General features: G+C 39.6%; 1 protein-coding gene and 1 pseudogene across 2 annotated transcripts; both read right to left on the bottom strand.

The window, feature by feature from the left end:
• Positions 1-16,337: 16,337 nt before the first annotated feature.
• Positions 16,338-75,325, bottom strand: lmx1bb (LIM homeobox transcription factor 1, beta b). 2 transcript variants are annotated; one of them, XM_017467382.3, is made up of 10 exons: positions 75,057-75,325; positions 74,592-74,717; positions 73,708-73,894; positions 47,813-47,845; positions 24,658-24,890; positions 22,920-23,095; positions 21,974-22,051; positions 21,419-21,485; positions 18,937-19,095; positions 16,338-17,778 (listed from the first exon to the last, which is right to left on the bottom strand). In XM_017467382.3, the coding sequence occupies exons 2-10, from the start codon at positions 74,659-74,661 to the stop codon at positions 17,621-17,623; spliced, it is 1,161 nt and encodes a 386-aa protein (XP_017322871.1). In that variant the 5' UTR covers positions 74,662-74,717; positions 75,057-75,325; the 3' UTR covers positions 16,338-17,620. The 2 variants fall into 2 exon arrangements, with proteins under 2 accessions (XP_017322871.1, XP_017322873.1); XM_017467384.3 differs by lacking the exon at positions 47,813-47,845 and having other exon boundaries at positions 75,057-75,324.
• A 24,404-nt stretch (positions 75,326-99,729) lies between these two features.
• On the bottom strand, positions 99,730-111,786 carry LOC128632875 (uncharacterized; annotated as a pseudogene).
• Between the last annotated feature and the right edge of the window lie 32,393 nt (positions 111,787-144,179).

The following is a 144,179-nucleotide window of genomic DNA, read 5'->3' on the forward strand; positions in this document are numbered from 1 at the left end:
CATTTGTTTTCGGATTTGTTATTGTTATTGTTATTTTGAATATATGAAATTGTTCAACCATGATTTCCTGTTTCTCAGGGGTATAAATATGAGGTAACACATAAGCCAAATTCCCTTAGTCATTCATAACAATGGGTAAGACCAAGGAATATAGTTGTGATGAGCGGCAAAAGGTTGTTGAGCTTCACAAAATGGGAAGTAGCTATAAGAAAACAGCAAAAGCATTGAAAATGCCCATTTTCACCATCAGGGCAATAATTAAGAAGTTCCAGTCAACTGGAAATGTTATGAATCAACCCGGAATTGAATGTGTGTCTATATTGTCTCAATGCACTGTGAAGAGCATGGCTCGAGTGGCCAAAAAATCTCCAAGGTTCACAGCTGGAGAATTGCAGAAGTTAGTTGTGTCTTGGGGTAAGTCTCCAAAACTACAATCCGAAGTCACCTACTTCACCACAAGTTGTTTGGAAGGGTTTCAGGAAAAAAGCCTCTACTCTCATCAAAAACAAACTCGTGTCTTCAGTTTGCCAGACACTACTGGAGCTTCAAATGGGATCGGGTTCTATGGCCAGATGAAAATAAAATAGAGCTTTTTGGCAATAAACACCAGAGGTGGTTTTGGCACACACAGAGAGGTAGCCATATGGAAAAGTACCTCATGCCCAAGGTTAAATATGTTGGTGGCTCTTTAATGTTTTGGGTCTGTTTTTCTGCCAGAGGACCTGGACATTTTATCAGGATAGAAAAATGTTACAAAATCCTGACAATTATCTCCCATAATGCCTGTATTCTCCAACCTCATCAAGCATTGTAGGAGAAGACTCATAGCTGTTATCTTGCCAAAGGGAGGTAGCACAAAGTATTGACTAAAAGGGTGGCAATAATTACAGACCTATATTTAACAAATATTTTTTTTGCACTTGTTTGATATCCATGAGAGCAGAGTATTTTTTGAATAAAAGATCAAAAGTTTAAACGATAAAGACAATTTTTCACAGCCTTCTTTGCTCATATTTACCAGGGGTGCCAATATTAGTGGAGAGCACTGTACATAATACTTAATGGCTAAATGGCATAGAATGTACACAAGATCAGTTTGAATAAAAAATATATATTTTTTTCCAGCATGGATGCAGATGTTGAGGTGAAATTTCACCGTTGACTAGTTCCCATACCTTGTGCAATCTATTTATGTCTCTGCCTACCAGCAGGAGGATCTCAGCAGATGGGTCAACCTCTGGGAGGTGCTCTACTACCTTGACAAGATACGGTTGATGTAGAGCTGCACACTGTGTTGGGATTTTGGACTGGTTTTTAAGGATATTTTTGCACTCAATGAGTGGTGGGAGAAGGATTGTGACATTTCAATTGAGTGACTCAACCACAAAGTCTTCGGCCCTTTTTCCTGATGTTTCCATTGTGCCAGGACATGTTCTCAGATAGTAGGAATATGATTCATCCTTGAACAGCTCAAAAAAACTGGACCTAGCTAGCGACCGGTTACTTTGAGCATCCAAAATAATGTAGGCCTTGATAGCTTTGTCTGTCTGACCTCTGCGATATACCTTTGTGAGGCAAATCTTAGAACATGACTGGTTGACTTGTACTGCACAACAAACTTTGGTGCAGTTTAAGTTGACAATGGCTTTGATGTCGTTGCTTTCTTCTCCCTCCTTGCCATTATGTAGTGAAGTTGAGGGAACCATGACTTGAGGTGAAGGGCCCGTATGCATAGCAGTGTTGTGGTAGGCACTATCACACTCGATATGCTTAACTACAGTCGCACATTCCCTTGCTAATTGAGTGGTTGAGCCACAACACCCAAAGCAGTTTCCTATTTCTTCGAGAAAGGTTTTTCTGTCCTTAAGATTTTTTTTAGCTCTGATGGCTTTGCATCTTTTGAAGGGATGTGGCTTATAATGTATTGGACAGCTTTTGTTTGAGTTGCTGACACTTTTCTTAAGACTGTTTGTGCTTCAGCCTTTTCAGAAAACATTTGGCTTGTGAAAAGAGATGGAGTTCCTTATTCCTTTAAAGAAGGGTTTTTCAGGCATTACAGGTGAGCCGCTATCACTTGGAAGAGCAAAGCTGGGGTTATTCCTCTTCTCGTAGCATACGAACCTGGTGAAGTTCGCAACTATGGGTAGTTTTGCAACTATGGGTTCAATACCAAGTGCTGTGTCCAGGTAGGACAGGGCTGGGAGGTAGCCATCCTCCTTGGCACACTGTAGTTCCATGAGCAAGTCTGCCAGTTCCTGTAGCTTCAAGTGTTCTTTTCCTGAAACTCATGGGAAATCATCAAGCCGTTGAAAAGAGCCTTTTCGATTATTTCCAGTGCTGCATAACGTTCCTCAGCCTTTTTAAATGCTATGCCTGGATTTGTTACATGCACTGCGCAGACGTTTGATATGGTCATTCAATTCTCTACTGAGCCATTTAGTCATCAAGTCCAATTCCACAGTAGCAGAGAGACCTAGCCCTTGAGTGGCGTTTTTGTATGATGACCATTAAGCACGATAATTTTTGGGTTTCTCATCAAATTGATATAAACTTGAACTTATCAGGTTGTGCCGAGCCAAGTACTGTGCCAGGTGTTCAGTTGTGGGTGCATCATGGTTCGTTAACTGTAAACATTGGGAAGGGAAGGGCTGTGCAGGCTTGTTTAAGTCAGTGTGACTCATTTTTGAATTTCATCAATGGTCACCTTCTCTATGTGGAGCCTGATTTACTCATTTGATTGCTGGTGGCACATACATATAGTCAAAGCCGTCATTGGCTAACACAGGGTGGCTATTGTTATTAGCATGTGATGGTTTATTTGGAAAAACAGAGGGCCGCCATCTTGAAATAAAAGGATTGTTAGGGCTTACTTGAAAGGTGTCATTTGCAGGAGGCTGACATGTTAAGGGGGTAGCATTAATGGCCGCTTGTGCTGGGGAATCGGTAGGTGGATGGCTTTCACGTGAGTGTGGGTCAAAATGAGTCTGGACATCCTCACTTGTCCACTCTATTTTGTCTTCCTCTGATGGGCCTGCCTCATCCATTATAACACGATTTTCCATTGCATCTGCTACTTCCCACACAGCCATTGTGCTTTAGCAGCTGCTGCCTCTCTGTGGATAGCAAGTGCTTCTAGCTCAGCATCCCTTCTAGCCTTTTCCAGCTGTGATTCTATGTCTTTAGCTGCTTCCTCTTTCTGGTATTCAGCTTCTCTATCAGCTTTTTCTTTTTGGTATTCAGCTTCTCTATCGGCTATTTCTTTTTGTAGCTTAGCCTCCTTAGCAGCTCTCTCTATTTTAGCTTTAGCTTTTGGGTCAGCATATGCAGCACGTGCTTTAGCTGCCACTGATTTAGCGCAAGCACATGTTAATGAGCTAGTTGATGACGCAGATGACCGTGAACTTCTACTCGTCACTGACATCTTGTCGCTTTGTTTCGCTCCCATCCGTGTACAACACTAGCTTTCTAATGTATTTTCACTATGTTGTCTTCGCTACAACGTGGCAAATGTTGTACTATGTTGTCTTCACTACAGCATGGATAGCTGCAGCTATCCAACCAGCTAAACTCTCGCTTGCAAAATTATGACTTGAGTCATAGTAAGCTTTACTTGCTGTTTACTGTGGCTCTATTTGTTCACCATCTTACACAGGTAGAGTGAAAACTGTAACAAAGACAGAATTCGAACAGTCACCACTTGCTGGCAATATGTGGGTTTCCTGATGTAAATACATGTAAATAAAACATTTCAATTACAAATGAATCAACACCTTTTATGTAAATACCATTTTAACATTAACTTATAAATACAATTATACAATTATTTATTTAAGACATTGCCTCTGCGGCATGTACAGTGAGGATTAGTGTGGCTAAAGCCAGGCATGTAAACAGATTCAGCCGGCTTCCTCGAAAAACTAAAAGGAAGTGATCTTTGCGAACTCATAACTCCTTAAGCATGACAAACACTTATCAAAATAACAGTCCATCCAACATTATGCCTAAAAGGCAACACATACTTCGACTTGTATTTAAACAAAAAATGTATAAAGACAAGGTATTTGATGTTTTGCCTAATCAACTGCATAGTTATTTTAATAGAAACGTTTATTTTGAAACACGTTCCAAAAAAGTTGGGACGGGGCAATTTAGGACTAATAGTGATGTGACAAGTTGAAATAAGAGGGTGATGTGAAACAGGTGAGGCAATGGTCTAATCACAGTATAAAAGGAGCCTCCAAAAAAGGCCTAGTCCTTTAAGAGCAAGGATGGGTTGAGACTTGACAATTTGCCAATAGATACATCAGCGAATAATCCAACACTTTGAGAACAACATTCCCCAAAGACAAATCGTAGGATTTCGTGCATTTCTTCTTCTAGAGTGCACAATATAATTAAAATATTCAAGGAATCCAGATAAATCTTGGTGCATAAAGGGCAAGGCCGAAAACTAATTCTGAATGCGTGTGATCTTTGATCCCTCAGATGTCACTGTCTTAAAAACCGTCATGAGTCTGTAATGGATATCCTGGTATGGGCTCAGGAATACTTTGGTAAACTGTTGTCAGTAAACACCATTCGCGACTGCTTCCACAGTTGCAAGTTAAGGCTCTACTATGCAAAGCAGAAACCATATATCAAAACATAATAACATCTGGCAGAGGACTAACAGTGAAAATTATCCTTTGGGCTAAATTGGGTACATTTACATTTATGAATGTTGATTAATGCACACTGTCCCTTTTTTTACAATAAATAAATAAATAAATAAATAAATAAAAATAAACACTGCCCAGAAGCGCAGCCGACTTCGCTGGGATCTGTCGCATCTGAGATGGACAATGCCAAACCACATTCTGCCCAGATTCAAGCGCATGGTTGCATAAGCAGAGAGTGTGGGTGCTAGCATGGCCTGCTTGCAGTCCTGACCTATCTCCAATTGAGAATGTGTGGTGCATTATGAAGAACAAAATTATGCAACGAAGGCCCCTTACAGTTGCACAGCTGAAGAAATACATAATGGATGAATGGGGAAAATTCCACTTGCCAAACTTAACCAACTGGTGTCTTCAGTGCCCAAACGCTTAATTAATAAGTGTCATTAAAAGAAAAGGTGATGTTACACAGTGGTAAACAGTCGACTGTCCCAAAGTTTTTGGGGTGTTTTGCAGTCATCAGATTTGAAATGAGTGTATATTTTTTTTAAAAAATAAGTTAAATTCACAAAGTAAAACATCATGTGTTTTCAATATAGTACAGGGTGAATTGAATTTTCAAATGACTCTTTCTGTTAGTTTTTTTGCATTTTCCATACTGTCCCAACTTATTTGGAATTGGGCTTCTGCATACGGATTAACATCCAAGTTTTGCCTGGAACATATGAGGCATGCATTGCAAAACACGTAATGAAGTTATATGTACATATTAAATCTCCACAGTACCCCGGATGCTTGCATACGGTCACTCCCAACATATAATATTTCAGTGGAGGTCAGGCTGGGTCAAGCAGGTGACATGGTTAGAGCCCTGTGTATTTTAACCAATGAAAACAAGTAATTATCAGGTCAATCATCCAAGGTCAGCTGGCTATACTGATCCCCAAAGCCATGATAGCCATGTTGTCATTTAGCTAGATCAGTTAAAGAAGCATTTAATGGCCAAGGCTGGGAGAGAAAAGCTAAACAGTGGTCCATAGAGATGGTACACGGGCATAAATAATTGAAAAGTCAGCAGATTGGATTTGGGCAGATTTGTTGTTTTACATTGATTGTGCGGAGTTAATCCTTTTTAGTGTCTGGCCTGGACACGAGCCCCTCTCGCTGGGAAAACAGTTCACAACCCTGTGTCACATGACTAATGAGCCAGTAAAAATCGACTGGTCAATCAACTTGGGAGGTACGGCTAAATCAACCATAACGATTAGCCATTTGACGTAACACACTAATAAATTATTCCGATTTTTTGTTTGAAAGTGTGTGTTGGGATCGATGGATGTCAATAGAACAGCCCCAAGGAGGTGAAATTAATAACTTGATAAGTGGAATTTCTATTAACAAATGCAAAAAACTTCCATATCTTTTTCAACTGTTTTTCCCTGAGAGAGATACTGCTGCATTTAGATGTTAAATATCCTTCCCACTGTCAAAAATCTGTGTTCTAAACAAAACAAAAACAAAACATACACTAAGAAAATTCCTTTATTTTAGCTGTGTTGTATCATTAATAAAACCTCTAACCAGGATGACATTTGGAGAGGAAAGTTAAACAGTACAAGACAGCAGCAGCTTTCTGTGAAGGGAGAAAATGGACCACTTATTGGTGGTATTAGGCCTGTGCAATAAATAGAAAGTACATGACAGAGTTTGCACTGATTCCAGATCCCTGCTAGCTTGGGTGTGCGGTTATTGCCTGTTGGTTTAAATATTTACTGTGGACCAATGCATTTATGCCAGCACTACCTGAGATTTACTGGCTATGCTGGGTGCTGTCAAGATTATCAAGGGTGATATATAGCAGGATGGAAGCTCACTGTTATAAAGTGTTAAAGGTGGCCTATGTATTTTCACACAGTCCCAATACACGAAAGAGGGCCTCTCTTATGTCTGCAGAGGCCTGCTCTAGTAGAACACTATCTGGTTTAATATGTGCATTTAATAACATAATGGTAAAATGAGATCACTGAGGCTGTGGAAGGCTTTTTCATGAATATAGTATAATGCCTGTATTATAAGTCACACTCAACACCCACTTGTTTACCACTGATCATAACATGCCAAGAACCTATTGACATATTTATATTTAACATTTAGCAAATAAAAATGCTCATTATTTGATTTTCATTTAAAGGAAGCTTAGCGTTTATCTTTGTCCTGAGCATATGCAAAAGAATGAAGCGGTCCATGCAGTGGCTATGTGTTTACCAGTATCACTTTACAATGGGTTCCTAATTTAGGAAAACATTAACAGCTGATATTAGATTCATTTATTGGACAAATATGAACATGGATAAGTTCTCTCAGGAACTCATAATTACAAGGGAAAACAATTTTTAGCTATTCAAGGGGACAATACATGGTCCATTTAATTACAGCTTGTGGCTTACAAGATAAACATGCAGAGATAATGGAGAACACTGGTATTCAGTAAAAGCCATGTACAATATAAAAAGGTATGCTTTTAAAATAATAAATATTTGTTTTGCAACTCATACTACTTTAGCTCCCAAATAGGATCTGCTGACTTTTATTTTGACAGGTACTAAGCTAATGGTGACTATATAGAATTATGTCTTTCAGGATTTTCCACTTAAGATGATTTGAAACACACAAATATTTAAATCTTTTTAGAGAATTTGCACAGATAAAAGTTCCTGTTATAGTCCCTAAATTACAACTTCCTTTTTTTCTTACTGAAGTTACAGAACTGCTTTAGTCAATATATTCCTGCCTTTGTTCCAGGGCTGGATTTCTTGAAGGGCAGCACATGAATTTATGAATATGAGAGCGCTGGGGTTCAACTTCATTTAAATCTTCATGCACAGCTGCAGAGAATTTATTAAAGCTAATTTGTTCAAATAAATTATTACCTTTCACTGTGGTTATGTATGCTACTTTGCAAATGAGACCTTATTTATCTCTTGGCACATTACAAGAAAGCAGTATCTCAACATGTATAAATATGAAGCGTATAGAGTCAAATATATTTTACTTACTATAGGTTGGTGGGAAATGTGAGGAGAGAGGAGTGCTAAATTAACCATAGGCTGTCTTACAGGGTTAGGATGCTGGCATGTGTTAGCCTCTGATGTCACAGGCGCTACACGAATGGCCCCTCGGCCTAGTCTCCTTTTCTTCAGATCAAGCCATCTGCCTCCAGTGTATACAAAAAACTGCTAATAATAACCAAACTCAAAGACAGAGAGAGACGGAGAGAGAGAGAGAGAGAGAGAGAGAGAGAGAGAGAGAGAGAGAGAGAGAGAGACAGACAAACAGACAGACAGACACAGACAGGCAGAAATAAAGAGAGCAAAAGAGAGCAGAAAACAACAACTCACTTAAAAGTGTCAGAGGTTGGTTAAAAGCTCCCACTAACAGTGAACCACAAGCAATAAAACACATGTAGATGAAAACAGCACTGCATTGCCTTGGATCTTATTTGGACTTGCTGTGAACTTGAAAGATTAAACCCAGGCTATAGAATCCTGACTATGCCAGACTGAGGAGAGGCCCTGTTAGCACTTAATAGGGCTAAGGAATATGCGGTTTTGCTCTATTCCAGATAATTGAAGGACTGGAAAAATAGTACCAATGAAATACAATATGAGGATCTGTATAATTAAAGAATGCAGTACAGTATATATAAAAACATATTTAAAACAAAAACCTGTTAAAAAATCCTTTTCATCCTCTATTTATGGGAGTATTAATGGTCAGAGTAGGACAGGACTATAGATTATTCCACCACAAATTTAAGAACGTTGATACTGAATAGCTTCATTGATTGTCATCTGTCAAGCTGTGCACCTAAAAGGACACTGCAGAGAACTTATCCTGCCACTCATTTAATAATTATAATAAATTCCCCCTGATACATGGAGCATTATGTTGGTTAGGAGCATATGGATTGGGGTGGGGCCAGGCTATATTGCATGTGGAAAATCAGGGAACAAGTTAATCCTAAAAAAATATTATCACAGGGCTAATTTCCTATGAGGTGCCAGAGTTGCAGCAGACCTGGAGAGAGAATGAGTGAAATGTCAAAAGGTCTGTATATGTGTGTGTGTATATTCGATGATGTCTTAAACAAGAGATGTTTGCCTTCTCAGGCCACCTCTCTAATTATATATCAAGCACTCTGGGAAGAGGAGATTCAGCACCAGTCAATAACTGGTGTCAGAGGTCTTTATTCATTTATACACCCTCTGTATGGTGAAAATTAGATACACTCTCATTTCTGACACTTGAACCTGGTGCTATAGAGACTGTGTTATTGATGACAACATGGATTACCTGCAAAAACTAAGCTTTCTGTCTGGAGAGATTGAACCCAAATATAACACAAAGAATGTGTTATATTTGGAGAAAATAGAACTAAGGCTATCATGGATATAAGTAAAACTAAATCTTAGGTAAATAAGAATGCCAGGGTTAGCTTTGACAGTAAATACATTGCAACCCTCTGATGGGAGATAGCCTTGCTTAATAGATAAACATTGCATTCTATGAGCACATCGCATATGTGTGGCGGTCTGAGAAAACCTGTGAGATGTTGCTGTGGCTGGGAAACAGCCTGAAATAACAAAAAAATCTGGTTTTGACCAAAATTGAGTTTTCCATTAATATAATTTGACAACTCTTTTTTATGGAAACGAACAAAAAGAAGATTAAAAAAACCAAAACAAAACCCATATTTGACTAAAATTAAACTTTCAGCTACTTTGTAATCTTGCCTTGGTTGTTGTTTAAGTGTGTTTTTCTCTCACAGTGAATAAATGTCTCACTTTGATCACGTTGTTGGATAGCTACATGCCCCACCAAAATGGAAATAAGTTTAATCAGTTTAGTTTCTAATCAGATAGCGGTTGCTAAAATGCTCCTTCACTATGACATCATAATCAGCAACACAGAGAAGAGAGTTTACACTCTGTAAAGATGACAGAGTACAAGTTTTAAAATGTTTAAATGACCTAATAAAAATACATTAATTTATTAAACAGATCAGAACTCACTGAACTAATCAACGATTATTTCCCCACCTATGTAAGAGATTGACAAGGATCAGTTTATACACCAATCAGACATTAAATCAACTGACAGGTGAAGTGAATAACATTGATTATCTCATTACAGTGGCACCTGTCAAGGGGTAGGATATATTAAGTAGCAAGTGAACAGTCAGTCAGAATTTGATGTGCCAGAAGCAGGAAAAATGGACAAGCATAAAGATCTGAGCGACTTTGACAAGGGCCAAATTGTGATGGCTCGACAACTGGCTCAGAGCATCTACAAAATGACAGGTCTTGTGGGGTATTTCTAGTATACAGAGGTTAATGCCTACCAAAAGTGGGTCAGGGTCATGGGCACCCATGTCTTACTGATGCACATGGGGAGTGAAGGCTAGCCCATCTGGTCCAGTCCCACAGAAGAGCTAATATAGCACAAATTGCTGTAGAAGTTAATAGTGGCTATGATAGAAAGGTGTCAGAATACACAGTGCATTGCAGCTTGCTGCATACCACTCAGATTGCCCATGTTGACCCTGTCCAATGCTGAAAATGCCTACAATGGGCATGTGAGCATCAGAACTGAACCAGGGACCAGTGGAAGAAGGTGGACAGGTCTGATGAATCATGTTTTTTTTTTAAATATATCATGTGGATAGTAGTATAGTAGATAGTAGTATTGTACTGCCCTGTGTTGTTAGCACATGTCTGCATGTGCACTTTGTGTAGAATGTGTAGATCTTATTTAGTTCTGTGTCATCTCATGTGGTTAGTGTGTTGTTTTATGTAGCACCATGGTCCTGGAGCAACGTTGTTTTGTTTCACTGTGTACTGTACCAGCTGTATATGGTTGAAATGACAATAAAACCACTTGAAATTGTACTTGAACTTGAACTTGGATGGTAGGGTGTTTCTTACCTGGAGAAGAGATGGCACCAGGATGCACTATGGGAAGAAGCCAAGCCAGCTGAGGCATTGGTCTGCTGGGAAACCATCGATCCTGGCATTCACTTGCATTCCTGGATGTTACTTTGACACATACCACCTAAACATTGTTGAGTCTAGTACACCCCTTCATGATAACAATATTCCCTAATGGCAGTGCCATACCTTGCCATACTGCAAAAATTGTTCAGGAATGATTCAAGGAACATGCCAAAGAGTTCAAGTTCCAAATTCCCCAGATCTCAATCCGATTAAGCATCTGTGGGATGTGCTGCATAAACAAGTTTGATCCATGGAGGCCTCACCTCACAACTTACTTTAAGGATCTCTTTCTAACCTCTTGGTGCCAGATACCACAGCACAACTTCAGAGGTCTTGTGGAGCCCCTGCCTCTATGGGGCAGAGCTGTTTTGGTGGCACTAAGAGGACCTACACAATATTGGTCAGGTGGTTTTAATGTTATGGCTGATCAGTGTATACAGCAATGTTATTTTTTCATAAGTAAATTAGGTTGTAAAAGGGTTGGCTATAGGTTTTGTGTTAGTTATAGTTATAGCCATAGTTTTCAGAACTATATGTTTTCATTGGCCACTAAACATAATCTATGAGCATATCACAATAATATTTGCACTTGTAATTAGAACTTAATTATAACTTCTTTGGTCCATGTGTGTACTTATGTTTCACTGAGACATTGTTATCAGAGAGTTAACAGTAGTAGGAAAAAAAATGTTCTTAATGAATTGTAGACATGCTTTACATTAGCTGATCAGCAGTAAATAAGATTAGAGCTGCAGTATCTGCTGCAATATTAGATGCTGTACATGAGAACACCACAGACACCCCCCACCCCCACCCCGCCCCCTTCACACACACACACACACAAACACCAGTCATTTTCTGAGAAGCCGTCTGTCCCCTGAAGCCAAATAGGTTGTTTTTCCTGTTGACTGTGTACCTTGGTAAAATCATATGCACAGTTTCGAAGCATGTGTTATAAAATCTGCACTCACACCTGTTGTACTGCACTTGGAAGGTTATTTTAAGGTTTGACTTGCTGGACCAACCATTTTCCTGGATTTGACTCTGAACGGCTTACTCTCTCCTCAGTAAGGGACAATGAAAGTGTTCCTGTACAGGCTCTGCAGATAAGGCTTGCTCTGACATGGACAAGATAGACAACCACACCTACTAACACCTGCAATGGCAGATGAGGAGAAGATAAGACTGAAGATATACTGCCATCTGATCAGAAGGGGCCGACGGCAAGTGCTGCTGGAGCACACCTCCAAGCCTGTACATACAGAGGAATCTGAGATACAGAAAACCCGATTTATTTATGGGTTATGAGACAGTATAGGCAGCACTTCTTTGTAGTTATTGGTTTGTGTATGACCTAGACGTCCAGTCTGTGCAAGACAAAGAGATTACATGAGGTTGAAAATTAGGAATTGCCTTGTCCAGTGCTGTGCCTAATTCTAGTCAAACCAGACTCCCTAAGACCCAAACTCACCCTGACCCTGATTACGCACTCACAGATCCTGACACCCAGATCCACCTCAGGTTTTGCAATAGATAACTGAAATCTTATCTTCCTAGAACAGTATAGTGATAGTGAAAATGTAGGCATGCCATCAAACCAATGTCATGTTAAAGTTGCAGGAATTCTAGCAAACAAGAGAAATTATAACACATAATTGGGGCTTAAAATGAATACAAAGTGAATGTAATTCATTTAGAATGCATTCAATTCAACTGGAATAGCTAACTTACAGATTATTCTTAAAATACATCTTTACAAGAACACTTCCATTTTCATGCTCTGCAGGTTCCTTCTGGGCTCATGGAATGTGTACAGGCTATTTGCTTTTTGAGAGGGCAACAAAGCATGCTGTCATCAGTCAGGATTTGTTTTTATGTCATACAGAGTTCACCTTTCCTGCTCAAGGTAGTGTGATCCTTAGGATTTGATTGAGTAGGCATAAACATACAGCATAAGCATATTTTTCCACCTACATAGGATTTTTGACAACATTTAATGAATGACAATAAAATCATGACATCCATGCAAAATGTGCACTGCCACTCAACAAATAAAAAATCTACTATGAAGTTACTGAAGGTTAATAAGAAGAAACTGACTTATCAACATGAAGACCTGGTGCATATGAACATGGTGGCCCTTTTTGGGTGTGAGTGGAGCCAAACCCCAGGGAGAGGAGCACCTTTTAACACTAAGGGAATTAATGACATTGTTTTTTTCATTTATAGACTTATTTTTCCATCCCCACTGTTACTATGTTAATGTAGCACCCAGAGAACATATTAGTACTGGATATTCACGAATAATTTCTGTATGTTGCACATTAATTGTTCCAGTGACTGGTTTGCTTGTAGATTAGTTGATGCAAGTTAAGCACTGCCAATAATAGTATGGTTTCAAACAGAAGTCTTCCTTTATTTATCTTACCCATTAGCAGACACAAATGAGTGCGCTTCCAAATACAGCTGGTATAGTCTTTTGTAATCTTGAAATTCTTTATTAAATTGCAATTTGCAATAAAGGCAATCCAATCCAACTAGCAGCTAACTAGTGTCCAAACATCTGAAGCAAAATGGTTCCTACATAAGGCCTGTACATAATCCATAATCAACCAACAGTGCATGATGATTAGCATATGTCAGAAACTAGCAGTATAGCAATGATGCTTCCTTCAAAGCCTGTCTAACCAGGTACCTTCATAGTTATTGAAGCACTAACTTATGACAAATAACTGAATTATGAGGCACTGTATTTTGAATTTTGCATTAAAATACATTTAATGTCATATTTTAGAGTGTTTTAGCTAGAAGCCCTACCATTCCAAACAAAAACATTCCATGACTAGGGTGCTATTTAGCCCTTTAAATTATTTTAAAAACTTCATTTTTAAAAATTTTTTTTTTTTTTTTTTATTTTAAAATTTGTTTTATTAAAGCTAAGACAACAGGTGTTTATCCATTCAAAATATGTGTTAACCCATCTCAGGCAACAATATTTCTTTTCTTTTCTTTTTTCTTTTTTTTTTTTGATACAAAGTATCTTTGCTGAGAGTGGCTGTATTTTAAATGAGTTTAATTTTTTAGTATAGACTTAGCATATACATGTGTAGATTTCTCTATATATTTGTTATAAACATTTTGTGGATGCTTACTGATGCTGCTAGGCCTTTGATATAAAAATATTTTACCCCTTTGAACTTTTCCTGGTTTTTAACTTTGATAATTGATTTTGAACTGTTGACTTTAAAAATTAAAAAATGCTTGCACCAGTTTTTAAGTTTTTGACATTACCATTAAAATATCAATTACAAACTACTAAAATATCAATCATCAAAACATCAGTCCTAACATGAAATTTAAGCAACCAGCAAAGGTCATGACTGCAATAGGTGCCCTAATTTTATCTAAGTGAAGGAAGTAAGTTTATTTGATCGGGTATCATAGCCACACTGATTGGTAATAACAATGTATTCATTTTAACTCAACCCAGATTTTCATTGGTGTTCCTCTCTGCCAGGTTACTGCCTGCACCACTGAATGCAGTAATATAGAGAACATATAATATTTCAATCTAAAGCCTTGTATTTATGATTACACCACAATCATTAGACTTTGTTTAGTGCTCTTCTTTTACTTTTACTTATATTCACCCTAACTCAATCCTAAAAAACCCCCAACCAAATCCTTCCACCTGAAGACAGTAGGAGGCTCAGATGTTTGCATAGCTGAATAGAAGTGCATGCTACCACGTTGGTGCCAGTGCAGAGAAGAGTCTGCTTGCTATTTCTAAAATGAAATTGGTTACTATATAATCTACATATCGTATACATATTTTCCAAATTTGGAACAAATATAAACTCTAATAAATGTGATAAATGATTTGCTTTGATTTGATTCAGTATTGGTTTAATGATGATTCCTTTTTGATTTAGTACTTACAAATGTCTACATTTCTCTGCTTTGTTCACCTACATCAAAGTGCAGTGTCTTAAATTAAATATGGAGCAAAAGGGACAGGAGTAATGCAGTTACACATATCCTCTGTATGAAGTTACATATATTCTCTGTGACGAAGGCCTTGACATTCAACAGTGTCATGTATGAGGCTCCAGAAATTCCAGAATTTGCAGATTACACCTCCTCAGCCTGTCGCCCACGACTTCATCATGACGTCCAGTTACATGACTTCCAATCAAGCATCTATGCTTCGCTATTTACAGTCACCTAATTGCTAATGACACTTACCTATTTGCAATCACATTACTCCCTTTAAATAACCGTGGACTGGCAGTGTTACTTTGTGAAGTCACAATCAAGCAGTCTCTATGGCAATACATTTGGAAACTGCATGACTTGTTGAGCTTTTGGGCACAACCTGCTTCATGTTTACCAAGTTATTCTTGTCTAGTAGTTTATGCTTGCTTGATGAGCGCCTGTCCATTTACCTGCTTCATGTTTCTGACCATATGCTCAGGTTCTCCGGTAGAGCTTTACAGATGGAAACAGATCTCTCATTGTTAGGGCACCCTGATGCAGGAAAATATATTCTTTGTAATTACTGTCATATTTGGTTGATCTTTATATATCTCTATATTTTTTCCCTTATGTGTCTTTATTCTTGACATTTAGGATTATAGTTATGCAGTCAAAAACACTACAAAAGGCTATAAAGAATATCTTATGAGGGTGAGTCAAATAAAATTATTAAAGAGCAACATAAATTAGTGGCATCTAATCAAATAAAATTTCAAATCAAGGAACTTTTGCTGAGATTGCCCCAACAATCAGAACATGTAATAAATACTATAGTCCCCCCCCAAACTAATGTACTTTATTTACAGAGACCTCAGATGAGATTCCAAAGACCAGGTACAGTTGCCTTATAGTGGAATATCTCCTCTCTTGCCATGTTTAAACTTACATATATCTGTGCTATAAGTGGCTACTACTCAGTTTATTGTTAATAATATCAGTGTTCAATATTTTAATACTTTTGTATTGCAGTATAATATAGAGAAAAAGAGTTACATTTTTACTGCTGAAAAATCACAAACTACCAATTATATTTCATTATTAAATAAAAACCAATACTTTTTGTGCAGAAGACCCAAGATCACTCAGGCCCCCAAATATTTACAGTAGATGGTCTCGAACATCTAGTCTCAAAATTTCTTTGTAGTTCTTAATCTAAAAACAGAGTCATTACCTTTAATAAATGTAGTACTGTAATAACATTTACAACGGTGTGCATTTAAGTACTGAAATTATACTGGAAGTATAATACAGAATCACTACTTAATATACTTTCCATGTATTAGTTCCATACTTGCTTTTTACTAAATTAGACAATGTATTTGTAAGTAAACCTATTGCATGTTGTAAATTTACTTTTACTAATTACTACTAGTAAACTAGCCACATATACTGTCCTTAGGCTTATTAATGAATATACCTTACTTGAAAAGGAGTGTTAGCTCATAGAAGCAAAAATACTGTATACACACTGCAGTCCATGTTTTCAGGACGAAAACAAAGACTGTGCTTTGCTATTCATGCATTCTGACATTTGACCTATTTTCCTTATTTCCTTAAGAAGTAGATTATTGAGAACGTTAATGAACTGTAAGAGTCAGGAGAAACAGAGTTTATTCATTATACCAACAAACTTTGGTAATTTAGCAGTGTTCACATTTGGAAATGCATTTTGTCAATGTTTATGGGCAGGGTTTCTCAGCTTCCATTTTGAGAATCAACTGAACTGCACAGTATTCCAACATTTCCTCGCTGCCAACACACCTGATCCAGCTGATGAAGGGCTTAATAATCAGCTGAATCACAGTTAGGAAATCCTCATACCAGGTCAGTGGGTCCCCAGGACTGTTTGAGAAGCCCTGGTTTTGGGCTTATAACAAATAAATAGCACACATTTGCTGATGGACACATCTAAGCTGAAAAGGGGGATATATTTAATTATTAAATGATATACATGTGAGCTGTGATAATAACACCTGAACTACTTGATGTGGTTTTCTCCTTTTTAAATAAAGCTTTTCAATTACTTAAGTACCTTCAAGAGCATGGTTTAGTTAAATAAATAGAATGTTCTCCATTTGAACATGCACAGCTGATTTGTTCAGGAAACATATATTTACACAAGGATAGAGCTTTTGCTGTCTGTCTCTTACTGTCTTTCAATCTATAATGCGCTGAAGCACAACACACATACAGAGAGGTGACTACATCAAACACGCACACATTCATACACACACAGACACACCCTCTCTCTCTCACCCCCCCCCACTCACTTAACACTATACATTCCTCTTCTGTCTACAAATTCTAACTCCACTTTCATAGCTAAAAACCTATTAAAGTGAGAAAAATGCAATGCTGAACATAACAAAAAAAAAATGAGAGTCCAAACATCACATTTAAACATCTCAACAACACAAGATTTTTTTTTCAGCTATTTTCTATAGATTTTCTTTTTCAATGCCATGTTCACAAAGAATATGATTTCATGCATTGTGAGATTTATGTCTTGATCTTCAGCCTTCCTTGGCAGGATGCTGTGGACTGAGGTTTGTGGCTTCAGGGCTTTCAACTGTACATCTTTTCTACCATAGGTGGATGCTGACAATCCGTGCTACTTCTGTGAAAGTATTGTACAAACATATCTATAAAAAGTCTGTCAGCCTCAGAAAACCAGTTGTCCTGAGCTGCATTTTTCACTACTAAATATCAAGGACGCTTGATTTCAAGTTCTATGATTTTCATATTCTTTTTTTTTTTGGCCCTTTATCCATAGTAGAGGTCTTTGCTGAGAGTTCTTGGTTCCGAGGCATGTAATAAAGGGAGCAGTGGGTTGCAGTAAGTGAACCCACATTTGGTTATCCCTGTCCATGCTGGCTTTCATGATGCAAAATAAGAGCTCTGCATGGAGTAAAGTCGGTCAATGGGGTTTCCCACACGTGCCTGCAGTGAGCCTGCTTCTGAAGAAGCCATGAAGCAGTCACTAAGGCTGGTCAAGGAGGTGTCGCTGTCGATGTCATGGAATATGGAGTCATTTCCTGTGGAAAATGACAAAAGATTAACTGATGGAGTTTAATAAATTCAAGTATGATTAAATGAAGCTCTAAACCTTTTCATGGTTAATTATCAACCTTTTCTCCCTATATTATTATCAGAGACTTTCGTTGCCAGTTTATTTAATACAATTCTGTCGCTAATTGTAAGTATGCCATTAAAACAACAAGCATTCAAATACTAATAAAATGTGTTTAAACAAAAAATAATCAAACAAATGCACAAGGTTATGTTGGCTTCTGTGCTAATCTTCTGTTTTTGCCATTTTACTTGTGGGCATAGTTAGGCTTAATACTCAGTTCCAATCTTAATGACACCATTACACAAGACAGTGACAGGTTGATGGGCTATGGTTTTTTAATGAGCTGGCAATACTGCCTGTTTCCTGTTGTTACACCATAAACCCTGAGCTGGAGTGTGATGAAACTGGGGATTGGGGCCCTGCCATTAAAGGGAATGGATGACAAGGCACCTGGGACCTCTTCATTGCCTATCTATGACCAAACATACATGAGCAACACTCATCATGGAGTTAATAATATTTAGAACATTGGCCATAAAAGTATTACAGGAACTTCTCTGTGGTATTATGAGCTTATGTATTATGTCCATGTTGACAAAAAATGCACACTAGTTTTACAATGCTTATAATTCTCCAAAATATCAGTGTTTTTTATTGGATGATTTTTTGCAAATGGATCTATATATTTTTGGCCTGCCTGACTAGACTGTCACCCATCATGATTAACCAATGTTGACCACAGATTATAGTAGGATACAAAGCATAATATAACACGTTATCCTCAAACACATGGTGATAGCTGAGATGATTGTTGATGTGGGAACTGGACAAGAAGGTCCATAGTAAGGAGCACCGATCATGCTGGCTTCAATTAATTAGAATGTTTTATAATTAACTGGCCTGTAACTGCATTTGTGTGAAATTATTGGAGTGGGGATTAGACTCGTATTTGTGTGCTATCATGGCTTTCTTGAAATGGTATGTTAAGGTTGCTGGATTTCTATTATTTGTGGAGTTAATATTCCTGTTACAGAAAATGTCCATGCTATGGTTGCATTTTTAAGGGGTGGAGAGCAGATCCATGCTGAGCTATGGTCTAAATACATGGTGTACTACTAACCATATGGGTTCATGTGGTCACCAGGCATCTGAGGTGGGGTGAGGCCCTGCTGGAAGGCATCAGTGGTGTAGCCGTTTTCCATGGCAACCATCTGCTGCTGTGCAGAGGCCAATGGTGTGTAGGAGTTCATCATGTTCTCCATCCTATTGGACATCACCTCTGGAATCAGATAGGACAATAACATAAGCATGTGCTAAGAATGGTATTAGATTGATCAAAACCAAGAGGAAAACTGTTTATGTAGGTATACTTAAAAAAACAAAAAGAAAAAAAAAAACATGCCCAGTTACTGTAGATAATACAACAAATGTTTGTCAGGAAAGAGAATTTCAACAGAATTAAGTATAATGATAGTATCTGCCCTCAAAATCAAGCTGAGCTCCATGAAACACTACCAAACAAGAAACATGATTGTGCTGGAGCACAACAAGATACTCCCAGACAAATCCAACTGAGAAATTCTCCATGAGTCCCTCCAAGAGTTAAGGGCTAAGAGTCTTGTGGCTTTAAACAAGAGCCTGCCATCTCAGATCTTTTATTTAGAGTGGTGAGCTCTTGCAAGAATGTCTGAAATTCATTTCTAAAGATCACCACAATGTTCCATTACATGTTTCTTGTTTCTGGTGCAAGGGTATTTGATGTTGGAAGTTTCCTGCATATCAGGATGTACATAGGAACAGTTTGCTGAGGGTAGTTTACATTGTACTGCAAAGGCAGTGGTTTTAGGAGTACTATGAATGTTTTACTAAGCATTCTACTGTCCCAAATGACAAGATCAGCTCCCCCCAAAGCTACTTTTTCTGTTCACGTTCCACAGTGTCTCTAAGAAAACAGTACTACTGGATTTAGGAATTGCTTATTGAACAGTAAGAGAGATCACTGTCCACCCAAATTACATGAATGATCCAAGTGAAGTGACGACAGTCTGCAGAACTGCTGAATGACATATCTGTCAGAGTTTGGAAATGTGGAACTATGAACTTGTGTGGATGTGATGACTTTATATATATATATATATATATATATATATATATATATATATATATATATATATATATATATATATATATATATAAGCTGAGTTTGTGATAAAGCCTTATAACTGGATGCACCATGAGGATAGTCTAACATTGGTCTATAAAATAAAAGTATTATTACTCTTGGTTTATAGCTGAAGATGATTCAATGATCTCCGGATTATGAGTTTCCAGCGGAGAAGGTACAAGGGGGTCTGCTCAGCAGTAAAATGTCAATATTAGCTTTGGGATTTCCCCAAAGTAAAGAGAGAGAGAACTGTTCTCATGTTGTACAACAGAAATGCATGCTTCTTACCTTATCTTTCTAGGGATCTTAAATCTAAATTTACTTTATGCTGATGCCTTTAATTATGTTTTGCTTTAGAGTAAAACAAGTTTGCCAACATGACCAGTGTTTACCACTTTAGTGTAATTAGTCACATGTATTTATGAAATGTCAATATCATAGCCCAGTAGTAACACTGACAACTTTAAATTCACCACTAAAATCAGACTTTCTGTAATTCTGCAGACTTAGAGAAGCTGCTGGAATGATTGGATTTTAAGCTCTCCAAATTTACCAAATTGTTTTCTTGACAGGGAAGACTTCTCAACTGTGGTTTAGAAGAAATAAGAAAGCAACAAATGCAATGGCTATTTTAACAACATAACCGTAAATACTTCATTCAGAATTAATACTCATTTGCACTGTGTTTGGAATAATATTCTTTATCTCTACTGAGTTCTTAAAGGATCTGATCAACTATCAAGGGGGTTTAAATGTACTGTACATGGTGGCACAAGGTAGTGTGCCACCATATTTCCAGCTTTTGGATTACTTAATGTGGAATAAATGAGTCAAAGGGGGATTTTTGACCGGAAATAGCTTGCCATAGTAATGTGAGGACAGCAAGATGTGTAACAGTACTAAAGCAATCAGTGTCCAAATCAGAAATAGAGACTAGCTTGTCCTCTATGCTTGACCGATTAGAAACATGAGATAACAGTCTGTCAAAAAGGGGATGCAAGGTTGTTTTCAGTTGAGAGGGAAGAAGGTGGGTCAAGATGCAGGCAAATTTAATGTGCTTGTATTGTAAATGAATCCGCCACCTCCACGGACACTCCTGCATATCCCTGTTTGAACAGTTCCCCCCCCCTTTTGTGATTCTTAGCTGACAGAGCTCAGCATTTGCTCAGTTTGAGATTGGACACCACAAACATTGCATCAGGCAACACAAAAGGAATAGTCAGTAAGAATGACCAATTATGTAACCATACAGTATATTATGGTAGTGTATTGGTCTGAGATGCTGGTGGAGACATGAACAGTAACATACCAATGAAGACCACCCAATCACTTAGCTAGTAAGGTTGCACAAATCTTGAAACACTTGCATTAAAAAGCTGTGCTTTTGTTTTTTTCAGACAAACAAGTTTACAATGAAGTTCATATTGGGACACTGTACCTTGGCCCAGCCTTTGGGAGTTTTGCTGCTCCTGTTGCTGCTGCTGTCTTCGGGCCAACTTCTTCATCTGAAAAAACACAGATAAAGGCACAATCAGAACACTTCGGGACATCCCAAACTCTGTCTTTTTCTCAATTCTAACTCAAAAAAATGTGATGATCCTTGTTGTTCACCTCTACTTGAACTACACAGCCGTCTATTTGAATACATTATATTATCCTGGGGCTTTTGAAGATAGCATCAGGGCTAGAAGGTGGGTTTCAGACACTAACATAAGAATGCGATGGATGTGAGCGCATCACTCTTTCCCTTGCAGGGAGTTTTTTGTGGAATGCAGTGAGAGGTTAAGCCTGAGGCAGATTACAGCTGAGATTTGCTGTCTCTATCCCCACTAGCACTCTCCCTTTTGGCAGTGTCTGTGGAGGGCTTTGCTTTAGCACCGTGGTGTGAGGATTACTCATAGATTGTGGTGTTATCTGGTCTCAGGCTATACATCACTCAGTTCATGTAGGTACATTGTGATGGATTGGCAGAGTTCATGCTATGAGGGCTCACCTTGGCTCTCTGGTTCTGGAACCACACTTGAACCACACGTACACTCAGGCCTGTTTCAGCAGCCAGGGTTTCTCTCACCTGCATATGAAGACATCAAAATGACTAAGCCTCAAATATCTATAAGGTTAAGGTAGCAATGTTAACCATCATGTTCTGTTCACCGTTTAACGATGGATATCCCACTGACTCTCGTTATCTTTTAAGCACTTGTAGCTGTAATTACAAAAAAACTGTCATTTAAATATATACACATGTAGTTGTGTACAAGTACACTGATCCAAAACTATTCTGCTTCTTATTAGAATTTACCAAGTCCTCTGTAAGTACATTTCGATCAGTCATCACTCAGGCCCCCTACCAAGAGATTTATGATGGTGTATGCTATTGCTGCATTCTCTACTTTTAAATGAGTTTATAGCAGTATTGGCTTTAGATCAGTTAATATACAGACACAGTGCTTGGTTAAATCTATAATACTGATCATACTAGCCGCTGTTTTGAAAAGGTAATTGACATTAGTGTTATCACTAATGTTAGCCGGCTAGCTCATTGCTAACGCTACTTGCTATTGATGATGTACTGCAATTTCAAAATGCAAAATGTTGCATTAATGTTTGAAGTACACATAGTAGAACAGTATGAATAGAAACTCAGGCCTGTATACTAGTTTTTATTTTATTTTTTAAAAAATAAGTTTTACATGCTCTGACAGAGCAAAAAAAAAGAAACTCTTTTGTGGAGGCATCTAGGAGAACTCTATTTTATGTTCTCCATACGAAGTGTGGAAATGCCAACAATAACACTATAATATTTAATTTGTGTAAGGAGCATATTGCCTAAAAAGATTACATTTTTTGGGGCAAACATTAAAAAGGTCAAATGTTACATAAGTTGTAGCCATATATACAGCATTTCTGTCCCTTGACACTAAATTACAGTTTCTCACCTTCCGGCAGGGTTTGGAAGACACCTCAAATGAAGCCTTGAACGCCCGTCTCTGCTGCGTGGTGAGGATGGTACGTGGTCGTTTGGGTCTCCTCGGATCCTTCCCATCATCCCCTTTGCCCGGGCCTCCAGAGCACTTCTCTGGCTTGATATCCAGCTCCTCATCCTCGCTCTTCTCTGGGGAGAGATCCGTCATTCACAGGAATCAGCACATTTCTCTGCAATTTTTCAGACAGGCTATTGATGAATAGATGTTTTTGTTCTGTTACATTTTCGGGAGATTCAGACACAGTACATCCATAATGAAAAGAGACACATGTGGTTTTAATACTTTTATCAATTTATTGCTGAACGAATAGGCCACATCCTCTCACAAGGCTACAGCCGCATTTTGCAAAGCACTATGAAGTATGCACATTTGTCACTGGACTGGACATTGTGTCATTTATAATTAATAACACGCAGCTTTGGCTGTTTTGCACTGAATAAATCTTTGATAAGACGCCTGTACATAAAGGATGCTATACTGTAAGGAGAATAAGTATGTGGAATTTGTGCACATATGGGAAAAGATGTGAAATAGATATGAAAACCACAAAGTCTATAGGATTCTAATCAATGCCCATGACCACACATACATTAGGCTTGTAAAAACAAAATGCAAAATGGTGCAACAAAATGTAAAAGTGTTTTTAATATAGGCTAGAAAGAGGGATGTATTAATATTCTATTTGTTCTAGTTGTTGTGCAAAATGCAAGGAATCAAAGTTAAACTTTGGTACCCAACTTTACTAGATGATAAAAATCTTTACCCCAGCATGATACCAAACATCCAATATTCCTTTTCACATTATTACTTTTAAAAAACATTATGAAATTATTCAATCAACTAATCACAGTGTCTCAATTAGATGGTGATAATACGTGTGATCCTCAGGCGGTCAATCAAAGCCTTCCCCTGTCATGGTAATCTCTTCCAGTAGGTCGTACTAATGTGCCATCTAAATGAAATGGCTCCTGGCTCTCCTACTGTAATTACAATAGCCAAGCGGGGGATTGGCTTTATTGTTTAGTGGCTGGAGATTTCATCTAATAAGACAAAGCAGCTTATGTGTGATAGAATAATAATTGTAATTAGAAAAGGGGCTAAACTCCATGACATGGCAGAGTTCAAAAGTTAAAAACCCATGTAATGGCTACAATCCCCGAGTGCCAGTTTTCTGAAATGAAGGGCTGCTGCAATTTGGTGAAGCAGCCCTTTAGTGGCCTCTGCGGCATCTGCAGCAAGTGCCAATTAGGCTAGCAAACACTTTGGCCCCTTTAAAGACAGTGTGCACATTTTAGTGCGGAACAGAGGACTGATAGGAAGCATAGGTCTGCTGCTGAACCTGAAGCCCTAAACCCCACCCCATCATTCATAGCGCTCCACTGCTCTAATTTTTTCCAGCAGCATGCCATCAATATGCTTTAGCTTCTCTCTGTTACAGTTATGCCTTCATGGCTGCCAGATTATACATTCATGTTTGTCTTGCTATCTGTCTGTGAGAGTGTGCATAATATGTATGCACTGTTATGTCAGCAAGCAAAATGTCACTGGCACAATGTATTCAGATATACACAGTATTCTCTTCTGTTCTGTGAAGCATGATAATTCACCCCATTTTGTGTGAATATTTGAATGGGATGATGATAAATATTAACCTTAAAGAGTTTTCTACAGCCTGCATTTTCTTGCTTACCTGAATCAGAGTCATCAGGGCTGACAGATCCAAGCAGGTCTTTCTCCTTTTCATAGTCACTCTTGCACAGCAGCTGGCCATCTTTCAGTACAAATTCGTCACCTTTGCGCAGCTGTCGGTCGCACACACAACAGCAGAAGCAGTTGAGGTGGTACACGCACTCTAATGCCCGCATTACAAACTCTGTGGGTGCTATCTTCTCCAGGCATCCACTGCATTTAGTAGCAAATAATCTGAGGAGACAGAAACCATGGGAGGAAGTCATGATAAACATGTAGTCCAATTAATCAATTTGTTCTTAAATATTGTTTGCCACTAGTGGAATTCAGGGAATGCTAGTTTGCAATGGTGAGGAATGTCTCTACAGGTGGTTGTCCGTCACAGTACTGTGATTAAGGGAGCAGTGGGTGTGTGGCTAGGACCCTGGGTGATCTCTTTTGACAGCGGCTCATCTGTTAAAGCACGCTAGATAACCTCTCAATGCCTCAGCAGAGCCCAATCAGGAGAAATGCATGCTTGTTTCCCCGCTCCAAATGCACCAGCAAACCTCAATCAGCACCATAAATGACTGGCTTTACCAAATTCAGTGCAGTGATTAGATAGGCCATACTGCCACTGGAACAATATGCCAAATAAGTTATGTCTTATAGAATCATGTGACCAGCTACTGAATGAGACTAAAATGATATCTTATACATGCCAGAATCAACATTGTTTATACCTAAGTGCCTAAAAAGAATGCTGAGCTTTCTTTGATTGGACACCAAGTGAAATACTCATTTGACCACTGACTGATTATTAGTGAGTGGTTGACTTCAATCTTGTAATACATAGGCTATCAAACTGGCTACAATATGAATGTAACACTGGTTCAAATGACCACTTTATTTTTCCATAACTGCTCCAGCAGACTTATCTCCTATTGCTAGGTAAAGGGATCTTACCCGTGCCCTTTGATCAAAAAGCATACAACGCTCATGTTTATCACAAACCACTGGAGAAAAAATCTTCATTTCCTCTGTGCTCAGATAATAACTTTTGTTACAGTCAAAGCTGAGACAGTCAATCCTTGTGCATAAGTCTGAAGGCATACAGCTAAAACAACCTGCTAAAGGAAGTGAATGAGTGTGATACTGTCCAGGCCATCATAGCTGATTTATTAGCTCCGGCGCTTTTGTTTGCTTGGACTGGTGGGACAGCTGCTGCAGTGCTTGTCTATATCTATGCTATGCATCAATGCCACTGTGCACTATGATAGAGAAAGAGAGAAAGCCAATCACCATCATCTGCTGATACTGGACAGGGTTGGCCGACAGTGATGAATATGGGTAAATATGAGGCCAAATGAGGGGGCAGCAGTGTCAGCCTTTGTAATGGTAATAGCTTTGTAAAATGCTGATATAGATATTGATATTCCATGCATGGGGCACACTGGGTTTGGTGGGCAGATGTACTGATGTTTACTGGGGTATTATTGTTGTGGTTTTTATCATGTTTGTCTTTTGTGACATTTGTGGTAATTACTCCCATGTGTACAGATAACCATTGTTTAAATGCAAAGTCCCCTATCATTCTCTGTGGCACCATTGTAAGTTATGTTAAATATTGGATGTGAATAATGTCTTTATTTACAGGGTACTTAATTCTCATAAATACCTGTGACAGCATTTAAAGCTTGTCAAGACAACAACAATATGAACATGGGCAAGGAATTAGGAAAGACGATAATCTTTGATTTATTCTTAAATGTTAAGAAGATTAAGGAGCTTTTACTCAACAAAGGACAATGTTAATACCTTTAAAAAAAAAGTGGCACGTTCAGCAATTCTGCTCAATTCACAGAATATTGCACTACCTGGAGGGATATACCAAAATGAATGAGTAAGCACATGTAAGAGAGAGAGAGAGAGAGAGAGAGAGAGAGAGAGAGAGAGAGATAGGGGATTTAGATTTAATTATTTTTGTGGGTTTTTTTTTTTTTTTTTTTTTTAAATTTTGCATTAGTTATATCTGTTAAAATTAATTTTTTCATATTATAATAAATTGTTTCTTCTCTCTTACCCATATTTTGGGCAAGCATGTATAATACCTGAAAAACAACCTTACTAATTGCCCCAAATTATTATTTCATTTAATACTGACACAAAATCAGCAAGCCAAACTAAATGATGGGGTGATTATAACAGGAATAACGCACCCCATTACATTAATTTGTTGGTGACAGACTGAGCTTTTATCCCAAATATGAATTCTTCTATTTGATTTTAAATGAAGTATTTATTCATTTGACTATTGCATGTTGGACCTGTCAGACTCATGGATGATGAATCTGTCATGGTCCCATCCACACATCCAATTCAAATGTTTATTCAGTGATGCAAATCCTTGCCTGAGAGATCAAGCTTGGAAAACAGGTATAAGCTGGAAATTACCATTTTGAGCTGCTGTGGCACTTCCTGGATTCGCTTGCTCACCTCTCCGCTCCATACTCTCGAGATACTTATTGTCCAAATAAAAACATTCTTTTTCATCCCTTTATTTTTGTCTCCTCCTCTCTTACCCTCCTCCACTAATCTTATAAGCCATTATTTTTCTATTTCCCCTCTCTGTCACTTTGCATTATTTTTGCTGCTGTAATTCCCATTCGTTCCTTCTGAAGTCTTCCTGTCCGGCTTTGTCCTGTGATCTAATCCTGACTTCTTTGGCTGTCATCAGCCCCGCCCCCCAAGTTCGACATTCTCAGCAGGACCTCAGATGGAATAGCCATGCATGATGCCCCTGCTATAGCAACCACACCCTGGCAGGAAGGCGATGGCTAACTTTTCGGATGGCTAGAGAAAGCCTTTCACAAGGCTGGCAGCAGAAGTAAATCCTTCTTGGAGGAACAAGAGGAATTAGCAGGGAGCAGTGGAGTAGGGATTTAACCCTACCCCTTTTTCCTTTTGAAAGGCACAGTCACTTCAACTCCCACTGCTATCCACAATCAAACAGGGCAACGGCAGGGGGTTGCAGAGAGAGAGAGAGAGAGAGAGAGAGAGAGAGAGAGAGAGAGAGAGAGAGAGAGAGAGAGAGAGAGAGAGAGAGAGAGAAAGCCAATGAATGACACAAGCATTGGATTGTGGAGGAGCCCCTAATCCCATTTTAATACCTTTCCAAGTTCAGCACCAAAAGAATGTCTTTAAAAACAACGCCACAGTGTGAGCAGACGAAGGCCAACCAGGGGGAGTCACCACTCTCAATCCCCCGTAACATTACCTGATTAACAGCCCAAGGCTTCAGTTAGCAATAGAGTAGAGCAATGCAAAGAGGGTCCAGACCTCCTGTTAGCATGGCTGCTATAAGCATTGCTGCAAAGCAAATGTCATAAACAATGGCATAAACAAGGTCAGTGTTGTCTCAGATGCTGTGCCTCGTCTGGAGAGGATTTCTGTCCTGTGGTTTAAGATGAAAGCCATAAGGGAGAGAAGAAAGACAGAACTCCAGTGGAGCTGCTGCTCTTTGGGCTGGACACAGGCCCACATCTGGGGCTTTTTAAGCTACTCTGCTCTACAAACTCAATACGTGCATACACTGCTACTGGACATACAATGTAAAATCATCAAGAGTCATAGTTTCTCTTATTTTATTTATTTATTTATTTATTTTTTTAAAAAGAAAAGTCTATCTACGTGCTGAATTCAGTGAGCATTGTAGATATCAAATTGTAGTCATATGTAAAAAGTATGTAAACTATAAGCTCCAAAAAAATCATAGAAATTACATCACAAATCGAAAAGAAAATAGTGAGGCAAAGTGTAGAGATGGATAGATAGAGGAAAGTGGATTAAGGCCCGTCATTTTTTTTTACAATGGGGATGTCTGTTCCCCTAACAACACCTGAGCGCACAGATTAACAGATATGGTTCTCACATTTGGATCAACAGGCGAAATTCAGGCAACGCAGCCCCAATATTGATTCAGACACTCTTAGTCCAGGACCCCATGAGTAGAATCAGAGATAATCCCCAGAATGCTCCCCAGGTGATCATTATCAACTTCCAGTCACTCAGACACACACACTCAATAAATTGTCATTCAACTTATTTGTGCTCACATGCAGGGACTTACAACTTTTCCCAGAGGAATGTTCTCCTGCCGCATTTATAAGCTGCAAGTGTACTGAAACTGCAAGTGTGCTGAAAAAAAAAGAGTAAACCACTATTTACTGTGGTCAAAATTAAAAGAGAAATTATAAAATTATTTACATCTCTAAAATAGTTATTTAATTACCTAGAATACTTGAATGCATTTTGTTTCCTGATTGCAATGTAGGATTTTTCCCATTTATTTATTTATTTAACTCAGCTGCTAGGCAGACATTTAATAGGTCTTGTTGGATGAAGATATTTCTGGAAGAAAAAAGCAGCAAACTGGGAGTTGAATACTAAGCTCAATGGATCTTCAAGCCCTCTGTCTTGCCAAAACCTGGCTCTCACCTTCCAGTTCCTCTTTCTTCTCTCTTTTAAACCACAAAGCAGCCCGCTTACAGGAGTATGTGGTCTTCCCTTTGAACAGATTATAAGCAACTTAAAGTGTGACAACATCTTAAAGCTTTCACCACATGTTGCCAATGATTTCCCCACCACAAAAGACCTTCCTCTGTATGCCTTTGACTTGGCGATAAGGATCACAGACTAGAGGGAGATAAAAAGACAAGCCTGGAGGAGGAGAAAGAGGTGGAGGCAAGCCTGGATAATTGGCGTACATTTAGCAACACATGCTTTTCTCCCCACCTATTCGCCTCTCGCTTTCTGCTGAACATGCTGAACATGAACAAGGGGGAGGTCATAACAGTTTACAGCAGAATGACTTCTTATGTCACCACATCTCTATCAAAGACAGAGAAAGGATAAGGATTACCCAGGAGGACAGCTGTAAACGATCGCTTTGAACACTATTCCTCTGGCTTCACCACCCGAGCTCCCCTGGATTGTGTATTCAGTGCGTGCCAATCATAAAGACATAAGTGATCTGAATTTTGAGGCAGATCAAGGGGAAAATAATGCACTACCATTAAATCAATTCTGTGGTCTCAAAGCTGCTTGTACAGGAGTTTTAACAGTAATGTTGCTTATGAGAATGCCAAGATGAACTTTGGAAATCCAGAAGCTTCCATGGTTTTTGATAAACAGTGATGTTCTTAGCTGTCCATGAAAACAAGGGATAATACACAATAGCAAGTGATGGGTAAAAGTGAATGTTTTATTTTTTATTTTATTAGTAATTTTATGATTTTTATTTAATTGTTGCCTGTTCAGATAAAATGACATTTTGAGATAAAGATGGTGCAGTTTTAGCTATGGTACCATATATGGAAGATTATATGCAATCATTTGCTGTAATTGAAAATATTTATTTGAAAGCATGTTTTGAAAAAGAAATTCACATATTGCAATTTAACATGATCTGCATTTTAATTGAAAAATAAAATTTTACTCACATGTTTAAAGTGGGAAGCTATACAAAGAAATGCCTTATCATGATTGACACTATATTTTAAATGTGTATACTACTTTTAATGAAATAAGTTAAAAATGGTGCAGAGAACTTTAAGAAGATATGAATGAATGGTAAATAATCTTCAACTGTTCAGTTGTATCCTGTCTCTAGTGTAAGTCAATTTGGATAAAAGTGTCAGCAAAATGAATAAATGTAAATAAGTAAAATATCTAACAAAAAATAATTAAATACCAGTATCACTAAATGTATTTCCATGAATAGAGATAATGAATTAGGCAATAGGGTGAGACAATGTATTAGGCACTAGGGCAAGAGGGTGGCGGTGGAGGGTTGCAGGATGGACACGGGTACAGTGGCCATGAAGTGCAAAACACATTAACAAATCCGAAAACAAATTAACAAATCTGAAAACACAATAACAAATCCGACTGTCATTTGCTGCAATTGTCAAGCAACTGTTTGATGACATACACAACAGCGCTTCACCTTCGCACCTTCACTGACAGTAGGCTAATGGTTGAAAGGCAGGAATTTGGCCAGTAGTTGCTGCAAGACTTTTATAATTAACCAGTTGGTGAGCGAGAGGGCAGGAATTATAGAGAGGCGTTAAATCAATGCAAATATGCGCAAACATGATGCAGTATTAGACCATAAGCACATCATAATGAAACTAAAGCCGTGTCATGGATATCAAACAATTGCAAACATAATACAGATTTATCCAAAAAAATTCTGTGTTAAATATAGGTGTGCAACAATTATTGGCACCCTTTTAGTCAATACTTTGTGCTACTTCCCTTTGCCAAGATAACAGCTCTGAGTCTTCTCCTTGTCACGATTCCCCCTTGAAGCAGCGTGCTCGAAGCGCGAATGCGCGAGCACCTGCTTTTCCGCTGTGACCTTAGGGACATCGGGACACGTGGGTTTTGTTTATGTTTGTCATGTCTCCTCCCTGTTCCGTCATTGGCTGGGAAGTCACGTGTGTCCGGATTACCCTCAGCTGTTAGCAGTTGCGAGGGTAATCATGTCCGCATATATACCGCGCGCTTCCCAGCACACAACGCGGAAGATTAAATAAATTAGTAAGTAAGTAAATAATACGAAGTGAATGTTTAGCGTTAGTGTAATTCGTGTCATAGTCATAGTCATAGTCATAGTCATAGTCATAGTCATAGTCATAGTCAGTCAGTCATAGTCATAGTCATAGTCAGTTCGTGCTGGATATCCGCTTCCAGTTAATCGTCTTAGTTCGTGTCTTGTTTTGTGTAACGACCTAGATTCCTGCCTTGCCCAGTGTATGCCTGTTTGCCAATCGCCTGACCTCTTGCATGTTTATGGGTTACGTCTTGGATCACGTTTTGGATTTGTCTGCCTGTCTGTTTCTTTAAATAAACAACACTGTTATCCTGCACTTGCATCCGCTGTATCTCTGCTTCGTCACGATGTGTGACAGAATCTTCCGCCGAAACATGGATGCAGCAGGAGAACAGAGGAGACGCGGAACCCGGAAGTCGACGCCAACCGTCCCCGCTATGGACTCCGTCCACTTCCCACAATGGACATTTATGGAGCTTCCGGACCCATTTGACGGATTTTTCGGTGCCCCAGAGTATTTCCTGGTAGACTGTCAATACTACTTCGCCAGTCTGTTAGACCCTAAGCCAGAGGAGAAGCAATGGCTCCGATTTATGTGGTCCCGGTTCTTTGGACCGGCCCGTCAGTGGGTTCAGCTCAAACTGGAGAAGCACTGTAGGAACCTGGACGGTGTAGAACAGTTTGTGGGGGATTTCATGTTGCGATTCGGGAGTCCGGAGGCGAAGGAGGAGCTAGAGCAACTTCTCAGGGGTGTAAGTCTGGAAGGCGAACCTGCCCTGCCGTTTACCCACTACTACAGGCAACGTCATACAGAGCTCAACCCTGAGATCCAAGCCAAGCCTCCAGTCAGGAAAGTCCAAGTCCCAGTCAAGTCTCACGTCCCCGAGAGCCAAGTCAAGTCTCACGTCCCCGAGAGCCAGGTCAAGTCTCACGTCCCCGAGAGCCAGGTCAAGTCTCACGTCCCCGAGAGCCAGGTCAAGTCTCACGTCCCCGAGAGCCAGGTCAAGTCTCACGTCCCCGAGAGCCAGGTCCAGTCTCAGGTCCCCGAGAGCCAGGTCCAGTCTCAGGTCCCCGAGAGCCAGGTCCAGTCTCAGGTCCCCGAGAGCCAGGTCCAGTCTCAGGTCCCCGAGAGCCAGGTCCAGTCTCAGGTCCCCGAGAGCCAGGTCCAGTCTCAGGTCCCCGAGAGCCAGGTCCAGTCTCAGGTCCCCGAGCTCCAGGTCAAGTCTCAGGTCCCCGAGCTCCAGGTCAAGTCTCAGGTCCCCGAGCTCCAGGTCAAGTCTCAGGTCCCCGAGCTCCAGGTCAAGTCTCAGGTCCCCGAGCTCCAGGTCAAGTCTCAGGTCCCCGAGCTCCAGGTCAAGTCTCACGTCCCCGAGCGCCAGGTCAAGTCTCACGTCCCCGAGCGCCAGGTCAAGTCTCACGTCCCCGAGCGCCAGGTCAAGTCTCACGTCCCCGAGCGCCAGGTCAAGTCTCCAGTCCCCGAGCGCCAGGTCAAGCCTGCTGACACGCCCAGCCAAGCTCTGCTCACGCCACAGGCTGCTGACACGCCCAGCCAAGCTCTGCTCACGCCACAGGCTGCTGACACGCCCAGCCAAGCTCTGCTCACGCCACAGGCTGCAGACATGCACAGCCAAGTTCTCCTCATGCCCCAGTCTGCTGACACGGCCACCCAAGCTCCGCCCGTGCCCAAGGTTCACCTGGTGACCTCAGAGCCTCAGCCTTCCTGCTCCATGGTGAACGTCGTTCCCCCCCTCATGCTTCGAGGAGAGCTTTGTTCCTCTCCCTGGCCCCACGGAGACCCACGCTCCTCTCCTTGGCCTCACAAGGGACTTCTCCTGCACTCCTGAGTACAGCGCTCTGTTTCCCTGTTCAGCTGTGGACGTCGCTCAGCCTCCCTGCTCAGCTGTGGTCGTCACTCAGCTCGCCTGCTCAGCTGAGGTCGTCACTCAGCTGAGGTCGTCACTCAGCCTGCCTGTTCAGCTGTGGATGCCGCTCAGCCTCCTTGTTCAGCTGTGGACACTGCTCAGTCATCCTGCTCCATGGCAGATTGCGTTCCCCCCTTCTGCGACGAGGAGACCCACGTTCCTCTCCCTGGCCGTACGGAGACCCACGCTCCTCTCCCGGGCCTTACAGGGGACTTCACTCTGCCTTCCCGTTCAGCTGGGGACATCGCTCCGCTTTCAGGCTCCGACGAGGACGTCGCCCTGCCTCCCTGTCCAGCTGAGGTCGTCGCTCAGCCTCCCTGTCCAGCTGAGGTCGTCGCTCAGCCTCCCTGTCCAGCTGAGGTCGTCGCTCAGCTTTCATGCTCCGCCGAGGATTTCGCTCAGCCCGCCTGCCCGGCTGTGGATGTCGCTCCGCTTTCAGGCTCAGACGAGGACGTCGCCCTGCCTCCCTGCTCCGCTGAGTACAGTGCTCTGTTTCTCTGTCCAGCTGAGGTCGTCGCTCAGCCTCCCTGTCCAGCTGAGGACGTCGCTCTGCTTTCAGGCTCCGACGAGGACGTCGCCCTGCTTCCCTGCTCCGCTGAGTACAGTGCTCTGTTTCTCTGTCCAGCTGAGGTCGTCGCTCAGCCTCCCCGTCCAGCTGAGGTCGTCGCTCAGCCTCCCCGTCCAGCTGAGGTCGTCGCTCAGCCTCCCCGTCCAGCTGAGGTCGTCGCTCCGCCTCCCCGTCCAGCTGAGGTCGTCGCTCTGCTTCCCTACGCCGCCAAGAACACCGTGCCGTTTCCTGGCTCTGCTCGGGACATCCAACCCAGGGGGCCGGGGCCGCCAATGAAGATGGATGACTCATGGCACTCCGGGAGGAGTGCCTTTAGGGGGGGGTTCTGTCACGATTCCCCCTTGAAGCAGCGTGCTCGAAGCGCGAATGCGCGAGCACCTGCTTTTCCGCTGTGACCGTAGGGACATCGGGACACGTGGGTTTTGTTTATGTTTGTCATGTCTCCTCCCTGTTCCGTCATTGGCTGGGAAGTCACGTGTGTCCGGATTACCCTCAGCTGTTAGCAGTTGCGAGGGTAATCATGTCCGCATATATACCGCGCGCTTCCCAGCACACAACGCGGAAGATTAAATAAGTTAGCAAGTAAGTAAATAATACGAAGTGAATGTTTAGCGTTAGTGTAATTCGTGTCATAGTCATAGTCATAGTCAGTTCGTGCTGGATATCCGCTTCCAGTTAATCGTCTTAGTTCGTGTCTTGTTTTGTGTAACGACCTAGATTCCTGCCTTGCCCAGTGTATGCCTGTTTGCCAATCGCCTGACCTCTTGCATGTTTATGGATTACGTCTTGGATCACGTTTTGGATTTGTCTGCCTGTCTGTTTCTTTAAATAAACAACACTGTTATCCTGCACTTGCATCCGCTGTATCTCTGCTTCGTCACGATGTGTGACACTCCTATAATGCCTGATGAGGTTGGAGAATACATGGCAAGGGATCTGAGACATTCCTTCATACAGAATCTCTCCAGATCCTTCAAATTTTGAGGTCCACGCTGGTGGACACTCATCTTCAGTTCACCCCACAGGTTTTCTATGGGTTTCAAATCAGGGGACTGGGATGGCCATGTCTGGACCTTGATCGTCAGTAAACCATTTTTGTGTTGATTGTGATGTATGTTTTGGATTATTGAACTGATGGAAGATCCCATTTTAAGCTTTCTGGCAGAGGCAGTCAGGTTTTCATTTAAATATCTGTTGATATTTCATAGAGTCCATGATGCCATGTATCCTAACAAAATGTCCAGGTCCTCTGGCAGAAAAACAGTCAAAAAACATTTAAGAACCACCACCATATTTAACCGTGGGCACGAGGTACTTTTCCATAGGGCTACCTCTCTGTGTGTGCCAAAACCACCTCTGGTGTTAATTACCAAAAAGCTCTATTTTGGTTTCATCTGACTATAGAACCCAATCCCATTTGAAGTTCCAGTAGTGTCTGGCAAGCTGAAGATGCTTGAGTTTGTTTTCGACTGAGAGTAGAGGCTTTTTTTCTTGAAACTCTTCCAAACAACTTGTGGTGATGTAGGTGACTTTGGATTGTAGTTTTGGAGACTTTCTGACCACAAGACACAACTAATTCTGCAATTCTCCAGCTGTGATCTTGGAGATTTTTTGGCCACTTTAACCATCCTCTTCACAGTGCGTTGAGACAATATAGACACACGTCCAATTCCAGGTTGATTCATAACATTTCCAGTTAACTGGAACTTCATAATTATTGCCCTGATGGTGGAAATGGGCATTTTTAATGTGTGTGCTATTTTATTATAGTCACTTCCCATTTTGTGAAGCTCAACAACCTTTTGCTGCACATCACAGCTATATTCCTTGGTCTTGTTATGAATGACTAAGGGAATTTGGCCTATGTGTTACCTCATATTTATACCACTGTGAAACAGGAAGTCATGATTGAACTGTTCCTAGTCACCCAGGTGTACTAAAAAAATGTAAAATTTCAATGGGAATATACTTCAAATATATTTTTCTCATGAATGAATAGGGGTGCCAATAATTGTTCTACACCTATATTTAACAAAGATATTTCTTTTGGATAAACCTGTGTTGTGTTTGCAATTGTTTGATATCCATGACAGCGGAATATTTTTGTGATTTTTTTTTAACACAAGATCAAAAGGTTAAACAATAAAGACAATTTTTCTTTGCTCAATAAAGACAGCCTTCTTTGCTCATATTTACCAAGGGTGCTAATATTAGTGGAGGGCAGTGTACATTTACGGCATTTAGCGGATGTCCTTATCCAGAGCAACTTATTTATACATCTGAGTAGTTGAGAGTTAAGGGCCTTTCTCAAGGGCCCAACAGTGGCAGCTTGGTGGTTCTGTGATTTATACTCATGATCAGTAGGCCAATTTATTAACCGCTGAGCTACTTGCCTTATATTAAGCACTGTGTCTTATTGCTCTCAACACCTATTCATTTTCTGTCATTCTAAATTAACAAATAGGAATGGTGTTAGTTATAACCAGCTCTGGCATACTTTAATACCTGTATTCTTTAATAATGTGGTCTCTACTGATTTACTGCATTGAGCATTTAGGCTTTAACTGTGAATAAAGCTTGGTCGGTATATATACATATATATTACATTATGTAACATTATTTAGTAGGAATAATAAGACTAACCTCTGCCTGCACTCTAATGTTGAGACTCATTTTGAGAGTCCACATTATCAATGCAGTAGATCATAACTAAAGTCCTTAAAGTTTACAAACACTCTAAATAATGCTGTTTCATTAAAGTAAAAAGATACTATATTAATTAAAGCAACAAAAAAAAACAACAACAACAAAAAAAACCACAACTTTGTTTAATAATCCATAAGGAAATTGGCCTCCATTAATGATTAGTATCAGCATTTCTCTTTGGTGTGGTGAGATTACAGTGTAAAGTAATGAAGCCAAATAAAGAGTTACCATGTCTTCCCCATGGTCCCCAGGGCAAGCTCGAGTCAGCTCTAACAGCAACTTAATCGCCTCCCCCTCTTTACTAAATTAGCATAGTAATGAGCTTTAAATTGAAGCACTTTGTTTTTTAATTAAACTCCCAGCAGGTAAAAGTAAAATACATTAGAGAGGGAAATGTGCACAATCACTAATGGTCCAGAGTTGCCATCTCCATCAGAACAATCTTTGGGCTCTCTTGTGTCTCTCCGGAGGAACACTTAGCAAAGGTCTCAGTAGACACTTCCCATCCCTCACTTTGACACTCCTCATGTGTTTGAGAAATATCTACCAAATTATGTGCCCACAGTTTCCATAGATTGTGGGATGATGATTACCTCCCTTGTGGCTCACAAAATGTGATCTAAGCCTCGACCAGTGTCTTGCCATGAGTCATCTCAGTGGAGAATGTTCTTCAATGATCTTTTTCACTGTGATGGATACAGCAGATTTGTCTCTACAGATTGGCTCATTCTGTAGCACTATTGTCTTCTGTGTTCTAGTGTGCTTTTAGCCATTAATGCAAGTAGCTGCATTGTCACATTATCATATTTGTTGACATCAAGCAATTTGTTACTTTTTATAAAGGTATAACAGTTTTTGCACTCAGTTTTATACATCTATGAATGATGTCTTATATTGCATATCACTTCATTTTCTGCTCAGTGTGTCATGTATGCCAGTTACATAAAAGTAATGATGTTCTGGGATTAATAATGCAGCTATTATACTGTAGAAGTTGTAGAAGTATGTTGCATTTTCATCTAATGAAACATAGGTAGAATAGTCTATCTTTTGTCAGTGAATGCAAATGTGACCTCTGTCAAGTCCATTGAGAGTTCAGGAAATTACAAAATGTTTGTACATTTGCATTGTTTGCCCTAAATTACAGCTTAGTACAATGCTACACTTATGGTCCCATGGAACTGCTATTATTGTAATGACATATAGGTGATTATCATATCCTAAACATCCCCTACATCAACACTTTCTTCCAAGTAACTGAGCCAAGTGCAACAGTGACAGGCACAGACATAAGTAGAGAAAAGAGATCATTTTACAAAATATGTCAAATAACAGATGTCATAAAAGAACCACAATCTTTAAAATCATACAAAAATTTTGCATTAAAACAAATAAATTATTCAGGTCAGACACCGGTAAATGAGAGCTGAAATGACAACATTGAAGAATGAAAAGAACAACAGGGTGGCCTGTGGTGGAGATGAGCACACAGCTGAATGGAGAGATCAGACAGACAGGTACACATAATGTGTTTGATCAGCTGGACTTCTCCAGCAAGCATGCTCAATGCCGCACGACAGTTCCTACAGACGAGGTGACAGTATTGAAAAGAAGAAAAAGAGAGAGAGAGAGAGAGAGAGAGAGGAGACTGTGTGGGTGTGAGGTGGTGATTGTGAAAGAATAACATGATTGCTGGAGAAGACTGATATCTAAATCTTTTTTTCATGACACCCTTGGTTCAAATGATAATTCATTAAAATGTAAATTTATTAACTATACACCCATTTTCTAAGTACATAAATGAAGGCAGTAGACATTCAAAGCTGATCAAGAACTAAATTTGTTTTCTTTCTTCTGATATTTTTCCCAATTCCTGGCATCTACTGTATATACTATAAGAATCAGTGACACGTTTACTCTGTAAGAGTTGAGTGTGCCTGTGTGTAAGAGGCAGAGGAGACTGAGTTATAGTGGCCTAACGTCAGCCTGCTCTGCTTCTCATCACCCTCCTCCGGTCCTGTAACACTAGCTTGCAGTAATGCCCATCTTCTCTACTGCCCTGCTGGAGACTAGACATCTTTACATGTGCTCTCCAAATAAGAGAGAGAGAGATGGAGGGAGGGTGCGAGGAAAAAGGTAATTATTTTTAGACTATATGGCCAAGTGTAAGTCACTAAAATAGCATAAGAAAACAAAAATAAAAAAAAATTATCATAGGAATATAAAATTAAACAACAACAATTTTTAAAAGGCACATAGACACTGTGGAAAAAAACGGAAACACAACGAAAGACCCAGAAAATGCAACACTAAAAACTCACCAGTACTATAGCTGTTTTATAATGCTAATAATTCTATAGTCCTTCCAGGCCAATATAAATGATATCCAAGAGGCTTATTCCTTTTGCTGGCAACTGGAGGTTCAAGTGGCCCCTTTAAAATAGCTAGGGGTGATTATACTGAGTCTAATAACTATCAGATGTATGCTATGACCCATAACTTCCTAAAGATACTTAGGCTGATCAACAGGACACTGTTCAGATTTTCTGATCTCCATGTTACCTCATGTATCTGTCTGATGAGTACCATCACAAAGTGGTTTGGGGGAGAAATTGCAGATTTTCTTAATATACATACTAGGGGTCAAATATATCCATTATATATATATATATATATATATATATATATATATATATATATATATATATATATATATATATATATAGAGAGAGAGAGAGAGAGAGAGAGAGAGAGAGAGAGAGAGAGAGAGAGAGAGAGAAATGAGAGGGATTTCTAGCACTGAGTTGGTTAAAAAGCGACATTTCAAGCAAGGAGCTTTATAATTACAATTGACCCCTGGAAGCCTTTGTCTGAAAACTAAAACAAACAGTAATATAAGGTGTTCTTCAGTGAGGGCTCTGAAAATATGCAAAGAAGAGATCCGGTGAAGAACATCACATGCAGGCTCCTTTTCACTGAGGCCTAATCTGTGTGCCTGCACAATATTAAGATGGCTTTGGGGCCACTTGTGACCCAGCTGTTCACTAATGAAAAATTCCTCAGCTCCATACAGGGGCCAGAGGAGATTGCCCCCTCTCCAGCCGTGACCATGCCCTGTCCATCTTGAGAAGTTTACTCTGGATGAATAGATAGTGGATTACAGAGAAAAGAGACAGGAGAAGAGGTTGGAGAATAAGCTTCACTGTGTTTGTGTGTGTGCCCCTGCTACCCCTCTTCCTCCCTGTCTACTGATATTTGAAAGAGGAGGAGTGTTTACCAAAGTTTTAATTAGAAGGGATGACCCCATCATTATTTGGATGCTACTGCACTAAGGCGGGGTTCTGTTTACCTGACAGAGATTAAGGCTAAGCTTAAAATCAAGAGCCTTTATGGCAGCAGCAGCTTAAGCGATGTAAAGATGAATTCAGAATCATCTGTTTGGTCTGGCACTTTATAATCTCCCTTCTTTGACTTGCTCACTAATCAAAATGGGTAAAACATTTCCACACCTGTCAGATCAGAATGGAGATTGAAGAAATTATATTATATTTATAGGGAAGTGGTAGCTCAGCAGTTAAGATGGTTGACTTCTGTTCAAAATGTTGTGAGTTCAAATCCCTGCACTGCCAAGCTGCCACTGTTGGGCCCTTGAGAAAGGCCCTAAACTGCTCAGTTGTAAAAATGAGATAACTGTAAGTCACTCTGGATACGAGCATCTGCCATATTCTGTAAAGTAATTTATTGACCCATATATTACATTTTTAGTTAAATTCATTGGCCACCTATTTGCCATCTCACATGTAATTACAAAGAGTGATTTGAGGAATATGATGCCAGCAGTGATAAACCAAGCCCACAGGTAAAATGGGTTCTGTCTTTTTTCCCATATTGTTTATTAAGTGATTTAAGGTTCCTATTTGTCTATATGAAAAAGGTAAATTACACGCATATGTCCCTGCCCATCAAAAGTCCTTTTTCGTGAGTCTAACAGTTAGTAGTCATTCAAATAACCTCAAATAAGCTGTAATATAAGCTTGACACAGTAGATGACTGCTAAAAAGAAAACAATAAAGTGTGAGAGAATATGCAGCTGTAAAAGTCAGTTTGCACTTTATCCCCATCATTCAGCTTGGTAATAGCAGCCCCATTTAGCATGGTATATTTCAATAAGCTTGACAAGCACATTCCAAACTGGTGGACCCCCTTCGTTAGCTGTCTGGCTAAGAAGTGGCAAATGCCCATTTAATAGACCTGTTTAAAGTCCGTAGCTAGCTGTGAAACGGCAGGCTCGATAGAGTTATAAAGTCAACAGCCGCACTCTTGACCCCTTGAAGAGCTGCTGAAGAGGCCCACGTAACTTCTCTGGGAAAAACAGAAGGTATGGAAGTATGGAGGTAGTGCGAAAGAGAGGGACATGGGGAAAGGGATCTGTAAGACTGAACCTTATGTACAGTATCTTCCAGAATTATTAGAACCCTTTATGAAAAACAGCAACAGTTAATATATAAAAAGAACACCACATGCAGTAAGTCTTTAACTGTTCCTGTGTTGATTTGTATGTATGTTTTGCTCATCTTCTTGTTAAAGGCTCTATCTATAGGCAGAGCCTTTGCCAGAGGCTTTTGGACTGAAATATCCTGGATGGCAGAATTCATGATGTCATTCATCTTCATAAGAGCTCTTGAACCACCAGTCACAAAACAGCCCCAAAGCATCAATGATCCAACTCCGAATTTCACAGTGGTTATCAGATGTTTTTCGTAGTATCCAGTCCCCTCTTTTTTCGCCAAACATGCTAATGAATCATCTAAACTTTGCAAGTCTAGAACTGCAACATTTGCACTTTTTTGTCCTTTTGTCCCTCACTGTGTGGGGGAATAGTGTGTTCATGAGTCCAATTTTTGATAGAATAAAGGTAAATAGTTTCTTCTATTGTTTGAGTGTAATCTTTATTTTATAAATTTTTTGCTAAGTTTTATGAAGAATGCCAATAATTCTGGAATGCTGCTCTAAAACTATTACAGATCTATGTTCTTGGACTTTTTAAACAGGATAGGCTAAAACATAACTTAAATACTCCTCTTAAAAAGAGAGATTTGTGCGGAGCCTCGTTGCCATGGCAGCACCAGCAGGCAGGCTGGTGATGAATGAGCTGAAGAAGTAGTTTTCTCTGCAGTGTGGGGAGAGTACACATTGGCCTATGACGGATGTGCCAGACCTAGCAGGCACATATTGTCATGGTGGTGTCTGGGAGACTGGGATTCAACAGCCAGAGGCAAAAATTAGGAACATTTGCTCCAGGGCTAGAGGTTAAAGTTCACCAAGACCTCTCTTGATGAGACCAGCTACATGGAACACTGATGCAATTAAAATATGATCCACTTAATGTTTGACCACTTCCTTATACCTTATACATGATAAAGGTAATCATGTAAGGTTGAGAAAGTTAAGCACAATGGTTGATTCTGGTACTGGAGATCCTCCTTGAGGGGAATGAAAGTAGGATACCTGTTAATGATATTTAAACTAGGCATTTCAAATCCGTGCATGAATGCACCATAATGAAGTTATTTAGCTATTTAGATATTTACAATGTTTACAAGGTTTCTTGCCTATTCTATATTAAATTTGATCTAATACAAAGATCTTTATTAAGTGTAAAAAAAAAAAAAAATGATTTCACCCTGCCATGTTCCCTTGCTGGAAGCCACAAAAACGTTGCCATGAAGGGTGGGGATGCAAGAGAGAAAATGAAAGACAAACAACCCTTATTTGTTCACAGGCTATTTTAGAACCCAAAGGTTAGGGATTACCACTAAGATTAACATACAGAAACTATATTTGAATTTGTGATCAGCAGCTCCCTTCAAAGAGCTCAGTAAAAGATTAGGTGCTGTTGTGCCGAAAAGCATCTTTTATTGTACAATGGAGTTACAATAGCCAAACAAAGATGTCTGCAGAGTGTGGGGCTGGTGCAAAAATGTGGGCACTTCTCCATGGCAACAATGGCAAAAAAAATTAGAAGAGTGACGCTGGAATGCGCAAAAGAGACGGGGACAGCACCCCCACCCACTCCCAACCCCCTATATACACACACAGGAAGAACACTCCCCTACCGAGATCACACACTGTTTACACACTGCAGCCATTACTACCAAAATCTGCTTACTCAAAGACAACAAAAATGGAAAATGAAAAAATTTTATATTTCTGTACATTGCTTAAGTAACAGAGGTACTAGTGACTGAGTGGGTCAAACACAACAGTTTAAGTGAACAATACATGAACTATGAAGGCTGAGTGGCTGTTTTAGTGGAAAGCTGGGCTGTTCTTGTCAGGCTCCCAACATTTATGGGAACTGGCTATGTTCCATAGGGCAATATCTGATGTGGAGATGACTTTCAGATTCTCTGGTACTAGAAAGATTGAAAGCTGGAAACATGCTATAGTATGTGGGCCCAGTAACAATATAGCCACCCTGCAAAATTAGTACCAACATAACAGCAGCGTTTCTAACAATCATTAATAATCTAAACATTGTTCTCTTTCTTTTGGCTTAAAGCACCAAATCCTGGAGGTCGGCTGCAACATTTTGTACTATGGATCATTTATGTTATATTTTAGTTATGATCTGTTTTAGGGACTGTAATATACAGGAATGAGGCCTAAAACCACCAGAGATGTTTATGTTGTAACTTAAATACCAAGAAAATTTTATAGTTCATTCCTGTGTATAAAAGAAAAAAAACCCTCCTTTTTTGCTTAAAATCAAGCAGTATAATGCTTTTGAAGATTGTAACAATCTTTTGTTTTGAAAAGAACTATGTGTGCTGAGATCCTAGTGAAAAAAATGCCTCACAGCTGGCTCTGGTACGACGATGTGAAAGTCCCTGCTGGCACAAACTGGCAGTGGAGCAAGGACGCGGGGATATCACATGTCACATGGGACAGGGCACGTGCCAAGCCAAAAGACCACCCGTCCAGTCAGCTTCAAACCAGAGGCTCTCTCTTTCAGCCAGAAAGCCATCCATTCCACACGCATGCACGCACACACATGCACACACACACGGCCAAAAAGGAGAAGCTGCTAATTTGCTTATGGAATGCAATTGCAAATACAGTATGGTATACTTAGCTCATTTATATATCCCAATGTATGTAAAACCATGGAAAAATATTCTAAATCTACTTAACAGGCTTTAACAGTTAAAAACACAGCATCCTGACTGTCTAAAATAAAATCTGTTCATACATGCCATGTGCATCTGCAATCCACAATATACATAATTTAAATGTCAATAACTACACATTAGGTTAGAGTTACTATAAAATATATAATTCCTTCCATCTGCTTACTCCTTTTCAGGGTCACAGGGAACCTGTAGCCTATCCCAGGGAGCATCGGGCACAAGGCAGGGTACACCCTGGACAGGGTGCCAGTCCACCACAGGGCACAATCACATACCCATTCATACACTACGGACACTTTAGACACACCAATCAGCCTACTATGCATGTCTTTGGACTGGGGGAGGAAACCCCCGCAGCACGGGGAGAACATGCAAACGCCGCACACACATGGCTCCGGCGGGGCTCGAACCCCGGACCCTGGAATGTGCTAACCACTAAGCCACCATGCGCCCATAAAATATATAATTAAATATAAATTATTTTATTTTATAAATAAAAAGTCTCTCTTTTTCATATGATATATAGATATTCATGGGATTTTCACACAAACAGTCTCTAGTGCTTATACAAAATGGTGCCAAAAACAAAAAAACATCCAGTGGGCAGCAGTTCTGCAAGTAGAAAAGTCTTTTTGATGTGCGAGGTTAGAGGAGAGTGACAGAATTGTTTGAGCTGACAGGAAGGCTACAGTAACTCAAATAACCATTCTTTACAACGGTAGCAAGCAGAAAAGCATCTCAGAACACACAACGTGTCGAACTTTGAGATGGGTGATCTACAACAGCAGTAGACCACATCAGGTTGCACTCCTGTCAGACAAAAACAGGAATCTGAGGATAAAGTGGGCACAGTCTTTGAGAAACTTTTGGGATGTTTTTCCGATCTTCAACTGTAGAGTTTTGGTGAGCCTGTGCCCATTCTCCTCTCACCTCTCTCATCTACATCCCAAGGCATATCCACCTTTAGAACTGCCACTTACTGAATGTTTTTTGTTTTTCACACCATTCTGTGTAAGCTCTAGAGACTGTTGTGTGTGAGAATCCCAGGAGATCAGCAGTTTATGAAATGCTCAAACCAGCCTGTGTGGCCCATCTGGTACCAACAACCAACATCCCCATTCTGATGTTTGATGTGAGCATGAAGAATTACTGAAGCTTATGTAATTTTATGTATTGTGCTGCTGTCATATCATTAGATGATTGGATAATTGCATGAATGTGCAGGTGAACAGGTGTTGTAATAAAGTGGTGAGTGTGTATTATTATAAAACAATATAATTGAGTCAAATAGCAAAAAAGTCAGTGTAAATTTTAGAAATACAGGTTAATAACAATTGTGTACTTTAACTAGTGCTAGAGAATGGTGAAACAGAAACATCTATCCATCTTCTATACCACTTATCCTAAACAGAGTCACCTGGAGCCTAACCCAGGGAACTTGGGGCACAAGGCAAGGAGCACTCTGGATGCTAACCCATCACAGGGCACAATCACACACACACACACAGCCTACAATGCATCTCTTTGGACTGGGGAAGGAAACCCCCAAAGCACAGGAAGAACATGCAAGCGCCTCATACCCAGGGGTAGGCGGGAATGCCTGGATGTGCAAGGCAAACATGCTAATCAGTAAGCCACCCTGCAATATTCACTTGAATGTGACTTAATGTGCCTACTAACATTAGACTTATAAGCAGATATAACAGGTGCAAAATGGCCTGCCATTGGTGTGTTAGATGACAATTTTGGAGTAATTTCTTGGCTACAGCCTTGAAGTATGTACTATGACCTACATGCCACATAACATCATGACTCAACTCCTCCCTATGTTTTACACCCACATGTTAATTTGCCATTTCACAGCTGAGCACTGTGGACTCTATGTTGTTCTACCAGCTGGCTCAAGCACATTGTGCATGCAAGTCAATGTGTGTAAACACCCTTGTACTGATCAGATGTGCAGCCTTTATTGTTGCACACAGACAGCACACTCCCTTCACTGCCTCTGATAGCTCTTTGACCGAGGGAGGGTGTATATATTGTGTTACTAGTCAGCCTTTGGGTGAGGGAGTGTGCATTGACAGAGCAATTTTACACACTCTGGCAGTGCATTGTGTGAACAGGAGTGGGCTTTTCTCTACACACACAGCCGGTGGAAAAGGCAGCTGCTTGTACAATACGGAGGCAACACTCCAGGACACACAATGAGTAATGACAAGGAGGATCAGGGGACAGGGAAAAACACCAGCCCCCACCCCCCCACCCCCCTTAACACACACACACACACACACACACACACACACACGCACACACACACACACACACACACACACACACACACACACACACACACACACACACACACACACACACACACACACACACACACACACACAGATTTGGGCATGTAAACAGAAATATACACCAGAATAACATGGGAAAGAGTATTGACAGAATATAATATATATCTCTGTATACCAACATACAGATGTCAAGTGTGTGTGGAATGTGGAATTCAGTGACAACTCTGCTAGCCAACGTGCAAACTAATGACATAATGTGATGAATAAAGAAATAAAGACATCAGTAAAGGTGCAAATATCTGAGTGGTGATGGGACTTTCCACACTTCCAAGGTTAAATGATGAAATATTCAGATGACTGGCAAAATCTTTCCTACAGTTTCCTAAGTTAACAACAGAAAACAACATGCCTTGCTTACTGCTAGAAATTCAATATGACATGGATGACTGAAATCCTTTGAAGGCCTTTATGAATTAAAATAATTGATGGATCCGCTCCAACAGAGAGGCTCACATAGGGCAGATGAGACCCTCAACACTTCCCACCAGCCGACGTTCCTCCCCAGGGCTACCATCATCCCTTAAAAATCAACAGAAAGACAGCGCCTCAAGGCTACATCCCAAATCTCATACCCCACACCCTTCCCCAGGTGCATGTCAGCATGGACCAATGCACGAAGACACCACTGAAAGCACTCCCTCTGCCTCTCCCTATGCCATTCTCACCCTAAGGCCAGTCTTTCATATGTCCTGCCACCATGCATTTTGTGGAGGGCCCATTAAAAAAAGTGCCATTATATCATCTCAATTTAGTGCGAGTAAACTTTGAGTAATACTGCGATGCCTTGCCTAATGATTTCTCCATTTTGCCCCCTTGCTTTCTGTCTCTGAGGCCAATAATCTATACTGACAACAAATCACCACTTCACTCCACTTTCAATCACCCTCTCTACAATTCCCAGTCCCTAATTCACTTTAAGATACAATGTGGAGGACAAGAGCCATGTGTTTCAAAATAAACCATTATAATATAGCCCCTAAATGCTCTTGTGCTCTGTGGTGAAGAGGTATAAATTCAACCCAGAGCTCTACTGTGCTCAAAGTTGTTCATGTAGTAAAATTAACCAAGCCAAAACCCAATATTTTTCATGAAATATATATGGTGGTGATGGTGGCGGTGGTGTGTGTGTGTGTGTGGGAGGGGGGGTTTGGGGGGTGGTTAGCTGAGAAATTGCACATAAAAACAGGTCTCTGACCAGGGCATGTCTTTCGTGTGTGAAGAACGAAAGCAGAAGTGTGACTTGTGACACAGTGACTTGTGGGCCTGAAAAGTGTATGTAGAATACATAATTTAGTGACAGCTCTGCTAACTAAAGGGAGAGCTAGTGACAAATCATGACAAACAATCAAACTAACTAACTAATAATTACATTAGGTGCAATAATTATTGAATGTATTTTAATAATGCATTAATATTTGAAAATGCATGAATAAGAAAATCCATTAAATGCAAAAGAGCATAACTGTGCTCACCAATCTTCTTAACAGGAAAAGGGTCACATTTAAAGAAGCGTTGTTTGCAAACGGCACCAGTATTATGTCTTAATTAGAGTGGATTAGGAGCTAGCTTTAAGTGGAGGTCGTTTGCACTGTATATCTATGGTGTGGAATGCAATTATTGCCTATGTGCTTTATCTTGGGCCAAAAAGGGATGACACGGTGCTACAAACTAATGTGATAAAAGCTGCTGGTATCAAGCTGGTGTTCAAGGATTTTAAAGCTAACAGTTTATGACAAGCTAATAACATGGCATGCAAAAGTCAGGGCTGTAAATTGGTTAGTTAGGAGCATGATGGATGAGAAGCACACTAACCGTATTTTCAGTAGTGCCTCTTGATTTCCAGACCTGCGGATAATGAATTTAATTTAATTAGGCTCTTCCTCATCTAATTAAGTAGGTAAAAATGTGACCCTTTTGCAGTACCCCCCACCCCTCCCACAGACACATTGCAAAAAAGGGTGGGTTGGGGTGGGGGAGATTAAAACATTAAAAACAAACAAACAAACAAACAAATATATATATATCTATATATATATATATATATATATATATATATATATATATATATATTTATACACACACACACACACATTTTTTTTCTGTGCTTGAATAGAACAAAAAAGGTTTGTATACAGGTTTATACATGTTAGATAAAGAACTAAATACTTAATTCCCTTGTTTGATCCATGAACACATCCATCATCTTCGAACATGCATCCAGTTGTTCTACTTCAGAAAACAATTCAAGTTCACATCACATCACAAGCCAACCTGTCAGCGCCAGGTATGCTGGCCTTATACTAATTGACCAGCATGCAAGAGGTTGACAAGGGAAAAGACCCCAAAAACCCATAAACCACAAATGATAGATTTCAACCACTCCAGGAACTGGCCCTTCTAGGTTTGGAGACCCTATGTTTTTACAAGGCTGTTTTTCTTTTCCTAACATTATTTATCTCCATTCATACTTGATTTGCTTGGGTTCTCTTGAGCTTCTCAAACTTTATGGTGAGATTCCTTTTTTAACCAGCTAGTGTTCTCCCCAAGGGTTTAAAAGCTGAGCACTTAAGGAACCTCTTCTAATGTCACTCAATCACTGATTACCCACTGCTGGAGTCCTGAGAAAACAAACTTTACCCCAATGCTACTTATGTTCAGTAAGTGCAACACTGCAGATCCAATTACCTGGAATACACTCTTTAGTTTATCTCTCTGCTGGTAATTATCTAAATTGCCGACATATCATTAAAGTATCGGGCTGTGTGTATTATTGTGTCAGTGTACGGTGTGTATTTGCTCAACCTCCTAATAGTGCCCAAAGGGAGGGAGCTGTTGGGGTGATTAGCCCTCTGCAGACTATATCAAAATGGCTTTATAACCATTTTAAAGAATCTAGATGCAGCATTTGAACATATTGCTTATGCAACTCATGCCAAAAAATAAAATGGACTGTCTAGAGACATGGAATGTGTCTACCATTGCATTGCCTTGGATGTTTTTTTGTTAGGAGATATCTTGCACCTACATGTGCTTATTACATTAAAGAGTAATCTTAAGCAGAACATTTGTACCAGATTCTGCTTAACCTGACTGAACTATATGAACCTTGATTAAAATGTTATTCTTTTACTATGTTAAAGTGCACCTTTGTGAAAATGTAAACTTGTATAGATATATACATTTCTAGATGTAGTATTCTGTTATTGTAAAGTCATCAGGGACTTGATTAAATAAAAATAAATAAATAAATAAAATATTGTTATATTATATTATATTGTAACACACACTCACTGTAGCTGACCACTACTTGGCTCTGTATTTTAAAACTCTGGATATGAACTGGAATTACTGCAGTGTTCAGTGACAGCTAGCCCAAACAGTGCTATATATCATATGGAGATAAAAGCTCTTAAGAATTAAACCACCATGTATTGGCATTGAACAGCATTCCTGTGTGAGGTTATTTTCTCTTTTTACATTGCAAAAACCCATGCCAATATTTTTCAAGAGGGAAATAGAATTAATAAATCAAATAGGACATCACCATATAAGAAATGTGATAGAAATTTGTTATTAATAAATGTTGAATGTTCTTTGTCATTAGCTTTGTAATTTATTTGGGAAACACAACAAAACAAGCCATCTTTCATCTTCCTTTCTCAGTCCTGTCATAATAATGGTCAGTGCTGAGAAACAGAAGCAATACTAAGATAATTAAGAGGACACATTTTTCAGAAAATGGGGCTCATGTTCACACTGAGGTGCAGGCAATAGTATTATTCTCTTATAGACAGACAGCTAGATTAGAGAGGGAGACAGCCAGACAGACAGAAATCAAGCTGTATTCCCCATGTCCATCATTTGGCTACAAAGCTCTCAGGTCAGTGAGGCTGATTTAATTTCCCCAGATCAAACCTCAAGAAAAGTGACAGAGGAGAGGGAGGGAATGATGGTGGGAGAGGGAGGAAAGGTTGGAGGAGCAGAGTGCTGAAAAGGAGGCACTGAATAATTATGAATCAAAGAAGCTTAAGCTTACAGGGAGTTAATTTGAAGAGCGACATTGATGAGTAGTGTGTGTGTACGTGTACGTGTGTGTGTGTGTGTGTGTGTGTGTGTGTGTGTGTGTGTGTGTGTGTGTGTTTGCGCGCGTGTGTGTGTGTGCATGAGAGAATGCGAGAGACAACTTATTTCCCAGGGGTCTCCCCAAAGCCATTGTGTGAGTATGAAGAGATCAGAGCAATATTCTCTCTGTTAGCAACCATATGACGTACTGACCCCGTCAGCCAGCCCCAGCACCCGCACCTGCCATCATCATTGCTAATTTGTTAAACAAATCAATAGAGCTCTATTGGCTCCCTCCCTTGCTACCACCCTCCTTCTCTTCCTTCCCTTCTCTCTATTCACAGATGTCAATATTGTGTGTCAGGAAGCAAGAGAAAGCAACTGTCTACAACAAACCACAGGCTAACAGTCATCATGACAAATGAGAAAACATAAGTCATACAGAAGGTGAAACACATCAACATTTTCTGGTACTATGTGTGTGAGTATCACAATGAGAGTATATATTATTATAATAAAAAAAATAAATTCTGGTTCCCTAGATGTTTTACACCAAAAAACACAATTCCAAATGGATTTGAGGACTAGGCTAACCTGGCATGGCTTACAGTAATATCATAGCAAGCTGCACCCGAGTCAGAACGTAATAAATCACAGGCTAAATCTTTTCCTTTCTCCACGACAGTTTCCCTCTCGCAAATGTAATCATATTCCTCAGATATAGCAGCGAGATCAAATTAGTGCTAAAAGTAGCTTTTGGGAGAGTGGGTGAGATGGAGAGAAAGGGGGAAACACTGGAATGGTAATCAACATGGATAGAGGCAGAGGGGAAAAGAGAGAACTAAAGAAAATGGACAGAATGCACCAGCATGACAGAATGGAAGAGTCAGACATGGGCAAATGGGAGGTTAAAAAAATCTAAGCAACAGATTCAGGTACAAAATACCAGCTATAATCTGAGAGGTTATAGAATATGAACAGAATACAAGGATCAGACAGAATCAAACATTGCTTGTTTCTCCTAATTCCACAGACCTCAACTCTGGAACTCCAGAATGGAGCAAGAGAGCTTTTCTAATTTTGCTGGAAACCAAATCTCCCCAGCATGGGTGATTTCCCAGCGTGGTGTGTGTCACTGTGTGGAGATGAAGATGTGGGCATGGCAGTGGGCACCAGAGGCCCTGCTGGGAGACCCTCGAGCCCACATCTGTTTCCATTTTGCCACCAGCCAGCTCCAACAAGGAGCCACTCTGCCAAGAGCAACCAAGAGCCTCTGATTCTCTTTGGTTTGCTTTAATTGTCATCCCTCATTATGCAGTCAAATGTGCTATGTCAGGACAGAAAATATTAGGTAAAATGAAATCTCTTCAGCAAAGGAAGAGACAGTGTATGAGGGAGCATGAAAGGTCAAAATCCAGTAAATATTTCACACCTCCCTTCTTACTGGCCTTCTCATTGCAGCTTGAATCCATAGTACTGCGATAAAAAAATCTAGAAATCTTTGCTTGAATATCTACCCAAATCAACACAGAATGAAGGTATAAGAAATAGTAAAAATTCTTCACCTTCAATCATTATTTTTAAAAAAAACTCCATCAGCAATTACTATGCTGATACCTATTTATGATGCTCAATCATAAACACTAATGTGTGAATATATGAATAAATAAGTAGAAAAAAAAAGACATCAGACTAAGGGTTGTTAATGGCTTTTTCTTTTTTAAACACATAATGAGCTATATACAAATTAAAAATGTGGTTTTTAAATTTTAATATTTATATTATTTTAAAGCCACACATTTTAGAAAATCAAATAGGTGAATTCTGTATAATTGCCTACTTCACACCAGTGCATAGCAAATTATTTGAACAGGGTTATTTTAATTTTCTCTCAGGTATTCCTATTTTCATAGTCATTATAACATTTTGCACTTTTATTGTATAATCTTATGAAATCATTTACTTTAGGGATGCACCGAATATTCGGCAACCGAAATTATTCGGCCGAAAATAGCAAAAAAAGCACTTTCGGCGTTCGAAATAAGTGAAAAGGCCGAATAAATTTGACCGAACAATGACGTGTTTGATGACGCGCCAAATAGCCTAGCAACCAGAGTGAGACGCGCGAATTTCACGACCTCCACTTCCGGCAACGCGCTTGGAGCGATGAGCGGGTGTGCGCATGCACGTGTTACGTGCACGAGCGCATGCTCTTCAGATGTTGACAACCGTGACATTGTTTACTGTGGACACGTGCACGTTTGTTTTGTTTCTGTTCCGGAGTATTCTGTCACGTCGCGAGACGTAATGGAGTAGAGTACGAAAGCAGGTAAAGACGTGTTTATTTGAGGGAACATAACATTAACAACGTATCTAACTATACTATATCTACTATAATACTCCGCGAGGTGTACAGGGACGCGAGCCGTATATATATCCCCAATATAATCAGCCGTATATAACCGAATAGAACCATTTTGCACTCTTGTCAATGCACTTTTTAATGCACTTTTTAGTTGTAGACTACAGAGTGTTACATTCTTTCAGCAGTCAGTTATAGGCCTAACAAAGGCTATTCAAGGGGGGCTCAAATATGACCACATCAAAATATTTTTATTTTACTCATTTACTTATTTAAAGTTATATTGTGCCTTGTTGGTAGCCTATGCCTGCTGGAATGAAAAAAAAATGTTCAGTGTTAAATAAATATTTTGAAACTGTAGTTTTTGTAATGTATTAATTTTTTAAAGCAAGACAAAATAGTAAAAAGCACATTTTGACTATTTAATTTATGCAATGCTGAAAAAAAAGGCAAAATAAATGGAAAAAACGCAGAAAAAAAACGTATTCGGTTTCGGCCTTCGGCTTTCGGCCAAGCGTTTCATTATATTCGGTTTCGGCTTCGGCCAAGAATTTTCATTTTGGTGCATCCCTAATGTATATATATATATATATATATATATATATATATATATATATATATATATATATATATATATATATATAAAACAGAAAAGAGGCATTGACAGGCAGTAATCCTACCACTATGTGGTGCCTTTGTTGTTTTGGCTGGTGATATTTTGTGGTTTATTTTCTCTTTTCTTCCCCCTCTCATTATATTACAGTGTAATAAATGGCAGCCTCATGCAGCAGGGCATTGGAAAAGTCTATGAAAAATCCACAGTCATATAACACTTAAATGCAGAGTTCCTAATAAGTCTAAAGGTTGACTCTTACCTCAAGGTGTTAAAATAGCCATCAACAAAGAGGCTTTCAATTACACCTAGTTAATCCTTCAAGCAATGGCAGGTATATATCAGGTGAGAACAGGTTAAGTCACACACACGTCCACACAATGCTGACGGGCAATGACACTGCTGCTCTTTGATGTGTAGCTAACTTGAGAAACACACTTGTACTGCTGTGACGTGCCCGACATATCATCTCACACATGGTATGTGCACCGCCGGCCCCGCGCTGAACTCGACACACACAGGCACATGCACATGCACAGACACATACAAATATACACACACACACACACACACACACACACAAACACACATGTGCAAACACAGACACACACCAGTAAACCAACTCTTCACCCATTTTTAACAAACTGAGTTAGCTCATTTGGATAATTTCAAACACAGCGGTTAGAAATTTTGTGATGTATTAATATATGATTAGTCTGAATGTCAAACATCTGTAGAGAGCACAGCAAACTGCAGTACTTTTGTATACAAACTCTGTGAGCTTTCAGATGAAATCTATATTGTTTTGAAATGGTGTGGAATTTTTCTCTTTCACTATTTCTGTAGATGGGAGCCAACACTTTTCTCTATTGTAGTTAGTTGCAAAGGCCCAATACCCCCCCCCACACACACACACACCAAATACACCTCCCACCCCCACCCCACCCCCTTTCCCTCCCTCCGTTGTTCAAGCATGCCATCAGATTAGCCTGATCTCTGGTTTCAGCGCTAATTGTGCTCATCCACTCAAGAAGCTGACAGTCTCTCAAGTGAGGAAAGGCTCAGGCTTGGGTGGCTTGCCACTCATCTATCATCAGCTAACAGATCCCTTACAAGAGTCCTGTACATTAGCCATATAAAACTACTACTGAATGAGCCCCTAATGTTAGCCCTACTACCTGAGTAGCTACCATCACACAACCTGCAAGGTTTAAATCACAATTATATTGCACATACTGCTATAATTCTCCCAATTTTCCAGCTAAATTCTACCACCTAACTTAGTTACAAGACAATATCTTAAGTACATGCCAATAGAAGTTTGCATCCCATGAGACCACCCAAAAAAAAGGGAGTTGGTGGATTTTACTTCTACATGGATTGTTAGATACGAAGCTAGTGCAACAAATGCAGGGTATGCTGATTACCAAAAAGGTTTATTGCACATGCCGTGGCACTGTAAAATTTATTCACCAAGTTCATTTATTCATCTTCATTAACTGCTTTTTCTTTAAATTATTAGGCTGTTTAACCTAAAAAGTAAAAGTAAAACTAACCAAATTTCTTTAAGAAAATATTGTGGGTGGGTACATACAAAAGTAAGTGCTAGAGCAATCAAGATGGGTCAGAATTCCTTTGGAAGCAGGCAGGAGTGGGAATAAAAATAATTTTGTGCACATACCTCTTAATTGTGTATAAATTCTATAAAGAACTTCAGTTGATTCAGTCCTGTTAATTTTGTCTTTACTCACCAAAATATTTGCTAAACATTACCTACATCATATCAGACAGAACACATTTTTATAGTAATGTCATATTTTACGATGACAAAAAACAGTGGTGACAATTTTTAATTAAAATTTGAATGACTGGATTTAAAGTGTGAGGAGAGACAATAAAAGCAGAGATGTGCCCATCCACTGACAGATTCCCATGTTTTTATTTAAGACCTGCTCCAGTGCGCTAACTGCATTAATGATGTTATAAAGAATTATGAGGTGAAATCAAATTTGCCTCGCCACTTGAGCACCACTAAAATGCCAAACAATAAACTACCAGATTGCAAATTAGATCAGTAAAAATATCAAACACATTGCGGTGGTGAAAAGAGGAGGGGGGCTTCCATAATTGCATTTAGTGTCTGGACCCTAGGGAACAGAGACACTAAAGATCATCAGGGCTCAGTGCTCGAACCTGCTATTGACAGTGCACTAAAAATCGACAGGCTAACTAAATAAACACTCCCGGCTCTATTAAATATTCAACAGTTCAGATTTGACTAAACTGTCTATGTTTTGCTTGTTTAGGTCCCTGTGGAGTCGCTACTCTCTCTACCGCACTCAGGACACTTTCTCTCAACTCCTTCCACCCCTTTTTTGTCTCTCCTTACTGCCACAATACACACCCCCCAACCCCCATCCCCAACACACACGTATACACACACATACATACATACACACACACACACACACACACACACACACACACACACACACACACACACACACACACACACACACACACACACACACACAGACACACACACACACACACACACACACACACACACACACTCATCAACCCATCTTTTTTTCACCATCCTTGACTTTTGACAGCAATAAATCATGTGGAACCTGAGAGTCTGACTCTAAAGGGAAGGGACAGGGACCGGGCCTGCTGAAGAAAAGCAATACAACAGAGACAGCAAATGACCAATACTCATCACACTGGCACTAAGGCAAAGATCAGTGACATTAAATAAACATCCCCAATACCTTGTGCTGCAAAGATGGAAGATCAGTCACACAAACACACACATCCACACAACCTACCCAGCATGCTAGGTGCCTCGAGGAAACTGGATTGATGTGCGCATTGTAAAGCGCCAAGTCTTAGTTTGATGGATGTTTGTGGTGTTGCATTACCTGCTGATCATAGTGATGCCATAGTGCTTATATTAAATAAGCTATTGGCACCTATGCAGAACCAAGCTCAGTTTCACTAACCAATTTTACAAACAGCATGGCTAAGAACAGATCTAAGAACAGATCCCCCAAATTTGATTTAGACTCCTGAAATGCACCATACACATTAGACAGCCAGTTTAAATACATGGTTACTCCTTTCTGAAGATGGACTAAAAGAGAAAGCCAAAGTCTTGTGGCTCTCAGCTTCTGTGTCTTTGCTCACCTGCTTCCCCGTGAGGGGGTAACAGCCCTTATGCAAATGAGTGGTGACAAGGTTATTGTGGAATGAATATCAATCGAGTAATTACAGCACATGCAGCCCTCCTCTCCCCACCACTCCTGCCTGTCTTCATCTCTCATCCCAGCTGCAGATCTCCCTCGGGGTGAAAAAGATGGCCACCACTCTCTCTGGATCCAAAGCTAATAATGGAGGCTCTGGTGTGGGCACTGAGGGAGGCAGCCTGCGGGTCCAGAGACGCAGACGTGGCTAAACGCATCTAAGTACCCCACCAGAGTATCACAGCACAGGTCAAATGATTAATAAAGAGAGGGAGAGAGAATTTTGTTCTCCGAATTGACAACAAAAGTTGACAAAACCAAAAGGAACCATAGCTCTTGCATAGGTTGAACTATATACCTCTTGTCCGGTGTTAATCAAGGCAGATAATAACAGACCATGATTAAACATTCATATTTCTCAATGATGACCATGTAAAAACAACAGCACTACATTATGTTTTTTTTGGAATTAACCATGGTTCACTTTGCTTAAATAATCATATATATATATATATATATATATATATATATATATATATATATATATATATATATATATATATATATATATATATATATATATGTGTGTGTGTGTGTATATATATATATATATATATATATATATATATATATATATATATATATATATATTGTAGTCCTGCTTGCATAATCCCTCACTGCCCATCAATAAATCAAAATAGCTTTTAAAAATCATGTTCAAAAATTTTCTGGTGGTTGGCCAAATGCTTTTTGGAATGTCAGTGTCATCTAATTTATGCCCCGATTTGTCTGTTTGTGCTAAGAGAAAGCTCTTGTATAGTCATTAATCCTTGCAAAATAAAGCCAGTGAATGTTAAGAGAGGTAATCCGTCATCCTCACCATCTTCTTACAGGTGACAAATAGGTAGGGCAATAAGTTAAAATAAGGAAGGAAAAAAGGAGAGGGAACAGACTTAGAATGTGCAAGAGAGAAAACAGTAGAAGGGGAAATATTTGCAACTTCAAAGCAGTTAGATTCTTCTGTAGCCCCCTTAGGCTGAGAACGGACATAGCTGGGTCTGGAATGTTCTGCCACTACACGGCAATGTGTGCATCATCTGTGTTGGGAGGATCCCACAAACACCTTCTCTGTAAAATGTCAGACTCTCAGATAACTCTAAATTAGTGTTTTGCATGACCTTAAATTCCAAATGATTGAAGGGCACTAATGGCTAAATGTGGTGTGAGGAATATGTGTGGAAATATGCAACATTGTATTATGCTATTTCCACACACAAAACTGTATGTGGAAATAAGTCATTGTAAGTTGCCGTTTTCATCAAGGAAGAAAAAATGCTGTAAAAAAATAATATGTGAGAGATCACAACCTCAGTATGGGATAGCAGGGGAGTGACAGCGGAGTCAATTCTGAATCCCAAACACTCACATAATCACACAACACTAGCAACATCCACACACCCCATAGATCAGTAAGAAAGAGAGCTGGCTTTCTTCCCACACTTATCTCACAAGCAATAAATACCAATTAAAACGGAAAGAGTTTAAGTGATGGATTGAAATACAGGGTCAAAGATTTTAAAGGGCTCCTCACCTATCAATCAGCACCAGTCCAGTCCTCACTCACACTCATGCTCCATCTGACAACTGAAAGAAATCCCATTCAATCCTTATTCCAAATAAATTCTCATTAAGTGGGCCTGTTGCATTGCTTAGGTTTGTGTGGCCTTAAAGCTCTAATAAATCAACAATAATTTCACATGCTTGTGTGTTATCACAGAAGTAATCATTTATGAATATTTCTATGATGAATCACATAAAATAATGTTTAATCGTGGTGTTTCTACAGAACACTAGCAAGCAGAATCTACAGGCCTCGAATCTAAGAACTGCAACCCCTACAACACCCAGAATCCGGGTATTTAGACAGCATAGCAGTGCAACCTCGGACAGCTCAAGATTTTTAAGCTAGTGCACATGCAGCCAAGGTGGGCCTAAGATCAATGACACAGGGCAGATCACTGCCTTAATCCTGCATGGTTGACAACATGTAGAGATAAAACACTGTTTGCCAAATGAAGTGTTGGAGATGGCATATGAATAGCAAGGCCTACTATTGCATGACTAATACGAAGCTCTCCTTTTGTTCTTTGTAAATTCTCCAGGGCTGGTCTATCAATAATGCTGGAACAGATGCTGCATATCTAGCCACCAAGTCCAGGGCCCGACTGGTGCTGCTGGCAGAGGACTATTATATGCATGATCTGCTGCTGCAGGTGCTAAATCCAGGTCAGGACTTTGCTTTTTCTCTAGTACACAGTCATGGAATGCATGTAGCAGATTATTACAAAAAGAATGACAAATAAATAGAGTGCAGTGGCAGAGAAAAGAAAAGAAAAAAACTGTAAAACAAGATCTTTGTCAACTCTTCAGGCCTACGAAGGGACAATGTTATGAATTTAGGTAAAGGTACCCTGAAAAAGAATAGACATCCTTGCATTTTTACATTTAAACTATTTTTACAAGTCTCTTATTTTTCTGCATAACAAAAATACTGAATTTTAAAAGGCATGCAGTCCCTGCTGAATGACCTGTGGAAGAAGGAAAAAATAATGACCTCTTTCCAGGAAAAAAATAAATAAATAAAAAGTAAAAAATAAATAAATAAATCCAGTGTTTAATTTTACTATTTCCTTACATATCACTGTTTTAGTGACTCTTTGAACCTGTTGGCATTATTCATCTCCCACATAAATGGTTACTTACGTTTGACACTTTTAGTGCTTCTTGGGTTTCCTGCAAGACATCTGCATGGAAATCAAGTATCGAATCACAATCAAATCATGCATTGGATAAATCGGTCAATTAGCTCTCCAGACCAGACTGCTACCAATTTGTTACCTGTTCCTGGAAAGATGATGAACACCTTCAATTTCAACTCACTGTATTGGGAAAGTCCTGATTAAATTCTTTCTTCTATTTTCCATGTCTGTGCCATGTCTGATCAATACAACAGTAGTCAAAATGGCACCCCAGCATTCTAAAATGTCATCAGCATGGCAGAATTATCAAGTGCCATTGTGGAGTCAGCCCAACACCTGAATGTGTTTGAGAAACTGTGATTCCACTGGGGCTTTGAAATGTCAGCCGCTTCTGCAATTACTCACCAGCCTCTGGTGGTTTTCCACTGCAGGGCAACTTTCTCTTTGGAGGAAGACAGCTCAGACATGATAAACATGCTGAAGAATGTTTGCTCACTTCAGAGCAAGCTCTCTCTGACCTTCACAAAGTCAGCTCTCCACATGCTACATTATTCAGGTAACAATCATTACTCATTTCATCAGGTATTTTCTTTGCAACTGAAAACATTTTGAGAATGCATATAGAATAATGGAAGTACAATAGTAAAGTGGAAGCAAAGTATATTCAACAGGAATGCTGCCCTAATAAGGGACACAAAGACAGAATTGTTTATCATTAAAGTATCCCAGTGAGTAATTCAAAGCAGACCCTGCACCCAAAACTTGTTATAAAAAAAACCCAAAGGCCTGCAGTGAAAACTTATTCTCTCACACACATTTATACACAGACGTACCCACACCCACCCTTTCTCCATATCATCAAACCACAGCATCCAGTCACGTTCTGCCATGTCCCCTCCATTTTCCCTGCATGCTCCTACATGCAGCATATACAGGGTACTGCGCATTACTTAAGATAAATGTTGTTGTTCCTTCCTGTTTTATTTATCTCATCAATAATCCTGATAAGTTAAAACATTTTTTGCTATCCTGTTTTAGAGCCACATGTTTTTTTGCTTACAAATATCAAAGACAAGGGGGTAAATAATTACTGTAAATAACAAAGGAGCAGAGATGGAAAAAATACAGCAAGAAATGCAACTTGAGACTCAAACGATCATTGATTGCAGGGGCAAAGTAAGAGTTTCCATTTGTGGTTGCCAAGGCACCGTTAAATGTTATGGGCACATCAGGGCCTGCTGGTCACTGCTGAGGGGAGAATGACATATAACAATAAGCAGAACCACTCTTGGACTGCACGGACCCCACGCTTCAAAAGACTTTGGTTCCTGTGCAGAAAAACATCAAACACCACAACATGGCAGAATTGCCGTCAGCATAATATCAGAGTTCTGCCTTTATAGCCAAAGAGAAGAGCTCAGGACCTTCTTCACTCCAAAAGGATGCAGAAACATCAAATAAAAAATTCTGCATCTCCTCAAAGTTGTTTAAGGACTTGGCGATTGCCTGTAGCACTAGCACTCGATGGTCAGCTAATGACCATCACTAACAGGAGCTGGAATCTGTGATGCACCATTATATGCAAGTTAGTATTCGTAGAACTACTAACTCACTTTTATAGCTTCCCTGAAGTATCTGAAACAGAGGGGATTTTAAGCATGACAAATCTATGAAAGATGATACGAATGTCATAGGAGCAATGTTCTGCCTACAGAAGCCACTTTCTCATGGCTCCTCATATTTTGGTATTTTTTCTACCATACAAAGTAATAGGAAGGGGAGAAAGTGATCATAGTGGTCAAAAAGTAAAACATCAGCTAAACAAATAGACAGGAAATGACACAATTAAATTGTGCCTCTTTCCAATATATCATGCAAATTAGAATGAAATAAAAATGGAAGCTTTTTATTAAGATTATATACATTGCTAGACTAATAGTTTCTTTGCAATGTTGTGGACTCATGATGGCATACTTTGGACAATGATATATTTCGTTAGACTTCATCTTACTGGACAACGAAACTTTCATTTTGTATAAAAAACAAAGTTCTCAGGAACAACAGAATACTAAAAAATTATGACATCACTGGCCATGATACAAGAAATACATGAGAGAGAGAGAGAGAGAGAGAGAGAGAGAGAGAGAGAGAGAGAGAGAGAGAGATTTTCAGTCTCACTTTCTCAGAGATGTGGTGAATTTAAAACCTAATGAAATAATGCACAGCAGTGCACGAAGTGAGTCTCTTTTTGAAAAATACATGTGGAGAAAAAGAAAAACACATGGTACAAAACCTATATTTCATGCATGACTATGGAAAATGTTAATAAGGATTAGAAACATACTTCAGCTAATGTTCTTTTCCCTTGTGGGGCCAGAACAGATTTTTACTCAGGTTTCTAAAACAAAGACAACATCAGAGGCGGAGCCAAATGGGTAGCACTGAGAGGCACCAACCCTCAAAAACTAACTGCTCCCCACCCCAAGTGAACCACCCATTCACATTCAAGCATATTTCTCCCCTTTTTCATGTAACTATTTAACAAGCATTACTATTACAATTTCTTAATTGACCATGCCAACTCATCATTTGTCACTGTGATTAAATGTATATGGCCAGAGTGTATATAGGTTTAGCACTGACCACCAACAGAAGGCAAATATGGTCCATGGTTGACTGACAAGAAGCTGCTTGGAGGTTGGGAAATGGCAACAGGAAAAAGCCATGAAAAGGATCTTGAGAGTGAAAGCACAAACCTCTATCCATGCCTTCATGCTCCATTTGATAGCACAACATTACAGCACTTAACACTATAAAGCAGGTTTTTTTCTCCTTTGTTGGAGGTGCTGTCATTATGGTGATTATGATATGTTTACCATGATTCTTTGAGGGATATGACTCATTACTGTGCATAGACCAGCTGGGCTTGAAAGCTTGATTGGTAAATGTGTGGAGAGAAGAGAGATAAATATTGTAAATGCTTTTGATGAAAGCCTGGACAATTTTTCACAGAAACTGAGAAAAATAAGATAGACAGAAAGTGAAAGACATAGACTAACAGAAAAAGACATCCTAGATACATCTAAAATACTGGTTTCTAAAAACCATTAACAGACCCTACCAGCTGCTTTTTGTCTGCAAAACTTATTCACACATGGGAATGTTGTTATATATAACAAACAACTGAGTTAAGACTTCTGATGTGTTACTTTTTTGTTATTAAAAAAACAGCCAGGTATATAGAATTTTGGTGTAGGTGAACAAATACAAACTGATATGCAAGGCAGTATATTGTAAACATTCCTAAGAAAAAGCATGTCAGAAAAAGGGAATAAACAACCAAAGAAATAAACATTTACATGACAACGATGTACTAAAAATGGAAAAGTTTTTCCTTTGCATTTAAAAAAAAAAGTTTCGCATACAGACGACAACGTTGGCAAAACAATCCCCGTTCACATAGATTCGTGAAATGACTAAAAACACTGTATTATGCATGCCAGGTCAGTAGTTGGCAATGTCACTTTGTAATGAAACACTACACACCTTCACACATAAGCATTCACGTCAAAGTGTCCGCCATATTGATCTGGGCAAGACTGCCCTATAATAGATGTGGGTTAATAATTTGTCGTATATAACAAAAGCGTCTCCGCTGGTTGTAGTAGTGATGATGTAAATCTACACTTTGCTGGAAAAGTGTCAATAAACTCAAAATCTTGAGCGTCACAAACACAGTCCTGTAGTCCGCCATTGTAGTTTTGAAAGTCTCACGCATTGTTTTGAAGTTCTCATACGGATGCCTATATACTGAACACGTAATATGCGTGCACATGACGTCATTGTTTTCACAAATTCTTTTTAATACAGTCTTTACGTTAGGTTTTTGTATGTTTACACGGAGACAATAACGGCATAGCTTTCAAAAACTTGCACTCTGAAACCCGTTTTCAAAAGTTTGCATTTTCAGTCCCCAAAATGATGTTGTGTAAACTAACAGCCAAAATGCATAAAAAGTTTTCCATTTTTAGTTGAAAACATTGTCATGTAAATGGCCCCAAGCAAAAAAGTAAGAGAACTTTTACACTAAGCACACTCACAAACTATGTGTAGAGTGAGAAAAACATGGTGCTAAGCAACGTTGTCAGCACACTGCTTAGTGTGCAGATGGAGGTGTTTTTGAGACATGCGTGTAGCCGCAGGTGGCTTGGCATGGTGGCCTTTCCTCCACTGTGCACAGACAGAGAGACCAGAAAGGCGGACTGAGAGGAGCCTGCCACATGCTGTACTGTGCAGCCTGGGTCATGGCACCACCGCCATTCCAGCTGAGATCCGAGTGACACACACCATCTCCAGTTTCATGTTCAGAGTCTATGGGGGTCAAGATAGCTTTCCCCTGCTAACAGAACACTCCTCACGGCTGAAAACACACAGAGGCCCACCTCAGGAGAACGGGATGCTCACACACCCGACAGAAACAGCAGGACTGGACAGCCACTCTGTGGGGAGATGAATTGGTCTCTGCATATAGCACTCATTTAAATGTAAGGACTGCTTTATGCCTTTTTTTTTGGTTATTTATATGCTAAGAAAGGTGAGGAATGATTATTAGGCTCTGATGATACAAAAGTGCCAAATCAAAAGCTGGAAGAACGCAACAAATTTATCAATGTAATCATCTGTTTTTGTTTTGTTTTTTTTTTTGTTAGAATGCCAGTACTGCTTTTCTCAATATTGCTATGAAATGACAAACAACTCTACAAATAATACTCAGTTTTCCCTAGTGCTAGCATTCCTGATCCATCTGGCCAGCTAATGGTTAAGCTTATCAAAATGGGATCAGTTTGGGTCTATATATATGGTATATCTAAAGCCAAAACAAAAAAGCAATATACATTTATAAATATATTTATATATTTATATATTTATATATATATATATATATATATATATATATATATATATATATATATATATATATATATATATATGTAATAAATATATTTATACAAAAAATAAACTTGTGATGGTGGTCCTCTTTCTATTTGTAAAATATTCCACACTTCAGTGTTCATTATGTGTCATTTGTTTTGCAGGTGACAAAAAAGTAGCACAAATGAATGAATGAATGAATGAATTAGCCTCACTGTCATTGATGCCCAAGTCTGTCAATATGGCATTCTAGAATTAATGAAGATCATTTTAAATTCATATTATCGATTTATTCAGATTTTGCTAAAGAAAAGAAGATAACTTTGCATTGCTTGCTAGGTGGAGGAATTTCCTCCAGCAAGCAGCTAGGAGGGATGAGGGAGTTTAGGGGAGAGGAGCAGAGAGGGAGAATGAGTGGGGGAAAAGGCCACTACTGATTGGTATCATCCTTTCAGGACTAGGATGTATCTCTTTCTTACTTTTCTTACTATCTTTCCTTATTTCTTTTCTTCTTTTTTGATTGTCCATATTTCTGGCATGAAAAAGATGGCGACTCTTTTTCAACTGGTAAAACAAGGATCTGAACTAAGGCTGACATCACACAGAACATAGCCAAAACAACCATCACTACAAAAACAAAATCCTTTAACTTGAGGAATTATTCAATTTACTTGGGAAATGAAAAATTCTATGCTCCTATCAGTCCTATGATCTCATTCTTGTATCAAATGATCTTTGACTGGCCTGTGTGTTTCATTCTTCCAAATTTCCAGCCAAGCACTTTTGTAAATCAAACATCTGTATAGTTGTAAAATTGCTTATCACTGGCATAAGGCCTCCTCTCTCCTCCCTCTGCAACTCATCCTCCTCTCATCTTCCCATCACTCTGCCTCCTGTTGACTCCTCCACTCCTCCTAACCGCTCTATCTTCCAAATATTTCCCCTTCCTGCTTTTTGAAGCTGCCATGGGTCAGTCGATCCACAGTACAAATCATTTTAGTCACTCACAGGGGGGCACCCTGCCCCGCTGAGACTGGGAGACATTGAAACACAATACACTCCAGTTTTGCACTTGCATTTGTTTTTCCTAGTCCACTTTCAGATGGGCTGATCGGCAGCACATTCCCAAACCCCACAAAGAAATGAACCAGAGGGTTGGGGCTAGAAAATGTTGGAGGTTCTGGGGTTCTCACTGATCTAAATGTTGTTCTTTCAGTTTATTTAAACATCCCACCACCTCCATTACCACAGGCCATGGTAGAGGCATAGTTAGAGTTCTTGATGGCCTGCTGAGGTTGGGGCTTAGGATTTGCCCCCGGATGCACACACTCAGCATTCTTCTTTGGCTGGACAGAACATTTCCTGTTCTTGAGCCTTCCAGTCTCTTTCAGACAGAGTGATTCTATTAATAGGAAGTAGTATGTATTATTACATAAGTAGTATGTATCATAAGAGACCTTAGAAAATGAAACAAGGTGGGGACATTTGCTATATGCATGATTGTGAACCTTCAGAGCACCTACAAGATGTTAATCTCTGTCAAAAATACTTTCTTAACTTAAACTTTTTTTTTATAGTACCTCTAGGAATCCAATGTCTACATTGATATTTGAAAATAAGCTTTGGCCAGATGAATTCGGGTCACTAGGCTCTTTCTGTGTTTCTTGCTTTAGGATGTACTCCAGTCTGCCGAAGAGAGGAGCTAAAACTGTCCAGCTGCTGTAATCTCATTGGTTTCAGTGCATCTGATCCTCAGTATAACAGACTTCCAACCAGTTGAATGAGTAAATAAAGAGCTGTTGGGTGCTCCAGGTGGAGAAAGATTACTTCTAGCATAGAGAAAGTGTGTAGCATGGAAGACACTAAGCCCAAGATGAAAAGGGCTGCGTGTACACAGAAATGGGAAAAGAGGGGCATATTTATTTCAGTCTGGGCCACTGTTCTTCCCAGACCATTTAGATGTGGACAAACAAAAATACACACACATGCTGACACAGAGATAAAGACTCTCACTGTCTGAAAGAGATTCAAAATACAGACACTAAATATATGAATAATAATTTATGCTATTGTGTAGAACCCTTTCAAACACCACATGTTCTTTAAGTTCCTTATGTTCTGTAAGATCTTTAAATTACTCTCTACACTCGAATAGACATTTGTGTGTGTGTGTGTGTGTGTGTGTGTGTGTGTGTGTGTGTGTGTGTGTGTGTGTGTGTGTGGGTGTATTTGTGTGTGGGAGTGTGGGTGTAGGTGTAGGTGTGTATGTCTAATAAGATCTCTCTCATGCTCACTTGGCTATGAGAGAGGGCTTAGAAGGCACAGCCATTGCAATGCTATTCCAGAGCATTTTCCCGTTCCACCCTCTTCTTGCCTCTTTTCTCCCCTGACACGAATAAAGGGATTAGAGCAAACAGCTTCCGCCAGACCCTCCATTCAGGACAAAACAAACGAGGGCTTAGTCAGTCAGCCTAGGATACACAAGCAGGTCTCTGCCACTCAGACCAGTCACTACTGCTGCAGAGAGTCTAATCTCATTATGATATGGAAAGGATAGAGAGAGAGTGAAAGAGAGAGAGAAAGAGAGAGAGAGAGAGAGAGAGAGAGAGAGAGAGAGAGAGAGAGAGAATAAAGAATGGGAAATCAGCCTTCGTCACCAAATTCATATCAACACCCCAGACATGCTCCAGACTGATGCTCTGTGTGTGTGTGTGTGTGTGTGTGTGTGTGTGTGTGTCTGTGTCTGTGTGTCTGTGTGTGTGTGTGTGTGTGTGTGTGTGTGTGTGTTTGTGTGTGAGTGTGTGTGTTTGTGTGTGTGAGTTCTTCTGTTTTGGCTCTTTTAACATGTGCCTCTGAGCAAGCGTGTGTGTTGGAGCTGTTACGTACTTTGTGAGGACGTGACAAGACAGTGTCAAAGTGAGCCCCGTGCTTGGAGCTACACCCAAACCCTGTGAGCAGCCATTGCATGTTCTGTTAGAATGTGTGAGTAGGGTGCTAAAGCAAGACCTGGCCAGGCCATGTGGCCTGGTGCAACTTGGTACCCATATGCAAGGTTTTTCTAGCATCCCTGTGAAAAATCAGAGTGCACGAGCAATGTACTGGAAGCCTGGGCATTAGGACTGCATCAGCCTGAACCACAGCAAGAGATGGAATGCTGGGTCTCACTTGTCAGACACCCTGTACATTCTACAGTACCATCTGAGAAAAACTTCTGGAAGGTAGTCATGCTCATGATCATATGAGGGCAGGAACACAAGAATGCAAAAAAACATTATCTATTAAGACTAGGCGCATAAAACCTGCAATTAAACATTGCTCACCCTTCTACTGTTAACTGCGCAATAATCCATTTATCCATTCATGTATATAAGCAAGGTGTTACTCATCTGTATATATTCAAATTTGTATTCATCTGTGCATACATTGAGTTGTCCATAGTGTACATATTACCATTATTATTATTATTTTACTACTTTAATTCTTATTTTTCTATACTTATTGTATATATTTTTTAGATACTTTATTTCAATTCTATTCCTATTTAATGTGTATTCTTTCCTATCTGTTTTTTTTGTAATTGAGCTGCTGTAACGAGGGAGTTTCCCCAGTATGGGATCAATAAAGGGTATCTTATCTTATCTTATCTTATCTTATCTTATCTTATCTTATCTTATCTTATCTTATCTTATCTTCAACAATTTGTTTAGCATAACAACCATAGCAAAACACTGGAAATTGAAAATCATTAACGTCAGGGACACACTCGCCTACAGTACATTTTCTACAATCTTACTTCTCAGTTGACCAATCAGTGGACTGCTTATGAAAAAAAACCTACTATACGATCCTACCATATGATATACCACAGAATAATAGTAAACAGGTGAAAAGTGGAAGTAGAGGATTTCCATGCACCATTTCTCAGAGATTATGTCAATGGATATGAGACCATGTTTTAGGTGTACCACTAACTATTGTACAGATGTCCCAAGCCATATTCAAGGATTTGCATTATAACAATGGTGTGTCGGTCAATCAGTCAGTAAAAATAATTTTTTTTCTATGCTGCTAAGCTGTCCAGCAAAAGACTGTCTATGGGGGACTTTCAAAGCAATAAGTATTCAATTTGTCAATTTCACATCTTTTAAATCTTGAGGACAATTTGAAGTCAGCTATCCAAAATGGTATACTATGAGTAGTTTTATCAATATAATACAGATGAATGTGGATATGATTTATTGTAAAAACAAGTAGTGCTGAAAATTGTGAATGTACCAATCCTGCTGTTTAATGTGTTAACAGAATTGATTGACTAAATTAATGCAAACAGTGCACAAATTTAAATGTAAAACTATTCAATCAAAGAAGGCCAAGTGAAAAGTCTGTGACCAAGCCAAAAGATATAATCAAAATGGTATGCTAAATACTAATACAATTTTTTTTTTTTTTCATATATTAAATGCACTGTGGAGCAACCATAGTAATTTTTAGCACAATCTGTAAGGTACTTAGTAATAACAGAGCTCAGAGATATATATATATATATATATATATATATATATATATATATATATATATATATATATATATATATATATATATATATATCACAACACAGTAACATAAACAGGTTTAAAAGCCATATAGGTGAAGATTTACAAGAAGACTAGTCAAGAGATGATTGCATTATATTAATGCTGCTGAGAGAGACTGGACCGATGTTGACACAGAACAGTCAAGCTGAGCCTCAACCTGCAGCCCAGAGTAGAGCACTGAGCTGAAGCAAACTGCAGCAACATCAACATACTCATATCGCTTACATTATCTCTTTATTACTTTATTATTGCTGTAAAAACTTAAAAGCAGTGTCCTTTCTTTGTCTTCCTTGCTGCTGTTCATACATGTATAACTTTCCTGGCAGTTACTGGTTTTACTATAAAATAGATCTGCTCCATTCACTAACTAATTCAGTAACAGCTTGTATTGGAAAATGCTCAAAAGGGCATAAAGGAATGACATATTATTTGACAGTAAGGGCATTGTGGGTAAAAGGCTAGTGTGTGTGTAGTTGGTTGTGTCCTGTTGGGAGGATCCAAGGATCCACAGCTCTGGTAATCCAACAAACACACAGCCAGCACCTAAATCCATCCTCGTCAGCGCTAACACTGTGTCCCATGCGCCAACAGGGCTAATTAAAAACAACACATGGCAGGAGGACACCCCCTCAGCATTAAAATAAACCCATCAGCACACCAGGGAACAGCATTCACAGCTTCACCCTCTTAGAAAAAATGCTTGTGGACCTAACAAGTCCAGCCCAACCTATAGCAATAACAGTATCAGATAATACCATACTAAATATCAGTTTTATACATGTCTACAAATGAAAAATGAAATTATCATTGATGGAAGAAAGAGTCACAACTGTGTGTAAACTCAGTGTTGCTCCCTTTGCATATAATTTATGCAAACAGATGTAAACCAACCATTTTTGCAGCACTGTGGTACAGGGAAAACCTGAATCACATAATACTGCTCTGGGATACTAACCACAGTCACAACACTGAATCAAAATTCTCTCCTAGGGGTTACTAGCCTCTCAGCAATTCTCTCTCTCTCTCTCTCCCTCTCTCTCTCTCTAATTTATAATTATTATTATTATTATTATTATTATTATTATTATTATTATTATTATTATTATTATTTTAGTAGTAGTAATAGTAGTAGTAGTAGGCCTAGAAGTAGTAGTATTTTATTTATTTATTTATTTATTTATTTATTTATTTATTTATTCTTGTTATGTTGTGACTTGATATACAAATTTATATGTAGGAAAATAAACCACCCATGAAGAGTTTAATTCGAAATAATTAACAATTAATCCAAATAAGACATCGAATGGGGGAGGGTAGTCGCTGTCATTTTTGAGAATATATGCCGCTTTAACCGATCAGAGAAACACCTTTTATTTATAGGCTATTTAGACTGACATTCATGACTCATTGAGTTTTTCCCTTGCCCCTGGCTTACTCATTAGGGATAAATTCATACACGTAAAATCTCCATCCTGGATTTATATATATTTCTTTAAAGCTGCTTTAGGACAATGCCCATTGTTAAAAGCGTTATACAAAAACTTGATTGAATTTAACATGTTTTGCTGTCGATGATATTAACTAAATAGTCCTAGGTCTACAGCCTACATTAACTTTAAATCGTCTGCACTTAACTTTAACAATGCGTTTGGACTTTATAGAAATAAGGATAATAATTGCCTTTTTCCTATTAGCGCGCGCTCATGGCGCAGGGGAGGAGTCAGTGTAATAGGTGATATTAGAATGTAACTATCATTTACAGTGCTAATTAATCATGCCGCTAATCATCACCGTCTCTTTCCTATGAAAAATTAGCCCAATTAGACCTACTTAACTGGTGGCAAAACCAAGATTACATAAACAGCCGAAATAAATAATTGTTTAGCCTATTATTCCATTCCATTATTAGTCGTCTAGTAGCTAACTTTTTCTTTTCATAATAGCGATGAGCTGAGATGTTGGGCCGCAACCATAAATCCCGCCTGTGGAGCGCGGCGCTGCAAAGAGCAGTCTGAGAGGTGTGAATATGACCGTTTGCCCACTGTTGTGATTTATGGTGCTCATGATTACAGGGCATGAATCAGTTTGATGCTGGAATGTCATTAGGCAGCGTTCCAACCAAACGGCCAGGACGCTTCGCGCTGAGCCACGGGCGCTCTGCGGGATGACAAGCCTACAACCTAAATGAATGTAATAAAAGTCAAAAAGGTGCCAATTACATCTCAAAGTAGTCGGTAACTGCGGATAAAATAAACAAATACATTGCAGCATGTGGAAGAGACGCGAGTGCATGTGTTCGTGAGTGATCCCACTGGTTCTGACATGGCGTGTCCTGTCGTGTGTGTGTGTGTGTGTGTGTGTGTGTGTGTGTGTGTGAGAGAGAGAGAGAGAGAGAGAGAGAGAGAGAGAGAGAGAGAGAGAGAGAGATAGATATTATTATTATTATTATTATTATTATTATTATTATTATTATTCTGTCCTATTATTACCCAGCTGTCCTCAATAGCACTTGAAATTTGGGCCCATAAAAAGTTCACAGAATATATATATATATATATATATATATATATATATATATATATATATATATATATATAAACCCACACAGACAGTAGCGTACCACACATATACGCAAAACACACACACACACACACACACACACACAGACACACACCTTGCACCAGCAGCCTGCTTTAACAACCCCTCGGGAGTTAAAGTGGACGAGTCTCCGCACTGCTAGCATCACCAAGGCAATGGACAGCAAAGCTTCAGCTATGAAATTCCTCCTGTTACCGCTCGCTGCTCACGGCCATGTTAGCCATGCTGGAAGAATGATCCACTACAAAGTCATGCCATACATGTAGTCTATTGTTTATTGCCTGGTACTAAGGAGAGAGCTCCTCGTAATTCCGCTAAATGCGCAGCGATGTATTAAAACCTCTAATTCTATAACACTTAAACAACTACTATGCATTTCTTCTTCATTACTCTTTCCCGCAAACTGTTCGGCACATTTTGCTTTATTACCTACAGTATTGGCACTGCAAAACTGTTGCTTATTTTGGCGATATTATAACACAAAGCGATCTGAGCAAACAGCTTACGACGCGATAGTAAACAAACAAACAAACAAATAAACAAACAAAACCAGTACAATTACAGGCCTAGCACTTCAGTTGCGTAATATTTGACTACGTGGTAAGGTAGTTATTGCTATTGATACTATAATTAATGCCAACATGTCCGTGAGAGATGTGATGGGTTGGGTGGTAATGTGGACAATTAGCTTTGCTGTCCTAATATATTACTCTAAACACTGCTTTCACCAAACCTTATTATAGACAACGTGTGGGCGAAATGGTGGTTGTACTATTACTGAGATGAACACACCAACATGGAAGTTATGGTAAAGTGAATCACAAGATTTAGCTCATTTTAATCGTAAAGGTATAAATCTGCCAGGAATTATATTGCTCATAATTGTGATGAATTTCCAAAATACGCATGTAACAACAGGCCTAACAATAAAAAAATACAAATAAATATTTGGCTAAATTGGTGAAATTAGTTTTTCATTTATTATTATTATTATTATTATTATTATTATTATTATTTAGTCATCTTTACATTATCTCAATTAATAATACACAGTCGAAAAGTGTTACAACATTTTACATATTCTACAACTCAAAATAATTTGTGGAGTAAAAAAAACTTAAGAAGATAATGCATGCACAACAACTTATTATTCAAAATGCAATTAAAATAGGCTTACAGAGTATTTCATTAAAATATTGATTATCTAAACGTTTAAAATGCTTATAGGAAAATTAAACAGCAAAAAGCACTATCTATATAATCCTAAAAGAAACGTAATTAAAAAGTAATTAAACTGAATTTAATTATAAACTAAAGCACATGAGTAAAACAGGTGTTTACATTTAAAGATTATAAGTAAAATGTACATATAAATCTTGGACTGCATAAATTGGGCAGATGTAAGATTTCCTAATCATTAGGCCTGCATCAGGGAAAGAAACTATTTTGAGACATTAAATTAAATTAAATTAAATTAAATTAAATTAAAAGTAAATTACATAGGCATATGAGTATCATAGCTATTTCCCCCTTTTGATATGATTAGATAGCATTAGGGTTATTTCAGAACGCCCTAATATGGTTTTCTAAATTTTGGTTTCACGACTGAAAAACGTCGGAGAAAATTACTAAAATTGTCCCAGATTACACAAATTCGCTACCTAGCTACCTAGCCAAGAGCTCACCCTAACAATTTAAGGAACAATGGGATGGCTATACAAGATAGATAGAAAATAAACAGTATATATGGATTACTGTACGGAAAAAAAAAGGAAATCGTTGACCCGTTTATATAGGCCTATAAGCCTCGTGGGGCCTACTGTCATTTATATAATTGTAATATATATATATATATATATATATATATATATATATATATATATATATATATATATATATATATATAAAGATATTATCGGTTCTAAAATTATTATTATTATTATTATTATTATTATTATTATTATTATTACTATTATTATTGTTGTTGTTGTTGTTGTTGTTGTTTTAAATAACAGACAAAAAATAATCGGTTTAAAATAGTTGCAAATTGTGTATAAGCAATTTACCGTTAATGGCAATCTGCGGACAGACTGTTTATTGCTGATCAAGTGGTGAAATAATCGGTATTCGGTCAGAAAAATAACTTCCACCTCCTGACCAGCAAACCTAGGCATACACTTTGAAATAAAAATGTTCAACTGTATTAATGAATTTACATTAAACTATATGAAATTAAGTACATCTGAAACTCACGTGCGACAATATTAACAAAAATTCTTAGAACAAAAAAAAAAAAAAAAAAACACTTATTGGAAGCACTGCAACGACCTTGACAGTAACCGTATTTCTAACTCAAGTACGCTCATTCAGCCTATTGAAATAATGGCCAAATTATCAGAAGCAAGAAAAAACGGCATCCAGTGAGATCAGTGTGTGAAACATTCGACTGAAACAAGCAAACAGAATCCACAATACTTCTGTTGCCCACTGAATGGTTGGAAGGGTGTTTTTCTTTAGAAATAATAAGCCATCTGCCCTTACTGTTGGTAGTCATGTTTGCAGTAGAGTTTTCTGTCTCGGAAGTAGCAGCTGGTAGTGAGCGGCTGCTGACACACGGCGCACTGCAAACACTCTTCGTGCCACGAGGACTCGTTGACGCGCATCAGGAAGCGGTCGGCTATGGGCCGCTGGCAACCCTCACACACCGCCTGCTGATGACACTCCGAGCCTGCACACAAAACACATCGCGCAATATTACTTTTAAAAAATTTTTTTTTAAAATCAAATAATCAATGCATCGATCACAGAAAAGGCACGCACATTTAGATCTGAAGGCCGACGTTGACTCATCGTTGCTCTCATGCTGCAAACGGGTTTTTATTGTTCTAATAATAATCATTGTAAAATTAAGATGCTAACTGTAAGTAAATTATATTAACAAATGCTTGCTAAATTAAAAAAGATTCTGATTAAACAGGCCAACACTAAAATAGCGCTTCAGATGGGCGCACCTTTTTTCTTTCTTTCTTTTTTCTTTTCTCTTTTTCTATGCATGTTGATATTACAACAAATAAATTAGTGGCCAACACGGCTTTTTAAGTTTAGGTAAATTTAATTAATCATAAATAAACACGGTATAATAATTATACAACATATAGGATAGATATTATCCGCAATTTGTATGTTGTACTTACAGAATGCATAAGTTAAGGTAATGTTGCCATAAATTAAGAGTCATTTCACTAGCTATAATATCCAAAAGAGAGGATGCAAGAAGGCGTTTGAACAGTCTCTGAGATAACTGCATAGCGAATAATTGGACAGTGTTAAATTACATAAGCATTTTGCATATTCTATAAAGCAGAACCTGTACTCACGCTCCACGGAGATGTTTAGTTTACATATAACAACCTCCAAAGGCTTACCTAGCATAACTCCAAGAGTTGTTGGTCCCTTCCGGAGCGGATGGTCTTCAATTTTGATACCGTCCAACATACTTAAGCTCTGAGACTCTTTTCCCGCTGAGAAGCGCCTGTCCTCTAGTTCAGGACCTGTTGCAATATCGGTTAAAAAAAAATACATTTTTATATATATATATATATATATATATATATATATATATATATATATATATATATATATATATATATATATATATATATCGTCATGTTTACCCTAACGTCACATTCCAATAAAAGGCCACAACATCAGTATCTCAACGCTATTGTGCATGTAGCTAAAATGGCCAACTTTTGAAAGTTCTCAGTGCAGTTAGCAACGTTAACATTACTGTTCTATCAAAACCTGTCTTTGGTTAAAACAACAACAACAACAACAACAAAGGCACGACGAGAGTACATCAAACCTGATAAATCCGCGCTGATAATCACCTGTTAATTAGGGCTGCTGGAGGTTAGACGCGCTTTTAGCACAAAGTTCTTATCCCTGCCGCGTTATGGCGAACTGCAATAGGAGGATCCTTTCGTTCTGTACTGCGCACTCAAAGTTGCTTCGACACACCGAAAATATGAAGCAATGATAGAATGAGAGATAATATCTGAGAAAATATCCAAGGAAATGTGTCTGAGATGTCACAGTGTGAACAGTGTGCCATTCAGGTCCCTAGCGCTGAGGAGAGCCCTAAACTGAGGTAGAAGTGAGGGAATACGCCCTCCCCTTAGTTGCCGCGTCACTCTCAGCCTATTTACTGCCGCCAGGACGCGATTGGTGCCGAGTGCCCAAACTAAAGCCGGTCCGCCTCCAAACGCGCACCACCAGACCAAAGAGCCAGCAAAAGACGGGGAAAGACGCTAAAATGTGAAAGCAACGGATAGATAGATAGATAGATAGATAGATAGATAGATAGATAGATAGATAGAAAAATCCTGGAATTACTGGAATCCTAGAAGAATTCTGTAGGCAGAGAGAATGAGTCGAGTCGAACATTTATAGTTGCAATTTCTGGGAAATGGATTTTGACACATGCAGCAAAAACATGTACTGACGCTGTAACAGAATATATAACGACGATTAGCATCAGTAACCGGAGCTATCTTCCCTTGTCAATTAAAACAATGAAAGGAACTTTGCAAAAATATATGAAATCCAGTAGCGCTGAGAAATAATGATTATTATCAACTGCAACAACGATATTATTATTATTATTATTATTATTATTATTATTATTATTATTATTATTATTATTATTATTATTATTACTATTATTATTATTATTATTGTCATCAATTCTAATTTTTTATATTATATTAATATTATTAACAACAACAACAACAACTACTACTACTACTACTACTACTACTACTACTAATAATAATAATAATAATGCCATTACTTTCTATTTAATCATAATAACATGGCCTAATCATAAAACTGGACCACTGTCTCTGTTGGTCATATTCTTGTGGGATTTTTCGAGGTGCGCCGAAGTTATTTTCTTTTTCCTATGTGAAAGCTTGCTTTGATATCAGGTAGTGGAGCATCGCATGGGCCGTTCGCTACTTTCAGCCTTTGTGTGCGTTACGGAGCCTCGAACCTTCTGACCTTCTGTCTTAGATGCACCTGGCGATCAAGACTGATAAACGTCGCGCGCGGAGTGAGGGTGGGGGTATGTATTTAAAAGACAGTATGTGCCCTGTCTTGAAATACAACTAAATAATAAAAAAAATAAATAATAATAACACATAAATAAAGAATAAATACATACATCCTTAAAATTTTAAATAATATAAAATAAATCGTGAGCATTTCCCTCCGAAATTATTACTGGAAATACAGCCAATTCTCATTAAAATAAGGCTTCATTTAAAGACGGAAAAAGTCTCACTGCAATTTTAATAACAAAGTATGCTATTAATAGTTACTATAGAAAAAGAATGCAAATAATATATATCATAATTACAAGAAACATCCTCGCTTGTAAAATTAGTATAAAACATTGTTTTAAGGGCTTTTATTAATCTCATATGGTTTAGCGATTCACTAGCTTAGATTTATTTATTTATTTATTTATTTATTTATTTATTTATGTCGGCCTATCATTGATTGATTGATTGATTGATTGATTGATTGATTGATTCATTCATTCATTCATTCATCTATTCATCTCTACCCCACCACAAAAAGCTCAATTCAAATGCCAGAACTAAAATATGTTAAACCGTTATATGCAAAACTGTCTTGTCCTTGAAAATGCTATGACCTATAAAAAATGTACAATTCACTGCGCTTTTCCCCCACAAACTTCCATGCTAAAAATATCCGTATCACTCTCTACCCATCATACTCTTTCTCAATTTATCGCATAATTTAGCTTATCCATCACACTATTCCATCACGAATGACTTTCTGTTCCACACCGTACACTCCACACTCAGCCCAGTGCACTATACTGTCTCACTCTGTCAGTTACACTCGAGAATCACGCACTCCTCCAATCTCAGTGTGCTCTCACACATGTCACAGGCTATCCATTGCACTCTTCCTAGTCTGCTTTCATTGCAAAGTCTTTGTCATACTTCGTTTTCCCCTGCATTCTGAACCTTCAAAACTGCTAAGTTAGGGGGAAATAAGGATCTAGGTTCCTTCCTAAGGTTACGTGGTATTATTTATCGCAGGGTTCAAATCCAGTGGAAAAAAATGTCCAAGTATACGCAAGAAAATTTAGCATCAAACGAAAACCAACCTGTCATCACATGAAATGATATCCTCAGACTGACCATTGTTTAAATTTGCTTGGCTTAAAGGACGTAAATGCGGATGTGTCGTTTGTTAGGATAACATGTATTTTTTGGAACTTCATGCAGGCGTTTAGCGTGATTTCCTGCAGACAAATGAAACAGGTATCCTGTTCTTTCGAAACATTTATTTTCTTACAGACAAGATTCAGAAACAATCGTTGCAGTTTATATAGTTTATATTGCAATTGCATTTAATACAATATACATGTGTAGAAATACTGTGAATATATTTTCCTGCCTTATTTAAGGAGTTATCAAAATGACTGCAACAATTATACCAATAATTGCACGAAATAAATTACACAATAAGTAAATATTTCGATCTGCTAAACATCATTCGGCCTAATTAGTAAATGTCTCTTTTAATAGATTCACATATAGGCTGTCTAGAACACAACAATAACGTCAAATTATTATTATTATTATTATTATTAGTATTATTATTATTACTACTACTACTACTACTACTACTACTACTACTACTACTAATAATAATAATAATAATAATAATAATAATAATAATAATAATATGTTAAACACTTCTAACATTTCAGAACCATAAGAGAAATAGTCGGGGCCTGGTCATAGCCTACAAGAAAACCTACAGTATTTACAACGTGACTATTTGTTAAATACATGACACTAGCATATCAGAAGATAGAGAGATCGGTTACCTTGCTGTCATAAATTTACTGGGTGTCCTTTGTAGCGCGTGTGAAGAACCCCGGAGCCGCTCCATTATCAAAAGCCACTGAAGCTGTCTGGTCTGTTCAAGACGCCCCCTGGCGTTTAAAACATACCATGTTAACGGTTGCGAAGTAGCGAAGCAATGCAGAAGCCAACACTCAGACATACTCTCTAGTAGATATTCGTGTATGTGGCTCGTGTATACGTAACCAGAGTTAATATGTATGCCTATGCATCATGGCTCAAATGATACTCCAATTAGCCTCCGTGTTCATGAACCACTGCACCAAAGAATTCGGTGCAGATTTCCAATGTCCTGTTATAGTTAAACCCGTGCCAGGAAAGAAATATAAAGACAAGTTGAAAAACATATTGTCACAACCCGTACCAAATTACGTCCGACACCATCAGCAATGTGACTTGCATGTAACAGCACAGCCAAATGCCCGTGCTTTGGAACACAGTCAATGGTTTACGAAGTGTTTCATAAAGACAGGCTTCACTGGATCAGCAGAAAAACAATCAAAGCAACGCCTCACAATGGCTTGGGTTTCGTGATATTTTGGCCTCACAGTCAGTATCCCAAAACCCTGGAAATATGGGCGCTCTCATTTTGATCAACTAGGCCTAGTATAAACTAAGCACACGGAAACTTCATACAACCAGCAAGTCAGAGAATGACATTATTAATATCCCTTTCTCTTGTGCGCCCTCCCCACTACAAAATGAGTCACCTAAACTGCAGGTGTGTGGCACGTGCGCTACTGACACCAGCGCACACACGCACACACACGGGGAAATAGGGGTGGGAGGGAGGGGATGGAAGGGCAAATTTACACTCAATATAGTCTTAAATTTGACCAGCTTTAATACAGCATGGTGGTTTCGTAAAAGAAACTGGATTACTGAGCCGCAAGGTAAGAGCAACATTATGCATGTAGACTGGCACTGAATGATTTCCAACATGGTCTCAAGATTGAAAATCTGTAACAATTCGCACGACTCATTGGGTCGTTAGGGGCGGGGTTTCTCTTCGTACCTTTTCTTACCATTTTATACGCGATTGATCCAGTTTAGTATGCGATCGTGTTCATGTCTGGTCAAAATAACTAAGGCTCCAGAAATTAAATTTCGTTATAAAGTTAAATCGGCTAATAATGCTTTTATACAGAAACATAAAAAAATTAAATACACCACTCTATATATGGTATGTATAGGTTATGCATAATTTAAGGAGTATATTTGTTTGTTTGTTTGTTTGTTTGTTTTTCCCCTCTTCGTCTTCTGCTATTTATTATTTCAGTATATATATATATATATATATATATATATATATATATATATATATATATATATATATATATATAGACGCTTTCACACACTGTCCTCAATGTTTATTTCATCTATCTATCTATAAAATTAAGCATTGCTTGCTTGCATATTATAAAGAAGATTATAATCTTCTAGGCTATGTAAAAAGGGCGGTATATATTTCCTATTATTAGGTTTGCACGATACTATCACGTTTTCTTTAACATTTACACTAGTAAAGGTGAAATAGATAGAACTTGCTGCATATTAAGACAACTATTGGACTATAGCTTTTGCAAAATTTTTATATTATTGTTATATTAAATTATATATAAATTATAGCTTCACTACTTATGCTTATTATTTGCAATTATGTTATATAGACTTAGAAAATAGATAATACTTGCGTCACTTTTCAAAGCCGTGTTAGAGGTTACACACTCAAACTAGGTGAGCATTTATTTATCGTTTTAGTTGGTTCAAGTTAATCCGTTTTCCGACTTTTTATATTTATATCTACATATAGGCTATACTTATATTTATAATTATATATTTATATACTTATATCTATATTTTTTTCGTTTCCTTGTCTGCTTGCTTATTTGGTTATTATAGTGTATTCACCCTCATTTACAATACTGGTGCGTTTCTAAATGGAAACTAGAATTGAAAAGTAGTATAAAGTAAAAACCTTTTAATAAATCCAGAATGCAAAGGAGTGGCTCGCGCAGACGTACAGTAATTTACAATGGCACTAACTTTGATGTCTGAATGGACTTTGATCTTTTAATGAGTGTTCCTCTGAAGCCCTGCACTCGTTTAACTACTTCAAAAACATGGAATAAAAAGGTGCCATCTAGCATGACTAGATCGTGCAACATGTCTGTTTAGGAATGTTTTCGGCATAATTTATAAAGTCCACCAGTGATGATCATGAAGGACAAGGAATCTTTAACAACAACAACAACAACAACAACAATAACGACAACAACAATAATAAACATTATAACCCTGCTATTATTATTATTATTATTATTATTATTATTATTATTATTATTATTATTATTATTATTATTATTATTATTATAAATTCTCCTCTCCCATGTATCTACCTTTTTTTTTTGTAAATGTCGCCCCCTTGTGAGAAAGTAATTTTATACTTCTCCTCAGCCCCGTTATTCATGCGTCGCTTAACAAAGCCATGTGAAAATGACGTATGCCATGTTTACTATTCGTGATCAACTAATTCGGTTCTTTGACTGAATTTTCACGCAGCTGAGAACTTAATTAAGTTGAAATAACTTCGCACTCCCGTTTTGCTTGGGAATTGCTGTTATACCGAAACTCAATCAATACCTATGTTTACATGCGCATCAAATTCCATTTAAGGTCTATATTCTGGTTGCAGTCATAACCCGAATACGATTTTTACATGTGTACAGCCATCAGAATATTCCTGTATACAGGTGCATACTAAAAAATTAGAATGTAGAGGAAAAGTTACATTTTTCCCATAATTAAATTCAAAAAGTGGATTTTTTATATATTCTAGATTCATTACAGATAAAGTGAAATATTTCAGGCCTTTTTTGTTTTACTCTTGATGATTATGGCTTACAGCTCATGGAAATAAAAAAAATCAAGTACACTGTAAAACCGGATAGTTCATTTAACTCTAATTACCTCAAAATTTTTAAGTTGATAAATCAATTACTTTAAGCCAAATACACTTAAATATAACAAAAAAAAATTAACTCAAACTTGTTATATTTAAGTGTATTTGGATTAAAGAATTTGATTTATCAACTTAAAAATTTTGAGGTAATTAGTTCCCTCAAATTTTTTGAGTTAAATGAACTTATCTGGTTTTGCAGTGTATCTCAAAATATTAGAATAAAAAATATATAATACAGAAATGTCAACCTTCTGAAAAGCATGTTAATTTATGCACTCAATACTTGGTCGGGGCTCCTTTTGCATGGATTACTGCATCAATGTGGCGTGGCATGGAGGCATTCAGCCTGTGGCACTGCTGAGGTGAAATGGAACCCCAGGTTGCTTTGATAGCAGCCTTCAGCTTGTCTGTATTGTTGGCTCTGGTGTCCCTCATAGATTCTCTATGGGGTTCAGGTCAGGCGAGTTGGCTGGCCAATCAAGCACAGTAATACTATGGTCAGCAAACCAGTTACTAGTAGTTTTGGCACTGTGGGCAGGTGCCAAGTCCTGCTGGAAAAGGAAGTCAGCATCTCCATAAAGCTTGTCAGCAGATGGAAGCATGAAGTGCTCTAAAATCTCCTGGTAGACGGCTGCATTGACTCTCGACTTGAGAAAACACAGTGGACCAACACCAGCAGATGACATGACACCGCAAATCATCATTGACTGTGGAAACTTCACACTGGACTTTAAGCAGCTTGGATTCTGTGCCTCTGCACTCTTCCTCCAGACTTTGGGACCTTGATTTCCAAATGAAATGCAAAATTTACTTTCATCTGAAAAGAGGACTTTGGACCACTGAGTGGTGTTTTTAGTAAGACAGTGTTTTGAGTTAATTAGCTGATTAGAGCTCTTCCAAGGTCAACATTGCTGTATTATAAATTCTTTATTGTAATATTTTTGAGATACTGGATTTTTCCAGTATGGACTGGCACCCTGTCCAGGGTGTACCCCGCATTGTGCCCGATGTTCCCTGGGATTGGCTTCAGGTTCCCCCGCGACCCTGAAGAAGGAGTAAGCGGTAGAAGATGGATGGATGGATGGATGGATTTTTCCAGTATCTCATTTCCATGAGTTGTAAGCCATAATCATCAAGATCAAAACAAAATAAAGGCTTGAAATATTTCAATTCATGTGTAATTAATCTAGAATATATCTAGAATAAAGTTTCATGTTTTGAATAAAATTACGGAAAAAATAAAATTTTCCACGATATTCAAATTTTTTTTGATGCATCTGTACATGGCTGTTGTAAGTATGCTGGTCTTCACATTTGCTTTTCCTTTCTCGTTGTTAATTCCTGAGTGATTCAAGATGCTACCATTGCTACCCCCCATTCCTGGCAGCGTGTGCATGCACATCTATCTATCTATCTATCTATCTATCTATCTATCTATCTATCTATCTATCTATCTACGATTAATGCCTAGAAAAACCCAATCTACAAGCTTGAATTATGTCAGTGTGTTCTTAGTATTAAATTAACTTTCTATTTACTTATATAGCACAATGGCATATGGATAGTGTCACAGCCTCCCAGCTTGAAAGTTTTCATTTCAAATATGAGCATGGGTGTCTGTGTGGAGTCTTTTTTTTCTCAAGGCTTTAAAATATACATGATAAAATGACAAGAAGACATGCATGCTGGCATATGCCTTACAGATGAGGAAAATGAAGAGGAAGATGGCGAATTTTGCCTGTTGAATTAGGAGAGAGGAGAAAAGGACTTTATCAGGATGGCTTAGAAACATGAGGGCAAATTATAAGGAATGATTTTGCCTAACCTTTTTAAAAAATATTTATTTATTTATTTATTTATTTATTTATTTATGGGATAAGTGACTTTTGTTGGCTGTTGGGCTTTTGTTACAAACACATAGATTCTGTGCCATTTCTTGGTGTTGTCATAGTTTTACTTGAAGAAAACTTTATTTCTGTAATCCACTTAATAAGTAAAATACAAAAAAAAAAAAAAAAAAACATTGAAAAAGAAAACACATATCTTGTCCATGTGTCTGTGTTACTGGGGTCTAGAATTGATAAATTGTATAGATCCTTTAGAGAAATCAGTGAAGTCTATTCACATTTCCTAATTTTACTTGGCTAAGTATCTAACCTTGTTCAGAGGGCAATATAATTGGCGTTCAAATAGATGCCCTGGTAAATCTAAGCTTTACCAGTGAAAGTTGTTTGGCCATGATGTCAAGTTTGGCCTTTCTGCTGAACCAACTACTCATGGTGCCTTGCCCTTTGTTGAAGCTTTTCACATTTCAGCTGGAGCTGCTCTTTTTTTAATCTGCAACCTTTTCCCAGAGCACTTAACGCTTCACTACACCCACAGGTATTCTTTGGTGTGCCCTACATGTGGAGCCCTTTGATGGGGCCCTGCAGAGAAAGACCCAGGAGATGACCCAGGACTAGTGCAAGGTGAAGAGTGCACAGGGGATGTTGGTTGTGGAGGGGTAGATGGGAACTCATTTAAGCATACATCTACCCTCACATCTCTTCAGTATTCTCAATACTCCCTACACTTTTTATATGACTTTTGAAAAGTCATGCCATTTTTTTTTTCATGACCTCATTGCCAGATCTTTAAATACACTGCAAACAATTAGGGTCTTTGCAATAACCTCCCATTTCTTCTTTTTCTATAGTTGTTGAACTCCCCAGAGCTTTGAAAAAAAAAGCGTGTCTTTTGATTAATAATATTAATTATTACTTTATATCATAATTATTTTTTTCATAATGTGGCATAATAATGAGGAAGTGTATGTAAATCAGTGTTTTGGTTTTTCGACTGCCGATTCTTTTCCAGAGCTGGTGCAAGAAAGAATTACTGAAAACTCATCATTTTAGAGATAATGGCGGCTTTTAGGAAACACCATCAAAACAGGCTCGTACGTAATGTAAGTTGTTCTTTAAGTTGTTCGTAAAATGCTAAGATCTATTGTTATCGGGAAAAGCACCCCTGTTGTCTGAGACCTGCTTGGAAGAACAGACAAATCCAGGATCATGTCAAATCCACAAAAAAGGTCCTCAGGTTCTTTGAAATACTATAGAGGGAAAATAAATTACATAGCCTAATTGTTTCTTCACATGGACGACTAGATCTTCTAAAATAAAATAAATAAATAAAACAAAATTGTTTTTTAAAAGAAAAAGTAATATTCTTAAAAATATTCTTAAAATTCCACAGAGATCTATCTATCTGTCTACAGAGGCGCTTGAAAGTTTGTGAACCCTTTAGAATTGTCTATATTTCTGCATAAATATGACCTAAAACATAATCAGATTTTTACACAAGTAATAAAAGTAGACAACGAGAACCCAATTAAACAATGAGACAAAAATATTATACTTGGTCATTTATTTATTGAGGCAAATGATCCAATATTACATATGAGTGAGTGTAAAAGTATGTGAACCTTTGCTTTCAGTATTGGGTGTGACCCGCTTGTGCAGCAATAAGTGCAACTAAATGTTTCTGGAAACTGTTGATCAGTCCTGCACATCGACTTGGAGGAATTTTAGCCCATTCCTCAGTACAGAACAGCTTCCACTCTATGAAGTTTCCTTAAAGAACTGTTTGTTTGAGGTCCTCCCATGTCATTTCTATTGGATTAAGGACAGGATTTTGAGTTGGCCATTCCAAAAAATCTTTTTCTGAAGTCCTCAGAAATCTTCATTATTCATAGCATGATATAATTCCTCAAACATGTGTTGTGAAGATCAGACTTTGATAAATCCCTGTTTTTAAATAAAACAGGGTGCTCACTCACACCTGGTTGTCATCACACTGATTGAAAACACCTGACACTAATTTTACCTTCAAATTAATTGTTAATCCTAGAGGTTCATATACTTTTACCACTTACTGATATTTAATATTGGATTATTTTCCTCAATAAATGTGAGGTCACTTTCAGAAGTGACCAAGTATAATATTTTTGTCTCATTTGTTTAATTGGTTAACATAGACTATTATAGTGAATTACAATTTTTCATTCAAAACTATTTCTCACTTAATATGTACAATATAATATGTTTGTAAGCACTTTTCTGAGACAACAGTGGAATGATATAGAATATTTTTGCATATTATACATTTTATGTGAAATTATTAGCCTTTTTCACATACTTGACCCATTATTACTCTTGTTAATTTATTATTTGCATTTATTTATTTGTTTGTTTGTTTGTTTGTTTGTTTGTTTGTTTGTTTGGTGTTTGTCCCACAATTAAATATATACCTCACATTATTGTTCTCTTATTCAAATAGTGCTGATTGAGATCAGACTTTGTAGATCCTGTAGTATATGTACATGCCTTCCTAGATACTTTAGTTAACTAATATAGTACGCTAATGGCTGCATACAGATGGCCAGAGATATGAGATCTTTGACCAAACTGTGAAAAATGCAGTGAAAAATAACAGAAAATTGACAGAATAGGCTTATCTTAAGGTTACCTATACATGCTTCTTCATGTCTGTACTTTCTGGCAGCACTTCATGTTGATAAACTGTAATTATGGCTTCTGTAGTGCTCAAAACACACAATTATCTTGAAACAACATCAAATGTTACTCTTTCAAAAATGTACTTTTTGGTCATGCATTGCTTGTGTTACCATTTACTGATGACCTTTGTACTATAATGCTTTTGGGAACATGGCAATCCAGTTATAACACAATTATTGACATCGGTCATTAGAGAAAGAATGCATAAACAATTTTACATTCAATGTCAGATCCCAATAGTATGTATGTAAATAGTACCGATACTATAATTGCTGTACAAATCTGACATGTTATTTCAAACAGTAGTATGTGGTATGGGATTAAAGATTCCCATATTGAAGATATTGTTATCTGCTGTTACTGTAGTATAAGTGTTGTGAAAATAAAATCTAAAATAAAAACTCCTTGCTCTGTCAGATTTTTTGAAAAGCTGTGGAGTAGCTCAAAGTACTCAGCAGTATTTATGCTTCCTTCCGACCAGGCTTGGAATGAAGCAATGCGTTTCAGATTTGTTACTCACTTAAACTGAATTGTTGAGTCTCAGGCAGTCTCTTTTCAAACACATTTATCTCATCACAAAGCAATAGTACAGTTAACTGTCAGTTCCAGAGTAGCATTGCAAAGTATTAAATAATTCTGGTTTCTTAATATATTTTGCAATGTTTTTGAAATGTTAAAACATAATTTAGACAATAGCTTTTAAATAAATGTTTCCAGTTATATGGTGTAATTGTGTGTTATTTTTCTAAGATGAAAACACAGCAAAAACATAAATGGTGCTCTGGAACCACAGAGACACTTAAAGCACCATTGTAGGCAAACATATTTATGCCATGCAGCATCTGATCAAGTTTGGAAAATCCAAACATCTCTAACTAAAAAGAGCTCTTTCAAATATCCTAAAAGTTTCTCTCAGCCTCATATTCTTTGTACAATTTTTTTTTTACAAAGACTGATTATATTTAAAGTATTTATTTGAAATATTGTGCCACAGACTTAGCCACCCCATTATATATATATATATATATATATATATATATATATATATATATATACACACACACAAATTTAGTCTTAGAAGTTGGAAAAAATATTTTATATTTCCAAACATTACTTTTCTAACAAATAATTAAATGTTACAGAAAAAAACTAACATGTAACATGTTAGTAACTAACATGTAGGAAACTAACATGTAATAGACCACTATACAGAAAAAAAAGAACTTACAGAAAAAAAGAACTCTGTCAGGTTTTACCTGCAAAATCAGAAGCAAGTCAAATTTTCCAGAAGAAAATATTCCTGAAGATGCATGGTAAAAAGTAATTTCTATACAAAACTGCAAAAAAAATGTACCAGAGACTACTGTATTTTACTGTACTAATGTATTTTTAAAAGGCAAATGGTTGTCACACCAAATACTGACTTTGTTTAGTTTACTATTTTAGTAGTACTTTAGTTTTGTTCACTTTATAAATCCCAGAATCATGTTTTTGATAAGCCAACGGGCCATGGGAAAAGTTCTATGGCTGGTTATCTGCTACGTCAGTCAATTGATGAAAAGTGGATTCAGGTGGTTTCTTGACAAAATATTCCAAACTTCTACAAGTTGACCTGACTCCTGGAATTAATCAGTGAATAAAGGACAGAAACAATTATTTGTTTTATAACCATCATGGGATCCCAAATGATGCAATGGTAAAGTATTTGGCTTGTGGTTGGGGGTCAGATATGTGAATTGTGATCAAGCAAGCAAGGATAAAACAAGGATGGGGTGTAACAGTGGAGTGGAGAACTAGCTAGATATTGTTAATGTTATTTTTCAGCGGGTAATTCTAAAGAGTTGGAAAGAGTAGGGACTTTTGTTACACTGTTTACTGTTTCTTACATTTCTTGGGCATGATATATTACTCTTAAAAAGGAATAAATGTCATACCAAATGAAAGAATGAACTCTCAGGCACATATCCTAATAAGATGATAAGTTATTTAAGTATGGAGTTAAGCAGAGGGTGTTATACAACACTTTTCCAAACCAACTTAATCAAGAAACTAGTGGGGCCAGGTCTGAAAGTGTGTGTGTGTGTGTGTGTGTGTGTGTGTGTGTGTGTGTGTGTGTGTGTGTGTGTGTGTGTGTGTGTGTGTGTGTAAATACTGCCAAACGCACATACACTCACTGAGCACTTTATTAGCATCACTATACTAATACTTGGAAGGGCCTCCCTTTGCTCTCAAAACAGCCTCAATTCTTCATGGCATGGATTCCACAAGTTGTTGAAAATGTTTCTTTGAGATTCCGGTCCATGTTGACATGATTGCATCATGCAATTCCTGCTGATTTTTCAGGTGCACTTTCATGCTGCAAATTTCCCTTTCTAACACATCCCAGAGGTGTTCTATTGGATTCAGATCCGGTGACTGGAAAGGCAAATGAAGAACACTGAACTCATTGTCATGTTCATAAAACCAGTTTGAGATGACTTTTGCTTTGTGACATGGTACATTATAATGTTGGATGTAGTCATTAGAAGAATGGTAAATTGTGGCCATAAAGGGATGCACCATCTGTGTGCTCCAGCAGAAATCAAGATTCATTAGACTAGGCTAAGTTTTTTTCCACTGCAGATTCAGCTTTCAGTTCTTGGCTGACAAAAGTGGAACCAAGCGTTGTCTTCTGCTGTGAAAGCCCATATACCTCAAGGTTTGTCGTGTTGTGCATTGTGAGATGCGATCTGAGTTACTGTAGCCTTTCTGTCAGCTCAAATTCTCTGTTGCCATTCACTGTTGACTTCTCTTATCAACAAGGCATTTCCGTTTGCAGAACTGCTACTCACTGGATGTTTTTTTCTTCATTGCACCATTCTGAGTAAACTCTAGAGACTGTTCTGTTTGAAAATAGGAGATCAGCAGCTATAGAAATATTAAAACTAGCCTGTCTGGCACCATCATTCAAATTCACTGAGATCACATTTTCCCCTATTCTGATGGTTGATGTGAACTTTACCCCAAGCTGCTGGCCCATATCTGCATGATTTTATGCATTGCACTTCTGCCACAAGACTGGATGATTAGATAATTGCATGAATGAGTAGGTGTACAGGTGTTCCTAATAAAGTGCTGTGTGACTGTCTGTATGCATATACTTAGTAAATATATAATGTCAGATACAAACGCTGCATATGATATCTAATTATGATATAATATTATTTTAGAATTTAAAAAATGAATCAATTTACAATAAAATGCTACACTATTATCAAAAACTCAGTAGCTACACAATATCATAATATTCTAAGTGTCAATTTATACACCAGGGCAAGCTGCAACACAGTGACAATTTGCTGTAAAACCTTTGCCCCAAACTGAGGTGTGTTATTGGTGGCTATGTCACAAAGCTAACTTAACACAGGACTGCTGCTAAAGTCTCATACTTTATTCTCTCCTCTACTCACTGTAAAAATAAAAAAAAATTAACATGCATACTTTTATTACATAAAATGTGAAGTGCCATTTATTTTACTTGTTCTCACCACAGATTAACATGACTTTGACCACATTAATCATGAAATTGGCCTCAGAACCATTTTTAAGGGCCTCTGTTGGTGGAGGTAGGAGGTATAAGCAGTGTGACAACTTACCCTGCTCTCCCCTAATATCTCTCTCTCTCTCTATATATATATATATATATATTGTTTTGCTAAATTTTGAAAGAGTTGATATGCAAAGAGAAAAACATTGTACCCTTCCTACAAGAATGAAAAGCACTGATGTACTCACATATGTGCTTCAAAAAAACAAAGCATTAGTGACATCTTCTGGCCATATAAATTGATTTGCATATTAAATTCAGGCCTATTGGTGCAATACATTAATTTGGGACTAAGATGAATAGTAAAGCAAGATGATGAAGCTACCACACAAATATATCAGATCTTGTAATATATATTCATAACATTATATGGCTAATAGGCAAAAAAGATATATAAAAATTAAATGCTGTTAATAAATTTGACTAAGTTCATTAATTATGCTAATGAAATCAGCTGTCAAACAAGCTCCTGAACCTCTCTTTCTAAACTGAGTCTGGAGCTAATCAGTGTGATGACTCACATGCTGGACTGGATAATGATGGGTTCAAAAATAATTTCTAAAGTTTTTGCTTTTAGAAAATTATGGATTTTTAAATGTAAAGCTTTAAATATAGCCTACTGTATATAGCAGGGTCTCAATTGCAAGGAATCATTGCAGGAACTCACTTGGCAGATTATTCTCTAGTTGAAGTACAGAATAATTCCCTAATTATACAATAGGATAATTGGTGACTGAGTGGTTAAGGTGTGAATCCCAGTCCCAAAAGCAGACACTGTGTGCTGGCCATACAATTTGCAGACTTGTCTGACAGTAGTGATCAGCAAAAAAATTGTCTTAAGCCAAATCCACTTTATATCTGTAAGGCAATGTGCACAAACACCCACTGTTGGACCAATTTTTTTCATGGAGGTCAGAGATATACTGCCACACTAAGAAAGTTTTGAGTTTATGTACCAGTGGTTTTGAGTTTATGTACCAGTGGTATCAAGAGGATGAACATGCCATATTGGGGAGCTTTTAAAGACTACCGATGTAGGGTCCCCATGATAAAATGACAACATACCTATTGGACAGCTTATCTTTAATTGTTCAAAAGGTTTTCCTGATAAAAATATTAACCTCTGTTGCATTCTTTCACCACTGTACATGTAAAGTAGACTTAATTAAAAAAAAGAGTGATAACCAATATGACTCCAATATACTGTATCAGAACTCATTAAAAAAATTTATTAGAGACAGAATTATTTAAACTTTAATTCATTATATGAGAATTCCAGTTGGTCAAAGGTTTACATAAACCAAGTTTATTGTCTCTTTCAACAGTCTAGAAGATTCCAGAAATTGATGTAATGACTTAGAAGCTTCTGATTGGCAAATTGTCATAATTAGGAATTAAATGATACTGTACCTGTAGCTGTATTTAATGGCCTACCTAGAGCCAGTGCCTTTTTGCGTTTGATACCATGGGAAAAGCCAAGCAACTCAGCTAAGTCCTCAGGAAAAAAATTATCTCAGTTCCTCCTTCTCAGCAATTTCCAAAGACCTGAAAGTACCATGGGCATCGGTACAACCAATTGTATGCAAATGTAAAAAATCTTTATGCAGACAGTCATCATTCAGAAAGGAGCCACAATTTAACTCCCAAGGATGAACACACATTGGTCTGAAAGGTTCCCTGAACCACAAGACAAGAACAAAGGAACTGGAAAAAGTGTTGAAAGCATTGGAGGAATGTTCTCTGTCAGATGAACCAAAAATTCAAATGTTTGGAAAAAATGGTGTGGCTTTAAATCCAAAGAACACCATTCAGCATTATGTTGTGGGGTTGTTTTGTTGGAAAAGAGACTGATGCACTTAAGAAAATAGATGGCAACATAAGGAAGGATGATTATCCAGAAATACTGAAACAACACCTCAAGACATCAACCAGAATGTTAAAATGTGGTCGCAAGTGGGTCTTCCAGCAGGGCAATGGTCCTAAGCATACCTCCAAAGTTGTAACAAAATGGCTTAAAGACAACATAGTGAAAGTTTTGGAGTGGCCATCACAAGGCCATGACCTGAATCACACAGAAAATTTGTGGACTGAACTGAAAAACCTAACTCAACACAAACCTGATTCAGTTACAAAAGTTCTGTCAGGAGGAATGAGCAAAAATTCTGGCATTGTGAGAAGCTTGTGGAAAGCTACCCCAAATGTCTGATTAAAAGGCAATTAAATGGCAATGCCATCAATTACTAACAAAGTGCATGTAAAACCACATGACCCACTGAAAATCTGATATAATAAATAAAGGCTTAAATAAATCTTTCTTTTAACTATCATTTTGAAATTACTTCTTGGAAACTTAAATTGACAATACAGGACATGTATGGTAAAATGAAAGGTTTAGAGGTGTGAATTTTTTTTTACTGAAATGTTTTTAACCTAAGTGTATGTAAACTTTTGTCCTTAACTGTATGCACTGGAAGTATTTTAAATAAAAACAAAAATTGTCAAATACTTATTTCTCCTCACTGTATTTGACTCAGATCCATCTTTGATCATTTTCACAGTCCCTGCTAATGAAAAAAAAAAAAATCCCCAAAACATTGTTACCATCACCATGTTTAACTATGGGGATACTGTTCTCATGGTTATGAGCAATGTTGGGTTTCTGCCCAACACTGTTCAGTTTTGGTCTCATCAGGCCAGAGAACCTTTTTCCATATGTTTGTTGAGTCTCTAACCAAGGTTATATATAGCTTATTTCCAATAATGGATTCCTTCTCACCATTCTTCCACTAAGTGCAGCTTTGTGGAGTGTCCAGGCTATGGTTGTCCTTTGAATAGCTTCTCCCATCAGAGCTGTATATCACTCCAGATCTTTCAGTGGCCTGGTCACAGCCCTAATTTGTACAGTGCATCCGGAAAGTATTCACAGCGCTTCACTTTTTCCACATTTTTTTATGTTACAGCCTTATTCCAAAATGGATTAAATTAATTATATTCCTCAAAATTCTACAAACAATACCCCATAATGACAACATGAAAGAAGTTTGTTTGAAATCTTTGCAAATTTATTAAAAATAAAAAACAAAAAAGCACATACACATAAGTATTCACAGCAATTGCCATGACACTCAAAATTGAGCTCACATGCATCCTGTTTCCACTGATCATCCTGGAGATGTTTCTACAACTTGATTGGAGTCCACCTGTGGTAAATTCAGTTGATTGGACATGATTTGGAGTCCACCTGTCTATATAAGGTCCCACAGTTAACAATGCATATCAGAGCACAAACCAAGCCATGAAGTCCAAGGAATTGTCTGTAGACTTCCGAGACAGGATTGTATCGAGGCACATATCTGGGGAAGGGTGCAGAAACATTTCGGCAGCATTGAAGGTCCCGATGAGCACAGTAGCCTCCATCATCTGTAAATGGAAGAAGTTTGGAACCACCAGGACTCTTCCTAGAGCTGGCCGCCTGGCTAAACTGAGCGATCGGGGGAGAAGGGCCTTAGTCAGGGAGGTGACCAAAAACCCGATGGTCACTCTGACAGAGCTCCAGTGTGTCTCTGTGGAGAAAGGAGAACCTTCCAGAAGAACAACCATCGCTGCAGCACTCTACCAATCAGGCCTGAGTGACCAGACGTAAGCCACAGCCCACCTGGAGTTTGCCAAAAGGCACCTGAAGGACTCTCAGACCATGAGAAACAAAATTCTCTGGTCTGATGAAACAAAGATTGAACTCTTTGGACTGAATGGCAAGCATCATGTCTGGAGGAAACCAGGCACCAGTCATCACCTGGCCAATACCATCTCTACAGTGAAGCAGGGTGGTGGCAGCATCATGATGTGGGGATGTTTTTCAGCGGCAGGAACTGGGAGACTAGTCAGGATCAAGGAAAAGATGAATGCAGCAATGTACAGAGACATCCTTGAAAACCTGCTCCAGAGCGCTCTGGACCTCAGACTGGGGTGAAGGTTCATCTTCCAACAGGACAATGACCCTAAGCACACAGCCAAGATAACAAAGGAGTGGCTACAGGACAACTATGTGAATGTCCTTGAGTGGCCCAGCCAGAGCGCAGACTTGAACCTGATTGAACATCTCTGGAGAGATCTGAAAATGGCTGTGCACCGACGCTCCCCATCCAACCTGATGGAGCTTGAGAGGTCCTGCAAAGACGAATGGGAGAAACTGCCCAAAAATAGGTGTGCCAAGCTTGTAGCATCATACTCAAAAAGACTTGAGGCTGTAATTGGTACCAAAGGTGCTTCAACAAAGTATTGAGCAAAGGCTGTGAATACTTATGTACATGTGCTTTTTTTTTTTTTTTTTAATAAATTTGCAAAGATTTCAAACAAACTTCTTTCACATTGTCATTATGGGGTATTGTTTGTAGAATTTTGAGGAAAATAATTAATTTGATCCATTTTGGAATGAGGCTGTAACATAACAAAATGTGGAAAAAGTGAAGTGCCGTGAATACTTTCCAGATGCACTGTACATATTTTACTGAAAGACCATTCCCAGAATTCATATAACTTGTATGAAACACACATATATGCATATATGTACATATATGCATATTATTGGTGCTCACACAAAAGGGGAAATATGCCAGGCTCAATATAGTAAAAAAAAAAAAAAATCCACAGCCTCCTAATGCAAATGTATAAATCTACATGATTCTTCAGGTGGCTTATGTGCATACAAAATATCCAAAATAATAATATAAATAACAGGGGGTGATAACCAGGTCACATGCACATTTGATGAATAGATTTATTTAAAATTGTTTAGTGTTTCTGTGTTGCATAATTATGTTAAAATTAAATTATCCCAACTCATAGAAACAAAGCATAAGCACACAATTTATATCCATATACTGTATATCCTAACTTTTACTCTGTGGCTACCTGACCTGCACCCTATACTTGATTTACACAATGCATGCATTAACAGTTCATACAATTATTATGAATAGTATTGTGTATGGTGGTCTTCCATTTTGCTTTCTTGCCAAGTACATTTTAGATGCTTTCCAGAGATTGGAGCATGGCTTTTGGGATACCCTTAAATCCAGTCATAATACTTTTACAATTATGGGCTTACTGTATTTTCAATTACAGGAGTATTAGTGGGGTTGGTCAGTGAGAAGAAGAGTTTGTGACCACAGAACAGTTGCTCAACATTTCATATTTTTCTAACATTCAGGAACAAGGATGCTTGGTAAAACAGGCTCAGTGTTACGAATGCAGAGATGGAGGCGGCTGCAAGTGCAGATTCAAAGTTTAATAAGAATTCAAACCAAACACAAAAGACACTAAGCATACGTGAACAAGGAAATTAAACACAAACCAATACTTAGGACACAGGAGAGCATAATGTGACAACCTAGGACAAACAAAGCCAGACACCGAGTGCTGTACAAATGGTGACTTAAATACACATAGGTGCTCTTAAAAGGGATGAGATTCAGGTGTGGATGGTCATCATGACCGTGATGCAGAGGTGCAGTGGCTGCAGAGAAATGAAGTCCATGGTTCCTTTTGGAGATTCATAACAGAGCCCAGACCAGAGGTCCTTAAATGTCTCAAAGTTCCCCTGAGTGTCATCTCTTGCAGGGCCATAATGAGGACACTTGCCATGTTTCCTGGGGTACAGATGCGGGGCAGTCTCCTCTTTACCGCAGAGAGATGACATGATCTCCCCGTCCTTTCTTGGGTGTGGACTGATTGCCAATGAACAGCCAGTAGGGGGAACAAAGCTATAGGTGGATCCCAAGGGGGAAACGACGTTGACCACGGAGCTAGAAGGGAAAGCGACGCTCTCCACAAGGACAGAGGCAGGGAGCAAAGTTCTCTGTATGGCTGGAGAGGGGAGTGCACTCTCTGTGCAGCATGAGGGGGTAAAAATGTCCTCTGTGGAGCTGGAAAGGGGAGCGACATGTGGTGTGAAGCGGAGCAAAGGAGCGATGTCTTCAGCAGCGCATGGAGGCAGAGCAATGTCATCAGCAGAGCTGGACGATGGAGTGACATCCTCAGTGGAGTAGGGAAGTGGAGCAACGTCCGAAGAGGAGCCTAGTATAATGACATCCAAGGAGGAGCATGAAGGCAAAAAAACTGAGCTTTCGGCTGAACTGGGAGGTGGAGCAATGTCCTCAGCTGAACAGGGAGGCCAAGTAACGTCTTCAGCTGAGTGGCATCCTCAGTCAAACAGGGAGGCTGAGCGATGTTCTCCATTGATTTGAGAGGCTGAGCGAGATCCAAGGTAGTGGATAGAGGATGGGCCCAGATCTTGCGCCTAACCTCCAGCCATTCTCGGGGGCTCTGATCTAATCCTCCTTGCCCTCTGGATTCTTCCTCAGTGACTTCAAGATTGCCTCTTAGGTAGCAAGATTGCCTCTTGGGATTACCTCTTGGGCAGCGGCTCCCCCTCCCTCAGTTGCATATAAGTCTATGTTGCAGTTAGACAGCCACAGTACAGGTTCAGAGCATGAGATAACTTTCAGTGCAGAGCATGGCGTAGCTTTCAGTGCAAAGCATAAGTCCATTCAATCTCAGGTTTTTCCTTAGAACACCCAGCTCTCAGGATTTTGTCATGAACAGAGCAATCAGTGATCCACTGATGAAAATAGTTGATAATGTCCAGGAAGCTTAATATTTGTTGTGTGGTATGGGGCAGAGGATGACCCCAATCATGTCCTGTCGGCCTTGGGAGCATGAGAAATTTGAGGGAGTCGCTGACCACAGAGGAGAAGATTGCAGGGGAGTCCGGAACTCCTGAGGGTGACACACCCAGGTGTATTATTGATTTTGGAATGTTAAGGTGAGAAATGGCCTTGTGCTCTCACATGCAGGCACAGAAAAAAAAGCTGAACACAGGTCAACAACAGCAAAATAATGATTATCATATGGAATGAAAGAGGTCACAGTAACACTAATGGAGTTACTGGGATGACTAGTTAATTGATTTGACAAATTTTGTGTAAAATGCTGTCTTCTTCCTCCAGCCTTAGACACTGGTTAATGGGTGTGTTACATAGTGGAACTGTTGACACAATCTCACCCTGCTGTAGTAATGCTAGAATGACTGGGCAGATTGCTTCCTCCTTTTCTGAGGATGGAGGGTATTGTTTACAAAACACAGGATGACTATGTTTCACTTTAGCTTGATATGGTGTACATGTTACCTACTTCAACCTTATATAGCCCAAAAAGTGCCAGGTATGTTAGTGAGTTCAGGTTGAGGGATGCCACCATCACTATCAGATTTGGAAATTGGAGACAGACAACTGGGAACACACAACTGCAAAGCACATCATTAAATCTGAGTGACATATTCAATTTATGCATCAGTTCAAGGCCTAATAAATTCAAAGGTGAATAATCATCAGGTGATTTACTGTAACCCGCAGTGGGGGTACACGTGGACACTGAACTGAAACCCCATCAATTCCCACAGATTTAATATATGATGCTGTGACTGCTTTTACATATCAGCTTACATTGTCCCTCGGTCTACGTACGGTTACTCCTCAATCACTTCACTCACTTCTTCTAAATTCCTAAACTGTGTTATACTTAATCTTTCTTTTTTTCAGTTAAAATATATTTTTGCACTAATAAATCCTCATATTGATTCTCTCTCCAAAAATGTGTTCTTATTCCTTTTGCTTCCTGTAATATATGTACTCTTCTATTCTCTATCTTCTTCTTGGCTTTCCATTCACTTTACAAGATATAAATTTACATGGCTCACACTGCTTGTGTTCTCCCTTATGAGTTTTTGGTGTGTTACTTATACCCTGCCCTCTAGTCCTTCTGTGGGTGTAATTATATTTACATAAATTAACATACAGTCAAGATATTTCTTAAATATTTCTACTGTTTTCTTGTCAGCATGCAAGTCTGTGTAAGTCTCTACATATATTGCTGGAAATCTAACTATAGGTCTGAATGAGTCCCCTTTTCTATACACTGTATTTAGGATCATAAATACTCAATTTAGTCAATACAGATGTTTACAGATGTTTGTCCTTCACCCTTTCAACTGTCTTTGTTGTACAATCTTTATCCACTTAAATTCTGGATCTTTTACTCGCTCCACACTTACATGAACTAAAAGACAATCAAGCCACTTAATCTTTAATCTTATACCTCGCTTAAGTTTAATGTTTACCTGCACTAAGTAATTGTACTTTTTCCTTTCTGTTAGCAATTGTCTTTTCCTTAATTTATCGATATTACTGCTAGATGGTGTATTTCACTGAACAAGGTTTTCTCTGTGACCTTGTTCATTATGATTGGGATAGGATTATTCTCATCCCCAATGTTAAGTCTGCCTGGACATATTTTTATAATAGATTTACATTGATTATAAATAGGCATGCACCTCTTAAAAAAATTCAGGTTAAAGGCAGGGATAACCCCTGGTTTTTCACTGCATTATTTGTTCTTGTACATGAGTGGGATACTGCTTGAGCAAAGGCCAGGCAATCTGATTTAAGCTCCGACTGGATTCATTTTAGACAGCTTCGGAATAAATGTACAGTTGCTATCAGAAAAGCCAAGGTTGATCACTTTATTTCCAAAAACTATAACAAATTTAAATAATCCCAAGAAATTTTGGCAGAACATAAAGTTTAAAGCGGGTAGCAAAAATACCTCCAATTTTCCTTCATGTATAAACACGATTCCACTAGCATGTCTGATAGAGAGCAAGTGCTCAGTTGTTTTTTATAAGCATTTTATTGCCTCTGGGTCTTTATTTGCGTTATGGAATCTCACATGCTCAGACTCCAATTTTATTAATGCAGGAAGCCATTTAAAAAACAAGGAGTTCATCTTTTAGATTGCAGAAGAGTTCAGGCGTTTACAAAGCACTCGAATTGCTCAATATAAACAAATCACCAGGCCCTGATTGTGTGGAATCTGTGTTTTTGAAATTAGTAGCTGGTATTATTTCATCTCCTTTAACTTATCTTTTCAATCTTTCATTATATACTGCTGTAATCTTGGAAATTTGGAAATCTTTTCCTTTTGTTGTTCCTTTAATTAAAAGGGGGAGATCACACTATATTAGATAATTACAGATCAATTTCAAAGCTTTGTGTCCTATCAAAAATTTTAGAAAGCCTTAGGAGTGAACAGTTGGCATGTTATCTGAAATGCAAACAAAGTCTTATCCAATAATCAATCAAGGTTTCATAAAAAAAAACATTTTGAATTATTTTTTTTTCAAAATGAAAACGACCCTATTGATTTATCAAAGGCTTTCGACACAGTGGATCATGAAATATTGCTGCATAGATTAAAGAGTGTTGTGTAGGGTAACTAGCCAGCAGTGGGTGGAGCACAGACACACGGGAGGCCGTTTTGGGTGTTGCCGTGGAAGATCTTTATTCAAGACCATTTGGTGGGTGTGAGTGAGTGCGTGCGTGTGTGTGGGTGCTTGCGTGAGGGCGTGAAATCGTGTGGTGAGAGTCTCAATTGTCTGTGGGGTTGCCGGAAATGTGTCGGGGTTTTCCTGAGTGACGGAGGTCCCGTTCGGCCGTCAGGCAATGCCTCGCTTGCAGCTATCAAGCACCTGATTGCCAGGTTGCAACTCTCGGGGTTGTGTCGGGCGGTCGTACACTCTTTTCTGCTCCTCCTGGGCGACTCTCATGTGCTCCTGGGCCACTCGGTCAATCTTCTCCTGCATCTCCTGCACATACTCAACGACCGAGGGGAATGGCGAGGGCTGTTCCTCCCAGGCTTCCCGGGCCACGTCCAGCGGCCCTCGGGGTCACTGTTCGAAGAGGAGTTTGAAGGGGGTAAAGGCCGTGGAGGCTTGGGGGCACTCCCGGATGGTGAAGAGGACATACGGTAGGAGGAGGTCCCAATTTCTCCCTTCCTTGTTTACCACCCTCCGTAGCATCTGCTTCAAGCTTGAACCTCTCGATGAGCCCGTCGGTCTAGGGGTGGTAGACGGATGCCTTTAGGTGCTTAACCTGCAACAGCCGACACAGATCAGACATTAGTTTGAAGAAGAAAGGCGTACCTTGGTCGGTCAATATGTTCTTTGGTATCCCCACATGGCTGAACAGGAGCATCAGCTCTTTCGCAATGTTACGGGCGGTGGCTTTGTGGAGTGGTACCGCCTCTGGGTATCGGGTGGCGTAATACAGGATGACGAGTATGTACTTGTGTCCTCAGGCGGATTTGAGGAGTGGCCCCACGAGGTCCATGCCATTCCTCTCAAAGGGGACGCCTATGATGGGCAGAGGGATAAAGGGAGCCAGCGGGGGCCTCCGTGGCCTCCGTGGCAGAAGCCCCAGACCTCTGCATCCATCCCCGGCCATACAAAGCAGTCTTTTAGCTTTTCTAGGGTGTTTCGTGTTCCCAAGTGGCCTCCGAGAGGATGGGTGTGGGCCAGGTGCATCAGTGTCTGTGTCTTGGTCTTGGGGACTACCAGGAGATCCACGATCTCCCCTTGATGGCTGGCCCATTGGTTTAGAAGACCGCCCTTAACGAGGAAGTAGGAGGAGGGGAGCCACTGGTTCGCACCTGGGTCCAGCAGTGTTTCAGGCGGTTATCCTCCTTCTGCTCACGCCCAAAGTTCCCCTGCCAGTTCACCTGTTGGAATACACACGAGATCGGGTTAATGTGTGTGCGCGACTTACCTTCTATGGTGGAATCCCTCTCATCTTGTGCCAAGTAGGTCTGTCGGACTCGTGTCTCTTTCATCCGTTGAGGCGTCCTGCTGGACTTTGCAGCTGGGCTGGCCGGGAACCCGGGCCAGTCTCTTCCCAGGAGCAGCGGCATAGGGAGGTTGGGGATAACACTGACTAGGAGTGGCCAGGTGCCTGTTTTTACCTGGATCTGGACCTCGACTGCTGGGACTTCCCTGGTATCCCCATGGTCGCAGGTTACGGTGATGGTCCCGTCCCCGCTGAATTCTTTTGGCAGGATTGTCGGCTGGGCAAGGGTCACCGTGCTCCCGGAGTCCAGCAGGGTGGTGAGCGGGCTCCCTTCAACCCACACCATCAGAGTAGGGGCTCGTGGCGGGTTTGGCGTGTGGAGGGCGCACTCTGCCAGCCAGGGATTTTGGGCCTTCGGCCTTCTTCGGTGGCTCCAGTTCCGGCTCCGTTGGCATGGGCTCGTCCCTGGGTGTCCCATAGGCGGGCGGGCCTCAGTGGGTCCTCGCCCCCAGGGTAGCGCTGGCGGTCGGGCCGGTGGGGCAGGAATATTCTGGGTGGACTGCGGGACCGCCGTCCTTCCCGGCTGAGCTCCAGGGTGGCTACGGCGCGCTCCGGGTTGGCTTAGAGTTCCTTGGGCATCCCCGGTGCCTGCACTCCCACGACTTGGTGTTCTGTTGGCGGCAGAGCCCTTAGGAATAGTCACCTTTTCTGCAACCTCGTTGGCGGTATATAGGTCAGGTTGAAGCCACCCCTTGGTTATACGCAGGAGGGTGTTCATCTGCCTGTGTGGTTTGACCCCCGGCCGATAGTTCCACCGGTGGAACTCCGGCGCTGCCTGGTGGGGGATGCATGGCCACTCGTCACGGTCCCAATCTTCGCGGCGGGTGATGTGTTCGAAGGTCTCTAGGTAGGCCTCGATGTCATCCTCGGGGGTCAGTGGGGGGAGCAGGCGTCGGACTTCGCGGCCGGGAGAGGCGCGGCGGCTGCGGGGGTCGTTGTTTTCAGTGCCACCAGTTCCCTGGTCGTGGCCTGCAGGCTGTGTGCAAGCTGCTGTGTCACGGCTTGCTGCTGGAGATTCGCCTCCAGAAGATGCTTCAGCGTGGGATCCATTTTATCTATTTATTTATTTATTCTTATTATTATTATTATTTTTAAGTAGGGTGTAGAGTGTGGGGCTTTAACAAGGGGGAAAAAAAACAGGGGGGGGCGGGGGACTTTCTCTCCCCTCCCCCGCCCTTTTCTTTTTCTCTCTCTCTCAGGTGGGTGGGTCTGTTCTCCATGCCCGCATCCTCCACCAGTGTAGGGAAACTAGCCAGCAGTGGGTGGAGCACAGACACACGGGAGGCCATTTTGGGTGTTGCCATTCAAGACCGTTTGGTGGGTGTGAGTGGGTGCTTGCGTGAGGGCGTGAATCGCGGAATCGCGCCGGGTTTTCCCGAGTGACGGAGGTCCCGTTTGGCCGTCAGGCAATGCCGCGCTTGCAGCCAGGGGGCGGAGTCTTCGCTCGCTTCCTAGTCGTCTAGGAAAAGAAAACAAACACACACGCGCAATATCGATTAGTAAGCACACCCTCACTGATAAACATCAAATAACACGCATAGAGCCATGCGCACATGTATTGTGAGAATCATCTCCGTTTGCGAGCGGAATAGAGCCGTTTTATACGCTCCCCTCGCCTGCTGGATGGTGGAATTCTCCCGTGCCGCGCGCCATTCACCGGCCATGTGTGTGTCGGTGCCTCCGCCCCGCCGCCACGTGCTCTCCGGCTGTCCAAAACATTGGCACCGCGGGAGGACCAATTTTAGTCACTTGTGCGCCGGCTGTCGGTCCGTCGCGACAGTTGGTATATCAAATCATGTTATTTTCTGATTTAAAAATCATTTAAGTAAGCTCAGAGAGGCTATCCTAATTAAATCAATCAATAAATAAAATATAAAACTGCTCTTTCCACAGGTGATTTCTAATTCCCTGTGTTTTTTTTATAATACTTGATCTTGCATCCATTCACTTCTTTAATTCTTAGTTTAATATTCTTCTCCATTCAAAAGAATAACACCTCTCATAAAGGTGATGTCCTCATGTTCACATAATCTATAAACTGAGTCCGGCAAAAATAGAACTCCAAGCGGCAAAGATTAATTCCTCTCCCTTCCTGAATTGCTTTTCTTCGGAGCCCCCCTAATTTCAGGTAAGGAAAAAAACAGCCATGTGTAAACCGTGCTCTCAGATTTGTAATCAGTGCCCACAGATTTGTAATCCGTGCCCTCAGATTTGTAAACCGCGCAATGTTTTTCCAATCAGTGCCCTCAGATTTGTAAACCATGCACGCTTCCTTCTTCACTTCTTTCTGCAGAGAGCAAGAGACCATAGAACTTTTCGAAGGCGTACACCTGCCTGGTAAGTCCAATTTATCTAGGTTTAAACCTTTTACCCCTAAATTCCCACAGTTTTATGTCCCATAACCCTATATTTCCCAGAGAAACAGCACGCCAACCCTGAGTTCCTGGGCCAAAATCAACATTTTAATTTTAAAATTTTTAGGCCTTGAAACAATTTATAATAATGTATTTGTGTAATATTACTTTGAAAATGAAGCAGTTCAGTGTTTTTACTCCACTTAGAGCACAATTCTTAACTAGAGAAATGACTCTAAAATGCTCTCTAAAATCCTTATACTCATTTAGAAGTACCATACGAGCATCAGCGTGGTCAATGCCTTTGAATAAATTCAAGTAAATAAAAAATAAATAAATACATAAATAAATGCATTTTAGCGCCAAAAGTCAAGTTTCTGGTGATAATCAGACCAGCAGGTAGTGTTTTCACGAATGCACATTAATGGTCACGTTATGACTCCAAACCCCTGCAGTGTCAGTTGCACTGGTTGATGCCGAAGATGAAGACGGATCAGGGTCTGAATCAGGAGAGTTTAAGTCTCTATGAGTTTCGGTTTCGGTTTCAACATCGCCTGAACTTTCACTGCTGTCACGATCTAGAATCCTCGCTCTGGCCTGTGTAACTGTGTATGTTTTCCTTTTTTTCACTGTTTTAGATGTACCTGTGTTCACTGTAGGTGTAAATTTAGCTGGAACACGATTAGCTTTTCGCTTTGGCATTTTTAGTTCACTTCTACTATTACACCAATATTCACGCTTGGATCAGCTTCATCGTAATTTCGGCGTAATAACGTAATCACGTCGTGACGTCATGACGTCATCAACCTTTCGGGTCAAAAAATAATAATTAAATAAGTAAGGAATCATAGCAAAGTAATGCCGGTATACCAGCCTTAAGGGGATAACGTTTACACTGTAAAGCCGCTATATCGGCCTGGATTTGGCATAGACGACCAAGCCGGTATATCGTCCTTATGGGAATAGATCAAAGACGGGCAAGCCGGTTTTTCGGCCATAAGGGGTAAGAGGGTTAAGGGTAGATTTAATGCTATGTTGCATTTTGAATTGGACATTTCACAGTTTCCGTTGTGTAACGTTGTATTTATTGTTCTTTTCACTCCAAACCCAACCGTTAGCTTCCCAGGTTTTCTTGTTAGCCAAACTTTGTGTTTGAGACTTCCATTAACATTGCGAGTGCTTGTCTAGTTATGAAACGTCAAACAGACCATTTTGAATTTCCATTTACTCCCAAACTGGAACCCTATGGTGCCATATGTGTTTTCCATGCACACACGCAATGTTGTGTCCTGCATCTGTTGATAATGTAACATGGTGATGGCTAATAACGTTAGTGAAGCCTTGGATTTAGTTTGTTTTAGTGGTGGTGCAGCATACCTTCACTCCATTCCGGTGCTTATTACTTGACTGCAGTGAGTGGTCAAGGGAAAAGTAAGGAAAGAGAATAGGAAACTCAAAATAATAGAAATAACACTCAAGGAAAACCAATCCAATTGAATTGATCAGTGGGAGAATTTCAGTTCAGTTTGAACTAAAATCAAGCAAGTAAAATCTGCTGCTGCCTATCTTTAAAAAAGTGCTGAAAGCGCTTTTGGATGAACTGAGAGCATTCCTGGTGAGATTGTAACAAAAACAATGTGTAGAATTAGGTGTTGAATTTATTGAAGTCACTAATAATACTTCTCTTTGTCTCTTTCTCTCTCTAGGCAAGTGTTACTGAGCAGTAGTCATCCTTAAGATAAGATAAGATATAACTTTATTAATCCCCCGTAGGGGAAATTTAGGTCAACATAGCAGCACGAAGGAATATAAAAGAACAGAACAGATGCCGATTTGAATTGATGGATCCACAATCCACGCATATTCCCATGGACAGACTGGAGTTAATAGAACTTTATTTTAACTTGGGCCTCACATATACAGACATCCTCCATATTTTGAGTGTTAAGCACAGGATTGTTCTCAGTCTGACAACCCTAAAATGAATCCTGAAGGAGAATGGACTGTTTCACCAGGAAAAAATTGACAATTTAGCAGAAACTGTTCAGTTCATAAGGGAGAAGCTCCAAGGCTCAGGGGTTTTGCATGGCTACAAGTGGATGTCCACTAAGTGCAAAGAAAGGGGACTGTATGTACGGAAAGAGGATGTCTGCCTAATTATATCCACTCTTGACCCAGAGGCCACAGAAATCCGAAGATGCAGAAGATTGAACAGACGAGCATACTTTTCCAAGGGGCCAAATTTTGTGTGGCATGTTGATTCTTATGACAAATTAAAGCCGTTCGGCATATGCATCAATGGAGCTATTGATGAGTTCTCAAGAAGAATACTGTGGCTGAATGCATACTGTACCAGTAGTGACCCCAAAGTTATAGGTGGGTATTTCTTAGAGACAGTAGGGGAACTAAGTAGATGTGCCTGTATCGTCAGGACAGATATGGGGACGGAAAACAGCTCTATGCGAGATATGCAATGGTACCTTCATCGCAATGATGATGATGATGTTTATGGGGTGATAAAAGTTTCATTTTTCAAGCACAAGTGCTGGAACATAATGGTGGCAACACAAAATATTGACACTTTGGGCCCAATTTGGACATTTTCACTTAGGGGTGTACTCACTTTTGTTGCCAGCGGTTTATTCATTAATTGCTGTTTGTTGAGTTATTTTGAGGGGACAGCAAATTTACACTGTTACACAAGCTGTACACTCACTACTTTACATTGTAGCAAAGTGTCATTTCTTCAGTGTTGTCACATTAATTGATATAATCAAATATTTACAAAAATGTGAGGGGTGTACTCACTTTTGTGAGATACTGTATATATGCATTGTGACATTGCTTGTGATGATGATGTATGCACCCTCTGCACCTACATAATGGCACAGAACAATCTCTGTCTTCCTTTGGATGCATACACTGCCATTGAGCTCTACTTTTCCCTGCGAAAGGAACTGACTACACTATTAAACATCCATCTCATATCCTCCCCAGAGGATGGACATGCAATGCATAGTATAGACATAGTTTAATGTCTATAGTTCCTTTTATAAACCTTTACACTGTCATTAGTACGCATTGCTTTGCTTGTTTGTTTTTGTGAGTACACTCAACAGGAGGGCACCTACCCACTCCCTATTTGTACACAGTTAAATGTCTAGAGTTGCTTTTTCAAAGCTATACACTGTGACATTGGTACTCACTGCATCGCTTGTTTGTTTCAACAGTTCTTATGCCTGTAGTTACTTTTACAAAGTGGTAATATTCCCTGCATTTACTTGTTTGTAAATAGGTCATGTGTGCATATTTAATTTAATTTATTTTATAAACCTATACAAAGCAGCAATGTTATTGAATGCCTTTACATACAGGGTCTGAATTTGCATGCTTGTTTTGCAAGAAGAAAGTAAATGTGATTCCTGCTGTGTCTCCAATACATACCATTACTTGCTTGTGAAATTGTTCAACCATCTGTCCTCCTCAGTCAGGGCATTTTTAAATGTCATTGTTCATGTTAGTGTCTGTCTTTATTACAGTAACTTGTGGGATAAGGTATAAAGCACCTGATAAACAGTGTTAAAAATATGGAGCGTGTTTTTATGAAAGCATATTAAAGGTTGCCTGATAATACACTCCTTTGCCTATAGTTTCATAGGTGTCTTCATAGACCTGCTGAAACCATTGTGCTTTCAAACGGGTATGAAGTCACAATTCAGAGGTTTTTTGAAACTTGTTTAGGCTATTCATCAGCAGTTAAACAGGCAACTTAGCCAAGTCCAGAATTGACTCCTATTCAACAAAATACTTATGCACTACTGTGTGTCACGATTTCCCCTTGAGTCAGCGCTGCAGTATTGCAGCGTGCTCGGAAAACCGAAGCACAAGCTCATGCATGAGCCCGGTACGCAAGCCCTTAGCAAACACACGCTTTTCGGTCTTCATGACATTGACTTTGTTCATGTTGGACGTGTGCTTTTGTTATGGTTATATTCTCTCTCCACCTGTTTTGTCATTGGTTATTTTCCGAATGCGTGTCACCATTGTTTTCAGCTCTCCCATGTTTAACCCATGATTACGTTTGTTATATAAACCCCTTGTGTCTCTCTGCACATTGCGTAGTATTGAGTTTAGCTCATTACCAAGCGGTTGTTCAATGTTTCTCATCTTGATTCATGTTTATTGACCTTGTTTCTCGTTTTCGATTCTAGCATCGCCCAGTTTATGCCTGTCTGTATATCGCCTGACCTTTTGCCTGTTATTAGACCATGCTTTGGATTACCGTTTTGGATTTGTCTGCCTGCGCCTTTCTCTAATAAACGTCTTTTACTGCACTTGCATCCGTCCTAACCTCCATTAAGTTTATTTCGTGACACTGTGACTGATCTTTTTTTTTTTTTTTTAACTGCCCATGTAGTGGCAGATGAAGACATGAACGTTAATAACTCTGAAATCAGGAAAATTAAAATCCAACATGACAACTGCTAAGTCTTCTAAGTTATCTTGCAAATTTGCTTTGTGAAATAACTCCTCTGGTCTTTTATCCCTAGACAGCTTGAAAAAGAAAAGCATCTGCACATACAACAATATTTTTTTTTTTTTGCAAAAAAACATGGAACAGGAAGAAAGTGAGAACCGTCACTCCTAAATAACTCATTTGTCCCTTTTAACATTTACAGCATTTACAAACATAGAAAAACACAAATATAAATATGCTGTCCCCTCAGAGATTCCCCAGGCAGCCAGGCATCAAACCACCTACAACAGATAAACAGGACATGAATATGAACACACACATGCAAATACAGATGTACGGACTGTCACAGCCCTGCCTAGCTCCTCCTCTTCTCTGTGTGCTACTTGTGTCTCCTGCAGGTGGAGCTTGTACTGGTGTCCTGAGTAACAGATAATCACTTCCTGGTTTGAAGTTTTGAAGAGGCTCTCCAAACATGGCATGGCGTCTACTGTCACTGCTGATTGCTTTACACTTTAATCTTACAAATCCAATACTTATCCTGACTTCACTTAACCTCAGTTGTTACACTACTCACTTCCCTGAGATCCTTGTCTAGATTATCAATGTGCCTACTAGACCCCATTCCTACTAAACTACTTAAGCAAGCACTGCCCTTATAAAATGAAACAAATAAAGAGCCCATTGTATGCTCATTTTCAATGTTTATAATTTTATTTTGGGCATCTAGTAGAATAGTGCTCGTGCTTCACTGTTCCCAAAAAACATTGTTTCCACATACTGCATCTCTCTATCCACACTCTGTCTGAAACACTGTTAGTGCTCCTTTTGCTCCTGTGTCTTTAAAACCCCACCTCTGATGAGCCCAGTGTGCTCTGATTGGTCAGCTCTCCCTAGTAGTGTTATGAGATTGCATCATCATGTCATGGAAGAAGGAAAAGGCATTTCAGGCAACTGAGAAAAATGGTTTCTGAGGGAGAGAGCTACTCCCTTCAGAGTGTACTTTGGGCGTTGTAACTGTGCAGACCGTTTACATGCACAGCAAGATATATAACACACTAAAGGTAAAGGAAAAAGACAGAAAAGCATATGATGAGCCCTAGTATTTAAAAATCCCAGATATGCACCACAATTGTCAAATATCAGTGATCAAACCATCTCTCAAAAAATCCAACCTCGATCCTTATAACCTGGCAAATTACAGGCCTATATCCAACCTCCGTTTTGTATGTACCATACCATCTTTTATGTTTCATGGAATTATGCATGTCATCTATATATGCCGCATGTATGACAATATGTTTTATCCTGATATCCCCTCTATCTCTCCACGCAGCTGGCCACAAGCAGATGGGTTTCACAATCAAATTCACAAAATGTAATTTTGACTTAAACTCGCACCAGTCACTTACCACTAAATAATGTCCATGACCCATATGTTTGCATCAAGAACATTAGTGAAATCTTCAGCCAACACTGGGTATGACGCATAGCTGCTTGGGACTTCCAACACACAGCAGCATGTTTGGGTCTGGAGTGTTCTAGTAAACATACTCTCCGGCTCCATGAATCGGACCTGGATATTCTGGCCATCTAGGAGGTCTGGGTCTGTTGAAGACATGACAAAAATAATGTGGCTATTTAAATGGTATGGATTTAGTCTTTTTTTTTACTGAAGGTCTCAGTCAGCTAAGACTTTTTAGTTTAAAGTTATTAGTCATACCAGTGCCAACCTCAGTTCACTTGGAACCCGAACAGAACTCCGACCAGGGGACTTGGTAAGCAAGGTAACTCTTATGCATCAACTACATTACTGGCATTACTACAACTTCAACTATATTGTAGTAGTTAGTTCCGTCCGCGCAGCGGGGCGCAGCGGGCAACAAGCATTCGCCAGCGGGCTCGGTCGGAAGCGTCGATTTCCACATCTTCCCACTTGACATCGAGCGCTCGTAGATCTTCCATGAATGTTCGTCGCCATGTATTCTGCGGCCGCCCTACTCTTCTCTTCCCCCGTGGTGGCGTCCAGCGCAGCGCGATCTTTGCGTGGCGGTGGTCAGACATCCGTAGAATGTGTCCTGCAAAGCGCATTCTTCGCTCTACGACCATTTCTGCCAGGCTGCGGGAGTTTGTTCTTCTTAGAATTTCTTCATTTGAAATACGATCACGGTATGATACACCGAGTATTCTTCTCAGGCATCGTTGTTGAAACACATTCAGCTTGTGGATGACTGCCCTCGAGCTCTTCCAAGTTTCAGATGCATAAATGGCGGTTGGGATGATGATGCTATTAAACAGGCGAAGTTTGCTGTTGGTGTGGATAGTTCGCCTAGCCCAAATCGGTTGTAGCTGTTGGAAGACTGCAAATGCTCTGCCGATTCTGCGATTGACATCCGCGTTAGTCCCACCATCCGCAGCCACAATGCTGCCAAGGTAGGTGAACTGTTTGACTTCTTCGATCAGCTGGTTGCTCACCGTGATCCGCACTGGCGTCATCCGGCCGACGGCCATGACGTTGGTCTTGTCAGTGCTGATCCGTAACCCAACTTTGGCTGCTTCGTGCTCCAGGCTAGTGGTCATCTCCTGTAAGACTTTCCCATTCTGCGCCAATAGCACAATATCGTCGGCGAATTCCAGGTCGGTCAGGCGTCCCTGGCCTGTCCACTGAATTCCAGACGCTGGCTGTGTTAGTGCTCGTCGCATGACGAAGTCCATCATCATGAGGAAAAAGAATGGTGAAAGAATGCAGCCCTGTCTGACTCCAGTCTCGATGGTGAAAAAGGCAGTATGACCTGTGTCCGTCCGGATGCAACAGCTAGAATCCTGATATAAGTTCTGGAAAATGGCAATAAACCGCTGTGGAATGCCATATAGCCGTGCGATGTTCCAAAGCGATTTCCGGTGGACGCTTTCAAACGCCTTCTTAAAGTCTATAAAGTTGACCAAGAGCGGTTTCTGATATTCGGAGCTTTGTTCAATGATGTTTCGAAGAGCAAAGATTTGTTCAGTGCACGACCGACCGCTTCTAAACCCGGCCTGTTCGTCCCGTAGAGCCTGATCGACTGCTCGCAGTATCCGTTTGAGGAGGACGAGACAAAATACCTTGCCTGGAACAGACAGAAGGGTGATGCCTCTCCAATTGTTACAGTCTGCGAGATTACCTTTCTTAGGTAATTTGACGATGACACCCTGTCTCCAGTCATTTGGGACACGTTCCATGTGCCAGCAGTCATTGAGCAGCGTAGTGAGCACCCGTACAACTTCATCACCACCCGCTTTCAGCATTTCTGCCGAGATTTGGTCAAGACCAGGTGCTTTGTTGTTTTTCAGATGACGAATCGCTGCAGCGACCTCAGCATCCATGATGTCGCTCATGTCCACTTCCAGCTCACAGGGAGGAGGAAAGACTGTAAAGTCATGCGTGGCTACGGGAGCCGGCTGGTTTAGGGTGTCTTTGAAATGTTCCACCCAACACGCGTCCTGCTCTTCTTTGCTAACTAGCATCCTGCCGGTTGTATCCCTTATCGGCCCAGTGGAACCGCTTCGGGCCCGAGTGAGATCTCTGACCACACGAAAAAGAGTCCTGCTGTCACCCTGGTCCGCAGCCAGTTGTGCTTCAGTGCCCTTCCGGTCCAGCCAGTCCTTCTTGTCTGCTCGCAACTCCTCTTGACCCAGCAGTCGAGTTCTCGGTACGCCTGCGATGCTTCATTTCGCTCCTCTTCGGTCTTTGCTTGATCGCGCTGACGTTTCTTGACCCGTCTTTCATCGAGCAACGACCATGTCCGGTCCTGAATCCACCCTTCTCGCTGCGTTCCACGCCGTCGACCAATCGTTCTCTCTGCCGTCTCTATGGCAGCATCCTTGATCTGTGCCCATTGTTCTTCGATGCTGGCCGAGTTGTCAAGAATCTGGAATCGATTAGCGAGTTCAATGTGGAAGTGCTCGGCGTTCACGCGGTCCTTCAATTTCTCGGAGGCAAATGACCGAACGGTGTTGCGTCCGGCCACTCTTTTCAATTTTAGTCGGATTGAAGTCACAAGCAAGTGGTGATCAGATCCGACGTCGGCGCCGCGAAAAACCCGTACGTCACGTAAAGCCGAGCGCCACCGTCGATGGATGCATACAAAGTCGATTTCATTGTGAGTGGCCCCATCTGGTGACCGCCACGTCTTTTTGTGAATCCGTTTGTGAATGAAATATGTATTCCCGATGCAAAGGTTGTTAAGATTGCATAGGGATAGGAGACTCTCTCCATTATTGCTCGTTACTGCTGCCGATCCATGAGGTCCTATCACGTTTTCCCAGCCCTGCCGGTCTCTACTGAGTTGCGCATTCATGTCGCCAAGGAGGATCTTTATGTCATGGTTGGGGATAACCGCGATTGTGTCTTGCAGTTGGTCGTAGAAGGCGTCCTTCTCTTCATCATCTGCCTCATTTGTCGGTGCGTAGACTTGAATAACAGTAATTTTAGCATGGCGAGACTGAAATCGGGCGGTAATTATGCGATCACTGATCGGTTTCCATCCAACGAGTGCCTGTGCCGCGGTTTTGCTCAGGACCATCCCGACGCCGTGCACGTGATGTTCTTTGGCTCCCGAATACAGGACGATCTTCCCGTCGCTTATCATTTTTCCATTACCCGTCCACCTCATTTCGCTGACACCAAGAATGTCAAGCCGGTAATTGTCGAATTCGTGCAGAAGCTGCTCCAGTCTCCCACACTGGTACAACGTTCGCACGTTCCAGGTTCCAATTTGTGTGATCGTATTGGCGTCGAGTATCCCATTTTGCATCGGGCGCTGGACGACCTTTCGGCTTTGCTCCAGCACCGTCATCAAGGGAGAAACAGGGTCATCGCGCCGGTATTGTTTAGACCGCTGGTTTTTGCTTGTTGTTTCCGTAGCAAGATAGATTATACGGGATCAGGGTGCTAGCCTGATGCCCAACCCTCCTCCTTTTTCACCCGGGCTTGGGACCGGCGTCGGCGGTGTTGATTGTTGGATTGTTTTCTAACAAGTGAGGATTCTATCAAAAGCTGCGGTGATTAGAGAGTCAGGCTTAGATGCAATGCATACATTTCTATTGTAAAGTGACAGATCATTTTACATAATAGGAGGTCATGATGAAAACAGACAACAAACTCAACTACCTCTAGATTGGCTATAGCCTATGTGCAATTCCATGCCTGTATGTGCACAGGCAAGTGCGTGTTCTATGCGGATGATAGTATTCCAGACTAGCTCAATTTCACAGGTTTCAACATTAAAACTGTGTGGTATGTTGGAATGTGGTGTTATATTCCTTTTCATGGGGTGTCATATACCTTTTCATTGATGAAGGTGGCAATAACCTCCTCACCTAACCTCCGCTGTTCTCGAAGGAACATGTGGAACTCTGGTCCATTCTATTAAAGAGATATGATGATTTATTGGCAAGCAAAAATTATTAAATTACTTTGAGCTTTTGGGTCAGTATGTACCAGGTCACCAATGGTATCTAGCCTACTGGCTAAAACTTAATCAAAACTCTCCCTTTATGAGTTCCAATTATGCTAAATTCAATTGGATTGATTTTCCTTGAGTGTTAGTTCTATTATTTTGAGTTTCCTATTCTCGTTCCTTACATTTCCCCTATCCACTAACTACAGTCAAGTAATACCAGTAAAACAAACTTAATCCAAGGCTTCACTAATGTTATTAGCCATCACCATGTTACATTACCAACAGATGCAGGACACAACACTGCGCGTGTGCATGGAAAACACATATAACGCCATAGTGTTCCAGTTTGGGTTTTGAAAATTTGGTCACCTACCAGACGGAGAAAATAGAAATTCAAAACGGTCTGTTTGACACTTCATAACTGGACAAGTACTCGCACCGTTAATTTATGTGTCAAACACAAAGTTTGGCTAACAAGAAAGCCTAGGAAGCTAACGGTTGGGTTTAGAGTGCAAAGCACAATAAATACAAAGTTACACAACAAAAGCTGTGAAATGTCCAATTCAAAACGCAACATAACATTAAATCTACCCTTAAACCTAGATAAATTGGATTTAAATTTACCAGGTAGATGTACGCCGTCGAAAAGTTCTATGGTCTCTTGCTCGCTGCAGAAAGTGAAGAAGGAAGTGCACGTGGTTTGCAAATGTGAGGGCACGGTTACAAATCTGAGAGCACGGATTACAAATCTGAAGGCACTGATTGGAAAAACAGTGCACGTGGTTTACAAATCTGAGGGCACAGATTACAAATCTGAGTGCACGGATTACAAATCTGTGGGCACTGATTACAAATGTGAGAGCACGGTTTACACATGGCTGTTTTTTTTTTCTTACCTGACACTAGGGGGCTCAGTACTTTAAGGGTAGAAGTGCATGCACCCTTTTTTCCTTATTAATTTATATTGTCTTACTCTTAACCACCTGTTCCACACTAAAAAAAAATTATTCAGGCCCTTCATAAATATTATATCACTCATCAGCTCATCAACACAGGAGCACACACACATGCTCACACCAGCATCTGTGTCTGTCTGTCTGTCTGTCTCTCTTTCTTTCTCTCTCTCTCTCTCTCTCTCTCTCTCTCCTACGCATGCACAGATAATGACACACACACACACTTACTCATCCACTCTGTCTCCAGAACTAACTTCTAGAGCTCATCAATCACACTTTGTCTCCTTATTCAGGGAGCTCTCTCACACTCATTTAAACAATAAAGACAAGCAAACAAGAAAGCAAAAAGCAAAAAAAAAAAAAAACAACAACAACCGAAAAACAAACAACAAAGCAAAAAAAAAAAAAAAATCTTAATATAACCAACACACATAACATTAAACACTTATTGGACACACAAGATGAACAAGACATAGCCTACACCCCTTATTATTTTACTCTTTTTTTACTTTATGCCTCTCTGTGTACACACCCCTGTGTGACCCGCCTGTCCTCAGCCCCCTTCCCATGGTCCAATGCTTTGGCCCTGTGCCTCCGCTAAACCACTGCCCAGCTTGCTCCGCTAACACAGTGGCATATGTGCTCAACTTTACCCAGGTTGTACGGTGAAGGGCGGTATCCGCGAGATTTTGCGCGTGTCTACTGTTTATTCTCTGTACTTTTTATTCTGTTGTTTACTCTGTATTTTTACTTATACACAGTGCTAACTGCTTACCTCTGTCTAATTTCTCCCTAACCACTAAAGCAGCAGGATGCACACTCAGTTGTTACCAAATACTTCTTCTTAACAACAACATATATATTCTTGCATGCAGTTACATTTTTTTTGTTTTGAGATCCAAAAACCCCTTCTAGTCAATCCAGTTCTTTTAGGAGAAGCCTTATGGGAGTGTTTTTACAGCCACAGGCTGACCTCCAGCAAACCACACAAACAACTTAAACAAGAAGCAAAAATGCTTATACCTTCATTAGTGGCCGCTTGTTTGTGTAGTCAGCTCTTGGTCAACCCACTGCAAGGAAACTCTCAAAAGTGATCAAATCTTCATTCAAGATGTCATAATAATAAACTCATTCTGTCTGAACTAATAACTCAAGGAGGTCTTAATTAATATCTTTGATTAATAATTCACAGCCCTGGCTGAGAAAATTTTCTGAACCGTTTTTATTGGTAGAACTAATAGAAGCTCTTTCAGTGGTAACAACCTCTGCCAATAATTTCCTGTAGCTGCTGATAGGACTTGCACAGTGAGGAGGAATTTTAGACCATTAGTTCCCACAGCACTACAGTGAGAGTCAATTGAACAGTTCTTTTTCAAATCAGCATCTAGAATAAGTTAAAATAGGTTAAGACTGTTTTCTTAAACATAAATTCTGTTCTTTTTAAACCATTCACTTGTGTGTTTTGGGTCATTGTCTTGTTACATATGCAACAACCATTTAGATGATGGAGCAATACTCTCACATTCTCTTGTAAAAGATCATGATGCAATTTTGAGTTCATCATTCCCTCAGTGATTGCAAGCCCAGAGGTTTATCTACATTTTAAAACACAAATTAAACAGTATATAAGTGTTTCTGTGTTCCCAGTTTCGGTGGAATAATTTTGCCTATTATTATGACTTAGATGAGTAATACAGTAATCCGGGTATGTTTTAAAGTTTCACAAACTTTTGTACAACTGTACTTGAATGTGAGGTGGGTAAGGAGGGGATGGTAGAGCATTGGTTATTAAGGTGACATAACATCTACCCAGCAAACACAAACGCGCTTTCGACAAAGTCAAGTGAACCCCTGCCGTTTAAATGAAAGCTACAGTTAGTCGAAAAGAGGATTGATCAATGTTAACATTCTTGAAATGCTTATTACTTTGAAATCATGCAAAACAAACAAACAAAAAAAAACTGATTAATGAAGTTACTGCTGTGTAATTTCAAAGAAATATATCTAGATGTGTTTGTTCATTGTTCACTAAGATTTATATTTATTTAATTTTTTACGGGAATACGAAATCTCTTGCATACGAAACTGCACATACGAAACCAAAACATACGAAGCTAAGCACGCTCATGAGAGCTCATGCCTGAAATTTATCACTAAGTGTCAGAAAAATTCAAATCAATACCTTAAGAAATAATAATAATAATATCACATTTAAAAAAACTCGTATCGAAACCAGCATCAGATTTAGGTATTAACTTTAATAATAAAGATAAATATTGTAATGATCGGCTATGATGATGTCATGTGTGGTCGCCGCCCTGCTCTCTCTCTCTCTCTCTCTCTCTCTCTCTCGCTCTCTCTCTCTCTCTGTGACCTCCACATCGAGTGCTGACACGCGGTCTCATCATTTTAAGGTACCATCTTTGGGATGTTTTACTCGGTTAATCCTCTTTTAATGACCGACCTGTAACCATGCGTAAGTCTATGGTATCCTGCAGTGTAATAAACGAAGAACAGCACTTTCACCTTGTGTCCAGCTGAGTTATATTAACTTTCCTGAGAAACCCGTGAGGATCTAGCTGAATCCTTACAATATGTGAAGTGATAAGTGAGGAGCTGAGAGAGAGTTGCCCCTCCCCCGACAGGGAAAACAACTTTTCCTGCTGGAGTTCATTCTCTCTCACACAGTTCCGAGTGGAGCCGGAGCAGCAGTTCAGAGCTGGACACCAACTCAAGGCAAGTAATGTTTTTCTTCTTATCTTTACACATAGTTATGAATCTGTTATGTAGTAAAATTAAATTAAATCGTTAAACAGCGCTTCAGCTCTGCAGTTTAAAGAGAAGATAGCTAACTAGCGGTTAGCCCTAAGATTAAATATACAGAAAATTATTTAAGCTGTGTTGTAGAGAGTACATACTTTTGAGTAGAATTGAACATGTTAAAGTTCAAGGCTCAAGGTTTACTTCTTCCTGTGGACCTTTTTGTTTTTATTTTTACACCCATTTCCCCAGAAAAATGTTAGCTTTCTAGCTAACATCCTACTGAACAGATTAGTTTAGTTTAGCACAGCATGAATTTTAGCTAACATGAGCTTAAAATGGACATTTCATATTTAAATCACAGTATTTTGTCTGAAGTTGTAAATAGCTGATTTTTTTTGTATGCTTTTTAAAATTCTCAGTGAACATATTAACACTAGCCTGCTGCTAGCTGAAGTTCAGTCGGGTAGTTACACAAGATGGCGGTATATAGTTACACAAGATGGCGCTGTCTGTCTTACCTCAGGGGCTACGAGCGCGCGTGTTACTGCTGCCGCTTTCTGAGAGAAGTGTTTTATGTGACTTGTTAACAAGTTGTTTGTCATCAGAATGAGCATTTTAACCGTTTAACAGAGAAGGTTTTCTTACCAAAGACATTAAATCAGCTCGTCACTTTATTGCTGTGTGCCTGTGTGTTAATTCTGAGGGGTATAATTCAGAAAAACTGTTTTTCATGTGTTTCCAGTACTACACACGTACTAAGGAGGTGAGTATCATAAAAAATACCAAAAATACCTTTGCATAGGCTTTGAGCTCTTGTTTGAATATTAACTATTGAGATTGAAAGTTTACTGTTTTCTGATGTGTATGACATTTATGAATGAGGTGGACATTCACCCTACTCCACAGGATAACCAGATATTCAATTGCCTAGATGGCAGTGGAGTTTTCACAGAGATGGACTCGTTCCTGGTGTCCAACCCCATGCGTTCTGTGTGAGTACTTTGTGCTATTTTTGTGAATATTCATTGGTCAGATGTATGACAATTTGTCACATAAAGATGTATTCTGTTTTTGATAAATAGTTTGTTCATATTGCAGCTCTTACCATGGCCTCTCAAAACTCTCAGGGAGTTAGATGATCAGAATGTGTCGCAAGTCTGAATTTGGTGTTGCAGGAAGTGTCGCAGGAAGCAGTGTCCCTCGAGCTGACGCTATTTTCTTCTAATCTCTATACTTTAAAATTATCCTTTTTTTAAAACCGTTACAACATTTACAAATATCACTGATACTACTTTAGATAAAACAATCGTAATGTTGTACTGTCGCTAAGTTTTACTGGTTCTTACAAACATCCAAGACTAGCTTGTAGCCCGCTAGCATCACCTTACTGCTAGCCTTGTTTACATTTCACATTTATCTCATTTACCACTGTTTTTAAAGCAAATATGTCGGTTGTTTCTCCGCTTTTGAGTACAGATGAGGACTCGCTCGAGCTGCTGCTGGAACTGGAGGATGTGGAGAGACAGATCCATGACCTACTCAACAAGCAGGCCCGGCTGCTGGAGCGAAGAACCGCGCTGGAAACATCTTGTGCTTCTGCCTACACATCCAAGGTAAGCACGCAGTGTGGTATTACCATTCCCAGCCCCTCTACGCCGTGTGTTTCTCTGTGCAGGGACCGTGCACCCAAGACTTTTCCAGCCGAGGTCTCCGTCACACCGGTGCCGACACACCACAGACCTTGGTTGCACCAGCAGTGAAAGGCGAGAGCCATACCCCGGGCGAGGACCTCTCCACCTCCGGTGTTCGAGATCCAAACCAGGAACCGCTTCGCCCCTCTCCGTCAGACCAGACCAAACGCTGTGATAGTCGGGGACTCCATTGTGCGAAACGTCCGAGTCGCTTCAACAAAGGGTAAGGTGCAGACGCATTGTTTTTCTAGTGCTCGTGTCCTTGATGTCGCTGCGCAGGTAGCCGGTATCCTGAAGAAGGACGAGCACATTGGAGCGGTCGTGCTGCACGCGGGGGCAAACGACATCAGCCTGCGGCAGACGGAGGTTCTAAAGAGGGGCTTCGCCAGCCTGATCGAAACAGTACGAGGCACGTCATCCACCACAAACATCATCATTTCTGGACCTCTTCCCTCATATAGACGTGGAGCTGAAAAATTCAGTAGACTTCTTGCTTTGAATGACTAGTTAGTTTCTTGGTGTAATGCAGAGGTTCCCAAACTTTTCCAGGGCAAGGCCCATTAAATGGCATTAACATTTGACCAAGGCCCCCCTTTTGCAAGATGTCTTTAAAACACATTAAAAATACAGACTTCTGAATATATCCCCCTTTTTTTCGTTGATGTTTTGTCTGTTTAGCAATTAGAAAGTTAGGTATAGCAAATGTGATTTTAATATTTATTGGTACAAATAACATGTTACAGTAATGCGCATATATATATATATATATATATATATATATATATATATATATATATATATATATATATATGTATATATATAAAATTTCAAGTATTTATTAAATATCATGTATTTATTTATTTTTCACACCAAATTGTGAAAACCACTTTGAAAACCACTGGTGTAATGAATGAACAGATTCTGCTGTTTGTTAATAACTGGAATCTGTTCTGGGAGCATCCTAGGTTGTTTCGTCCTGATGGCCTGCACCCCAGCAGCCCCGGAGCGGAACAGCTGTCAGACAACATCTCCAAGGAGCTACACACCAAGTGACTGCCTACCGTAAGTACATCTTCCTACAATAACAATGTTCATCATAAGCAATGTTCAGTTAATAGTTCAACACTTGTAGTACATACTATAGAGACTGTGTCTGTTCCCCGAGCTATACAAATACATAGAAAATTTGGGAATGTTTGTTTTAGTAACCTAATTAACATAAAATTAGATCATACTGAATGCACATCCAGCACCTTTTAATCTGAAGCTAGGACTATTAAACATTAGATCACTTGTGTCTAAGGCTCTTATTGTTAACGAAATCATTACTGACCAGGAATGTAATTTAATGTGTTTAACGGAAACTTGGATTAAACCAAATGAGTACATAGCATTAAATGAAGCCAGTCCTCCTGGATACAGTTATGTACATCAGCCTCGTTCAACTGGTAGAAGAGGAGGTGTTGGTCCCCTCCAACAAAGTCAAAATCTAGGCATCACACAAAAACCTAGTAATAAACTTAATTCTTTTGAAATTCTGTAGCCACAAATTATGTAGCCACAAAAAATAAGTAAAGTCCTCTAATTATTATTAACAGACCCCCAGGACCATATACTGAATTTCTTAGTGAATTCGCAGATCTTTATCTGAAACTTGGTTGTTTCTGTAGATAAAGCATTAATCGTCGGTGATTTTAATATTCACTTTGATAACAGAAGACCCTCTGCGAACAGCGGTTGTGTCAATCTTAGATTCAGTAGGGATTAATCAGAACGTAATCGGACCTACTCATAATGGTGGTCACACTCTTGACCTTTTACTAACATACAGATTAAATATAGAAAATATTGTAATTGTAATTTCCACAGTCTGAAGTTGTCTCAGACCATTATCTTATCTTGTTCATAATACGTATTGATCATAATATTTCCACCTTGCCTCGCTACAATGTAAATCATACTTTCACATCAGCTACTGCACCGAGCTTCATAAAGAACCTCCCAGAGACATCAATTAGATTTGGATCACCGTCTGATCCGATAGAACTCGATCAGGCGACTGAATGCTTAGAGTCAACACTCCGCTACACGCTAGATAGAGTGGCTCCACTCAAAAGAAAATGAATTAGACAGAAAAAAATAGCACCCTGGTATAATGATAAAACGTGTACCTTAAAACAGACCACTCGACAATTAGAACGTAAATGGCATCAAACCAAATTGGTAATATTTCAAACAACATGGAAGGAGAGTCTACTGAACTATAGAAAATCTCTTAGCGATGCTAGAAAAGTCTCTCTCTCCACCTTAATAGGAGATTACAAAAACAATTCTAGATTTATATTCAACACGGTAGCAAAATTAACTAGGAATAAAACCACTACAGAGAGAAGCACTCAATCATTACTTAGCAGTGAAGATTTCATGGATTTTTTTTCATTGGAAAAGTTGAAATTATTAGATGTGAAGTTCAGGCTATTAAATTAAAACCAGACAGTATTGTAACTAACCCTGTAGATGATAATATAGCAATATCAGATCAACATTTAGAATGTTTTACTCCCCTTAGAGAGACCAAACTAGCTACATTAATTTCTTCAGCGAATTCATCAACTTGCATACTCAATCCTTTAACTACATGTTTCTTTAAACAGATTTGTCCTGGAGTAATTGAACTGCTTATAAATATAACAAATTCTTCCCTTAGCACTGGCTATGTACCTTAAATTAGCAGTTATTAAACCCCTGATTAAAAAACCTGACCTTGACCCCTCTCGACTGTCCAGCTATAGACCTATATCAAATCTCCCATTCATCTCCAAGATCTTAGAAAAGGTTGTAGCACAGCAGTTATGCTCGTACTTCCATAGGAATAACATTCATGAAATGTATCAGTCAGGCCTCTGATCAGGGTTGTGTCTCGCTGTTTGTGTTACTTGACCTTAGTGGAGCTTTTGAGACTATAGATTGCTGGCTCAAATTTAGCCTATTACCCAAAAACACTTAAAATCCAACATAGAAGCAAATACTCACATCTACCTCTGAGCCCAGTTGGAGATAGAAAAATGACACCAGCCGTGAGTGAGAAGAAGCAAGGGTCCAAAGGGCTCACTCTGGGAATCCTTCCAAGGCCTCCCTCTCCTCCGTGGTCTCGGTTTAGCTGGGTGAGTGGCATGGAAGTGCCTGCACAGGCTTCGGTCCAGAATGTCCTAGGACAGGATCCAGCACTGCTCATCTGGGCCATACCCCTCCCGGTCCACCAGGTACTCAAGTTTACCTCTCCGACATCTGGAGTTTAGGATGTTGTGGATGCTCTAGGCTGGTTGGCCGTCAATCTCTAACGGATCCGGTGGGAAGTTGCCTGGCACTGCCATGGTCAAGGGACCCGGTATCACTGGTTTAAGGAGAGATACATGGAATGACGGGGTGATGCGGCTATGCTTGGGCAAGTCCAGGCGGTACATGACCTCGTTAATTTGTTTCTGGATTCGAAAGGGGCCGATATACCTGGGGGTAAGTTTCCTGCATGGGATTGGCTGTTTTAGGTCTCTCGTGGAAAGCCACACCCTATCCCCGGGTTGGTAGTTGGGGTGATCCCTCCAGTGATGATCCACCTTTCGTTTGGCGGTGCATGAGGCCTGCACCAAATGTTGTGTGTGTTCCCAGACCTGCTCACTCCGGTGGAACCATTCATCCACCACTGGCGAGTCAGTGGGGTTGGTGTTCCAGGGAAATAAAGGTGGCTGGTAGCCCAAGACACACTGAAAGTGGGTGAGCTGCGTTGCGGAGTGTCGCAGGGAGTTCTGGGCGTACTCCACCCACAGGAGGAATTGGCCCCAGTCCTCCGGGTTGGTGGCACAAAAGGTTCGGAGGAATCTAGCGACTTCTTGGTTAGCCAGTTCTACCTGTCCAGTGGCCTGGGGGTGGTAACCAGAGGTGAGATTAACGGTGACACCCATCTTTTCCATGAAGCTGTCCCAGACTCGAGACATGAATTGCGGCCCCCTATCACTCATGACCTCTTCCGGGATACTGAAGTACCTGAACACATGTTGGAATAGCAACGCGGCCATGGCAAAGGCAGACGGGATGGCGGGCAGTGGAATGAGGCAAAGGAACTTCGAAAAACGATCAATGATCACTAGTATCGTGGTGTTCCCCTGAGACCCCGGCAAGTCCGTGATGAAGTATAGGGCCAGGTGGGACCACGGGAGTATGGGGATGGGTAAGGGCACCAGCTTACCGGCTGGTAGAGTACGCGGTACCTTGGCCTGGGTGCATGTGGAGCATGAGGACACGACGCGCTGTACCTCCCTAGACATGTGGGGCCACCAGTACTTCTCAGCCAGTAGTCGGTGGGTGCAACGTATTCCCAGGTGGCCCATCACTAGTGCCGTGTGGGCCCAGGTGATGAGCTCCAGTCAGTATCGCTTCAGGACAAATTGCTTGCTGGGAGGACATGCTGCCGGGATTTGTGACCTAGGGGAGCGTGCTAAGGCCTGGTCCAGAGTCCGCTCTATGGCACCAACAATACAGGAGGGGGGCAGGATATAATCTCCATGATCTGCTCGGCTCTCAGGGCAGTGGATTCGTGACAGAGCATCGGCCTTAGTGTTCTTTGCTCCTGGCCTATATGATAAGGTAAACTGGAACCTGGAGAAGAACATGGACCAGCAGGCCTGGCGGGGCATGACACGTTTGGCCATCCTCAGGTACTCAAAGTTTTTTTGGTCTATATAGGTAACGAATGGGTGCGTGGCCCCCTCCAAACAGTGCCTCCACTCCTCCAGGGCCAGTTTGACTGCCAGAAGTTCTTGGTTCCTCACATCATAATTGCGTTTCGCTGATGACAACTTGCGGGAGAAGAACACTATGGGGTGCAGCTTGGGCTTATCGCCGAGCCTCTGTGAGAGAATGGCCCCTACCCCTGCCTCAGAGGCATCAACCTCCATGACGAAGGGTCTGGAGGGATCTGGGTGTCTGAGGATGGGGGCCGTGGTGAAGGCCCTCTTGAGCTTGTCCAGCGCCTCCTGGGCGGCTGGGGTCCAAAGGAGCCGCCTGGGCTTGCCACGCAAGAGGGATTTCTGGGGTTGTGCTATCGTACTGAAACCTTGAATGAACCGTCAGTAAAAGTTTGCAAAGCCAAGGAACCATTGCAACTCCCTGACGGTTCAGGGCGTAGGCCATTCTACCACCGCTTGGACCTTACGCTGGTCCATGGTGATCCCCTTCTGGCTGGTGATGTATCCTAGGGAGGAGATTGTGTGTTGGTGGAACTCACGCCTTTACGTAAAGCTGATGTTGCAATAGGCGGTGCAACACCTGCCCTAAATGGCTGATATGCTCCTCCAGGGACGCCGAATACACCAGGATGTCATTGATATATGTGATGACGCTCCTCCCCAACATGTCTCTCAGGACGTCATTAATTAGACTCTGGAACACCAAGGGGGCATTAGCGAGCCCATACGGCATGACCAAGTATTCGTAGTGCCTGGATGTGGTGCTAAAAGCCGTCTTCCACTCATCCCCCTCCCAGATGCGGACCAGGTTGTATGCACTACGCAGGTCCAGCTTTGTGAAAATGGTCGTGGATCTTAACTGTTCAAGGGCTGCAGGAACTAGTGGCAGGGGATACTGGTACTTGGCTGTCCCTTGGTTTAGGCCCCGGTAATTGATACATGGTCATAGGCCCCCTCCCTTCTTTTCCACGAAGAAGAACCCCGCGGATGCAGGGGACATGGAGGGCCTAATGTAACCCTTTTGGAGGGCCTCCTGAATGTGTTCCTCCATGGCTCAGTGTTCAGCTTGGGAGAGAGGGTATACACGACCCGAGGTGGACTGGCTCCAGGAAGGAGGTCAATTGTACAGTCATAGGGACGGTGTGGTGGTAAACCACTTGCTCTCTCCTTGCTGAATACCTCGCTGAGGTCTCGATATTCAGGAGGGACCGTGACTGGAACAAGAGACATGGGGCTCTCCACTGTCATGGCTGCCAAAGGGACCGCAGGGCCGTGTAGGCAGTTGCTCAGGCAGTACGGGGAATATTGGGTAATTTGCTTGTCCTTCCGAGAGACCTGTGGGTTGTGGAGCTCCAGCCAAGGTAGGCCTAGAATGACGGGATGCCGGGCGGAGACCATGATGTACAGGACTATGGTTTTGTGGTGGAGGGCACTAACTTGAAGTCTTAGCGGCAGTGTTCAGTGGGATATGAACCCCCCCATGGGAGACCCGTCAATGGACTGGATTTGCCATGGCTAGAGCAGGGGGCGTATGGGGAGGTTGAGGCTCTGATCAATGAAGTTCCCGGCTGCTCCTGAATCGATTAGTGCTGAAAGCACAAAAGACCACCCTGAATGCTCTATTTTAACAGGTAACATGATATGGAGTGTGCGTTCGAGGTGGACTCACCATTTGGTGACGAGGTCGGCGGTCCGCACTCCCCTCGGCACATCGCGGCATCTTGTGGGGGCTCTGATGGACAAGGTGGGTGCCCTCGCTGCAATAAAAGCAGTGAGACTCATGATGTTGCCACTTCCTCTCCTCCTCACGGATCCGGGTCTGGCCGAGCTGCATGGGCTCAGCTGAGGGTGCTGGCTCTGGAGGACCCCATAGCGCGGGGCGGTTGGTACGGCGCAGACGGTCCAGCCGTATTGCAAGGTCAATGAGGGCGTCTAGGGTGAGCTGTTTGCCTCAACATGCCAACTCTCTCACCAACTTGGGATTCAGCCCCTGATGGAACATGGCCTTGAGGGCCGGCTCATTCCACCCGCTGAGCATACGCTGATGCTGGCTGAGTATACGCTGGAGCTAGAAGCGTAACGTGCACGGGTGGAGGTGACGATGTCATGGCCGGGAGTGTGGAAGGGTATATGCGTGCCACTTGCTCGGTTAAACGCGATATCTTTTCCCGCTGCACAGGTATCCCTCGATTTTGCTCAAGGATGTGGCGTTGCCACTCTGGGGTGCCCGCTGCCTCCATAGTAGGCAAAGTAATCTGTTATGGTACCTCGTTGGAAGCAAACGCGGGCGAACGGGACTAGAGTGCGAGGATCAGGTGGAAGACGAAACATGGAAGACAGCAGTAGGTCAGGCGATCAGGCAAACAATCCAAACAGGGCTAGGCAGAGAATCAGAATCCAAATACAGGCGGAAAACCCAAAAACTGTAGAAATCCAAAACAACGACAAAGGCTTGGTGAACGACAGAGGTAAGACTGCTAAGCGTTTACTTCACAAGGCTCTGAAGTTAACGAGGTCCTTTATAACCTACGCTGGAGTACAGGTGTGCGCACTCAGTACTCCGGCGAACGTGAGCGCATGCATGACCGGAAAGTGTAGTTCTCATCGGCCATGTTTGTAGTTGGTGCTGCACTCTGGGAACTGTAGTTGCGAGTTTGTCGCGACGTGACACCATTCAGCATTGCTTGTTAAAAGTTTATAAACTGCTTTAAAAATCTTAAAAAACATTGGGCCTCTATCAATCTTTTAGTAAAGTAAAAAAAAAAAAAAGAACCTGTTAATAAAAATGATGGGTCTAATGATGCTTTTCCCAGGATTTACAAAGATGCCATGGCAAACAGAACCCTCTTATACACTGAACCATTATAGCCTGTCATTTTATATGGTGCCATTTCCTCTTACTTGAATGACTATTCTCATTTGACTTCATTTATGGGTTTATAGGGCTTGCTTAAATTTTATTTAGTTTTTTTAATATTATTATTATTATTATTATTATTTTTACATATTTAATAATTAATAAATAATTATTTAATTAATGTTATTAATATAAAATGAATGTGTTTTACAAAATATTCATTACAGTTGTGTGTGCAAATGAAATTCATAAGCTATTTAAACTTGACAGTATAATATGTATATACAACTCCAACTCAAAAAAGTTGGGACGCTGTGTAAAATGTAAATAAAAACAGAATGCAATGATTTGCAAATCTCATAAACCCGACTGTGGCTCAGGTGGTAGAGTGGGTTGTCCACTAATTGTAGGGTTGGCAGTTCGATTCCCAGCCCACATGACTCCACATACCAAAGTGTCCTTGGGCAAGACACTGAACCCCAAGTTGCTCCTGATGGCAAGTTAGCACCTTGCATGGCAGGTCTGCTACCACTGGTGTGTGAGTGAATGGGTGAATGAGACACAGTGTAAAGCGCTTTGGATAAAAATGTTATATAAGTGTAAAATAAAATGTAGAAAACATATCAAATTTTTAAACTGAGGAAATTTACCATTTTAAAGAAAAAAATAAGGTAATTTTGAATTTGATGGCTGCAACACGTCTCAGAAAAGTTGGGATGGGGCAACAAAAGGCTGGAAAAGTAAGTTTTACTAAAAATAAACAGCTGGAGGTTAATTGGCAACAGGTCAGTAACATTGGGTATAAAAAGAGTATCTTAAAGATGCAGAGTCTTTCAGAAGTAAAGATGGGTAGAGGTTAATTTTCATGAAGTGTGCCATTAATTCTGGAAGACACAGTATATGCATGTGCTAATAGTGATTTGATTTAGACACACATTCAGAAATTTGGAATTGTTTACCAAGCTTGGAAAATGCCATAAAGAAAAGCTTACAGCATTTCAGCAAATGCTTGTTTGCCTTTTTTTTTTTTTTTTTTTTAATTTTTAGATCCTAAACGAAGTTTTCGTAACCACCCAGAAAAAAAGACAAGGAAATCTCGGGTCAAGATGTCAGAATGATACAGAGAATGTAGTTTAATGCTGACCTCACTCCTGGCCAACATGTATACTCAGCAAAAAAAGAAACGTCCACTCACATACAACAGGTTTTATTTCCAGCAAATTTCTTAACATGTATAAATATTTGTATTAACATAAAAACATTTAACAACTGAGACATAAACTGAACAAGTTTCACAGACATTTGACAAACAGAAATATCAAAAGTAACAGTCAGTATCTGGTGTGGCCACCAGCTGCTTTAAGTACTACAATGCATCTCATCCCCATGGACTGCATCAGATTAGTCAGTTCTTGCTGTGAGATGTTACCCCACTCTTCCACTAAGACATTTACAAGTTCTCAATCATGTCTGGGCAGACACATGCTTACATGTAATTTTCCACTGCAAGGACGATCAGCTGGCTTAGGCATCTTGCATTGCAGACATTGCAGTGTATTGCTCTGGCGACATCGGCAGTCCTCATGTTTCCCTGAAGCAAGCCTATAGCATGTTCACACAGGTGAGCAGGCATCCTAGGCATCTTTCTGCTGGTGTATTTCAGAGTCAGTAGAAAGGTCTCTTTAGTGTCCTAAGTTATTCTAACTGTGACCTTAATTGCCTACCGCCTGTAAACTGTTAGTGTCTTAAGGACTGTTCCACAGCTGCATGAGCAATAATTCTTTATGGTCCATTGAACAAGCATGAAAAACATTATTTAAACTCTTTCCAATAAAGATCTATAAAGCTTATTTGGATTATCTGGATGTCTGGATTAAATTATCTTTAAAATACAGTCTCTTGAAAAAGGGACGTTTCTTTTTTTGTTGAGTATATATATCAAATGTTCTTCATATTCCAGAGACCACTGTTGAATACTATAATCCGTTACTAAAAGTTCCCTAAGTCACTTGTTAAACACAAAATAACAACTTTTGCTACAGTTATATTTATACATGCACATTTTGCATCTTGTAATGTCCTGCTAAAGTAAACAGTAAAGTGGAGCCAGTAAATTTTGCTTTGCCTACAGTTTCTCGGTGACAGTAATGATGAAAGTAAAGCTTCTCAACAAAAAGCAGAGGTTTATGACGCATTTCAGCAGATGGTTGTCTTTTTCATGCAGTTCATCACATTATTGACTTATTCAGCTGTTGGCAGAGGCATATCTGGAATTCAAGTATGATTCTAGGATATGCACCATTTATAACACACATCCCACCACTGCTCTTGCATTCATTTAGATAATTTCAAATCACATGTGTACTAAGGCTTGAAGGCAAAGTAGATTTATAGAGTCTATATCGTGTCAAAATTAATGCCATTTAAAAACATCCTTGGTGTGTATTAATAATAAATTAAAGCTATTGATTTTTTAGTTAAAATTAAAAAAATATTATTGTATTACAGAACAACAGAATACTGTATAATATGATGTTTCTAAACTGCCGTGAGTCACACTGACAATTCTGTAATTCACAGTTGGCACTGTGTCAGGAGTGTTGGGTTAGAATTGGTGGGAAATTGTAATGCATATGTCCTACATTAGCTCAGATATGACCAAATAGATACATTCACTTTCATGAACACACACACACACAGTCTATCTATCTATCTATCTATCTATCTATCTATCTATCTATCTATCTCTATATACAGTATCTCACAAAAGTGAGTACACCCCTCACATTTTTGTAAATATTTGATTATATCTTTTCATGTGACAACACTGAAGAAATGACACTTTGCTACAATGTAAAGTAGTGAGTGTACAGCTTGTATAACTGTAAATTTGCTGTCCCCTCAAAATAACTCAACACACAGCCATTAATATCTAAACTGCTGGCAACAAAAGTGAGTACACCCCTAAGTGAAAATGTCCAAATTGGGCCCAATTAGCCATTTTCCCTCCCCGGTGTCATGTGACTTGTTAGTGTTACAAGATCTCAGGTGTGAATGGGGAGCAGGTGTGTTAATTTTGGTGTCATCGCTCTCACACTCTCTCATACTGGTCACTGGAAGTTCCAAATGGCACCTCATGGGTAAGAACTCTCTGAGGATCTGAAAAAAAGAATTATTGCTCTACATAAAGATGGTCTAGGCTATAAAAAGATTGCCAAGACCCTGACACTGAGCTGCAGCATGGTGGCCAAGATCATACAATGGTTTAAGAGGACAGGTTCCACTCAGAACAGGCCTCGTCATGGTCGACCAAAGAAGAAGTTGATTGCACGTGCTCAGCGTCATATCCAGAGGTTGTCTTTGGTAATAGACGAATGAGTGCTGCCAGCATTGCTGCAGAGGTTGAAGGGGTGGGGGGTCAGCCTGTCAGTGCTCAGACCATACGCCGCACACTGCATCAAATTGGTCTGCATGGCTGTCATCCGAGAAGGTAGCCTATTCTAAAGATGATGCATAAGAAAGCCCAAAAACAGTTTGCTGAAGACAAGCAGACTAAGGACATGGATGACTGGAACCATGTCCTGTGGTCTGATGAGACCAAGATAAACATATTTGGTTCAGATGGTGTCAAGCATGTGTGGCGGCAACCAGGCGAGGAGTACAAAGACAAATGTGTCTTGCCTACAGTCAAGCATGGTGGTGGGAGTGTCATGGTCTGGTGCTGCATGAGTGCTGATGGCACTGGGGAGCTACAGTTCATTGAGGCAACCATGAATGCCTGTACTGTGACATACTGAAGCAGAGCATAATCCTCTCCCTTTGGAGACTGGGCCGCAGGGCAGTATTCCAGCATGATAACGACCCCAAACACACATCCAAGTTCACCACTGCTTTGCTAAAGGAGCTGAGGGTGAAGGTGATGGACTAAACCCTTTTGAGCATCTGTGGGGCATCCTCAAACGGAAGGTGGAGGAGCACAAGGTGTCTAATATCCACCAGTTCCGTGATGTCGTCATGGAGGAGTGGAAGAGGACTCCAGTGGCAACCTGTGAAGCTCTGGTGAACTCCATGCCCAAGAGGGTTAAGGCAGTGCTGGAAAATAATGGTGGCCACACAAAATATTGACACTTTGGGCCCAATTTGGACATTTTCACTTAGTGGAGGTTACAAAGGAACCCAGTGTACCTTCTAAGCAAATAACGGCTTCTCTCATATTGGCTAATATTAGTATATAATATGAATGTTCATCAGTCCACCATCAGCAGAACACTGAACAACAATGTTGGGCATGGCAGGGCTGCAAGGACAAAGCCACTGCTCTCCAAAAAGAACATTGCTGCCCCTCTTCAGTTTGTTAAATAAGACATGGACATGCCAAACGGTTACTGGAACATACCATGTAGATTGATGAGACAAAAATATTTTTTTTAAGGAAAAAGATTATATTTGGAGAAAGGATTATCCCATCTGTGAAACATGGTGGTGGTATTATTGTGGTTTGGGCTTGTTTTGCTGTATCGGCCCAGGACAACTTACCATCATTAATGGAACAATGAATTCTGAATTATGGAACAGTGAATTCTAAAGGAAAATGTCAGGATATCTGTCCATGAACTAAATCTCAACAGAAAGTGGGTCATGCAGCAAGACATATATATTGACACACACACACACACACACACACACACACATATATATATATATATATATATATATATATATATATATATATATATAATGTCCACACACACATAGTACTGTACAAAAATTTTAGGCACCCTATTGTTTTGTACAAACTTTGTTACAGATCATTTATTTTATGACTTCTACATTATCAAGTCAGTATAAAAAACATTGTAGATTCCAAACATTAGTTTTCCAGCAGAAAATTATATGTTACAGACAAATGTTAAATATAAATGTCATTCATTAAAGAAAGCAGCATATTAGACAAAAAACACAATATAGGCTGCTGGGTTTTGCTGCAAAAATAAGAAGCAAGTGTGACAGTCAAAGTCTCCAGAAGAACTGTGGCTGGTTCAATAAACTTACCAGAAAATTTACTTATAAAACCGCACAAACTCTTACTGAAAACTACTATTTAAATTTTTTTTATTTTAGTTATTGACTGTTTCATTTACTACTGTTTACTGCTCTTTACGGTATTTTTTAAAATGTAGAAACATTTCATATCATTATTTTGAAGGCATCTTTGCTCTACAGCATTTCTTTGCATCTGCCTAAAACATTTGCACAGTACTGTGTGTGAGTGTGTGTGTGTGTGTATGTACACACACACACAGTTATGCTCATAAATTTACATACCCCTTGCAGAATTTACGAAGTATTAATAATGTAACCAAAGAATAATGGGGATCATTAAAATTTTGTTTTGTTTTTTATTTCGCATTTCACATAACATATAGGCAGCTGCTTGATTATAGTTCTGGTTCTCTCTTGCCAGTCGTGACACATGAGCAGCTTCCTGGTGCATGCGTAAATAAATTTTGTGCAAAGTTAATTTGGCAGAAATTACCACAAACTGTTGTCTGAAATGTTTTGTTAGGGTGACCATACATCCTTTTTTCCTCCGGATATGTTCTCTTTTTTGGACATTAAAAAAAGGTCTAAATTTGAGAAAATGTCCAGGATTCGGCTTTAGTTTAATTATGTTGTGCTTATGGTCTAATACTGCAACATGTGTGTGCATGTTTGCATAGCTTTAACTCCTCTCTGTAATTCGTGCCTTCTTGCACACCAACTGGTTAATTATAAAAGGCTTGCAGCAACTACTGGCCAAATTCCTGCCTCTCAACCATTAGCCTAATTTAAGTGAATGCGCAAAGGCGAAGCACTGTTATGTATGGTATCAACATAGCAGCAAATGACAGCTGTCCTGAGTCGAAATAATGCCCATGGCCATATAAGGTAATTTTTAATTTCATGTTATCACATTACCTTGTATTACATGGTCATTCAAATATGTGAATGATGGCAGAAGGTATACTCATTGCATCTGATATTTTATTTAATTCCATGGACATTCAGAAGTATGAAGGAATTTCTTTTAAATGTGGGCAGATTATATATCCCCCTTGGAATTAACTAAAGAAATCCAAACATTAAAGTCCATAAATGAAGTTATGTGTAATAAAATCGAATGACACCGGAAAAAAATGAAATTTATTTAATACTTAGTGAAGAAGCCTTTGTTTGTAATGACAGCTTCAAGACACTTCCTGTACGAAGAAATTAATCGGCCACAGTATTCAGGTGTGATTTTGGCCCATTCTTGTGCATTGCCTATTGTTTTCTCTGTGACATTGCAACCTGCTGCCTCCAAGTGTTTCTGGAGCTCTTTCCGAGTGGCCCATGGCTCTTGGGCTACTCTTCTGACTATTCTTCTGACTCCCTCATCAGAAATCTTGCAAGGAGCTTCTGTGCATGGCCGGTTGATGACAGAGTGATGCTGAATCCACTTGCGGATAATGACCCTAATGATGCTTACTGGAGGATTCTTGTGCTGCTACATTAAACAATAGCTTACGGTTACAATCCATGTTTTATGTACCAATTGTCCTATGTATTTGTTATCCTGTGTATTCAGTGTTTTGTTCTGTGCATTTATTGTTTTGCACTCATCTCACACTGTTGTGTACTTGCACTTCATGTAATCTTGCCTATTGCTCCGTGTTGCACCATGGCCCTGAAGAAACATCATTTCGTTCCTATGTATACCAGCTATATAGAGGAATGAAAACCCACTTGACTTGAATTTAAATTACATTTTCAGGTATCTGGTAATTTTGCTGTTATTAATGATAACTATTTTCATACAGTTACACTGGAATTTCCTGGTATAAGGCTGTCATGTTGATAATTTTGTTAGGCCTAAGCCATTATTCCCATTGTTTGCACTCTTTTGATATTTTTATCTCCATGGTCAAAAACTGAAGCCCACAACCTTAAGCTCAAGCTTGGAAAAAAAAAAATCATATAATTCGTAACTTTTAGGTTTTTAATCTGGTCAGGATACAGTTTAAAGAAATGAAATGTTTACTTCCTATTCAAAGATATGATCATAATGTAATTAAAAGAAAAGGTTGCATGTGTATACACTCAAGATAAGGTCATCTACACGTTGTGGGCTAGTTCAGGAAAGAAGGAGAAAATATTCTCAGGGGAGTATTATAAGTAACAAGAAAACAGGCTTGCATTACATATTCCTCTATACTTGTGAATATTTTCTCTTCAGACCACTTTCAGCATCATAAACCCCTTAACAGGGCCCAGCTCTCTTGGGAAATGCATAGCATTTCCTATGGGGGAACTGAAGCTAGAACTTATGAGCTGCACTCTTATTGCATCCAGGTGGCCAAGTTAAAAAGAACTTGCCAGCCATAAATGTCTAATAAACTTCAAATAGCACCTTCAGAGGTGAATAGGGTCAGTGCACCTGTCTGTGGCCCGAGACCTGATGTTTTTCTCTCCCACATCCCTCCTCCTTCTTTAGCCCATATACAGTCCCCTCCAAAACTATTGGAATGGCAAGGTCAATAAATTGTTTAATGCTATACACCAAAGACATTTAGGTTTGAGGTCAAAAGATGGATATGAGATGAGAGTTTACGATTTCAGGTTTTATTTCCTGGTATTCACATCTACAGTGGTGGAAATAAGTATTGAACACGTCAACATTTTTTCCAGTAAATATATTTCCAATGAGGTTCTTCACATGAAATGTTCACCAGACTTTGGTATTAACGCGAGAAATTCACACATATAAAGACATCCAAACATAAATGAAGTTCTGTGTAAAAAAGACGAATGACACAGGAAAAAAGTATTGAGCACGCTAGCTGAAATTTATTTAATACTTAGTGAGAAGCCTTTGTTTGTAATGACAGCTTCAAGACATATCCTGTATGAAGAAATTAATCGGCCGCTGTAGTCAGGTGTGATTTTGGCCCATTCTTCTAAACATATTGTCTTTAAATCTTGTTGGATCAGTTGGATTCAAGTCAGGTGACTGACTGGGCCATTCTTACACCTTGTTTTTTTTGTGTCTTTGCTGTATGCTTTGGATCATTTTCTTGCTGGAAGGTCCACCCACATTTCATCTTCATCATTCTGGTGGATGGCAGCAGATTCTTCTCAAGAATCTCCCAGTAAAGGGCTCCATTCGTTGTTCCTTCAATCATATGAAGTCTGCCAGTACCATGCGATGAAAAACAACTCCACACCATGATGCTTCCACCTCCAAACTTCATTGTTGGTATAGTGTTTTTTTGGGTGATGTGCAGGGCCATTTGTTCTCCAAACTTGGTGTGTAGTATGACAGCCAAAAAGTTAAATTTTGCTCTCGTCTGACAAGACTACACTCTCTCAGTATTTCATAGGCTTGTCCAAATGAGTTGGAGCAAACTTTAAATGAGCTTCGACATGCCTTTTCTTTAATAATGGAGTCTTGTGGGTTGAGTGTGAGCAATAGAGTGCATTGCCTACTGTTTTCTCTGTGACAATGACACCTGCTGCCTCCAAGTGTTTCTGGAGCTCTTTCCGAGTGGTCCTTGGCTCTTGGGCTACTCTTCTGACTGCCTGGTTAGAAATCTTGTGAGGAGCTCCTGTGCATGGCCGGTTGATGACAGTGATGTTGCTTCCACTTGCGGATAATGGCCTCAACGGTGCTTACTGGAGGATTCAGAAGTTTTGAAATATGTCTGCATTCGATTCCGTCTGTATGTTTTGCAACAATAAGGTTGCGAAGGTCTTGGGAGAGCTCTTTGCTTTTACCCATCATGAGATCTTTCTTGTGTGACACCTTCAGAATGAAAAGCCTTTCTATAGACCATCAATTTACTTACCCAGCTGATATTAATTTGCACAGATAGGTGGTATAATTACTTTCTAACTACTTTTGGATTTCAGCTGGTTCCTTGCCTTACCTTGCTTTTCTTAGCATGTTCAATACTTTTTTCCTGTCTCATTCCAATTTATTACACATAACTTTAATTATGGACTTTAATTCTGTGAATTCTTTATATTAGCAGATTTCTTGAGTTAATACTGTTGTCTGGTGAAAATTTCATGTGAATAGCCTCATTGGAAATATATTTACTGAAATTTTTTTTTGATGCATTCAATACTTATTTCCCCCACTGTAGATGTGTTAAACAACATAAAACATAGAACCTTTTGTATCAGACCACCCAATTTCTAGGTGAGCAAAAGTATTGGAAAAGATCAGCCTTGAAGTAAATTAAAGTAAAAAACACAACATTTGTTGCATATCCAATGCTTGCAATAACTGCATCAAGTCTGCATATCATTTACATAACCAAATTGTTGGTTTCTACATTTCTGATGCTTTTCCAGGCTCTCACTGCAGCAACTTTCATTGTTGTTTATTTCCAGGGTTTTCTCCCTTGCATGCTCAATTGGGTTAAGGTCTGGTAATGGACTTGGCTAGTCTAAAACCTTTCACTTTTCCTCCTGATTAAGTCCTTTGTTGAGTTGGCAGTGTGTTTTGGATCATTGTTTTGCTGCAAGATAAAGTTCCTCCCGATTAATTTAGATGTTTCTGTAAAGCTGCTTTGAGACAATGTCCATTGTAAAAAGTGCTATACAAATAAAATTTAATTGAATTGAATAGATGTATTTCTGTGTAAACTGGCAGACAAAATGATCCTGTAAACTTCTGAATTCATTCTGCTGCTACCACCATGAGAAACATCATCAAAAAAAGATTTGTGAGTCTGTTCAAGAAGCAGCCATACAAGCCGAAGCCAAAACACTACTTTCACCATGTTTCACAGATGAGCTTGTATGTTTTGACTCATGAGCAGACCCTTTCTTTCTCACACTTTACCCTTTCCATCACTTTGGTTGAGGTTAATTTTGGTTCCAGAACTTTTGTGGGTCATCCCTGTATTTCTATGCAAATTGCAATCTGCCTTTCCGATTTTTACTGTTGATGAGTGGTTTGCATCTTGTGGTATATTTCTGCTCTCAAAGTCTTCTTTGAACATTTTTGTGATACCTTCACGCCTGCCCGGTGATGTCACTGACTGTGGTCAGGACGCATCTGGGTAACAAGAAACACCTGCCAGTCACATGAGCCAATATTTTGCTCACCTACAAATTGCATGGTCTGATACAAAATGTGCTATATACTATGTTGTTTAACACATCTAAATATAAATACCAGGAAATATATGCTGAAATTCTAAACTCTCTTTTCTTATTCATCTTCTGATCTTAAACTTAAATGTCTTCAGTCTACAGCAAAAAAAATAATGAATTGGACTTGCCGCTCCAATAGTTTTGGAGGGGACTGTATTCCTTTATTTTACCTTTAGATGACTAGAAGCTGTATTTAACAAACAAATGATAAACAGAATTCTAGTAGCATGCTAACTAAAGGATAAGCAAAACGGCTTGTAATTTTATTCACAAGGTATTCTGCATCATCTATTTACATAGGCATTCTACCTATTTGCATGGCCTGTGGAGTTGAGGGTTGGTGGGGTTAGAATTCCCTAGAGATTTAATTGGTATACATAGTGTAGATGTCTGGACATGGGGCCACACTGCTTTGATCTCACTTGAAAGAACTAATTGATCTCTTTGTTCCACTCAAGTCTGGCTGTTCAATGAAAAGAAAGGAAAAGGAATAAGTCACATCAGGGAAAAAGTAATCCTTAAAATGATGAAACATCTGCAAGGAGGTGGATAGATGACTGCAAGACTTAGAGAGTGAGTTTCTTGCCCCTTGAGTATCATAGAGGAACGAAAGAGAGAGAGAGAGAGAGAGAGAGAGAGAGAGAGAGAGAGAGAGAGAGAGAGAGAGAGAGAGAGAGAGAGAGAGAGAGGGAACATACAGGACAGCAAGCAAAAGAAGAAAGAGACATCACCTCACGCCTGGTACCATTGCTCCTCAATTACTCTAATGTGCCTCATATGGCTGAGGCATTTTGATGGAGGGAGAAAGAGAGACAGACCTTGTAAAGCAAAAGGACTTGCCTGGGCCTTTGATATGAGGCAGTCCTCTCTTTGCCAGATTCATACATGATGTTTCTCCATCTCTTCCACCCCTGTGAGCCCAGTTTGAGGTCGTTCAGGAACAAATGCAATTAAGACCACACGTTTAACCACCCCTAGCTAAACCCCAGTGGTACACTGGCTGTATGATCAATGGACAAAGTGAAATAAAATATGCATATATAATTAGAATGTGTATGAATGCTAATAAAGCTTGAGTTACATTTAACACTATTATTATTACTATTAGAGTACTGCAGGATATTTACTCTGACTTAAAGTGTACTGGAATTTTTTTGTTTGTTTCAATCTTGATGATTACGGCTTACATCTCATGGAAATCAAAAATCCAGTATCTCAAAATATTAGAATAAAGAATTTGTAATACAGAAATGTTGACCTGAGAAGAGCTCTGATCAGCTAATTAACTCAAAACACCTGCAAAGGTTTCCTGAGCCTTTAATCTCTTATTCTGGTTCAGTACACACAACCACAATCAAGGGGAAAATGAAAGTAAATTTTGCATTTCATTTGGAAATCAAGGTCTCAGATTCTGCAGGAAGAGTGGAGAGGCATAAAATCCAAGTTGCTGGAAGGCCAGTGTGAAGTTTCCACAGTCAGTGATGATTTGGGGTGCCATGTCACCGTGCCACATTGCCAAAACTAATAGTAACTGGTTTGCTGACCATGGCATTACTGTGCTTGTTTAGCCAGCCAACTCGCCTGATCTGAACCCCATAGAGAATCTACACGGTATTGTCAAGAGAAAAATGAGAGACACCAGACTCAACTACAGATGAGCTGAAGGCCTCTGTCAAAACAACCTGGGCTTCCATAACACCTGAGCAGTGCCACAGGCTGATTGCCTCCATGCCACACTGCATTGATGTAGTAATTCATGCAAAAGGAGCCCGGACTAATTATTGAGTGCATAAATTAACATACTTTTCAGAAGGTCAACATTTCTGTATTATAAATTCTTTATTCTAATATTTTGAAATACTGGATTTTTGATTTCCAGCGGTAAACTGTAAGCATCAACATTAAAACAAAAAAAGACTTGAAATATTTCAGTTCATGTATAATGAAATCTAAATCTAAAATATACGAAAATTTGAATTAAATTACGGAAAAAAAGAACTTTTCTACTATATTCAAATTTTTTGAGATGCACATGTATGTGTCATGGCACACAACAAATTTAATTTATACAGCTGTTTACGGAAACCTCACTCTCAGCTCAGAATGGTCCTAACTCCTTCGAATAAAAACCGATCTCTATGGCACATTACAAGGTCAAGATTGCTCACAGTTCCACATTTAGGGTTAATTTATAATGGGAAGGGTTCGAGTCTCAATCTTAATTTTTTAGAAGATACCTAGGTAAGTATAGCATTTGACTGCTGATGTCTACTTTTATTATTATTTTATTATTAACGTTGTTGTTGTTCTTATTAACTTTTATATGTTTATTTTTTTTGTGTACTGCTTATTTTCTGTACAGCTCTTTGAGAAGCTGGGTTTAAAGGCACTTTATAAAATAAAGTTTATTATTATTATTATTATTATTGTTATTATTATTATTATAGCATGCATGCAGAACATTTCCAGGTTTGAGACTTCTATTAGTTTTCTACTGCTTCTTGCAGTCAGCAACAGGCAGGCTGAGCTTTTTTTGGTCAGAAACCACTACTTTCGGCAAACTCCGTAGTTAAAACAAAAATGCTCATTTTAAAAATGAGTTTCATTGATTAACATTAGCGCTTAGCTGCGCTCCATTCAAGTCAGAGCCACGTGTTGAAGTCTCCGTGCACTTCCCAGCTTCCGCTTATACAGACGCAGCATTAGTTTTATTCAAGAGTTAATTTACTTCCCTGAACTGTACAACTCTGAACTAATGTGTGAAGTCTAACCGCTTATCCTAGGTAATTAGCTAATAATCTACTGTTGTTGTAGCTAACTAGCTTCCTAACATAGACAAATAGAAGTGACAGCAACACTGATGTCCTTTGAGACGTTAGTTAAAGTGTTGAATAGGTACTTACCATTGAAGCTTAAGCAGAGAAGGACTATTAAAACACAGTGTCTATACACCGGCCATTAAGAGATGTGGTAGAAATGAACAGTTAAGCCAGTTCAATTTCAAACAAACCAACTCAGCTGATGGGGTGTTCTGACATAAATCAGAGATGACTGACAGGACAGGGGCACTTCAGAGGCCAGTTCCCCTCTGGCCCCACCCCAGGATCTTCAAGTGCTTGAGGAAAATGTAAATTCTTTAAATAGACCTAAAAATAACCATTAGAGAACATCCTGTATGGGCTCTCTTTAGGTTGTCACAAAATACCTGGTTGCAACGTTCTGGAAAGGCTAGTCATTGGTTACAAAAATAAAACCTAAAAATAACCAATAGAAAACTTAGGTTGTCAGAAAAAAACTGCCCTTTGAAGTTCTGGAAAGGTTAGGTTTTTTTTTTTTTTTGTTTTTTTTTTTTTTTGTTTTTTTTTTAACCAAAAAATAACCTACAGATAATTTTCCTAGAACATAATTATTTGAATCCCAAAAATAACCAAACTGGAACCACACGCTAAGGTTAAGGGAACGTTCTGTGTTTGCTGGGCTATTGATCCTGAAGACCTTGGTTAGCTTGTTCAGGACATGATAAAATGATAAACTTTACCGGACAAACGGGGAAAATAAACCAGCCATCTCATTTCGGTGTTTATATTTGTACTCTAACGTCAGCTGTGGATGGAGAGGAGGCGGGTCGAATCGGCAGGTAACACGTGATTCTGATCTGTGTTTGATTATCCCGAGTTTACTTGTTTGTGTCTGTTTGTGTTTCAGTGCCTCCCGGAGCGAGCGAGATATCGCGAGGGGAATTCCGTGACAGAATTTTATTTTATTTCATTTCTCTTGTGTTTACACTTCTCTTGCATTTGCTTTGGCAATACCAATGTCCGATTAGTTGCCATGCCAATTAAGCACATGAAAACTGGAAAACTGAAAAGTGAGAGACACGACCAGCACAGAGACGCGCTTGTGCATCTGTGGTTGAATGAGCTGAATAATGCAAGCAAATCAGAGTACACGTTACGGGAGAAGCACGTGAAAAACAAATTGCGCAGACACATAACCGTTATTTAAATGAGCAACTGCAAACGAAGTTTGCCTGCTTCGTGTTAATATTTTTACCAGACATTATGGACACAATGGACAAAAAAATAAATTATAATATTATATATATATATATATATATATATATATATATATATATATATATATATATATATATATATATATATATAAATGAGATAATGAGGTCTGGTTTTCTGTTCCAGGTTGAAGAAATAAGAGGTTGGGGCATCAATGTCTTTGACCTAAGAGATTTGGGCTCTAATAAGGGCCCCCTTGGCCAGCTCATGAAGGTAGGAACCTTGTGCCCTCTTTTTTTTTTTTTTTTTTTTTTTGCTTCTAAAGAATTTCTCTTCTCTATGTGATTTTTAGTGATTATATCATTTTCTATTGTTCTTATCTCTCTCTCTAACTCCTCAGTGATTCCCTTCATTTTTCCCTTCATGTGTGCCGTATACTGCTGGCAAAACGTCTTCATTTGTATTTTCCCAACCTCCCACCATGTGCCTAGGGAAGCAAAATTACCCTTCTTCTGTTTCCATTCCTCCCAAAATAATGTAAATTTAAAACAGAAATTTTGGTCTTGAAGCAACTTTATGTTAAAATACCAGTAAAATCTGGGCTTTGCAGTGCTGAAGAACATAAAATCTACTGTGACCATATGGTTATTTGAAAAACCACTAGGGTATATAAAACTCTTTAAAATTTTGTTCCTATCAGTTTTTGTGATGTAAAATCTGTCTAGTCTTGCCACACTTATTCTTTTATCAGACATTATATTTATGAATCCCACCAACTCGCCTACAGCCACTAGCACAGCACGCCCCATGGTGGAGTGAGACCGGCTGGGCACCACCCCTGGGCCGCGCCGCCATCTCACCCCCACAGGTCTTCCTCTCCCAACAGAGAGTTTGTTTTTCTCTCCCACCCTTTTTTAAAAAAATAAATAAATATTTATTTTTTTATTTTTATTAACATGCAAAAGTGACCCCAAATAGTTAAGAAAACCAAAGAGAAAAGAAAATTTGTGACAGTCGCTCTCACACGCTCCTCTCACCCAGAAACTCTCAGCATGCAACACACACACAGAGAGAGAGAGAGAGAGAGAGAGAGAGAGAGAGAGAGAGAGAGAGAGAGAGAGAGAGAGAGCTGACTATTAGGTATGCTCTTATCCTACAGCGGTTTAAAAGTGTGTTCAGTGCCAGTCGGGGTTCTGGCAGGTCTAGATATAACAGCAAAACTAAATGGGAGAACTGGAGGTTAACACAGGCATGATGTCACCTTGGGACATAAAGCACTGTAAATAAACCAGAGTGATCATATGAGGTATGCAAATTTAGCTAAGACAAAAGAGAGACTTAAAACTTTGAAGTTGGTGTGGCAGATCATAATAGACCAAACGTTTGCTCAGACATAAATGCTTCGAGTGCCTATAAAAGCGCTATATAAATCTAAGGAATTATTATTATTATTATTATTATTATTATTATTATTATTATTATTATTATTATTATCATCATTATTATTATTATTATTATTATTATTATTATAAACATATTATTATTATTATTATAAACATATTATTATTATTATTATTATTATTATTATTATTATTATTATTATTATTATATCATAAACATATTATGATAAGTGAAGAGGAAATCCAGCAATTTCATATCTGTCTGTTGCATTTTCCAGATATAATGTCCATGTCTTCACTTCAATACATACAAACATACTCATAATGTAAAATGCCATTTTTATTTATATACCAAGGAGTTCTTCTGATGGGGAAAAAACCTAGAGAACCACCCCTAACCTGCATATGCTGGACCTTTCATATAACATCAATGTTTAACTATTTTAGCAAATTAGGCTACATTATAGTAGACAGTAAAAAAATTATTCTAACATACAACTGACATAAAGCAAGCACTGAATTCCACAAAAAGAACATCAAACCTATGGTCAAGCATGGTGGTGGAAGTGTAATGGTTTGGGGATGCTCTGCTGCTTCAGGGCCTGGGCAATTTGCAATAACTGAGGGAAACATTAATTTTTCTCTCTAACAGAAAATCCTAAATGTCTGGTCTTCAGTCCGTAAGTTGAAACTCAAGTGCAACTGGATTATGCAGCAAGACAATGATCCAAAGCGTAGGAGTAAGTCCACTTCTGAATTGTTCAAATAAGCAACATTAACGTTTTGGAGTGGCCTAGTGTTCAAGTCCTGAATTGACCCAATTGAGATGCTGTGGACGGACCTTAAATGGAACCCTCCAATGTGGCTGAACTAAAACAGTTCTACAAAGAAGAATGGGCCAAAATTCCACCACAGCACTGTGAAAGATTGATCTCCAGTTATCGGAAGTGTTTCGTTGCAGTTATTGCTGCTAAAGGTGGCACAGCCAGACTTTAAGTTTAAGGGGGCAATAAGTTTTTCACATGGGTGATAGATGTTGGATAACTTTTTTTTTTTTTTTTTTTGCTTCAATAAAAAATTAATAAAAACTGCATTTTGTGTTTACTCATGTTGCCTTTGTTTAATGCTGTATTTTGTTTGAAGATCTAAAACCATTTAGTATTAGATATACACAAAAACAGAAGAAATTTTAGCAAATACTTTTTCACAACACTGTACAGTGTTTCTTGTAAAGTATTTGTTATTAGCCAGTACCTTTCTCTCCCATCTAAAGTGCAATAGCACTATGCATTTTGCTGGTCTTCACTGACCCTCTGTGGTTTTCAGTGGTGTGTATGTTAGATGGTTTCCAACATGCACCTGTAGCTCTTGACAGTTCTGTAGCAAAGTGATGCCTTTTTCTGCTGTAAACTGTTTTAACAGACCATCACCAGGAGTTCTTTGCAGTTTTTCAGGTATGTTTCTCATTTTGATGGATAATCAAGCTTATTTTACTGATATTATAACTAGCAATACAATGTGAGTGAACAAAGTTATAGCATAAACCAAGGCAGCTACCAATAGCTACATTTCATAACAATTTACTATTGACTGTATGACCTTAGCTAAAACTCGAAGCAGCTTGGTAAAGTTAGCCAGTTTAGCCAGACCTTTTTAAAGAAACTCCACTGACAGAATAATTGGAGCATATACAGTAAAAGTACACTTCTCCAATTAGATGGGTAACTTACTCCAGGTGTCAGTGCTAGATGAAAATTCTGCATAGCAGCAAGTGTTTCTTTCAAAAATTGAATGTAAATGTTAACTGATGTTTTACTGTATATTATTAGTTGGTACATTACATTATCCACTTACATTACTTTTAATAACATGATGGATTATCTAATGTCACCTAGCTAACTAATGGTAGCTGAGTCAGTCATGACTCAGAGGTCTATAATCTTTTTCCTGACAACAGTAAAATGAACATATTTGTGCAAATTATAAATTTACATATAAATTGATAATGCTGTACTTACGACTTTGAACTTCTGTTTGAACTTAAGTTGAACTTCAAGTATCTCTTGACATGTATACACTCTTGACATGTGTGTAGGAGAGTGTCCACGATCAATAAGTGTGGACCCAATAGACTTTGATCAGCAGTGTCCACTTTCAAATTTCAAAACAGCACAATGATGAACATTGCCACCATTTTGTCCAACATGTTTACAGTCAGTGGACAGAACACACTTTAGGCTTGATTGTCTTTGCCTATTATTAGGTAGCCTGGATGTTAAACTTGTATTGTTTGTATCAAAGTTTGCCACCTGAATTTGACTTGTTGGAGCACTGAATTTAGCAAAATGAACATAGGTTTTCAAATATCTGAAAACTGAATTAGTGAATATGAATTTGTGAACACTTAAAAAATAAATATTTGATTATAGCTATTTGATTTTTTTGAAAATGTGAATCTCTGAACAGTGAAATAAAACTAATTTGAATTTCAATGAGGTTCATTCAAAATAAATAATTACAGATGTGTGGTTTTTGACCTAATATAGTTCAGTGTTATGAAGAATGTTCATGAAAGATATGAATGTTCATGAAATTTTCATAGCTTGATGGAAGGGTCACTGAGTTTGCACTTGTTGATGTGAAAGGAGTAGAGAAGAGGTACATAGCCTTTTGGAACCCCAGTGCTAATGGATAAGAGTTCTGAAGTCAACAATCCAGTGGCAGATGGAGTGGTCCACTCTCAGTCGTAACAGTTTGCTGTGGAGATGTTTTGGCACAACTGTATTAAAGGCAGAGCTGGAGTCTTGAGAGGAGCCTGAAGAGGATTGAGGACATACAGGTGCATCTCAAAAAATGATAATATAGTGGAAATGTTATTTTTTTTCCATAATTTATTTCAAGAAGTGGAACTTTCATATATTCTAGATTCATTACACATAAAGTGAAATGTTTGAAGCCTTTTTGTTTTAATCTTCATTATTACGGCTTTTACAGCTCATGTAAATAAAAAATCCAGTATCTCAAAATATTAGAATAAATAATTTATAATACAGAAATGTCGACTTTCTGAAAAGTATGTTAATTTCGGCACTCAATACTTGGTCGGGGCTCCTTTTGCATTAATTACTGCATCAGTGCGGCCTGACCATTTGTCCGATTGTGCATGAAAATTGGCATGCATCATTTAGAGACAGTTATGACAAAATGTTATTCACAGAATTTTGATAAACCATACTGTTTTCAAATGGTGCCTCAATGAATTTGACAGTGAGCACGCCAAAATGGACTTGAGGGTATATCTCCGTAACATCATCATATCAGCATATGCA

Source organism: Ictalurus punctatus, chromosome 5 (genome assembly GCF_001660625.3).
Source record: "Ictalurus punctatus breed USDA103 chromosome 5, Coco_2.0, whole genome shotgun sequence".
Lineage (NCBI taxonomy): Eukaryota > Metazoa > Chordata > Actinopteri > Siluriformes > Ictaluridae > Ictalurus > Ictalurus punctatus.

Coding starts and splice junctions, on each gene's coding strand:
- lmx1bb (XM_017467382.3), bottom strand. CDS start 74,661: ATGTTGGACGGTATCAAAATTGAAGACCATCCGCTCCGGAAGGGACCA. Junction 19,096..21,418: donor CTCCCAAAGGCTGGGCCAAG/GTACAGTGTCCC, acceptor ATCTGATTCCAG/AGGTGATGTCCAATAGGATG. Junction 17,779..18,936: donor TGACCACATGAACCCATATG/GTTAGTAGTACA, acceptor CATTTTCCACAG/GAAATGACTCCATATTCCAT.